Source organism: Lutjanus erythropterus, chromosome 9 (genome assembly GCF_056507025.1).
Source record: "Lutjanus erythropterus isolate fLutEry1 chromosome 9, fLutEry1.hap2, whole genome shotgun sequence".
Classification (NCBI taxonomy): domain Eukaryota; kingdom Metazoa; phylum Chordata; class Actinopteri; order Lutjaniformes; family Lutjanidae; genus Lutjanus; species Lutjanus erythropterus.
The window spans coordinates 15,205,127-15,323,760 of NC_139325.1; the positions used below are offsets into that span (position 1 = coordinate 15,205,127).

The 118,634-nt window shown below is 39.2% G+C and overlaps 2 protein-coding genes across 4 annotated transcripts; both read right to left on the minus strand.

Moving 5' to 3' along the window:
- Positions 1-1,358: 1,358 nt before the first annotated feature.
- Positions 1,359-20,317, minus strand: ddc (dopa decarboxylase). Its single transcript, XM_084726258.1, has 14 exons — positions 20,207-20,317; positions 18,098-18,305; positions 17,415-17,528; positions 17,183-17,302; positions 11,985-12,119; positions 11,065-11,208; positions 10,566-10,632; positions 9,842-9,936; positions 7,564-7,631; positions 6,303-6,379; positions 4,801-4,820; positions 4,587-4,685; positions 2,068-2,169; positions 1,359-1,573 (listed from the first exon to the last, which is right to left on the minus strand). The coding sequence occupies exons 2-14, from the start codon at positions 18,296-18,298 to the stop codon at positions 1,373-1,375; spliced, it is 1,443 nt and encodes a 480-aa protein (XP_084582384.1). The 5' UTR covers positions 18,299-18,305; positions 20,207-20,317; the 3' UTR covers positions 1,359-1,372.
- Positions 20,318-27,997: 7,680 nt separating this feature from the next.
- grb10b (growth factor receptor-bound protein 10b) lies at positions 27,998-118,311 on the minus strand. Of its 3 annotated transcripts, none has more exons than XM_084726260.1 (17): positions 117,584-118,311; positions 94,841-94,966; positions 84,967-85,060; positions 73,158-73,452; positions 69,485-69,629; positions 42,951-43,107; positions 35,791-35,906; positions 35,312-35,386; positions 32,368-32,505; positions 31,984-32,094; positions 31,334-31,432; positions 31,044-31,121; positions 30,172-30,288; positions 29,696-29,762; positions 29,470-29,557; positions 29,243-29,336; positions 27,998-28,647 (listed from the first exon to the last, which is right to left on the minus strand). In XM_084726260.1, exons 2-17 carry the CDS (start codon positions 94,889-94,891, stop codon positions 28,501-28,503), a joined length of 1,872 nt encoding a protein of 623 aa, XP_084582386.1. In that variant the 5' UTR covers positions 94,892-94,966; positions 117,584-118,311; the 3' UTR covers positions 27,998-28,500. The 3 variants fall into 3 exon arrangements, with proteins under 3 accessions (XP_084582386.1, XP_084582387.1, XP_084582385.1); XM_084726261.1 differs by having other exon boundaries at positions 29,696-29,759; positions 84,967-85,063; XM_084726259.1 differs by having other exon boundaries at positions 84,967-85,063.
- Positions 118,312-118,634: the final 323 nt, after the last annotated feature.

Below are 118,634 nucleotides of genomic sequence, written 5' to 3' on the forward strand. Positions count from 1 at the left end.
AGCTAAAGAGAAAACAACTTGATCAGTAACAGCAGCCAACTTTGACACAATCATATGAATTAACAACAAAGTTTTGTGATGTCACGCCACAGATTTACATATCTTCTGGCAGACAAATGTGAGGGATCAGTGATCTGCAAACCATAACAACAAGATATGTTGTGGATGTGGACAACAGGCAGAAGACTAGTGGTGTTTAATTACATTTGTTCATCATTTCTGTCTCAAATCCTGAACATGTACAAATATGATGAGAGACTAATGTGGATCCTAGATTCGTGGTACGCAGAGGATGCTAAACTGAAAATGACCTTATAGGCACCAAATCAGTCAGAAAATATTGACTGTATTGTTCATTTACACAACTTAAAGTTTAATCCTATATTTTTAACTCTACTCATTTGATCATTTATTTCTGTCTGAGTACAGAAACATACTATACAGTATAGGGTTGAATCTGTATTAATTCCTTGTACGATTCTAATGATTAGGAATAAGAAACAAATAGTCACATAATTTCATTTTCATCCAACTGACTTATGGTGGAGGAATGATTGTCTTTTACTACAGTTCTGGAAAATACCGTCCATCTGTGCATAAGTCACAATTTTAATTAATAAGAATTGTGTAAAAGAAAAAAAAAACAATAAACAAGACAATAATGATAGGACCTTGCCTGCCATTGCATTGGACACAACTAGTTCTGCTAATGAGGTCAAAAATAAATTAATGCACTTATAAAAGGGGTTTAACCTGATTACTAGGAGAAATATAATTCTTTAATCCTCACAAGCCACCCACACAATATATAGTCAAACTAGCATTGTGATAAATTAATCTTTCTCACACTGAACATACACATAAAAGTCAAAAATTAATTCACACACACAATGTGCAATACATTCATTGCGGAATTCAAAAAATCCAGCCCAAACCAACCAAACCAAACCTCAATTTGAGCCCATACCAGATTTTACACATAAAAGACACAGAAGCAGCATAGACAGCAAAGACAAGTCTGCATGGGGATAACTGCATTATGATGAGGACAACGGTATACTCATTTAACAGGAAGAGATAAAAGCTAAGTCAATTTATGGAGAAGTTGCAGATAGAAAATGCAATATTTGGAACCTGCATCTTTTTATGCACATCTGTGGACGTGTACAAAGTTATTTTCACATACACTAATTTGAAAAATCAAAACATCAGCAAAATAATGACCACTATTTACTAGACTGGATAGCTTAGCTAGACAGAAACGCCACTGATTACTAAGTGAGCTGTGAAATCATTCTTCATTCTCTTTATGACATTTTACATCTGCAACATGGAATTCTTGTCCTAACTTTGGTCCTTCCTGGCCTTTTGGTCAATGACTGGGCTCCTGCAGAAGCTCAAAGGTCAGCTGCGTGATGTGGCGCCACGCTTGTTGGATATGACGTGACTCGGTTGTGCGTGCACAGATGGCTAAGCGCAGGACAAAAAGGCCAGAGAGCTGGCAAGGCACCAGGTGGATCTCTCTGCTCTTGGTGATCCTTTTCAGCAAGTTCTGGTTCAGCTCATTGGAGCCCTGGAAGGAGGGGACAAAGAAGAAATAAAGCTCCAGCCCAACAGTCAGAGTAACCTCCTAAAATAAGCTTCTACAGTTGAATAATCCTTTCTTATCTCTGGTTAGGAAATCCTAAATACTGAATCCAACATTGCTTATCAATTTTTATGTCCATAACTTGCAACCGACACAAACAACACTTTTCTCATGTTCCCAAGCTAAACAACTTTGTGACCATTGTTTTTTCTCATTGAAATGTACTGAAACATGCACTGAGACATACACAAATGGAGCAAAACCAGTCGGCACTTCAACACTTTCGACAGATGAGTTTGAGGTGTTTTGAGAAATTACAGAAATGCTAACTTGAAAGATAAAAGAAAGACAGTGGGCTATTATAGCAGACACAGTCCACACTTTATCTGACAATAAACAGTTAGCTACCATTAGCTACTGTTAGCTAACACTACATTTATATTAAGTTATGGTAGTTTAATAATGTTGGATGTTGTTACCTTGAGCCTAAAGCAGACTAATCCCAAGACGACCTCAGCACAGATCTCAAACCTCTTGTCTGCTCGTACCAGACTCTCAAACTCCTTGGCCAGGTCCACTTGCTGTAAGACATAGATTATAATGTGCTGTTGCATTTAAACGTACCCAATGACATACTGTGTCTGTGCAAGTTAGGATGCTGCGTAAAATGTAAATAAAAACAGAATGCAAGAGACTCTGGACTGCAACTGAAGTCATATATCAAGCAAGAATGGGAAGGAACTCTTAAAACTACGGCAATTAGTATCCTCGTTTCCCAACTGCTTACTGAGTGTTTTTAAATTAAAAGTTGATGTATCACAGGGTTATACATGCCCCTATCCCAGCCTTTTTGGAATGTGCTACATGCATTAAATTCAGCATGAGTATATATGTACAAAAACATAACATTGTATTACTTTGGACATTAAATATCTTGTGTTTACACTGTATTCAATTAGAAGTATGTTGAAAAGGATTTGCAAATCATTGTATTCTGTGTTTATTTGCATTTTACACAGCATTCAACTTTTTTGGAATCAGAGTTGTAGATGAAAGTACACTTGCACTGTTTTTAAGGCTTTTAATTAGTCTGCAGAGATCTTCAGTGGTGTCTAGTGTTCACTCATGGGGTTAAAGAAACAGCATTTAACAAGTTTAGGCAGGTATATATAGCAGGTTATATTCAGTTTAACAGAGCATGTGCAGGAAAATATGTCAATTGTAAATCGTTGCTTTGCCCTTACATATAGCCTCTGCAAGAAAACAAATCTCATGCAAGTAGCCATACTAAAGATTGTAATTTTCAAGATTTCCACTAGATGGGAGTGCTGTATCATTACACAGCAAGATGCTCTCAGCCATACAGATCAGAGGATTTTTTCCTGCCTTACCATGGACCAAATGTAACCATCTGTAACTATTGATAAGACAAACAAGTCTGATTAAATTAGTATGTAAAAGGACAGTACACACCCTGGTGTAAAGCAATAGATAGGAGGCTCTTTTCAGACAAGTTCAAAGCACATCTCCATAACCATGAGATACACGGTATCAAAAATCTGCTCTCGGGAAATGTCATTGTGGTCTGAATAATTTTCAAATGGCAGTGTATCAAACATGCTCCTATAACATAATTTATCCACTTAGAATCAAAGAGCCTGAATGCATCACTCCATCTAATCACATGTCCCCCCTTTTTCTGCCTCTCTAATTAAACTGCACAACAGCCTAAATAAATAACTGTTTGACCACCAACTTGGTTCCTCATTCCCAGCCAGTAATTCATCATTGCTCAGAGGTCTTTACAAGCTAATATACTGTTGTGATGTCATTGTCTGATTTGTTAATTACTATATTCTGCATTGTAGGACTCACATTCAATGAGCTTTTGTCTTTAAAATGCTTAATTTTACAACTTCTTTTGCTCACAGGGGGATAATTCATTAGTGCTTATAAGGGAAAATTAACATATTGTCTGACTCTACAAGAAACCAAAAATAGGGCTCAAACTGTTCTATCTAATCTAGAGGACAGATGTACAGTAGAGTAGTGTCATGAGTTATGGCTGCAGGGATCAGTGCTGCTTCTGCTTCATTTAAAATGGAGAGTAAACACAAAACAGGCTCATTTGATTGACAGAAAAGACTGGAGGGAGGAAGAGGAAGATAGACAGAGAGATAGGCTTCTTGGGGGTGAAACACTGAGAAGAAACAGCAAGGAGAAAAGGACAGGCAAGGGAGGGAAAAAGGAGCAGAAATGTAAGGAAATGTTGGGGATGCAGAACAGACATTATATGACTGACAGGATGTGCTGATGGTGGCAGAGATGAGGGCACTGAAGGGACTGCAGTGGTAAGGAGGATTAGTTGGGCTGAGATGGGGGAGGGAGGGAGGAAAGGAATGACATTTACCATAAAGACCAGGCATATGTGATTCTCAGAAGTCAGATTATTTTCAGGAGTGATTGAGACACAGAGAGGAAGAAGAGGGAAAGCCAGAACACTCACCACTGTACTAATATTTTAGTCATTTATAACAATGCACAAGGGAGTCAGGGTTTGGATTAAGTTAATAACACACACACACACACACACACACACACACACACACACACACACACACACACACACACACACACACACGCACACACACACACACACACATATATAGTGCATTTACATGTGTGTGTAAATCAGTCTTGTAATGCTTCATTAAACCTGCTGAATGGATGCAAACGCCACTCTGTGCAATAAAGCCCTGGTTAGAGAAATAAATAAATACTACTGTAAAAGTCATGAATCAACCCTACCTATAAACTTTATTTTAAATTTATGTCCTACAAACTGTATTTATAGTACTCTGTCTCTGTTAGCTTACGTGCACCAGTCTTTGGATCGGGCTGTGAACTGAGTTTTGTATGTTTTAAAATGAAGGTGATTTCTTTGTTTGGTTATGTGTGTAAGGATTTACAAAAATGATTGGGATCATTTGGTTCCTACCTTGCGTATGTGAGCCTGCAGGCCTTTGAGCCCATACATACGGAAGACAAACCACATCTTTAGTGAGCGAAATCTTCGTCCCAGTGGAATCTGCCAGTGCTGCAGGCCAGAGGAGGAAGAGAGTAGAACAGTGGTTAATGCTGTAATCACTGAGAGTTTGATGTTCACTGAGGTTATTTTCTTGCAAGAAACAGAAAAAAATTATTAATCTTACCCTATAATCTGTGACCAGCCCTGTTGAAAGAAAAACAGTTAGCCATGAAAATGTAAAAAACGTCAGGGGTTCCAGTTCTTGATTATGATTGGCTGAAATGCATTCAAAGCCTTTGTCAAATACTCTATAAACACACAGCTGTGGCGGCACTGCATGAGTATTACATTGCCAGACTGTGGCCACTAAAGGCTCTCCATCAGTTTTATGCCAAAAACGAAACCTTGTATGAACATCTACTCCTTCTAAAAGATTACCAATGATTTTCTACGACTCATAAACAGACACTAACTCATTCGGTGAACATTTGGCATGAATTTGAATTCTAATAAATGTGAAACAGGCCAACAGAAACAGACATTCCAAAACAGAATAGGTAAGGCTTTATCATTGCGGTCAGAGAAGCCAGTTTGAATTTAGCTCGTTTCCTTAATTTCTGATGACATCATGCCCATTTATGATTTAGTACAGTAACAATATTACATATTTCTTCTTTAATAAGCAATTGCAAAGTGCCTTGTGATTGGGTGATAAAATATCATACAAATACAACAGTTGTTTTCTGATTGTTAAATAGTAGACTTAAAGAGATAGCAACATGCAGCAATGGAGGTACATCAGTAAATGTCAAACATTAAATTCAGAAAAGGATCTGTTGTGAGGCTGCTATATTTTGGAGTGTGTTCCACTGTCCAGGTGCTGCTGTCATTATGTCCACCCCCTTTATCTCACTGATCACAGCACTGTCAGTGCACACAGACCGCCTGCCACAGATAGCTCATCACTACAGAATGGAGGACCGTGTTAGCTGGTGCTAATAACCACTAATTAGATTGAAGAGTCCGGACTGTATGAGCGAGGGCTTTTGTAAGGTGCCTCAGTGCGGTGGGAGGTAGCCGTTTGTCTGTCTCTCTGTCCGCTTGTCTGTCAGACAAATTATAGTGCCGGTCTGAGCCCATCTGCAGGCTAGGAGCATGAACACCAGCAGCACACACAGCGGTAGCAGACACATAAACACACAGACAGTGAATCATATTTTTTAAAGTTAAGTCTGATTCGTTCAGACAAATCAGACTTAACTTCATCTGAGACAATGCATGATGCTAATCGGGTGTATTAATCAAGTTACATCACAAATACGGTAAATCAGCTTAACTTCAGGTAGGTGATATTTTTAAGGTGGCTCACAGAAGCCAGCATTTACACACACACATACACACGCACATATTTTTAAAACTCAAAAATCTTATGCATTCAAATCCAAACATTTAAATTTTGGTTGAAGAATATATGTTTTAGCATCAACATGCTAATTTCGCAAGCCCTTCTAAAAAACTTTTAAAAGACTCTTTTCATGTGACCTGACATGGATCTCTGCATGATGATGTTGCTACATATAAGCCCCTTGGGCTCAGGAGTCTCATTGTCACTGCGTTATACTAATGGCTGAATGGGAGTTTCCATTTGAAAAATCCAGAGTCTCTGTTTAAGTAAAAGGACTATACCTGATTCCTGGTTTTCGTGTTTCAGGTAGAGTGGCTCCATCTTGAAGGCTCCAATAATGTCCGTTCTCTTCTTCACCCTGTTGATAGATGTCAGCAAGCTAAATATTTACAACACATATCACTGGAACATTTAATCCTACAAAAAAAATCACACTGCAAAATGTACAAGTTAAGAACTCTTTTTATGAAAATGGTGTTTTTGCCTCGGCAAACATGATTGTGATCCTTAAATATAGACTTACCACAATATTTTATAGTATGTAAAAAGTTTAGTGCCCCCCATCTGTACACTGAAAGAGACAGTTCACCTGACCTGAAACTGCTCACAACAAGGTCTGTGGATTATTTTGAGCAACACACTGGTTTAGATTTTGTCGTTGTTGTTGTTGTGGTTTTGGTTTTGTTTTTTGAATGCTTGGAGCAACACATGACTTATATCATTTAGTCCCATTATATTTGGGAGAAGGCAGAAATCTGTACGATCGAAATTTCCAAAACAAGGCCACTCACTCCACTTAGATGGATATAGACCAAAGGAAAAATACAAACTGTCCATTTCAGATGTATGTTTAATATCCTGTACAGTAATACACCGTTCTGTTAGTATGTTGTACTAGACTAGACAATAGTGTATTCTGTATGTCTGTCAGCTACCACACAAATTTCGGTCTGCCTGGTATATTTGCTTCACTCAGCAGTCAGAAAAGATAATGATAATCCATCGAGTGGTTGGCAAAATTTGAGCATTCAATAGCCAGTTGGCCAATGGACAAAAACCTTAATTTTGCACCCTGAGCTCAGTGCTCCATAATTTACAGTTTTACATGTGCCTGACAACTACAACACAAAGGTCTAAACACAAAGGTTTCATGTCAGTAGTGACAGACTGACCCAGCAGAGATGGAAAAAGGGTTTAAACACCTCCGTTTCCATCTTGTGCAAAGCATGTCTCGTTTTGTTTGCTGCTGACAGAAGGGGCAGATGGAAGGCACGGTTCTATTTTTGCTGTGCAAATGAGTTGGGTGGAGATGGCTATCAGTTTTCTGATGACAATAACTACTCATTGTTACTTTATGCGGACCATGAGTCACTCTGGTAAATATTGACTAATTAAAAAATACAGACGGTGGTAAAAAAAGCATTGATAACTCATTGTATCATACATGATCTCAATATAATCTGTATCCACACGAATAATATACCTTATATAGAATTTACTGTATTTTGTGCACAAATATTGCACAACAGTGCAGTGACTTACCACATTGCAGAGCAGTCAAAGTTGATTAGAAGCCATTTGTGTGGGTTGAAGTTGAAAGAGTCTGCAAACTTTAAAAGAAACAAGAAAAAAATGTAATGAAGCCGCCTTGTTAGATGTCACTCCAATAACAGGGATGAAATAACAAAAACTAAACAGAATGTTCAAAATTTAATTTAATATTAGTGACTGTCTGTAGTTTGCTGCACCTTTTTGTTAACTTACATTAGAGGTTCTTTGTGAGTCACCATGAGTAGGCTGGCTATCTTTTTAGCTAGCTAGCAAACAATGTAATATTTTGCACAGTGTTCAGCGCTGGGGACAGGTCTGGCTCCACACATGCACATTCTGCCTTATTTGCATTTGTTTAAACCTATCGCACATGTCTTGGGCTGAGCTAAGCCCAGGATGCAGCAACAGTGCTGCTGCAGTATACCATCGAGAGGGAACTTGTTTTGGTGGAACATTTGCACGTCGGGAGGTGAGTTCTGGCATTAAATCAGCAACTAGCTTGTTCATGTTTGTACCATTAGCATCCCAGCACTAATTTGTCATTTTCAGCATGTAGGTTGCTGGCCTGGAGGTTGTTGTTGTTTCTCAGGGACCTCAAAAACATGGATAGGATGTCACAGCACCAATTAAAACCAAGCAACCAATTGCAGGCTTATACCTGCATTTGCAACATTTTGTTATCTTTTTAGCTAACTAGCAAACAATGTAGCTAGCAAATAATATAACCCTTACTAGGTCCAGACAGCATTATAATATTCTTTTATTTTTATATATATTAATTTATTTAGATTTAGGTTAGCAATCATCTCCACATTGCATAAACTCTAATTTTTTTCAAGGTCTGTATTTTGCTGCACTTTTGGGGGGAAGACCTAAGAAATGTAATGATTGCTGATAAAATTTTTCATGTGACAAATGTGTTTTTGCAAAAACACACACCATAATACATATTTGTTTATCGTTACTGTCACAGGGTAAGACAACCTTTTCACCAACAGCATTATCTGGACTAAAGCAGGCACAATTTATTTGAAATGCAAAAGAGGAACATCCAGCCAGCAGCTTGCAGGGAGTGAGGGAAATAACCCTTTCCTATCAGGGTTTATTCAAAGACAGACAAACCTTTCCTAATCAATTCTCATCTTTTTGTCGGCTATCTTTTGTAATATCCTTTTCTCTCTACCTCCGTAAATGCAATAACACAGCATGGAGAGACAATATGAGACAAGACTCCTGGCTGACAGTTGCCATGCTGACTGATTCAAAGGGGGCTGGTTGCCTGCTTGCCCATCACTCATATCCTAGCAACCAACCCTCCAGCAGGGCTGCACTCTTATCCTAAATGACCAAGTGCCTTCTTCATGTCCTCGTCCAATAATTTTCATTGATCTTGAAATGTTTCACAAGTTATACTGTCATTTATAACTACAATATATTGTATATACTGTAATCTACTAAATATCATTGCATGTGATTTAATTAATTTTGTTTATCCACTTCCTTAAAGAAAAACTCCCTAAACTCTCCATTTCTCATTGCATTTAAAATGCTAGAAAATGTAAAATAGCAAGGATTTGTGAAGAATGTATTTTACTACTAATGATAAGAAGAAGAAAAAATTAAACAACACTTGGTCTTTTTACGGTGTGTTTTCTCTGTCTCCCCACCAACACTGTTTGAACTTGTGTGTCTAATAAACAGTGATATATAAAGGTCTAACGCTGCCTCAGGAAATTACTCTGTCCTTATCTCTGCGTCTCTGCACAGCTTGGGGAGCAGCAGCTGCTTCGGCAGCCTCAAAAGGCAGATTGATGCTCCTGCGCTAATGCCGATTGTTCGGCCTATTACTCACTCTTGCGTGCTTCCTCCTTGACATTAACGTTATGCCTTTTTTTTTCAAACAGAAATAAAGCAGCTGGATATAATCAGTATGAGGTTAGAGTTACCTTTCATAGATGTTAGGAGAGATATTTCACAAGCAATTTAACAGAAATAGGTTGTGCTGTCATTCAGGAGCAACATGTATCCATGCAGGTGGATGCACATTTCAAGTTTTTCACCACACTTTGACCATACTAAATATGTCCTTCACATGCTGGGATGATCAAGGTTAAAATCCCGCCATGTCATTTTCTCATGAGAATTCTTGGAGCTCCCAAGTCAAATTATGCCAAGAAGCTGAAACATTGGTAACAAAATAGGCGACCGTTACTTATTGTGTTGTGATGTTCATGCACCGTATGAACAGTGTTTGCATATTTTTACACACCTCAACACCATTCAACAAAGGCCTAAATTCAGGACAGATAAATGCACTCCCAGCATAGGCTGCATCAATGTGCATCCACATATTTTCCTCATTACCTGGAACAGACAAGAAACAGAGAGGTTATTAATACACAATATGTAAGATTTAATAACCTGACAGTGTACAACTATGTACTTACCACCTGGTTAAATCATAGAAATCATAGAAATTAAGTTGCATCAAACTGTCTTAAAAGTAAGAAAGACTAAATTTAAACTAAATTTAATTCTGTAGCTCCATATATATATTGGTTCTGGCAGCACTCTAATTCACACATTCATTTATTTATTTATTTTTGATTTGGATAAACTACTTAATTTTAGTTTAAATAAATTAACTTGGATTTACTAAACTGAAATTAGTATTTTAATTGTGAGCTCTGCTTAATTTTAAATCTGTATCCTGATCAGAACTAATCTTAGATCAAATTTATCTTTGTTGGTGCAGCCCAATATTAATCTATTAATTGAGGTGATTTTTTTTGTTTCTTTGTTTTTGTCTGTTTCTCATTCACACACACTCAAGTACCAGGGAATAAGCGTTTCTTACTTTTACCCTGACTCCCACCTTCCCTTCCAAACATCCTGGTCCTTCTTAAATCAAAATGTGTTGTAAAGCCAACAAAGCTTTTTTTCTGTTGCGAAACAAAAAGACTGAATGTGTGCTGTTGTGACAGTTGACTTACATAGGGGCCCCAGCTCGGTAGTGTGATCAAAAGCACATGACGGCGTGGTGCCGAGAGTCGCACAGAACTGAAAGATACAAACATACAAGTCGTTGCAGTGTCTTTAGCGTCGCTATTATACAAACGCAGATACAACAAAGATAGATCTGGATATCAGTTTCCATAAACACAGATGAGTCAGAGCTGTAGGACCGTTGTAGCCTCCTGAGTATTGTTCACTGATAGCGATCTGCGGGTCCAGATGAGACAGTGATTATTGTCCTTAACCAGATGAACATACATTAGGTTCACCAGAAACAACGTTATCCTCAGAAGCCTCGGGGTGTGCACAGCAGCATCACACACAAATTGCATCATTGAGGTTGTCAACTCGGTGAGCAGTTGTGTAGGTTGTAATGTTTACATGTGTAGCAAAAGAAATCCAATAATAGATGTATGTTACTGTTGCTGTATGTGTGTGTGAGCTGTGTTATAGTTGTGGATTTTTGTCTTTTCTTACATAGAAAGGGATGAGTCCAGCTTTTTTGTCCTCCTCCACCATCTTCTTAAGCATTTCCCCTCTGACAGCATACCTGTTGTCTGTGGGAACCTTCCTCATCATCACTCCTCCGATCAGAGCAGCACGCTCCACTGAGGAATGAGCCTTCAAAAGGAAAGAGATCAAATATTTGCAAGAAATGCAGTGCAAATGACTTGTTAAATCACAGAGCTGATACCCCGCCCACTTTTGGTAAGAAGGCGAACCTGTCTCAACAACTGATCTCATGATGAATGATTTGAAATGATGAAATTGTTGGAATTGGATATAAAAAGGTTGATGATACACCCTTAATGGTTAAGAACTCAAAGACAAAAAAAAAAAAACCTTCAAGTTATGATAACAACATCCTGTTAACCTAGCATCCAGTACATCCAGACCATATAATGGTGTTTTTCTTCAGTAGAAAAACAGCAAACTGCTCTCCCTCTAAAGGTCTGTGTGGCCCTCAGGCGACTCCCAAACTCAATCACAAAGTCAGCCTGATATTAAACTTGATCAGTGCCAGCTACTGCCTGACTGACCCTCTGTCTCACCCAATCACTGAAAAACCATTTCAGTGAGCTAACCTTTAATGATCTGAGTTCACATGGACTGCTGTTGAGTGAGCCCATTAAAAAGTCAACATGTTTGCAGAAACTTAGCAGTGCATCTGTAGTCAGTTTTGGGGTATTTTTTTAGAATAGCTCAAAGTTCACATGTGAACCCTAAAAAAACATTGATGAAAGGCTTTTTCAAACATCATTTACTACTATCTGAAAATACCAGATAATAAAATTGTAAATGTAAAGGACTCAATTATCTTGTCTCTCACTTATCTGCATTAAACACTACATGTGTAAGATTGAAAGTGTCTTTGTTTGTTTTTTTTTTTTGCTCACTTGTTCAGAGGTGTACGCCACCAGTTTGGAGAGGATTTCACCCTCTGACAGTTCGGTGTTGGAGGCCTGGATCCGTCGGATTGCTTTACAGCGTGCAGCGAGCAAGGACATCAGAGTTGCCTCGCTGGCTGTGCCCTGTTGGAGAAATAGATGGGACATGTAGCACAATGCAGCTCCGCTGTTGTTCCAAACTTGTATTTTAACTGTGTAAACAAAATCAAAAATCAACTACATGGAGTATTTCAGGAAGCCCAGATGTTTTGTACTGGGCTTTTGGTCTGTGTTGTGTACTGCCAGAAGCAGCACAACCTTTTAACTAATAAAGCTCAGGCAGCTGAAGTTCAAGATGTTCTCAGGAAACCAGTGACGGTGAATAAAGATGGACAACAGGTCTCCACTTCCTCCAGCTGTATGAAAATGAAGCCAAAACACCAATATTTTGATCCTGTCCATTTCTAATATATTTTGTCGGAACAAACTAATAAAAAACAACCAATAACTTCATGGCCTATTCTCGCCTAAAATATAATAGAAAACTGAAGTTGATTGAGTTGGTTGGTGAAAAGTATATTAAATACATATTAAAATAGTATAGTCACTATTAACTGCTGTTGTTAGAATAGCAAACAGATGATTTATAATCACCAGGATTCTGTGTTGAATAAACCACCTGAAGATTAAAACTTTGTCCCTTAAGCAAAATAAATACCTAAGCCAAGGGGTTTATTTAGGAGCATTGAATAAGATCTGCAAGTGCACTTCAGTTGCCCTGCTTTACTCACATAATTATGTACTATTATTCAACAGCATTGTCAATTGTTAACCAGCCAAGGGACATTCAAAAGGACAACAAAGAGAAAACAAAAAGAAAAAGGAAAGCAAACTGCACAGGAGACGAGAATGTTGTTCTCTTCAAAGAATATGGAAAATACAAGCACATAATCCAAAGTAAATACAAGCCAGTAGCCAGAACAAACACACACAAGCAGAGCTAACTGACAACATCTACAAATCTGCTGTATACCATAGCAAATTTGAAAATAGTACTGTGACACCAATGAAGGAGACTGCCAAACATCACCGTAAGTCGCAAAAAAATGGTGAGTTTCAATAAAATGTGATAGCAAACATTAATATATGAGACAGCATCATGTTAACATTTGGATAACTAGCTACAAACTTGCTAGTGCTAAATCTTTACTTGCTAAGAATTTTCTCATCATGTCCAGTGGGTGTTCTTTTAAAAATGTGTTGTCAGTCGTCACTTAAGTAGCCTAAGTGGTTTCACGCAACCGGACTTTCATGCACTGGACTTCGAGCTATGATAAACAGAATATATGGTGATAAATTGCACCTGCTCACAAAATGTTAAGGTATGAAAACAAATGGTATGTCAATGAGCATGTAAACACTCAATGTTGATTCCTAATGTGTGTGTTGTCCTCTGATGTGTGTGTTCCTATTGATTGATACAAATACAGCCAAACTCACATAAAAACAAAAAAAGATAAACAATTAGTCAGCATTATGTGCTGTCGGATATTCCCTTTGATTTGTACACTGTGACACCTCCACATCCTCATTAGGGAAGAAAATATTTAAAATTGTGTTGTGAGTCATCATCCAGCCAGCCTGACATGAATTGTTTGAGGCTACATGATGAAGTGAAGCGTGGCTTCTGAGGTATCCGGGGGCATTACTACAAGAAAGTCAATGATATGTTCAAATCCTTCAATCAATGACCACAAGTCACTCAACAAGGCTGATATAGGCTTTGTCATTTGTGTCTGAACAAATGCAGAAGCAGAGTAATATTAAGCCTGTCCTACAGAATGGATCAATCAATCGATATATCCATCAAATCACTTACTAAGGCTCAAATAAAAATAAATAAATACAAGAACAGTTTTGATACTGACAAGTAAAACAAACTTTAAGCTTCCAAGCCAAGTGTACTTCCTGTCTTGCAGTCATCTCTGAAGCTGGTAACCTTTATAAGGTACACTGCTCTCTTCCATCCTGCTACCCACCAGAGTGAAGCATAATCTGTTCTGTTTCAGATGTACCTGAGCAGCCACTTTACGAGATACATCCTTAGAAAAAAGGGTTCCGAAAGGGTTCTTCAGGACTGAGGTTCTACCCAAAATCATTTGCTTCTCACAAATCGTTTTTTTTTTTTTTTTTTTTTTTTTTGATGAAAGGGCTTCATACTGACACAGTATTTAGTACACTAAAGCAGTATGTGAGATATTTTAGTATGCTCAAATGAACCCAGTAGTACACAAGGTGCATACTACTTCCAGGGAAATATTACAGTATGTAAACAGTGGACACAACACGGGCATAAATATCCCACAATGCAATGTAGTAATGATGACAAACAAGTAAACACCTACAACTTAACAGACAAAGGTGGACAGCAACCAAGGCAGCTCTGTGCACAGTCAATGAGACCTAAGTTTAAATAAAAGTAAGATTTCACTTTGCTAGGTGTAATATGTTTTTTACTTAGTCAGTTTGCTGTTAGCACAGTTTACCCATCTCCAGCTGGAAAGGAAGCTTTCAGGAAGTGATATAATACGCACTGAATAATGCGTCTGACAAGATCCATACTGATGTTTATTTAAACAAAAGTGTGTTGAACTCATCTAAATGACCCCTTTTGGAAGAAAAATTCTACAAGGATTGTCAAAATCCTTGAAGAACTCTTTTATCAAGAATTTGGGGAACCACTACACCATAAAAAGCTTCTCTCTAGATTCAAACTGATGGTTCTATGTGAAAACCTTTATTTGGGTTATCGTATAACTCTCTGAACGCTTCAAAAAATGGTTCTAGTTAGCACCTTTATTTCTCTGAGTGTAATAAGCCTTGAAATAACCTGTCACAGATGTCCCCTGTACCAGCCGAAAACAGAAACTGCACAATTGTTCTTCGTGATAGGAGGTGACGTTCTACTACTAAAGATGATGCATGCATTAAAAGACGATTTTGCAAGTTTGCATCTATAATAACTTTACATAGAAGGGATCACAGAATGACCCCACTGTTTATCAGCTGCTTTAGTCAAAAGGACTCTGCCTTTGTTATCATAATCAAGCTGTCTGCCACCAAAGTCTAATGACTCATCCAGGGATAAAAAGGGAAAGCTAAGGTCACCAGAAGATCTTTCTGAAATCATCCCTTTCCCCCTTTGTGTCAGCATAAGGTTTATAATAATAGACTGGCAATGTGCTGTCACAACAATCATTAGCCCTGCTGCAGTGAGAAGAGCCCTGTTGGTTGCCATAGTGAGCTGGTAAGCAGCACTTAAAAAGCAGAATGGCAAGACAGAAACAAAAACATGAACACACATAAACACACCCTCACACTCAGGTGGTCACAATAGAAGAGGCATGAAATGATCTGTCATCAGAGTGCACTCTCATGCTCCACTACTCACCATCCCATGAGCACACACAGACACACACTCACACACACATAGATAGCATCCTCTGCTGCTGCTGCTGCGTTTCTGTCAATGGAACACTAAACTAATGCTTAGCCTTTTGCCACACGAAACAATCCCAGCACCATCACCGTCACTCTGTCTGCTGGTGGATGACATATTAAAAGGCAATTTCCTGCCAATTTTCAGCTGGTGTGAATCAGGGAGAGAAAGAGACAACAAATCAATAGTACACAAATTGCTGATGAATATGGGCTCAGGTGCGCTCAGCTGTGAGTGTGTATAAACACCTTTGTTTTCATGAAAGTCAAACTGGCAAGCAAACTGGAGAAGTTATAGAAATACAAAAACTACAAAAAAAGAGATATATTTCCTATAAACTATTGGTTCTCAACCTGGGGTGTGCGCCTCTTTAAGGAGTCTGGCAAAAATCACAGGGAGTCCCCAAGGCTTTGTCTGCTCTGAGGTTGTCAAAATTAGATTTGCACATGTTAACTAATTTATATTAACAACGTATTACATTTTTGTGAAAGTATGTACACAAAACTACCAAAGAAGATACAAATTTTGTCCTCACTCGAAAGTACTGTAGTAGTCTATTTAGGAAGCCACACCTCTGTGACCATAAAACAACTCTGCTGGCTTGTAAAAAGACAAAATGTAAAGCTTTAACTAGAAAAAGACATTTACCAAAGGCAAAGGTTCCAAGAATAAAAACAATTATAATTAATGTTATTTTTTTTACAATAAAGCTTTGCAATGGATCATTTGTTCTTTGTGTGTGTGCTTGTCGGCTGGGGGGGGGGGGGGGGGGGGGGGGGGGGGGGCTGGGAAAGAGTCTCAGCAATCAACTCTCTTTCTGGTACAATCACACACCACTCAGACAAATCCCACTGATTCTACATTTAAAGATAGAGTCAAACATCAAATATCTACATTTTTGGGTTGGTAAATCATCCTGAGCACAACAAAATTATGACAAAATATGGAAATACAGGCAGAGGGCAGGGTCTCTGCAGATGCAGATCCCATCACACACTTCTAGCAGGTCATAAGTGATTGAAAGGTATTTTGTTTAAATGAGTCCAAACATTGTTCTTTAAAGAAACTGTCTCATATTATTCATTTAATTGAAGTTAAGATTAGACTTACAATAAACAATATTGGATAATAATAATAATAATAATTATTATTATTATTATTATTATTATTATTATTATTATTATTATTAGTAGTAGTAGTAGTAGTAGTAGTAGTAGTATTATACCACAAAACTAACTAAAATAAAATAAAGAATATTGGTTTTAGTTTTTATCAGTTTGGTCAAATTCGCCAATGCAGCTGGCCTGTGGAAGCATTGTTGTTTAGATTTAGTTCAGATAAACTTAGATGTTTACATGACTGTGAGTCAATTGCATAGTATGGAAAAACTTGTTTGGCACTTCTTTATCTTGCCCCTGACTAATATTCCCCATATTGTAATTAAAAAATAAAAATAAAAAAATGATGAAACCAATAAAAACTAAAGTTAAAAATTTTATACAATAAAAACAAAACTGAAAAGGAGCAAAGCCAGTCTGGAAACTGACTGAAAAAAAGTGAATTGGAAAAAAAAAAAAAAAAAAAAAAAAAAAAAAAATACTGTAACTAATGAAAAATACACAACTGTAATCTGGTTTGAGACCATGGAAGAGTATAAAGTTAAGGTGCAAGGAGTGCACAAACATAAATACAGACAAAAGACACCTACCTGGATGACCCCTCCTCCATGACCATGTGTCCCAGCCATAAAACATTCTGGCAGTTGCAGCATCTTCCCCAGCCAGTCTAACATCACTGTCTCCAGCTCTGTACAGGCCGGGCTGGCCGCCTAAAAACATGCACCCAAGACACAAACAATATATATTCTATGTTTGCACATGGACAAAAAAGAAATATACAGTCTTGAGTCAGACACAGAGACACAGTTAAGTGTTTGTTACCCAAGAGAATCCAATGCAGCCAATGGCTCCACACAGCATGTCGGCCAACATGGCAGGGTAAGAGGAAGCAGCTGGAAAGTAGGCAAAGAAGTATGGGCTGTGCCAGTGGGTGACCTGAGAAAAGATAAAATATGCAAATAATTAATGCAAAAACAAGACCATCCTCAGGTTTTCATTGGGAACATATGGGTGTCAGAATTAGCCATTGACCCTCAGCTGACAGAGAGACAGAGACATTTTTTGTATGATTTAAAAAGCGCCGCTGTTGATCATTGACAACCTATTTTACTACTGTATTGTTAATGAGCTACTCATGCAACACTGAGTAGAAGTCCATGAAGGCATATACAGACAGACATTCACTTAGCCATGTTGTAGCAAGATAAATAAAGTTATTGCTATAATGTGATAGGTTTGTATGGAGTAATAGCATAAAAATATCATGTTGTAACATGAAAAAAAGAGTAAATTTTTCATGTTAAAAAGTGATACTTTCCTTTTTCCTGGTGTGGTACCAAAGTGCTTCTGTACGGTCTGGAGTCCATAATATTGCTATGATTTTTTTGTATTACTTTCCAAAATGATCTAATTAATAATCCAAATTACACTGACAGAGAAGCACAAGAGAATCTGTGCACAGTGTCATTGTAAGTATCAACAAATGAGTAAAAGCGTGAGCTCACCCCTGGCATTATGACCCTCTCTACATCTTTCAAAATATCTTCATAATTCTCAGGCTCCAGAGGGGCTTCAGTGGGGATCAGAGAACGAAGATATCCTGGTTCCAAATCTGGGTAGACTGGTTGCTGTTCTATGTTCTCCAGGTAGTCGGCCACATAGTCCACCATCTCTTTCCCTCTGCGCCGAAACTCTGCAGCATCCATGGTACCACTGGAATACAGCACAGGAAACGATTCAGTTTCTCAAGAAGTCCCGTGATGTTGTAACTGGTTGAATGTGATGTCTTGATGATTTGTTTCAGATTAAAACAGAGGGCCGCTGCAACAGTGTCAAACAGCTGACAAATTATTAAGCGCGTATATTCATACACATCATTCCAGTTTTACCTTTGATCTCAGTGATTGGTGTGAGTTGATCATTGCAGACAGTCAACCTGATGACCTTATACTTTCTTGCATTAAAAAAAGTGTATCTTGACAATCAATCATTAATTTGCAGCTAGTTCTAAAACACGTAGGGACACTGGAACAGTTTCTGAGACACTCATGCAACCTATTTTATATCTATATGACATTTACAAATATTTGTATGCACAATCAATACACATTTATACATATCAGATCTGGTCGCAGTCATGCAGAAATTAAATTAAAGTTATTCATTCATGCATTAATTAATTAATTAATTCATTCATTCATTCATTCATTCAAACATTTGTTTGAGCCTTGAAAACCATTAAGGTGTCCCTCAATTAAAAAATTAAAGAGGACAATACTCAGTCAAAACAATTTTTGACAAGTTTGGTGAGGTCCTGTGGTCCAGTCCACCATAGATGTTATATAGGGTTGTGAATTTCCAATAAGGGATTTATGGATGAAAAGATACAAGATGTGAGCCAGTTGGGAAGCTGAGCCATCCCTTTTGTCTAAACCAGCTTTATTTTAATTAATTTTACTGACTGACTAGAATAGGGTCTGTTTGAGAAAGACACCACTGATTAAGATTACACTGGTAATGTGAGTTTAGCACTCTATTGCCAAGTTTGTCTAATGGTAAAAGCTATTACAAGTGTTTGGTTATGAAATCGTCTCAGTTTTGTTACTGATACCTCTATGGGAGCGACATAAGTTAACGAGACTCACAGTGGGTAGTATTTTAGCCAGTTAAAAGGAGGCAAGAGGAGATTTTTCTTTAAATAATTTAATTTTGTGGTTGTTTTGATTGAAACACTGCAGCTTTTGTTTACAGGGGCATCCTGAATCAACAAAATATGAAAATTCCTTGTGATGCCCATTTAACAATGGTTGGTTGTTAATAATGTCATTATCAATATATCTTGATTTATAGTCATCCCTGTTAACACGGGTTGTATGTGCACATTTTAGAAGTTAAAGGGTAATTTAATTTCATTCTTAGTGACAGAACAGTAGCAACACACACACATACACACACACAGCCTAAGCCATGCTCCTTGACACAGTTAGTATAAGCCTGTGCAATTTAAATGTATATATGAGCCCTTGACCCTCTTACAGACACATTAAGCCTGTTTAATCATAGCTTAGTTTACTTTCACTTTGTGGACCGAGGGGAACAGAAAAGCTTGGTAGTAAAAAGCATTTACATGTCTAAAAGAAATCTATTTCTACAGACCACTGTTATAAACTCATTGTCTCGTAACGCAATGTGCCAAAGGGCAGTTTCATAAGCTTGTTTAAAACAGAGCCTGATCAAGATTTCCTTGATCTCACTGACATACAACTGAGGGAACGGGACATTTATGAGCTGATTAATCAATGGCAAATCAGCAACATGCCACACTCACTAATGAATGAACCTGTCGCAGTCTACAACAATAAATGAACAGATATATTATAATATTGTATTATTCCTATATTACACAAATGACTGCCGTGCTGCCTATTCAAAGGGCACAACAGCATATGAACATTGCCCTCTGCTCTACAGTGCTGTATCATTCAACAAGTGTTTCAGCCTGTATGCCTCTTTCCAGCAGAGCCCTTATCCTTATCCTTATCTCAAATAGGATTATACATGTTTGTGTGCGTGTCTGTGTGTGAGTGTATGTGTGTGTGTATGTGCATACTTACATTTTCAGGTGAGAGCTTCTGCAATGGTGCTTGGATGGTGGATCCTGTCCTCCTCTTTGGCTTCCACAGACAGGCAGGCACGTGGTGAGTGTGTTTGTGTGTGTGTGTAAGCAGGACAAGAGACATTTGCTCCTTTTATCTTGCCACTAACCACCCCCACCCCACCAGCCCCCACAAGGCCAGCCAATAGAAACGGGGCTCACGGCCAATACAGGACTGACTGATTCACAAGTTCCTGAAGCTGTGATGACACACACGCATACATGTGTAAATATGATTTCTAACACTAAGACACAGTTTATATGCACACCTACAATAAAAAAAAAAATACATACATACAAAACAATCAAAGAGAACTATATTATTAGCAAAAAGAAGATAGACAATATATAATATAATATAATATAATATAATATAATATAATATAATATTATATTATATTATATTATATTATATTATATATAAATACCTTGCAAACATGTTGCAGAGGTGTGTGTTATTATGAAAGGAATTTAGGGAGGACAGATACATGAAATACACAGACACGGAAAGGTCATCTGTCCAACTGTAATGCCATTTAAACAACCATCAGTTCATGAAAATCTATCTGATATGAGGCAGAAATCATGTTCATGCATGAGGTAATATTAAAGTTTTATTCATGTTACATTTAATCATGTTCAGCAACTTCCTTCCTCACTATCTATTTCTGATGTATCAGTTTTCCCCAGAAATTATAGCAACAAGTGGCTAGCTAACAACGGCCTGCCATAACTGCACCTTTGCCTTGAACGAATTACACATTTCTTTGCTATTAATTTAATACACACTATTATTATTACATTTTTAATTTATTTAATCAGTGAATCAAACTAGGATCACTATAAATTACAATCAGCCAATACAGCCAACCCTATTTCTTCCCTGGCTGTTTCAGCTTACAGTACATGATAGCATATTCTGTTCCTTCTTTTGCTGGGATCCCCATTGGTCCCTACTCCCGTTTGAAGACCACTGATCTACCCAACATGAGACTGTATAGGAATGAATTTTCTTGTTAAGCAGTGGCACACTTTCCAGATGTTGGCTCTCACCATTAGCTCAGCTGGTCAACTTCCCGATAGCTTGTTACAGAGTCGTTTTTTCTGCTGACTGACTCATGTGTTCACCTTAATGGTTGTTGTCAGTTTCCTGCCTCAAAGGATGTTTAATAAAAACCACATCGCTCTTCCTCCCTATACCAACACTGTCAGACACACAAACCTATAAAACAAATTGGAGCAAAACTTAACAAGAAGAGCATTGCATTGTTGTATTTTTCCAGCCAACCTTGTTTCATGATTTGTGTCAAAGGTTGAAAAAGTTACCGTGACAGTGAACTGCACAGTTAAGACATGTTAATCTTTAATCTTTCTTTCTTTTTTACTCTTCTACCCACAACAAAACTATAAGCCATGGACCCTCACTGCTTTTGCATGACTGATAATCCAGAAGGTGTGACACACCAGACCAGAGATGGTGTCAAAGGGTCATTTCCCAGTAGGACCAAAGCGGTGGTCTCACCACATTAAAATGGTTTCCCTTCGCCTCAGTATTTATAGCTCACATGATGAATGTTTTGCCTCGTTAACTGGTTCTACGTGTACCATTACCATATTACTTCCCATAATAAGTTGTAATGACTCAAATATAGACCAACTTCATTTACCAGCACCAGAACTTGTGGTATTGCACCATCTAGTGGAAAAGCTAAGGGTTACTCCTTTATTAGTTTTTCTGTAGAATTAAATATATCTTACAGGTATCGCATCATAATTAGACTGCCCTTACCACTGATTTATGGTTAGGCCATTTATTAGGTTGTAAACACTCAACACATGAGATAAAAGGCCAACCATGACTTGTTAGTAAGCCCACATTTATCTGTACTGTTAAGACACAGATCTCATTTCTTAGTTTGTCTTAGTCATCAGCAGCATTTATACCTGGCAGCTTCATTAGATATTTGTTAGCAAGTTACTAGCATTTAATCACCAGCAACATAGATTAATAGTCAAAAAGTTCCATGTGGCATCAAATTAACATATCAAATTTGATTAGTGTCTTCTTCAGGACAGAATTCCAGATGTGGTACAGCTGATAATCCTTCCTTTACTTTGGTGTACTGATCACCCAGTTTGAGTCATCAATAAATTTTGATGCGTTTAACATTTCACAGTAAGACTCCACTTTACCAATTATAAATATTAGTAACTCAGTGTTGTAAGTAGATCATGAGCGATGGATGAAAACTGTGTTATAACATCTTTAGAATTGTTCCTATAACAATATAATATACAGTATAATATACAGTGATACCATTTAAAATTATATTATATTTTGCCCAGGACACAGTATGAAGTAGGGCAGCACAGTGGCGCAGTGGTTAGCACTGCTGCCAGCAAGAAGGTCCTGAGTCCTGAGTTCAAATCTCCCAGCTGGCTAGGGGGTTGGGAAGTTTGCAGCTGTGTGCAGGGCCCTTCTGTGTGGAGTTTGAACGTTCTCCTCGTTTTCGCGTGGGTTCTCTGCCGGTACCCACAGTCCAAAGACATGCATTAAATAGATTAAATGGTCAATCTAAATTGTCCATAGGTGTGAATGTGAGTGTGAGTGGTTGTCTGTCTCTATGTGTTAGCCCTGTGATGAACTGGCGACTTGTCCAGGGTGAACCCCGCCTCTTGCCCAATGTCAGCTGGGATAGACTCCAGCCCCCCACAACCCTTCAAGGATAAACGGTTATGGACAATGAATGAATGAATGAATGAACAGTATGAAGTAGAATTAGGACCATTTATTTATTACCAATGCACATACTATATGATTTGTATAACAAGTCCAGTGGTTCCCAAAATGGAAGCGGGCATGAATATGATTTATTTAGGGAAAATAAACTTCACAAGCACTCAAACTGTGTCTTTTTTTAATTACTGTTCATTGTTTACATGGATCCCCATTAGCTATAGTTATAGTAGTTGTTTCCCAATTTATTGTTCATGATTGATAATAATTGTGTGGTGGGGGGCGTGAACATTTTGTGGTTTCTGAAGGGGGGCATGCCAGAAAAAGTTTGGGAACCACTGAACAAGTCTATTACATATATCTGATACAGCAGTCTTACATTCTTTTATTAGGAAATGTTTCCCTTAATGACGACAAACACAGGTTTTTATATCAATGTATTAATGTTTTATTCTAATTACAATAAACAGAATATATCAGTCCCTTATTTGTACAAAAATACCTGAAAAGGTTACAATTAAGATTTATAAGCCATTCAACTATTTACAGATTGAAGCAAAGCACATTTTGAATACAGGAGCTCTCTCTTACAAAAAAGAGATAAGTTACTGTTTTCTTTTTTGCATTCCCTGAAATACATAATAGTTTATATTTTTATATATAGATATAGTTTTTACTTTACTCATTTGTACAGCCACGGTATCTTGCATTGTGACAGTGTTATGAAAATGCGCAAGAGTCAAGATGATGATCGATCAATCTATCTTTGCAGGATTTGGGCCGATTCACTTTCAACTCCAAAAGTAAACTGAAACTTCAACTGAAAACATGAGCATCACCTCTCGGCAGGATCATTTGGAGTACTGTTATCCAGTACCTAAAATTTCAAGATTTTTGAGTGTGTACGGTCCCCTCTGAACAATAGCTCTGTCTGTCATTTGGTCCACATGTTAGGCCTGGTTTTTGTAGAGAAACAGGGGTCATCAGAGGCACCATCTGTTGTGAACAGCTACACAAACTGACACTGTGCTTTACTGTCAGTTTTTTTATTTACATGTTTGTGTCTATTTGATTATCTTAACAGGACATGGTGAAATTAATCAGATTAGATCATAATTTCTTTGAATTTACTAGAAGTGATGGTATGAAAATTGAGGATACTTTATGAATTGGTCACCTGTTGTTAATTGTTGGGGTTTTAACTCAGCTCAGGTAGCCAGGCAAGGATTTTAGGCTTTTTATAAACAATAGTATTAACAACACTGTTGACTAAATAGTGCTGGATCTACTAAATTTTTTCTGCAAGGATACTTTTCAAGTACTTACAACTAGCAGATTGGTGGTGTACATATTGGAGAAAACTCTGTCGTAACAACTCCCAGCTTAATGAAACTAAAATAGTTATCAATCCATCATCATCTTGTACACAAAAGATCTGATGGACCAGTAGTTTTTAACATGCTCCGAATCAACCCTGAGCAACCCAGTTACATTCATTTCTGTTAAGAATAAAAACGTGGCAATCCAACTCCTCTGATTTCTTTTTCAATAGCTGAATTTATCTTCTGCCTTTTGCAGTTATAGTGAGACCCTGTGATTATAGTAGTTTTTTATGTGAATATTTACTCCACCTTAAAGGCTACTGCCCCCCCCACATGTGCTACCATTCACCTCAGACAGAAAAAATGTCATATTGGGAGTTTGAGAAAGACTGAATCAAATTTTAGGGGACTCAACATTTCAGAGACATCTCAATAGGTCAAAATGACTTTCAGCAACAACAAAAGAATTTACGTATCGTCATGATCCAGATTCTTCCAACTATCAGTGACAGAATTCCTACACATTAAACCCAAACCCCTTTCATGCAAATGATAAAACCTACCTACCAACGCAGGGTCAGTGCTGTGACCCATCTAACAATGACGCTCTGGTACAGTTTGAATTGGGGTTAATTTGAATATAGATTTCTACAATTCTTTCGAGGCAAGGTGTTTAAAGGGCAACTCCATCTGCATTTTTTTCTGGGTATTTTCAAGTGAAAACTCCACTCAGCCATCAACAAAAAGCAGTGACATATATGGCAATGTCGTCAAGCAGAAACTTATGTCAGATGAAAATATGTTCTTAAAAGGGCTAGGAAAATAGTATTTTGATATTAAAACATATGTACTTTGACCAAAATTTGATTATTTAGATTTGAAGCTAAATCCTGAAAAACCTCAAAAAACAAAAAATACTAGACCCGCCCTTTAAACAGTGACTATAAGAATGTTGACCCAGTTTCCCAAAACATTTGGCTTCATTAGTTCAATCAGTATCTTTTTTTTTTCTAATTTAGGTCACCACAAAACAGTGATGAAGAGAAAACTTTTTGACATAAGAGATGGAATTTGTAAATATATTTTTTAGATCTTGAGTAATGAAAACAATCATTTAAAGAGAAAAAATAAACTAAATGCTTTGGGAACTGAAAAAACAACTTTTTTTTTTTTTGCTTGTTTTCAATTTCCCAACATTCCACCTGTCATCTACTGGAATGACAATGGTAACTCTATGGATGCCAGTGTGCTTTCAAACATCACTTCATAACAAATGTTGATGATGACAAATAGTTTTTGAATGAAACTGAAAAAAGAAAACAAAATACATCAATAGATGCTATGCCAGAACAATAATAATAATAATAATAATAATAATAATAATAATTAGAATAATAAATCACACCGGTCAATCATTTTATGGTAATGACAAAAGAAAAAACAGTACAGAACAGCGCCAAGAAAAAGAAATCTAAAATTTTCAAGTAATCAGTCACATCCAGATAAATAAATACATTTTGCTGCAACAATACTTTAAAAAATGATTGAGTCATTGCATCTTCGATAAATAATGGTGACCATGCACAGAGAGAGTCAATGTGGTGCAGCTATTCTGCATCTCAGATGTTCAATATACTTTAAGACAACCTGCAGGGAAATGAATCATGGCTGTTGATGTTGCATTACAGGTAAGTACAAATAGATAAATCTAATTGCCTGCTGGCTGGTGACCTAACCCGAGCTACCACCGAAGCTTGGACAAAAGAAAACTGTAAAGTGTGAGTTTTTAGACATTTCAGGCAAAGTCGTGGAAAAACAAAAAAAAATGAGAAAACAGCTGTTTGAGGCGAGACATTTCAGAAAGGGTGAGTATGAGCCAAATATACTGGGAATGACAGACGCAGAGGAGTGATATCATCAGAAATACTTCTGATTGACCTTCTCTTTGTCCTCGTAGAATCTGAGATGGCGGGGCTTTGGCCTTCATGTGTGATCTGTTTAGTTTCATTCTGTCAGACGTGATCAATAGGTGCTGAAAAAGTATCCCTATCTGCTCAAAAATAAATTTGATCCAGATTATCTGGAGAAACTGTGCTGAAATCTTTCTCTCACCATAATTAATTACAGTAGACCTGGCCAAAACACAAAGGGAAATCCATTTAAATGTGGACTTTTTTGACTGACCTTGGCTGGAATTAGGAAAGCAATTGATTTTTGCTGAAATTGCACAGTCTGGGACAAAGGATGGGTGTATTCAGTGAGCTTTATGTCCTCTGTTTCTGTCTGATCCTCATTAATCAAAAACACACCATGCACCAGAGGCAACGCAGTACATTAAAATGAGAGGACATGGGTTAAAATAATTAAAATGGGCCCTGGGGTACTTTTTTAGTCATAATTCTCCTAAATGTCAGTTTTATGTTGCTGTCACACTGCTGAGAGTGTGAGGAGGAAGAGAGAGATTTTTTTATCCAAACTTTAGCTAACTAACAGCTAACTTTTTTTTTAGAAAGTCTGAGTTCATACAGAAGTGGCATGCAGTAGGCAGTAGGTGTGTATGTGATACTATTGGTTCACAAGTACTTCCAGGTAGAAAAAGGCATTATATGGAATGTAATGCACAGAGTCTACTATCGGTGTGGAGTCCGAGCACATTAAACAACTAAACGAAACCAATGTTCCTATAGCCACATTAATGTTTGACAGCATCTCAATGACTTCCAACAGGTAGGAGGCAATTTGTGGAGCAATATGTGGAACATATTTGAGAAGAGGGTCTAGAACCACAGGATCTACTGTATCGCTGGGCTGGCCTTTGTTTTTTACGCTGATTAATAATTGTTTTTGTTTCATGTGATTTGCTGCCACTTGAAAAACACCTGAAGGAAAATCCTAGTGGTTATCCCTCCTTGTGTTGTGGTGAATCGAACAAAAGATTGATGCTCTATACTGTCCAACTTTATCGCTTGCAACAGGTTTTGCAACATCTTTCCATGTCCTGCAGTGAACTCCTACACACGGCTTCACTTGCTAATTTACCCCCAGAAGTTACCTGATTTCGCTTTTCAACATCACCAAAACTGTCTACCTGATTACAAAATTCTTCTAGCTTTATGACTTGTTATTTCACCCTGAATGACACCTTGGTTTGATTAATGCTTATTGATTTTTGTGGAGGTTGCATGAGAAATACTTAAACTGGAGCTTGCAAAAGAATGACAAGAACAGAATGATCTCATTGTAGCTTATGTGAGTAATGAAGAGTTGCAACTATTCAGGATTCAGAAGGTGGCTGAAAGACAATATTGAGAACAATACATAACTGTAATGATCATTAAGAAAAGAAACCCTGTGTCGTCAGAGATGAACAGATACATTTCTGTGAGGGTGGACAATGCAGATTTTGTATTGTCCTCTATTAAAAAAATACTTTGTTTCAACAGTTCCAGAATTTTCCTTAGTGATCTTCTCCACCGATGTTTCCAAACCTCAAAAGAATTCAAAAACAACACTCCTCTGGCACCTCCAAATCTCATCCATATTGAATTCTGACATGTCCTTGCATGCCTACGACACTAGAGGGCGGTGGCACCATCTCACAGTTAAGTAATGCAACAGCGGAGAAGTCATGCACCGTCAAAGGCCATTCCCAGTTTGATGAGTGCAAAACTAAGAGACAATCAACTCTCCGTCTACAGTATATTGTTTGAGGACGTGTGATGAATGAGACAATTGTTTTGTTCTCCGAGAGCAGAGTGGTCCACACAGATTGAATTATCCTGCTGATTGTCCAGTTGAAGGGAAATACAGTCTACACTTGAGCTGTGTAATTAAACCTTGAGGGTCCAAGCTTATTGATGATTGTGGAAGATTTTGCAACAGCATTGATACAAACGGCAGTGTTCGTTTCCTTTATCCTTTCTCCTCTCGACTGTGGAACCTTGTGAGCATGTTGTGCATCCGACTCCTCGAAACTTCCAAGCAAACCCAAAGGAATCCGACAAGTCAGCAGTCTCCGGCGGACTCACAACAATATAAAACGACAAAGACGTAACATCAGTCAATTCACCAGCTTCTTTATAAAGATAAAAACAAACAGAACCAGCCGACAGGGAGGTTCTCATTGTTTCATTTGTTTTAGGCAGAGTCAGGTCAAGTGATAGGGGGTCACGGGGGTCAGATGATCTGAAGGTGTCATAAGGCCACGACGGTGCATGGGTGTTTGAGTTTACAAGGCAGCACTCCTCTGTTGAGCTGGTAGAACTCCACCAACTGGATCAGGTCGGTGAATTTGGTGGCGCCGTCATCAAGGCTGAAGAAGACTTGGCCATCCTCTTCACACTGCCAGCATCAAAGAGTGAGCAGGGACACACCACATGGCAAAAGACACGAAAAGAGAAGATCAGATTCTTTGCTTAAAGGAGCATGACAATGCTTTTACAAATTATGTGTTTAAACGTTTGGGCTTGTTAGCAACAAACTACATATATTTTCCATTATTATTAAGAGTAATAATAATACAGTTTATTTATAGAGAGCATTTAAGAATACTCAGACACACACAAAGATCAAAAATAAGATAAACAATTCAGACACACAAAGAAAATAAAATTCTAATTCACATTTTGCTCCCTTGTATCATGTTTCTATGTTAATGTGTTAACAACAAATTGTCCCTAATGGAATTAATACAGTTGTATTGCTTTGTATTGTACAACCTCTTTCTATACGTTATTTTGGTCAACGTAACAGTCAAGTTTTTTTTTTTTATTGTCACCCAATGTAAAAAGAGATTCATAAATAAATGAAAGCAAAACAAAACAAAATAAAGCAAAAACAAGCAAACATAAAATTAACGTTTTATTAATAACAACCTCTAATTTTAGAAGTTGCTGGATTCAACCTTCTAAAACATTAAACACCAAGAAATGCATACCGGTAGAATCTGGAAATGTTTGATTTTCTGGTGATGGCACAATGTGAGCACAAACGCCTTGGGGTTACTCTGACTGACTCTCAGCAGAAACAACCTGTGCAACAAAAGAGGAGGACACTGTGAGGAAAACTGCATGAAAAAAAATAGCAGGAAGTATTTTGCTATTTTGTTTGTGCTCAATGAATGAAGGAGAACTGAGTGTATAAAATCAGCTCCAGCTCGCTCACCCATCTACTTGTCCCTGCTGGTGGATGATGCGATGGGATTCTTCTCTGGTTATCCTGCCGTGGAACCACAGCTGAGCTATGTGGATGACTGCAGAGAAAATTTTTAAAAAGTACATTATTAAATACAAAAATTGATCAGATTATTTGAACTGAATAAAAAAAATGTGTAAGGAAGTTAACCATCAAATATTGTTATTATTATTGATCCTAAATGCTTTTCATTTACCTGAGCTCAGTGAGGAGTGGTGTAGTGGACTGTGGGAGCCTAATATGTTCATTCGTTGACTCCTCTTCTGAGAGAGACGCCACATACAAACAAAACAACAGGGATTAGTTCATGACCTGGTATATTTGAAAGTTCAGAATGAGTTTTGGCACTGTATTAACACAGATTTCCAAACAGTTAAATGTGCAAGTGCATTGTAAAATTATTTTCTAACCTTAAATGACAGTGAAGTTGAAACTGAATGACACTGACTTAATTATTGTAGACAAAGTTTAAGAATCTGATATTTGTCATATTTTGGCAGTGTCCCACAGCTATATCAGCTTTATGAACCACCTTTTTAGCTCAAAACAACTGGCATATCAACAGTTACAACCAGGGGATCATTTGCTCTGCATTAATACTGGAGCAAAATAAACAGTGCCATCTGTAGAGATCTCCTGAGTGAGAACAGAAAAAATGAGCTTGTGTCTCACCCTCCACGCGTGTCCCTCCTCCATGGCAGCGCTCTGAGCTTCCACAGGGTTGTCGATCACCCTGCCTATCCTCCCTGAGAAATCCATTGCCACAAGGGAGTTTTCTGATACACTCCGCTAGGGGGAGACAGAGATACATGAGAGTCGAGATGTCAACTCAAAAGCAGCAACACAAGTGACCAGGCTGTAGATACATACAGTACAATGGTGAACAGAGGCAGTGAAATAAGAAGCAGGGAGACACGGGTGAGCATCTGGGTGAATGTCATTCTGCTAAACTATTTTGTTGGATGCTCCTGGTGCACACATTACAATACTATTTCTGCACAATCAATGTTTTGCTCATGTCAAAGATTTGGGAGTTATTCAAATAAATGTTGTTACAATGAAATAATCACTGGCGTAGGTTTTAAAGTGCTTTAACTAAATTTTAAATGCACAATATGTAAGTTCTGCCACTGTGGGTCTCTCCCACATTAAAACAATACCAAAAGATGATGTTGTGAGGTCGCGTGAGATCATGGGAGTTATCTTCACTGTTATAGAACAACCACAGCTGTTGAAACTTTATCTGACACGAAACAGACAGAACTCGTGGATGATGTAATATTTAGGTTTTATTCATGTTACATTTAGTCACATTTGACAGCTTCCTTTGCCATTCTCTGTCATATTCCCTGCATAAGTTATAGTAACTAGTGGCTAGCAAAGAAACACAATCTTACTATGAATAAATCAGAGATTTCTCTGTGTTTCATTTGGGATATGGCAAGAACACTACTCAAGAAAATATATAACATATGTCTCGTGTTATAGGACTTTTGATATAAAAAAGTTAGATATTATAGCTTTAAATAAAGATGCAAACTTACCACAGGTGCTGAGAAGTGTGAAAGTAAGGTTTTTCTTTGTTGAGGAATCTTGTAATTCTGGTACAATACAATCCCATACTGGAAAGAAAAAGGAACACACTGGTCAACAAACACTTTCAAAATTCTTAATGAGTTTATTGTAAATAATTTGCAAAAGTTTTACGGTAGTCTACCAGTCAGGTTTAATCAAGAAATCATGAGTTTGGTAGCTGTGCTATGGTGTATAGGCTTTGGTGTGATCGGAAGACAAAGACACCAAAACATTTTTTTTGAGACTGTCACAGTTTTACCTTAAAGAGGCGGAAGGCAGTCATCCAACAGGTCCTGCCCTGTTCGTCCTCAGCACACAGCATCCTCAACTCCTTCAACTCCCCTCGACCTTTGTTGGGCTGCAAATGAACATTTTTCAGAATCAGAACAGAGGTAGTAATCAATATCATCATCAGTGCTTGAAGTTAATGATGTCCTGTTGTCCCAGGGACGATTAAGAACGACACCTGGGACACAAAGATACAGTGTCTGGGACAGTAGATAATAGTAAATGTATTATTACAAATTCAATTGCATTATGGAAAAAGCAGAAGCAAAAGCAGAATTTGAGACACTGAGGAAAAAAGTTCATTTCAAGCCCTGATCATCATCATCATCATCACTACCACCACCATCACTATCACCATCATCACTAATGGAATTAATTGAGCTGATAAAGATAATAATTACTTAATAACAAGAACTTAATAATAAAATAAAATATAAGGTAAATAAAGACAACAACACTTGAGAAATGGAGCAACAAACCGGCACCTCAGCACTCTCCTATACAAACTACGCCAACACCCCGCTCATGAGACAGGGAGCTGCGGAGGATGTCAATCATTGCTCAGCTCATAATGTTTCATTAGAAATAAGCTCCATCTCACGCCTGTCATCCGAGACCCACCTTGATGCAGAACTCGTAGTCTGTGGGTGCACCGTGCTGCTTTTTGCCTGTGATGACAGTGAAGATGTTGCTGTCTTCCATGTCTGCTAGTAACTGTAGATGTCTGGGCTCCTGGAGACAGGAATAATGAATAAGTCAGAACATCACAGGGAGACACAGCCCGGAGGTGTACTGACAGACGGAGACGCACGCAGAGAGACCGCCATCAATAAAAGGCTGATTCTTTGAAGGTAATTATGGAATATTTACTGTGTCATTACTATAAAATGTTAATGTAGTAGGCATATGAATTCTTTAATGATAAATAATGTCTGCAATTACAAAGTAAAATTACAATGAAATATATTCTGTCCCTTGAAGATGAAAAGACCGAGCTGCTGTTACCTTTGAAGTTCCTTTCGTAGAGCAGTAGAGTCCTGAGCGCCGCAGGAACATGTAAACTTTCTTCCATGACTTCCTCCCCACCTCCTTCATGTACAGATAACCCTGGATCTCTGGACAACTACTGGTCGCTAGAAAGTTCTGAAAGAGGGAAAGGGAGAGGGGAGGACATGGAGGATCAGCACACAAACACTTAGATTTATTGGCTCTATAATGTCCTCCCATCAAGGAGCCTCGGGAGGGAAAACGATGGATCCCATCTGAAGCCTGTAAGCTCTCTGTCACCGTCACAAAGCTGGAGCTGACACCATCTGTAGAGGCGTCACAGATGGGAGGCAATTGCTTTTTGTCAGAGAAGACAGTGTCATCTGGGCGTCCTGCTTCGGTGACTGACATCGAAACTGACAGCTGACAGCTGAAATGGGTGGCAGCTTGAATTCTTGCACGCCACAGCAGCCACAATGATAAGGCCAGACATAGTGCTTTTGTCTGTAAAGTCAAAGACTATAGAGCACTGAAGAGGGCTCACAGGACTCTGACTTTGTCATGTGTATATACTCTGGTTTTATCCTGGGAAACAGGAATTTCATTCGTTCAAACAATTTAGAATCGGAAAATATCACTTCCATGATGCTGTTCAGAAAGACAGTGGCAGATCACAGCCAATGAACTTGGCATTTCATCAAAGTTCAAGCTGCATACACAATTTATATCATGTTCATGCTAATGCTGATGAACATAAATGACATTCTTTTGTCTTTAATATTAGAAATACCCCCAAATAATATACAAATAGGTCATGTTGAGAACCTTTATTTCTCCTTGGTGCATTTAGTGTTCTTTTTGACTGTAGCTGAAGCTATATCTTAAAACAAATAAGTAAGTGCACTTCCTGGGTTTTCTTGGGATGGTGTGCTCCTGTTCCCAAGATAGATTCTCTCATTTTTGGGGAAAATGTTCATCTCTAGTATATATATACACACACACACACACACACATATACACATATAAGCATGTACAGTACATACATACTTTACTTTTGTTTTATTATTATTATTACATATTATTATATATATATATATATTGTTTTTATTTTCTTTTTTAAAGGACCAGTGTGTAGAATTTAGTGGCATCTAGCAGTGAGGTTGCAGATTGCAACCAACCAATACTGCTTGCCTCTCCCTCGCCCTCCAACCATGTAAGAGAACCTGTAGTGGCTGAGGAATTTTTTCACAGCTCATTCCAATTCTTATTTTCAGGTGAGACACACACATGGAACCTCAACCAATTTCCTCCTTTCCTTTTACTGGATATGCTATGTGCTAGGCTCATCTAGGTTGATAAAAAAAACACAAAAAAAACATAACAACAAATTTCTGAAGGTTAAAAGATGTTGCTGGGGGACCTGTAAAAGTGACATATATAGTGTCACATCTTAATTTAGCTAACAAAACACTAGTTAATCAACGTCAATTGTTAGCTAGTGACAGCTGACGGCTTAGCAAAATGCCAATTATCTAACTAGCTAATCTACATCAATTGTTCACTAACTAGCTAGCTACTAGCAACATCTTTTAACTGTTTTCAAAACATATACGAGCCTAGCACATAGCATGTCTAAGTACAAGCCTAACCTAACTAAGCTTGCTCAACAGTTGAAACACAGAGCAAAAGGGGCGGGACTTAGGAAAGGTCAGTTGATGTGCCTAAATCTTACACACTGGACTTTTAAAAACAAAAGGGAAAAAAAGTGAATGAAAAAATGTAAAAAAAATATATAGAGTATGAAGTTATGCAATGTGCCTGCCAGGACATATACAGCACAGAACATACTCTGAATCAACATACAGTACATTCCTTTAGGGAACCCTTAAATCCTAAATTGTCTCAAGGGTGTCTGAAGTATTTGGAGTTTGCGGTTTCCCATGTTTCACAAAAATATCACACCGTGAAGTGGCAGGTTAAGTTATTAGAGCTGATTTGGAATCTGTGGCTTGTGGCTGGATGGTAAACTGTTCCAGAGGACTCTTCAATATTTAAAGCACATGTTGTCCCAGTGTTTTGGAAACATCCTACAATGGGCCTCATGCATGAGCATTTTCAGAGTACTCGTTCACACGCGACGTTCATTCAAAAAGCTTTCTTTTTCAGGCTCTACACCTTGGCATTATGCTTCTTGCATAATGGCAAGTACTGCAAACACCTGGTCAAGCTTAGGTAAGAAACTGTCTTGATTTGTACAGCACTACTCTGAAGATCTTCTCTTTAGAATAAGTCAGATGCTGGGGATTCCTGACACAACTCAGGCTTATCACATCCCCTTTCATTTATTGACTCCTCTATGTAGAGCAGAACATCTATATGATCAGCAGGGGAGTTAAAAGCTTTCTGTGAGTGGCGCAGATGAAGGGATGGGTTCCACTAGCATTACTTGATACAGCAGAGAGTCAGACTGCATGCAAACCCTCCATCCATTAAGACTGAAGCTCTTCAAAATCCCAAGAATCTTTTTGTCTGCTCTCCTCCCAGACCTTTTCTTCTTTTCATATCATGTGTGGCTTCTGAGCGCTCTCCGAGGCAGCCAAGTAGCATGACACAGGTGTGTGAATTCGTACTGTGCAAACATACAGTAGGCAGGTGAGGAACTGTATGTTCTATTTCTGACTGACTGCCTAATTCCATCCATCACAAGTGTCGGGCCTGCGGTGCGTGTGCCGAGACAGTCGTGTGTCAACAGGGGATCAACAGTAGTTATTACTGCAGGCTCTGACGAGACACACTGTCTCAGGGTCAGAGGTGAGGTATGTCAGCCTGATTGTACCCTATGTAGTGGCTGCTGACTCTGAGGTAAAGTAAGCTGTGTGCGTGTCAGGAAGAGAACGAGAGACAGACAGAGAGAGAAACGTGTGTGTGTGTGTGTGTGTGTGTGTGTGTGTGTTGTATGTACCTGAAGGAGCTGAGATGGTGGAATCGTACGACTGGTTTCCTGGCACCATGCAACCATGTGCTCCGGGAAAAATGTCTGGTGGTAGAAGAGGAGGAGGAAGACAGAAAGACAGAGATCAGCCACTGTGAATAATTATGTGGTAGGAACTTGTGACAGAAAAAGAAATGTCATGCAAATCTCATTAGTACAGCCGGCTGTCATAATATTTCACAAAACAAAGAGAGACACTTTGTAAAAGAACTGACTGAACAGTATAAACACTTGAAACCATGTGATGCAATACTGACATATCTGGTTTATTTCAAATTATCCAAAAATAAATGGTGTTTAAAGTCACAAAAATGCAAGCACAAAACTCTGCGCAGAGCTGTCGCCACAGGTGTGTTTTTAACAGCCATGACATAGGCGTAACATATATCAACAAAGAGACGTCAGGAGTGACATGGCCTGTTAAGAAATGTCAAAGAAAAAGCAATTACCAGGGGGTTTCTGAAGAATTCATATTTGGCATAGTTCTTCCTGAAGAGAAATCTACTGTCGCTGTTCATAGAGGCCTGGACCTGAACCACCAGCTCGTGGTCTTCTAGAAAGCGCTCTGAGGAGAGACAGGTAGAGAAAGGGACAGGGACAATGATTCAAATTATTACAAAATAATTACAAAATGTACAATCAAACATGTTCTGTCAAAGAAGTCAAGGTGAATATGTTAAGATTAGAATCACAACATTTGTCTTAGTATGTCACACAAGTACCATGGAAATCTCTAATGACCTGTGACACAGGAAAAGATCTGTTATCAGTGTTTCTTGTAAGTCAGAGACAAGAAAGTCTACTAAAAGACTGACGGTAAAATTGAGAGAAAAAATATTCTCACTTCATCTCAACAAGTAATTTAGTCTATTTTTAGGCACCAATAATCCCATCAAACTTAAATCCAGTGCCTTGTTCTGTGCTGTAAAACCTGATCATCTCACATGTCAGATCAGATGTTTGTTCCAAATGTAGCTCAGCCAATCTTTTTTTTACCTTTTCTTATCCAGCGTAAGTCCTTTAAGTATGCACTAATTCTCTTTTGTCAATAACATCTTGCTCACTCTCACACAGTTACACACATTCATGCTGACCTCATCTACAGCTCAACAGAGATTTAAAGGATATATTTAGTAGGGAAGTAACAATACTAAACACTCAGGGTGTGATAATATCATGATAAAAAGTCTAAGATACTATTTTTATCACAATATTCAAAAATGAGAGAAAAAATTATCTTTATTAAATAACGTGTGATCTGATGTGCCCAGCATTTCTGGTTTGTATAAAATTAGATTTTCCAAATCAGTAGAATTTGTCTGAGCCGTTTGTAAATGCACCAGAAAGATTAAGTTTTAAACTTATTCCTGTGTCTTATTCCCAGGATGTCAAATAACGTCAGAACATTCACAGCACAGGAAAATAATGACGATTACAGGCAGGGGGCAGGGTCTCTGCAGATACAGCCACCACCTCACACCTCCATATTATGTCTTTAAAGCACTTCTGCTTTCCTTCTTGATAAAATACAATAAAAGTAACCAGCTATGACCTCAGTATATCCAAAAAATACTACTGTGAACTGTCTTTGGCAATGAGTGTTTGTATTGTCTTTGTACAACTGCAGCAGCCACTAGCAGTCCTTCTATAACATAAACTAAAAGTAATGAAATATTTAAACTTTTTTTAATCATGATATTTTCATATTATATATATTGTCACATATCTAATATGGTGATTGATACTAAATGCTTGAAAAAGATCCTGGGTTATAGTTTCAAATCATGTTTGGTCAATTTTATTTATAAACTGTCAAATCATAACAGTAGTTATTACACTTTCCAAATGGAGCAGGCTTAGACCCTACTATTCATTAAAATATTTACAGACACCCAACATTTGACCTGTTCAGTGGTCTAAAAGGATGTTTAGACATTTGTTCTTATGAACTGAGCTGAGACTGATATCAGAACGAGGTCTTTCTCTTTCATTTTGAGTAAAGGAGGCTGTGATTCAACTAAAAGTGGTCAGAGGTCCTGGTGATTTATATCCTGTGACTGTGATGCTGAGCGGGTCATGACTCAGTCAATTCCAACAGTGTTACAAGCTCTCACTGTCATGTCTTTAATAAAAGACATTCCTGGTTTCCCCTGTAGATTTAATTAAAACTATCCAACTTAACTTTTGCAGTATTTGGTCTGATATCAGGTTTTTGATGTGAAATGGAGAACTTCAAAGGGAAATTTTCAGACTGCACAGCTCGATCTCACATCATTATCTCATTTTGCATGTCCCTCTCGTTCTCCCGCTCCATCCCCTCTGTCACAATCTCTCCAACACTGTCACGACTCTTCTTTTCCTTTCCGTTTCCTCTTGTCGCCTGTCTGATGAGTCACTCATGTTCGTGACAGTGACTCACCCAGGCAACACTACCTCACTGTCCCAGAGTTGTTAACCTTTCCGGGGTGACACGCAGAGGTCAGTGTTACTTATCTCAAAGGGCCATTTCATCCCATTCAGCAGCGTAGTAAGAGTGGGCGGCAGTAGACGGGAATAGGCTTCTCTCTTCAAACACGCTATTGTTCCGATTTCTCTGAAAGTCCTATTCCTGTCTACCACCCAACCACATGTGCACACATGAAGCGTCACAGCACATACATGTGCAGTGCAGACATACAGACTGTGCACACAGACATACCTCATCTCATACTGCAAAAAAAACTTTATACTAAAAATGTTCAAAATACTCTTACATGATTGGCTACAGCTGTATTTCTACATGTAAACAACACTAATTTAAACATGTATTTTGGCACATTTAACCAATTATAGTTTTATACTGTGGACAAGACACAAAATATCTACTAACGTGACCAAATGTATTTTGATCAATCAAACTATGAGTCAAATGACTGACTCAGTGTATTACAGACACATTTCTGGTTTACAGTTAACATACAGCATACCCACCAGTATGTACAAAACATCAGGACTTAATATAGAAGTAATTTAAGCACAATTACAATCACAGTTTATAACTGAAAAGCAACTAGCTACATTTGCCAACTATATAGTCAGTCAATCAGACAACTTAAAGACCTCCAAACAAGCCAAATGCCATGTTTCCAGCAAAAGTACCTGAAACCTTTAGTCCTAGGAACCACTTTTCAACAAACTAAAAGGTTCCTTAAGCCCGTTTCCACTGCAGCCTACAGACTTGTGAAGATTAGTAAAATTAGCCTACTGACATATGAAAAAGTAGCATTTTATTTACACATGATGGCTGAAAGACAATGCTGCAAGTACTTGGAAGTACAGAAAACGTTCACCCCCAAAGTTTCTGTACTTTTGGAAAATACTGACCTCAGAACAGGTCCTGGATTCCAAATTACATACCTTTTCTTTTTACTTTTAGTGTGTACTGTAGCTGCCCTTACAAAGTCTGTTCTGTTGCAGTATGCATACAATTAGGACATACTACTTCCTCTTAACATTGTGCCTTGAACTTTGACCCTTTTGCTCATATGCCTATCACAAAGGATTGTGGGTCAGAATAGTCATAAAAACATGCTGGCTTGCACACTGCCAAATGCGACCAGATGCAACAGGGCATCTTTACACTCTTTTTACCCCATTTAGACCCTGTTCCCTGCAGTGGAAACACACTGAGATCCTCCAAAGGTTCCTAGTCCCTGGGGAAAGTTTCTGCAGTGGAAAAGCAGCTTATGTCAGACATAAACAGACAAACTTTTTTACAGCAGCTGAGTGAACTTACTTTCTGGCAGTTTTTTTTTTTGTTGTTTAGATTATTTTGTTATAGACACATATCTGCATATGCACACATCTACACACACACACATACACACACTCTCAGTCTTATGGTTGTTGACTCTGCAGCGGCCAATGCATAACCCCTCAATCTGAACAATCAACACACTGCTGCTTCATTACATCTCATTTACTGAAAGTCCTAAACATAAAATACGATAAGCAGTTATTCCAGACCTGAAAAGAACACGGTTGCAGTACAGGTGCGGCAGAACAGAAGAAGGGCTATAATAGGATAGAGTTACTCTGAGCCAAAAATGATGTCATTTACAACAAGCCAACCTAACTGTGTTTGGCAGCATCATGTTGGCAGCACTGATGAAAAATGTAATCAGATCATGATGGATGGTGAAATATTAGGTTAGAACTTCAGGATCTGTAATTTGAATAATGCAATATATTTTCTAAAAGTCTCCTCACATGACAGCATAACAGCCTGTATCCTGATGTAAGATTAAATGTTGGCACAAATATATTTACACAAGTTGTCTCGTTAAAACAACAGAGATGAAGTGTTTTTGCATATGTTTTTCACAATGTCTCGCTACAGTGTGTTTCACTGGCAGGCAGGCACGTTGCTCTATATAAAACTACACCCCCTCCTCTCCCACATCTGTTAAACTGTACAGACATGAGCACAGAGCACAGGCTCAACTTGTCTTCCATAAGTGCTTTATAATCGCCCTCTCCTCGAGGGGAGGTTGGGTTTTCTAACGTTCAGCCGGCCGTAGCTTTCCAAACTTACTGTTATACTGCCAAGTTGAACACAAAATCACCCTGACAGTAACAGAAATATTTCTTCATGATTAAAACCTGGAATAGAGCATCTTTTGACCATTGTTTTCTACTGTTCAGACTTTTCTGTGTATCATTTTAGTGCCACTTTTGGTGCTCAAAAATATTAAACATTCTGGTCCTTCCCAAAACCCAGATTTACTCAGATGTATAATCATCACAATCATTATTGTTTATATTGGTCCTATTCAGCAAATTTACCTGCTGTGGGACTAATAAAGGATTATCTTATTTTATCTTAAACGCTCACTGTACCTTCTCAAATACTTCAAGTAAAGCAGCAGCAATAATGAATCAATTAATCAATTAGTTCACTCAAAAAAAATCAGTTGTCAGTTATTTTGAAAATCAATTAATCATTTCAGTAATTTTCCAAGCAAAAATGTCAAACATTTGTTGGTTCCAACTTCAATATAAATATAAAGATTTGCTGTTTTCCTCTGTCATTTATGATAATCGGCGGTTTTGGGCTGTTGGTCGGACAAAAGAAGCTATCTGAACATGTCACTTTGGGCTCTGGGAAATTTTTCACAATTATTTGACATCTTATAGACTAAACAATTAATCAATTAATCATGAAGATAATATGTGGATTAATCAATAATGAAAATAATCATTAGTTGCAGCCTTAAGCTCAATGTTTACTCCTAAATCTATGAAGAATCAACTATATAACATCCTATGTCTCTGTAAGTGCTAATGACCAGCCAACTAAAATGCAACACTTAAATATGTTACATCAATCTTAATGTTCGACATACAACACTATTCCTCATCATCATTTTGACCTTTTCACGCCACATTAGTCTCGATGTCTCAGTCTGATGCAGTCAGGGTTTCTATTTTCAGTGTCAATGGTATCGTCACTCCTGGTCTAAAGAACCTTTAAAATGAAAGATAGCCTTTTAAACTCTTCATCAATCATCTCCATCACCTCTGTGCTGCGTCATTTATAGTGCTGGATCGATAACATTACACCATCTCTGACACTGAGAGGTGCAAAGGTTTTGTTACAGCATTCATCAGTTACATTGCTACATCCTCCTAATCCATAACCTTCAATTATCACCTCCTTTTCTTTAGCTTCTTATCCGCTGGCTTCCACTCTGAGCCCTTCATGTAATCCCTCTTCAGTGACAATTTAAGAAAAAAAAAAAAGAGAATATAATCTTCTGTATTATTCTTGAAAAGTGGCTCAGGACCCAGAATAAACTGGGGTGGAACTGTGGATGTTTGTCCAGAACAAAAAGGAATGTTTTATTTTCATAGGAAGCTATATGGTTTTATTATTGATGGGAAAATTAGGGTCATGTTTTAGAAGTAATTTACTGAATTTACTGAATGTGTTCTTACTTTTCCTATATTGTCACAGTGACCCCCTTGACGGCTGTCTTCAACCAGTAGGTTCATGATGAGATTGTAAGCCCTCCCTGGGCTGTAGACCCAGGGTTCTCCAGTTCAAGTGCAATACCAACAATTCCTTTGTCTCTTGAGCAATAACCCTGCTAACTTCACCTCCACATGTAATTCAGCATTTTACTGACTGTTCTGTGTTTAATGCATTCTGCATATTATATGTACAGGAAACATTTCTGTTCTTTTTGTCTGTACTTGGTCTTTTTGTACATGTGCGGTTTTATCTTGTGCCCCGACTTGAAGTCAAGTTTCCCACTTGGCCACTCTTGGCACCAAAGAGAGTCTCGGCTGGTTCCCCAAGGGCTCCTTAAGTATTGGTAAAGTTCAGTAAGGGCCACAGAGAAAGAGGTTTTGCTGTAGAACTAAACAAAATATTATCGAAATTGCAATAAGGCTTAGGAAAGTTTTTGATAAAGGAAAAATGTGTGACAAAACAGCACTACTGTAATGCTATACAGATGCCCTGACCTACAAATCTTGTTCTCTACATATGACAAAACACATTTGTTTGGTACAGACCCCAACAAATGTCACATCATCATGATTTTATCATATTTTTTCTGTGAAAATGATAATTGTAATGTAAAAATGAGAATTTCCACTAATCATGAACCATATCACAATTCCACTACCTATCAAAATAATCACAATTCGATTTTTTTTTTTTACCATATCATGCAGCCCTAGTCTTAGAGCTACTTATCTGTTTATTTGCATGGAATACTTTAGAAAACCCTAAGCTAAAACATACACTGCTTTTTATTATCCTTCAAGTGCACCACACACTGAAGCTGGAATTTAAGAGTCCATTTAACAGTCTCTTTTTCACTGCAATGACAGTTCGCAGGACAATAACTGAACCTATCTCAACATGCCTGTAATTAGTATCAGATTTTATGATCACAAGGTTTAGGATTATTTATCAGCTTACAGTCTTAAATCTGTCTTCTCTCTCATGCAAATACTGGACGTACCAGTCAGCCATCTTGCAGGTGCTTCTCTTCTCTTAACTTGCAATTGTCTCCTCACTATCGACTGAGAAAATCATTCACGTGTCAGTCCCAAAGCAACTCTGACCTTGTGTGCAATGCATTCTCTCTTTCCATCGCTTTCTCTTTGCACACAAGCTGATCAATGTGTTTAATCTACATATTTTCTGTGACAAGCAGCTCAATGTCTGTCTCAGTTCTTCACGAGACTATAACCTCACCCTGCCTCGTCTGCATAATCCTGCACTGCTCCAGCAACCTTTTACACAGCCTCTGTGTTGTACTTGATTAGATCTCTGGACATTATGGCTCTGTGAGTGCATATGCTGTATAGTATGTGCATTCACTCATGCTTGAATACATGCCTGCGTGAGAATATGTGCCTGTCTGCCCAAGAATGCGGGCATGCACGCATGCATATATGTGGATGCACCTGTGTATGTCAGTGATTGTTTTGCATGTCTCAGGCCACCCAAAAGCTCACAAGTTTCTGTGGGGGCAAGTATCTGATCATGTGTGTTCACGTGTGCTTTTGTGCATATGTGAACAGTGTTTCAGGCCTGCAGGGTTCTGCAACTCACCTAGTCCTAGCAGCGGGTGGTGTTCAACAAGTGCCCAACTGTTGTCGTCAACACAATGGCTTTTATAAACCAAAAGCTGGCACAGGTCTCTGGCTGTCATGTCAGCTGGAATCTCCACCACTTTACCCATGCCGTCTTCACTGAAGATCTTCACAATCTATAAGGAGAAAATATTTTAGAGTTTGGTCATAAAATAGTTTGGTAACTAGAGATTTGCATGTTTCAATAAAAAAATGACGATTTTAAAAAGGCTGTAAGCTTTTAGACCAGTTTAAAAGTGTGTGTGTGATATGTTAAATTCAGCAAAAGAATGACAGATGTTTCTAGTAGCAAACGATATAATTAGAATAAGATTTAAATAGAAGTTTTTATGGTAACCCCACAGTGAACGCTAAATTGTGCTAAAGTTATTTAATGCAAACCATTTTGAAAAAGTCAGCCTCATAGGTGGGTGAAGCCAGCAATTTACTTCAAACACTAGCATAGTATTTATCATATAGCACCTCATATACTATAGCATAGACAGGCTTGTAATTATGGCACACAATAGAAAAGAACAGACATTGAAGACTGTGTAGTAATTGTGGTGTCAGAAATCACAGGCAAGCTTTTCTTATAGCAACTTGTTGGTGTTATACAGAAACAAATATACCGAAGTGTATAACAAGAATCTGCTATTGTGAATACAGGACTGCCTACATCGAGTTGGAAGCCTATATGAATTAGGAATTTTCATTATTGTGTCATGTACAAGTAATGTGACCAGCCCAAACAGGCTTACAAGACACCAGTATTTAGAAAAAAGACCAGAAACCAGAGTAGCAACATAAATTACAATTACAAATAACCCATCTTGACGCTTTTTCCGAGCTTTAGAAACAAAATTAGCCTACTTATAAACCATTCCATTCTGTCATCATCAGACCACCAGATGACCTATACTGTGCTATAGCTTAAGGTGAAGTAAGCATGGTGTTTCCAATTATAGCTTATCATGAAAATGTATGCAGAGATAAGACACAGCCATTGGATACGCTTCAAGCTCAACTCCACAAATGAAGTTTTCCATAACTTAATATGTTGAATTTGGGCCAGTAATGAGACTATGGACATATTGCATTTCAGCATGAATGTGTTCTTTTGCTGAATAATTTATGATGATTTGGCAAAACTGTGCGCAACACCTGTTTTCATTTTGTTTCAGTTAATACTACTGACTCAAACAAATCCTCACACACACATCGAGCCACTACTGATCAGTCCAATATAATGAATATTTTGTACTGGCTCTTAGATCTTGTCCTTAGTCAAATTCAAGCACTTTTAAAGAATTTTCAAGGTGCCATTTCAAGGTTTTTCTGCACCTTACAGCTGTGGCAAATTACATATTTATATACTTACATATACTTAAAAATTACTGTCACAGTTTCATGACATTTAATCAGATTCTGCTTTATTGTGCTGTAAACAACCAAAATTATGTTTCTTGATAGCATTCCACAGGAGGGTGACATATTAAAGGAAAACACAACAAAGTATTTCAAAATATGTCAACTATCTGTAGTAGACTTGGCATCCTGTACCAGTGCTGTTCAAACTAGGGTCTGGGGACCAGCAGGGGTCCTTGAGTGGTTTGTAGGGGGTCCCCAGTAAAAGTATTTTATATGTTATCTAAGTTTTCTGAAGTTTCAGTAAGAAGTGAGAAGAAGTGAGGGTTTGCTGTGATGTTTGACTGTATTTTATAGTGATCCTGCTTTGATCATTGATTGGCTATGAAGGCTTTATTACCTTCAAACCTAAAATTACAATTAAAATATTCAGAGATGATTCCTCAAGACAAAATCCTATGTCTGGGGGTCCAAATATGATTCTATTGTGGTGTAGTCCTTGACATGAAAACATTTGAAAACCCTTACTACACAACCTGGCTGAGCTAATATCCAAAAGGCAACAATTCAGTCAGGTAGCAATTTATTTTGAAATTAATGGAAAAGCAATTTGAAGCAGCTTCAAGCACTGTAATGAAAATCTAAGCACTTTCCAAACCCTGCAAACACTACAAAATCCAAGTGTTTTCAAAGATTTCTAGCACCTGCACAAACCTTGTGTAAAGCAAAAGGGCATCAGGCTCTAAGTAGGTTAAACTACAGTCTAAGACCTCATTCTACAAAACATATATCCAGATATCAACAAAATCCAGAAATTATAACTGACATCCTTATTATGGTCAACACTTTACTTCCACCATGTGTCCACAAGTTGGCTTTTCAAACAGAACCCATGCTGTCACATTCACAGGATCCACATCTAATGGCCCACAGGGAGAACTAGAGCAGCCTACTTAACCTGCAGAGGAATCCAGCCTTGTTAGCCTACACAGGAATCCAGCCTACTGTACTGTACTAAGCCTACACATGTCATGTACTGTACTGTATGCACACTTCCCACATAATATGTCATGACAAAGAAAATTCTGTTCTCTTCTGGAGCAAAGACGCAGCTTATAGCATCACAGTTTTGCACAAACCAGGCCCGAGGCGCTCTATCCATCCGAAAAAGCGAGGGAGCCTCAATCACTGACTCCTTTTTAAAAAATTGCTCTGCTCACATGTTAAAAAAGACAAATTGTCTGCAGCCTTTAAGGTATTTACACACTACGTGTGTTGTCTGTGGTTGAGTGAAGCCGTTATTTCAAAGAGAAATGGTCTTAAAATGTAAAAAGAGAAGCAGAGACAGACAGGGAAAGATAAGAAGAGAGCGGTCTTACCTCCACGGCCCGCAATAGGCAGCAGTCCGGGGAACACGAAGGCATTTTTTGGAGTGAGCCCGGCTCCCCACACACACACTCACTCACTCACTGAGACAGAAAAGCTCGCTGCTGTGTCGTCCTCCAGAAGAGACAGAGACAAATTTGAATGCCGACAGTTGACAGTTGCAGTTGTGCTACCTGTCACACAGCCTTGAGACAAGTCCTTCAGTCTATCTAGGCCGCCAGCTATATCTTTAAAAAAAAAGAGAAAAACTGTCTGTGTGACCTGAAGCCGGTGTCTGTCCAGCTCTCAGGACGGAAACGCAAAGACAGTCAGTGATCGGATGGCAGTAGCAGGTACAGTACAGTGCTTCCAGTTGCCGGCTGAGTCTGACAACTCTCTCCCCCTCACAAAGGGTTACAGCCTCAGCCACGGGCTCCGAGGCACACTGAATCAAACCACACGCTCACCAACCAATCATAAGGCTGCAGCAGGCTGATGTAATCATTCCCACACAGACCCAGGCTCACACACACATATACGGAGGCACACACACATACACTCTCTGAGAGGCAGTCCAGTAGACACACAGAGACGCACAGTCATGCACAGACACGGCCAACTTTTTCAGACCTCTTGCAAGCTTCAGTTTCTTTTCAGGGCTTTCAGGGAGAGGGTTCACTTCAGAGGGGTATGGAGCAGTGAGGAGGAGGTAGAGGAAGACAGGCTAAAGTGGTGAAAAAGTTTGTCTTTGTCACTTTTCTTTGCCTCCAAAATGTTCAGAAGTTTTCAAGTGAGGGCTTGTTGGCTTCTTCTCTTCCACCCTTCCTTCACTGCTTTCCTCCCTCCTCCCTGTGGCTTAACTTTGAACTCCCCAGTCAGATCTCTCTCTGCCTCTCAAAGCCGTAACAGGACTCATTACAGAGCAAATGAAATGAAACAAACCTGGAGCAGCACTTGGGCACTCCGACCTTCTCCTCCTCCTCCCCTGGTGGCTTGCTTCGTGCCAACATTCTTTCTCTCTAACGAACAAAAAACCTGGAGACTTTTGCACACACATGCACGCACGCACGCACACATGCCCCCCCCCCACCCCCACCCCTTTTAACTCCGATATTTAATACGGCATCAGACAGACAAAAGCCTTGACACACCCCGTCTGGGAGAGGCGAGAACAGCTTTATGTTGTCCTTCAAGCGACTTCTTCTTTTTTTTTCTTATGTTTTTCAGTGGAAGGGTGTGTGTGTGTGTCTGTGGGTGAGGTGCAATCCAGGAATAAGCGCAGTTCCACAGAAGGAAGGAGGAAATAGTGGTAAAAGTGGTAGCAGTCAAAGAGATACAACTTAATTTACTATAGCGGGAAACTTTGGGGAGGGCTGCGGCTGGGGGAGGGGAGAAAAAGAGAGGGAGAGAGAAAAGTGTGTGTGAATGACTGCACATGCACACAGGCACGTATGTGGGTGTGTGTGTGTGGGATAGGGAGAAACAGGAGACAGACAGACGTGAGAAGTGAAGGGAAAAGGAGTGGGAAGCAGAGGGAAGTGAGACAGTCTGCTGACACACTGCAGCAGAATGTGTAGTATGAATGCTTCCTACTGTTAACTACATATCTAGCCTGCACAGCTGTCTCTACCACCCACCCTCCTCCCTGCCACTACACTCAAACACACACAGACAGACCAGGACACACACCCTTGAGTACGTCACAGTTAGTCAGCCAGAGGGGAAAGCCCCAAGAAGGCTGCACATGCTGCAATACAGGTTTTTACCCACCAGGCTGTAATTACTGGAGTTGGTTCATCAGCTCAAATCGTTTGACATAGAATTAGCTGAAACTGGTTGAAAAGTCTTGCAGATTTGATCTACCTTCTGCCACAGTTTGGATGTTTAGAATCCAACAGTGTGGTTTCTGTCAAAGTCATTTCGGACGAGAAAAAGGAAGCAAGAAAACCTCATGTTTGCAAGCGGGGCAAACAAGTCAACACACCTTGTGTGTCCTGGCCTGTCCTGGAAATGAGAGGTTCAATGTGGGTTTTATTGAACATAATAACTACGGGATTAGTATAATCCAAGTGTTTGCTTTGCCACAAAAGAGTCAAGTCTTGTCAGTCAAGTCCAAAGGTTTGTTCAACTCATTAACAAGGTGTATTACTAAACTATATTTAATGCCATTTCATAAGGTAGGTACCAAACATTCATAGTTAATAGTATGCCAGTATGACAACTTTGCTTTTGCACAGGTGGCATATGGGTAAAAGCACTAGATTCTCTTATATTTTATTGTTACATTTATCTTTATTTTAGTCATCTACTTATATCTGTTCAAGAGCAAGGCACCTAAGAATTTCACTATTCATTGTACTCTGTATGATTAATGTGGAAAAAGAAACTTGATTTTTGATTTGATTTGGTTCAGTGTGGCAGTGTTTGGAGGTGGGAAGTCAGTGAGGGATCATGATCTTGTGACTGTAATACCATCTCTTAAGTCGAAATTATACTTTTTGCATCTGTGACGTAAATTCCGTCATCAGAGGGTGTTCGCACAGGGTCTGTGTGGAAATCTGCATACCTCCAATTTGCTGCAACTGCATGGACTAGACCGTGATTTGTCCACATGGCCACGTTGCTACAACAGGTTATGGAAGAACGTCTGTGCTAGAGGTGTAAGAAAATATCAATACACTTGAATTTTGTGATATTATATTTTTATCACTTCTCAAGATACTGTGTGTTGCATTGTATTGTGCACACATGCAAAGTTCCTTGGCAGTGGTTCATTTTCTGTTGCCCTGAGCACTAGACAGCAGAGTTGTTATGCATCTTCACAGCTCTGATTCCATTAAAAAACTTTTTGAACTCAGATTCAACCTCTATGATGATGTGTTTTTTTATACTATGACAGTTTTCCTTTCCTTCCTCCATCAACTTGCTTACAATATCACAAAATATCTCCAACATATTGAATTGTAACCCCTGTATTGTGATACATATCGCATTGCCAGATTCTTGCCAATACAAGAACAAGTGGTATAACTAGAACTACTATGCATCCATGGTATCCATGCTGTCTGTGTATGTGATGGTTTGGGAGTATATTCAGGCCTTTACTGGTTAAACAGAGAGAGTCTGCAAACAAGAGTGGGATCTGATGGATAAACTTTCAGTCCCATTGTGCCCTTCTAATGAATGCTACTAGACAGGGACAGAGATGGCAAAAAGCAGGGAGAGTTGCCCAGATTTGAAGAAACTGGGAATTTATAGAGAATATGTACCAATTATTAAAGTATAAAAATAAATATGGAAAGAATTATCTCCACTGTCTGCCATGTCCAATCTGCAGCACAAAATACAACACTGCAAACACTACAATCCTATTTGACACACAGCATTAAGCTAAGTCCTTTTTAATTATAAGGTTGAGTATGGAGTTATAGTTTTCGGCCTGGTCTTATGTGAACAGGGATAATCAGATCTTTGCACACAGAGGTCAAAGGCAAGTTGATTACATATTCATTATCCCATGTCAGACATTAGGAATTGTGTACAAAGGGGCAGCAGAGACACTTTTAGGATCATTTATTGACAAAATGATGACAACAGCTCAGAACGTTCTTCCAAAACACAGTTTGTGAGTTTCTGTGGGGATCTATTTAATTCCAAAGCATTACTCAAAATCAAATGCCACTGTGATATGGAATATACTGCAAAGCCCAAAACAAGAGATGCCACTGCAAGTATGGTAATAAGAAAAACGAGGAGGCTGGTGGAGGGAGATATCAGGACAAGCTGTCAGTAGCTGGTAGGAAAATAATAACCAGCATCTGTAGGAGTTGAATGACTCATCAAAAAAGTATCTCCTCATCATGTTATAAAGACCACCTCTTTGACTGTGACTGGTGATTTTAACAGTCAGATGATACCGATCAGCTGAGAGTATGCATGACTTCAAAGCTTGACCTGAACTAACTCCATTTTTGTGGTTCATCTTAGGCTGCCTTAACAGTCAAACAAATCAAAACACCAAATGTCATATAAAGTCACATTTAAACTGGACAAGAGTGCAAGAAGCATTCACTCAAAGGTCAGGTATTTATCGACGGCAGTAATGTAAACAACACAACTGGATGGACATACAAAATTTTGCCACTTTTCAGTGGAGACCATGAAGGCTTGTTGCCTCTGTCAGTAACTTGTGAGCCTCTTTTGCTCATTTTTCATACACATGTGCTGCTTGTCTTAACTCAGTATGTCAGCCCAGCACAGGGGGGTTTGTACCTGCTTGAAAGTGTGTTTAACTGATACATGTTTGTCTTTAGTCATGCATCTGAACGGTGGGTAAACATCTTATTTCCTTGAAATTCTTGACAGTAAAAGTCCTGTTACTTTGTTATCTTAAAACTTTCATTATGAAGCAGCAAAATCAGGAAATGTTGGGTTTTCATAAGCAGTAACACAACTCCTCTCAGCTGAGAGTGAAATTGAAACAGTAAAATACACCTAAAAGAGAAACTAAACTACAGACATGAGAGATCCAGCTAGAAGACACAAAAGTACTGAGAGCTGAACACACAGAGACTTTTAAAAATGTCTTTCTCTCTACTGTCCTGTGCAGATGCGAGTTGAGTCTTGGTTTTGCAGTGCACAACATAAAAAAACAGAAAGGTAAAGTAAAATCTACTGGCAATGGGAAAAGAGTCAACCTCCTATTTTTAGTGAGTTTAGCCATGTTTTTTGGTCTAAAACTGAACAACTTCTATGGGAGCTGTGGAAATCTTATCTATCAGTGTGGCAATACCATTAGAGTACCTCATGGGTGGAAGGAATGAGAAAGAAGACAGAGATGACAACGGAGCGACACGTTTCAACTGACCTACTCTACTTCTCAGTCTTCTTCTTAAAGGCAAAGAATAGACGTGGGTAAAAAAGGAGGTAGGCAGAGGTGAAAGAGAAAGAAAGTAAGAAAGAAAGAGATAACTCTATCTTGTAATGCGTGTGTCCTCATTTAGACAGAGGAGCACAGCAGAGCCTCTCAACCTCTCTGATGACTCAGGTCTGATAACTGCCCTGTGATGTAATCCCCCAGGGAGAGACTGTGAGCTTCAGGCAACACACACACACACACACACACACACACACACACACACACACACACACACACACACACACACGCTGACACACACACGCTGACACACACACACCAGACACACAGGCACCCAGATGTGCTCATTTACACATACACGTCCTGACACACATACAAAGAAGCAAGTTGCTAAGCACATACATGTTGTACATGTGTATATTTGAGTTTCTGCATGCACAGGAACGTGCATACACACAAGTACACACAGACAGAAACTTCTCACAGACACACACAAAGACACAGCAGGACAGAAACTAGACAGGCGCAAATAGACAAAGAGAAAGTAAACTGCACTGTATGTATGAGTGCTTTGTGCAAACTGAAGTATGTACACAAGCATGTGTGTGCACGCCCAGCAGCTCACACGCATCCATCTCTCTGAGAATTGGCTCAAGGTCTATAAATAGTTCCACTGGTATTACGTACACATTACAAGCCATTACATCAGATAGGAGTTACTGTGGCAGATTACAATTCAAAAAGACTATTAGCCATTAGGCGTACAGGCCTGCATACACATTAAGATCCATTACATGTCAGCAGTGCTGTGAAGCAGGAGTGGACCTGGATAACAGCTGTGCAAGTGAAAGGAAAGTCCCAGCCAAGACAAATCATCATCAATTATTGGCAAAAATCTACATTTTTTTAGTGTCTAGGCACAACAAATATTTATATGCAAATTCAACCCTGACGTCAGTGCTCATGTCAACTCTTCCTGGAACTGATCAAAGCGGGAGGGGAATTTTGTTACCAATTCATACGTACAGGGACTTTGTTTCCCTGAGCTGAGCCTTCAGGCTGTGTATAATTATGGCATACCCTAAACTTAACCACAGCCCTTAAACTGACCTAAAACCATTTACAACCTCAATATCCAATCAATTAGTTCAGCTTGTTGGTATGGGTATTGAATATTTGTAGCAAGACTGATTTGCTTACTGTTCACATACTGTATTCTCATAGCTCATACAAGGGACTTGCTGATTTTGGAGGTCTCCGTACAAAAGTGGTAGTGCTTCTACCACCATAGCCAAAAAATATATCAAAAATAAAGTTGTCTAAAGAGACATGTCCTCCTGCTTCTTTTTAACTCACTTACGTAACTTCACCTAAGGTTATCATTGAACTTCGGTCTAATGAAACCAAAAATAAACTTTCTACCCCAGCTATTATGGCAGGTTTTAGATTTATTTATGACAATATTACATGTAAATGAATGGTCCCTCAAGAGGAACTGGATTGTATGAGCAATACAAAGTCAATTATATAAATTTTAGGACATAAAAAGCGAGATAATTATGAAACGTTACACTGGCGATAATTCCAACAGAAGCAAGTCAGAAAAAAAAACTATAACCTATAATTTGTTTCTCTGGGAACATTTCTAGTTGTGTCTTGAGGGGAAAATCTTCTTTTTGCTGATAAATAAAATGTAGCATAGTCTTCTGGATACAAACTTAGAAGGTGCTGGCCTTTAGCAGGTCAGTCTTGCCAAGACAAACCCCTCCACTGTCAACACGTAGCTATATTTGCTCTGTCACCATCTTACAAAGCCCCTATACAAGTTGCCAAAAAAGAACTGTAGCCATTGATAAGATTTGGCTCACACGACCCACCCCCGCTTCATATTCCCATTAACAAGTATCCTCTATAAAGCCCCTCTGACTGTAATGTGGTGCTGTGTGTGGTCTGGACCGCCCCTGGAAGCTGATGTCCGGAAGATGAGATGGAGACACAAAAACCTGAATGGGCCTCGGACAATTGGCCGTACCCCGCTCAGCGCCTGTAGTCAGCAGTGGTGGGAGGCACTAGCCAAGAAAACTCTGCTGACTCATGAGGAAGGGACGGTGAACTGTCCCTTGTCATCCAATTACTGCGTCAAATTAAGACCCAAGACATAGAGGTCTATCTGGGCTCAGTGAAGCAAAATATGGCAGAAAGGGATTTAGTGGGCAGGGAAGGGAAGAGAGAAAAGGAAGGAAGGAAGGGGGGGGGGCATATAGAGGGAGAGATGTATAGAGAGAAACGTAGGAGGAGGAGACTCCCAGTACACACTAACAATACAGAGTCATGTACAGTGGAAAGCTGCCATCTCTGCCACTGTGCAGCCATGCATCAGACTATACACTGTATACTGGGTAGTTAGTTAGCCCACAGAGGCTGCTCTGTCTCTGAATAATGGAGTCTCAACACCCACTCAGGCTCACCAAGTGGAAGGTTGGTGGATTCTGGAGCTGAGTCAGGTTGGATTTAATTAGCAATGCAGGTCAGGTAGCACAAATTTAGGTCACACTTTTGGACAACACACATACAATATTTTATACTATAGTGTATGTAGTGTATATACAGTATACCACAAAAAGGCAAATAATAGGAATCTGATGGCAGAGATCAGGTTTCGATTTGGTTCTTGGAAAAATTATTTAGGGCAAATTAAAAAAAAAAGAGGTGGGATCATACATGCCAACTTTGAGACCTCTAAAGGATTTCGAAACCTAAGCAAGGCACATGATGTGGGGAGTTCCCACCCAGGAACATTTAAATTTCAGAGACTTTGTTTCATGCATTTTGGTGATGAAGTCTTCATAAAGCAATAATAAATATTTTCTGAGTTTGTCACACCACAGAAGGAGGAACCACAGTTATTAACCACCCAGCCAAATCCCTCTAATGGCTCTATTGGACATGTACAAATAAATATTTGAGCCACCAGAGCCAGAGAATTGTGGCCTATCAACTTGTTAAATAATCACCTCTTTCCTCTCAGTCTGCAACATGGATGGTATTTTTTTTTTCTTCAGTGTTGAGTTGTTGGAACGGAACAGTAACTGAGCAGCAACTGATTTGAGCTGAAAGAGTCGCTGAAGGTACGTACGTAACTGACTGCAACAGCATCATAAGTTGGATGCTTTTCATTTTTCTTTTAATTCTGATGAAACAATACAAAATAATTTCACCCTCTGGAGTGAACTTGTGAGAGTCTCTGGCATAAACTAATATTCATCACTATTCACTAATTTTATGACCCTGTTGCTTGGAGAAAATGGACGCAGCAGATTTGACAAAATGCATGTCTGTTTCCCTTAAAACTCTTACTCCTTAGAGTTGTATGGCTTATGCATGCTGTATAGTGCTAGAAACAAATAGCAATAAGGAGAGGGTTGGCAAGTTTGGCTGGGAAGTGTAAAACTTATGTCAAATAAGTACAAAAACAGACTGCTGGTGATGAACTGACACATTTGGGCAGGTGAAAAACTCATCCCTGGGCAAATAGAACATTTGTGCATTTTACTTGTCAATGCTAATATGTATAGAAACGCTATTACAAAAGAAAGCTAGTTAAAAAGAAAAAGTGATCTTATTCATTTCGAAGTTAGTTCAGAACATAATCAATCATGTTTCAAAAAATTTATCCCAAAACATTCCTTCACACCATGTTTCATTTGAATTTGAATTCCTTTTATTACCAGTTTGTTGACAGGTAAAACATATCCTTACTAACTTCAATTAGATTTGCACATGCATAGTGTGTGGCCACACACCTCCTAAAAGGCTGGACAGGGTGATGATGATGCAAGAACAGTCTCTTCCCTATTTGGGACTACCTGCTGAGAAACACCCCGCATGGAGCCAAATATTTTACCAACAGGAGTAAAAGTGGGGGCGGATGCTTAATTGTGCACCAGGGCTGATTGCCAACAAACCCCAGGCAGCAAATGTCCTTTCAGACCAATGCTGATTCGGAGCCATTGTCCAAATACAGCAGGAGGGCAGCAGGATGGGGCAGGGGAATTGTGATTTGAAAAACAAAGGATGACACCATTGGCATGATTTTGGCAATATACTGGAAATGGTCCACTAGTTGTATGGCAAGCGATGGCATTGTTGCATGATGGCTTCGGGATAAGATTAGACTACCAATCTACTTAAGAGACTGGGTTCCTCATATTTATATATTAAACAATTGTTAAAACATTCACATTGGGTTTGCTATAAATGGCAGAAAATCACACAAGTGAATTGTTGTAATGATTCCGTGAACAACTGCTCACAAAAATATAATAAAGATACTTAATAATAGCAGTCATAAAAGTACAAAAAGTAAAAAGAATGTCTTCCGTCTCAATATGAAGAGGAAACATCCACAGGTCATTGTGTCCCATGAGTAAAAAGAGGCCTACCAGCATCACAGGCAACTACAAACAATCACTTCCCATTCAAAGGAATCACAGTATGTGCCACAGTTCTGTACAAGCTGTCCCCAATAACCGGGAGATTTCTCTGGAGATGCCAAGATCACAGTGTCTTCTGTCTGTCACTCTCCCTCTCTCTCATTCTCTCTCCGCTGACACAAATCCCACTGGCAGCTCTTTGTCTCCAAATTCCTCTGAAGGGCCTTTAAGCAATCAGACTTGTTCTTTGATAACAAACTTTGAAGACTGAAGGCCAGAACTACATTTGTACCATAATGTTATTTCTTTCATTCTACTCTCTGTTCAGTGACTGTTTTTTTTACTTAAATAAAAGTGGCCTGTCCATCATGCTTAAGGATTATATTAGGTTTTCAACTTTCATTTAACTTTCAATCTACTTTTTTCCAATGTCAACACAGTTAATAGGAATCTGCTTTAGTGGAGCTCTTAAAAACAGACAAAAACACATACATAAGTAAATAAAAACAACTAAAGAATAAGAACAGCAAAAACAGTAATCACACTGATCAGTTACTATATTATCAAAAATATTCAATAAGTCCAAAAATACATTTGTGCTGCTACATTTCTTTTAACATGCTTGTACCTATTTAGGTTTTGTGACAAATGACCCCTCTTAAGTCCTGACCTTTTTGCGCTGTGCTCCTACAACAGTTGAGCAATCTTGGAACCTGGCAAAACCTTGGTCAACTTTCTCCTTTCCTGTACACACAAAATGTTTTTTTTTTCAGGAAGGTAAAGGCAAGGCCTGTCCTACCCTGCCTCTGATTGGCTTACCCTGATATTTTTACCCTAACCCAACTGAATCACAGTCCTCATGCCTATATCTACTCATAACCCACCCAGCCCAAACAACCAAACCAACAGAGTCAGAGTAGTGAGGGTCATGACTTTGCCATCTGCGAAAAAAGATTTGTTTAGATAAACTAAAAAGATTTGTTTAGATAAACTATGTGTTAGACTTCTCTATGTTGAAAAGAAAAACAAACTTTGAAGATGGTTAAAAGATGTTACTATATAGCTAACTAGCTAGCTAATCAACTACAATTAGCTAGCAAGCTAAAATCATTAACTAGTTCATTATATCTGATTTTAGCAAAACATTAGCTAGCTAATCTACATCAATCATTAGTTTGATGGTAACAACTGGTAACAACCTTATTCAACCTCAAGAAAAGATTAAATTGAAGGCAACTGGGCTGGAGAGACGTTTCACCTCTCATCCAAGAAGCTTCATCAGTTCATGCGTGTCAGACTAGTCTGAGCTAATCTATAGACAACCTGCTGATCTATACACTAGTTCATACTAGTTGTCTTCAATTAAATCTTTTCTTGAGATTACAATGACCTGGACGAATGAGAACATTCACGGAAAACCTTACTCAACTGTTATCAGAGCACAGCGCAAAAATTGGCGGGACTTAGGAACAGTCAGTTCAAGTTAGGAAGAGAGTAAGAAGTGATACCATCATCTTCTGACTCAGCTTTTATCTTGAGCTGTCTTTGTCTTGAGCTGGTTTGATGTCTAGTAATAGCTGATCTATGTAGTAATCTGATAAATTTGTTACATAAATAACACAGAAGTTAGAAGCAATTTACATTTTAACAGTTAAGCTAGATAATTAAGTTTTTCCTGTGGTAAACCAGATGAGCAATAGAGTAGAAAAATAATGTATTGAAAAGACGCCATATAATAAACTGCCATTTTCAAAACTTTTGTAACACAAACAAATTAAATGGTCACAGTTTTTAACAGCCTTTCGGCTTCTCATTTTCTATTCTCCTTCTGCTTATTCGTATTTCGTCCCTCCTTTACTGCCTTTTCACAGCAGCAGCAGCTCAGAAATCTGAGCTGTCCTACTTTCCCTGAGGGAGGGAGAGAGAGAGAGAGAGGGAGAGAAAGAGAGAGCAAGAGAGAGAGCGAGAGAGAGAGAGAGAGAGAGAGAGAGGACAGAAAGAGACAGAGGACAGAGGGAGAGCGATGAGATGCAGTCTCCATGACCTACATGAGTCCAACAGCTCTGTTCAGCTTTGGCCAGATGAAATGCCTACAGGCAGTACCACATTGCTCTCTTAGTGAAACACATGGACACACACAAACTTATACATATACATACACACCTGTATACAGGCACATATGGATGTGCATGAGCAAGAAAGCACACAAAAACACGCATACACACACTCAAACCAGCTGAAAATAGGCCACATGTATTACAAAACGTCTGAGTAAAGTTCGTCGGACTAAATCTTAAATTTCATCTAATGAATAAAGGAGTTTTAGTTCAATATTGCTGTGCACAGTCAGTCGTTTTCCCTGGGCAAATAAATGTGATACTCTGACACTCTAAAACATAGAGACAGAGGAAAGAGCAAACACTATCAGGGATTCCCATTAGCTGCGGGAGTAATGGGATCTTGCCCTATTAGCTGGGTGAAAGTTGTGGCTTCTAATCTTACACTGCTGCCCTCTGGGACATGGAGTGAGGGATGGACTATTAAAGGTGCATCATCCGCAGTGCCTGGGTGGTCCTGTCAAGCTCCAACGCAAAGATATTTATTTAGTTAAATTCAATACAGAAATGTAGTAGAGAATGAATTATTAACTATTTGTTAATATTTAAAGGTTGTGGTTTCTTACCATTACCTCACTGTACAATTTAAAATGCTCTGAATAGGACTCCCTTGTTAATTTATCACTAAAACATTAACTGTGATGACATAATTTGATGCGGGGGTAAAAGACCTAATGTGCGTTTCTATTTACTGTATGTGTCTGACAGTCTGCCTGTATTGCCTTATCTATTGGCTGGCTTATTTAGGCTACTTTGCAGAGACTGGACCAAGTCATTGTTTTGAAAGACACAAGTAATAAATCACAATGCATTCTTAACCAAATGCCATCTTAACAACAGAGCCTCGACTTACTGTTCTTTGTACAACTTCAAAAGTTGGAAAGTTGCATCTCTGTCTGTAATTTTCAACCCCCACATTTTGCATACTGCAATCCGCTTTTTTGTTGACCACCTGGTAGTTTTTGTACACTAAATTATGTTTGGTATTATTTTTTCCAACTGGAGCTCAGTAACTGAATCTTCTGCAGCTTGAAAGGGTGCTGTCCGATTGGTTCAAACAAAATGGATTTGGGGAATTAAGTGTTGACTTGCTGGGAATGAATAGAGCTAACAATAGTCGATTCAGGAATTGAAGGGAAATACACTAACTTGTGAATTCACATGTCTTAAAGAACATAATAAATTCATTTTAATCTTTGGACTTGGGAGAAGGTATCAAGTACTTTCAAGTCAAAAGGCTTAAGTCCAAGTGAGGTCTTGAGTCACTGGTGTTAAAAGTCCAAGTCAAGTGGCAAGTTCTTTTTGATTTTGTCAAGTCTAAAGTCATCAGATTTTGTGAGTCTGACTCAAGTCCAAGTCATGTGACTCGTGTCCACGTCTCTGTGACTTTGGGACTGTACCTGCTCTTGTTTGGTTTTCTCTACTGACCTTCAAGATGATGATATTTTAAAACAGTTGAAAGTTGAAATAGCTGTTTCCACGCAGGCAAAATGGGCAGTTTGAGATCAGATATTGTACTTACTTCAGTCACAATGTGAACTGTGCACAAACTCAGTGGCTGGTCTGGTCAAAGTTTTACTACATTCAAATACACTCTCTTGAAACTAGTTGACCACGCCATGATTTTGTTCTGTTGTATATATATCTATATAGACATGATTTTTTTTCTTGCAGCACAATGCTTGGAAGCAGATACATTTTTAAATGTATTTTAAGATTAGATTTTGTTTTCCAGTCTCCACACTTCCTTAGTATTTATATTATGTACTGTAGCAGTGTATACCTAAAGTCACCTTCTGTTCCTTGTTAAAAGTCAACTGTTGAGGACTTTAGCAGCGGCAGTTTATGTTTTAATACAAAATCTCTATAGCTGGAATTTATTTATCCGCTGCTGCTTTTTCATTAGCTCAGGGCTACAATGTGGTGTTCATCACGTGCAGTTTTCTGCCACAGTGTAGGCAGTGGATGTTAGCTGCAGATGGTTAAATGGTTCCAGTGACACTGACCTATTTTTACTGGAAGCGTGTAATTTAATTTAGCATGCAACAGGATCATTTTAAACCAATATTTTGTGTCTAACAATCTGCCTAAGTGGGATACTTCACAGAAAGTTGGCCACAAAATAAGTTGCTCAAGTAAAGTCTTGATTTCGGTCGGATATACTCATGCACAACCAAACTTTCACATAACCACAAAGATCTTAATACACGGTCTACAAGATGTTGATCTATTCCCAAGGGGCTTTGTCCAGCGCCAATTTTAAAGTCTTATTTATTTAAAGTGAGCCATTACTCAGACCAATCACTCCAGCCTACCTTATTATTAACAACAGGCCGTGTGTATGTGTGCGCCTGTGTGTGCATGTGTGGCAGTAGCAGGTCGAGGCATGTTTCCATTTAGCAGCGGGGGATAAATATGGCCCTGACACATGACATGTTCCAGATTCAACCACAACCTGTCTGTCTCGTCTCCACGTTGCATTTATCCAACAGCGGCCAAACAATTTGTATTTCACGGCACCGAATGCTGCAAATCCACTCAGTTACTCAATGCAATTTGTGAACATGTTTGTGTGTGTGTCTGTTTGAGAAAGAGAGCAGAAATATGTGTGGTGACAAAGGGTTACTGTACTGCCTGCATGCTCTCTTTACCTCTGCCACAGAGAGCATCAGATAACACGCAAAAGTGTATGTCTGTGTGAGTATTGGTCATGTTTTGGGGACATTAACCTGTTCATAAATTCACAGTGTGGGGACTCACTGGTCTTACGGGGACAAAATGCAAGTCCTGATAATGTAAATCAAATTACAGGGTGGAGACTTGGGTTTCAGTTACGGTAAATTTAATGTTATTTTAAGGTTAGGTTAAGGGTTAGGGTTAGGCAAGTTGTGTTATGGGTAAAGTTAGGAAAGTCTCCAGAAAATGAATTTAAGTCAATGTGATGTCCTCTGAAGTGATGGAAACGTGTCTGTGTGTTTGTGTGTATGTATGTGTGTGTTTCTGTGTGCGCCTTGGGCTCAGAGACGAGATGTAATGTTAAGAATAATGAGGCCAACAGGCAGGCATGCATCAAATATACACACATGGATGCACGCATGCACAAACTCAATAAAACATCCAGTCTGAGCACATTATTTATATTCACATCAGTTACAAATAATCACACAGATATAAACAATCCATGTGGCATAAACAGCACAAAGCTCACATATGCACACACACACACACACACACACACACACACACACACACGGCAAACATATGAACGTGACTAGCAGCTGATTACACAATACAACAAGTGTCTGCGTGTGTGTGTGTGTGTTTAATATTTCACTTTAAGATCCATTTAAAAGCAAGCTGGCTGCTGGAAGAGTGAGGCAGCAGATTTCTGGCGCTGTGTCACCTTTGATCTCCGCACAGTGCAGCCTGCAGAACACATCAGGGCTACAATGAGAAGCAGAACACACACACATATAAACATATTGGCTAACGCTCTCACAGATGCACACACGTAAGTATCCCTCGCTTGTAAAGGGTAACATACATACATTAGATGCACACACACAAAAGTGAACCTCCCTGACTTTTAAATACACACACTCACGCACTCGTGCATGCACCCACAGACGTTCCCACACACTGAGGCCAACAGTTTGGGCATCGACAGCATTCCACTCTGCTTTTCCGTTTACAGTGGAAAAATCTACCCTTTGACCCGGAGTATTTCCAACTTTGAGGAAGGAGGCAGCCAAGGAATGCCATGCTTCAGCGCTAACAGAGTGAGAGGAGGAGTGGATCGATGCCCATCATTTATGGACCGGGTGTTTCTAGTTTAAATCCATCTGCCTTCTTTTCAGAAACTAGAATGGATTCTTCAAATATTCATTGTGTAAAACTCCTTTCTTAAATAGAAAATGCACTGGTACTTAGAGGCTAAAGATTATAATTTTTAGACATCACTTGGCAATAAAGCTTGGCACTCTCACCACTCTCATCAGTGTGTTTTTTTGGCTGCAGCAGGCAGCTGTTTTCAGCTAAAAACCAACTTTGTGCTACCTGCACAGCACCAAACGTCAGGCAGAAAAAGTATCTTGCTAATGAAGACAGTGGAACATTTAGCAGCCAAACTGAATATTTTTCTCACAAACTGGTAGAGACCAAAACAGAGCTAAAAGGAGACGGAATATCAGATTTATGTCAATCAGGTGGACACAAACACAACTCCAGAAGAATGCTAATGTGCTCTATAGTGTTGTCATGTGATGTGCATATAAGCTACTGTTTGCTAACACAATCACTGTACCAGCTTTATAAGGGGATAATATGTCTGTGATATTTACAGCTTGTTTTGATAAGAACACTGTAGCAAGTACTTTAAAGTTGAGTTTTAAAGTTTTCACCGACTGATTGACTGGAGATTTCTAAATGCAAGGTAGTAGTGAGTAGCAGTGAGTAGTGAGCAGTTAATGTCACTGAACCCAATATGAAGGGGCCCTAAAGACTTTGGATTGGTTCAGCAATCTAATTGTTTCCACCCAGTCTTAGCAATGAAAGCTGGAAGAAGCATTTAGAGGTTTTAGAGTCTAAGCGATAGCATACTAGCTACACAGTTCCTCACATTTTCATGCACAAGCACACATAGACAAGGAAAATGTTGAAAAATTTTGCCTCATTAAATTTTTGGCCACTTATTACTTTACAGATTTCTTTCAGCTGCTGGGGAGGACTAGCACCAAACTGAGTGTATGCAATGCTTATATTCTACAGTGTTTGATAAGTAATCATGATATTTTATAGTCTTTTGCCGCAGCTTATACCGAGATGCAAAGTGAGACAGTATGCTGTCTGTCTCTTTACTGCAAACTACCTTCCTTGTTAGTTCTTTCTGTGAATAATTGAATAGAAGTGGATATAGTGCTGCTTATTATACTGGATTTGCGACATTTTCAGTGTTACACAAGAGTAATTATCTTAAATTGAGACTAATCTAAAATGGGTTGCATGATCTCTACAAGTAGATATGGAGACTTCTAACATCATGAGCTCATCATTTAAATTATACCTCCGTACACTTCACCTGATACTGACAACATTCACAAAATGCTTTTTTGATAAGTAGGTGTCACCGCTTTGAAGTCCGGCTGACTCAACTAGAGTCAAAGTCATGCAGAGATCGAGGTGAGGAAAAGTGAGATGAGGTGGAAAAGTGATCAGCATCACCAACATTAGAGCAAATGTTAATGATCCCTTCAGGGATACGGTGGCAGCAATGGCAGATTCCAAGCATGAGAAGGAAAAGGATACTAAGGAAACCATGTAATCTTACCTGCATGTAAAAAATGTGTTACAGCTGTTTCCATTTTAGGAAAATTTTAGTGATTTTCTTACAAAATCTAAAAATGTGTATAGATATGTACACATTTATTGCACACAATATGAGATTTAATGTGCAACGCCTTTCCCGTAGTGGATTAAGACTAAGTTTGCTTTCAATTCCCCACAATAAAAGTCCCCCACTATTTTGTTGTTTAAACGCTTGTATTATGAAGCAGAAAAAACAAGAAATGTTGGGTTTTCACCAACAATAACTTCTACACAGTGAAACAGTAGAATATAGCAGATATCTGAAAGTAAAAACAAGGATGCAAGAGAGAAACTAAATTTCAAGCCACAGAGGTTCAGTTATAAGCTACAAAGGCACTGAGAGCTGAATACACAGGCTTTTTCCACAAACACTGAACCAGTCCCTTTCCAATTCAAGCACCTAATGTTGAACCATTCTGAGCATTTCCACCCAAAAAAAATACTCAGAGCCTGAAAAAGTTGGTTCCCAGCTTAAAAAAAATTGATTTCAGGTTTTTCTTGGAAACCAAAGTGAACATGTCATATTCTACAGGTTGTTGAGCATTGTGCAATGCCCTCTGTTGATGACATCCTTGATAACAATGGCTCTGCTCAAACTTGGTGGAAATGTGGGCAGGTTCGCTAAATAGCAGCAAGGTTCAAGAACTAAAGCTTATTTGGTGGAAAAGGCCCCCAGAGACTTTTAAAAATGTCTTTCTCTCTGATATCCTGCACAGCAATGAGTTGAGTCTTGTAACATGTTTGTTTAAGGGGAAGAAGGGGCGTCATCACTGGTTGCCCACAGTCGATGAAGATGTCACTGCAGCCCACTTAAAGTCCGGTCCAGCGTTCTTTCGCCCCATCTCCGGAGAAGGCTCATTTCAAGTGCAATGCAGCACATCTCAGTGCCTTACAAGGGTGATGTAAATGCAAATCAATGACTCAGCATGGCCAGGAGAGATAATAGAAAAGCCTCAATAGATTAGCTTTTTACCATTAAATGATGGGAGCAACACATAAACAGCAGCAAATATGCAGTACAAGTATTACCCATGTTCAAAAGATTAGTACAAAAGCTTTTATGCATATATCAGTACATTCTGCATCCTGATTATGTGTCACACATGTTGCTTCCACTGTCAAAATCTAATACTATAAATAGGTAGAACATTTTCATAACCCTTAACATTTTACTTACCAAGTGTGCTCTCTTTCAAATGCTGTTGCCACTATCAGAAGACACATAATATAAACAGGTGCAAAATGTATTTAAGCCTTTTTTACATACTGTATTTAGCTGTCTTGATAATGCATGAAGAAGTGAAGACATGTTGGACAGGCCTGCATGATGTAGAAAGCAATAGCATCATTTGTCAGACTTGTGCAACTGAGCACCAACAGCCCATTAGCTAACATTATGAGTGCCAACTGCTAGTCTGGCACCATGCACTATTTTAGGCATCTTACTTCATCATGTGTGAATAAGTTTTCATCTAGTGAGCTAAACTGTTACAGGACACACTGAACAGCACTACTGCCAGCCTGAGATCAAGAGGAAGTTTGACTCAACTAAAAGTTTGGAGTAAAAGACTTGGAGGACAGAGGAGTACTTGTGACAGACAGAAAGACAAACACTGACATACAGTCTGAGACACACAGAGATAGACGGACCAATAGAAAGATAATGAAACACAGACAGGGCGTGGGGATCCTGCCATACCATCAGAGCACAGTGAGCTACAGGACATCCAGTCCAAGTACAGTAAATCCAGCAAAATCTGGCAACCCAGTGATCAAATCAGTGTTCCCACACTAGAGCGACCGGGGCAGTTATGAGAACACAGTGTCCAAGTGAGCACATAACAGCGCTCTCTATTGCACTACTGAGGACAGACTGTCATGAACCTAGACTGAGAAAATTAATGGATATACCAGCTAACTGCCTTGCATTCAAGGCTTCTTATAGGTTTTTCCATTGCACGACATGGATTACACCGGCCGAGGCCCTAGTATTTTCTTAAGTATAGCATGAATGTAATACCTGCTTTTTGGCAGGTTGGCTGTGTGTGGAAAGATATATGGAGTTTTGGAATTCAAAATTATGTTTGTAGTAATCCTACGCAGGCACAGCAAGTCACTTTTTTAAGTGTCCATCTGTGCACACTTTCACACAAACCACACTTGACTGGTGGCTCATAGATGGCAGTTTCCTAGTTCGATGTTCTTAATCATTCTGTTAGCTCCCACGCTAACCAAATGTATTCATTCTGATTTGGCCTTGTGTGTTTCATTGATGCTACACTTAAGAACAACAGCTCAAACTGTAGGTTTGGCACACACACACCTGCTGTTAACACATTTGAGTACAAACCCTAATTCCAAAAGTTGAGATGTTGTGTAAAACTTAAATAAGAACAGAATGAAATGATTTGCAAATACTTTTTGATTTGTATACAATTGAATACAGAACAAAGAAAATATATTTAATATTCAAACTGATCAACTTTATTTTTTTTTGTAAATATACGGTGATTTAAGATTTGATGCCTGCAACACAGACTCAAAAAAGTTGGAACAGGGTCAACAAAAAACTGAGAAAGTTCATCTGAGATGGACTGACAGTAACGTGTGCTGTGGTCTGACAAGTTCACACCTCAATCTCTTTTTTGGAAATCATGGATGTCATGTCCGACGAACTGAAGAGGAAAAGAACCATCCAGACTGTTACCAGCTCAAAGTTCAAAAGCCAGCACTTGTGGTGATATCAGGGTGCACTAGCAGTCATTTTGGAGCAACATATGCTGCCATCCAGACAACGACTTTTTTAGTTGTGTATTTACACAAAACAATTACATTAATCAGTTTGAACATTAATGTCTTTATTTGCTCTGTATTCAACTGAATGGGTTCAAAAGTATTTGCAAATCATTTCAATATGTTTTTATGTATATTTTTAAACACAGCGACCCAAATTTTTTGGAATCGGGTATGTACTTTGTACGAACCATTATTTCTAATAACATAACTGAATATATTCAATCCCTATTTCAGATTTTCTCCTTTAAGAAAGCTCAGCTATGAAGACACACTGGAGAGAGGAGGGATAGGAATGGAGAAATGGAGAAGGACAGAAGGGAGAGGAGAGAGCAGAGGAAAGTGAGGTAATTAGGAATCATATGGCCATGTCAAACAGCTTGCCCAGTGATTCCTGACAGCCTTGCACTGCGTCCTCATGCATCCTGCACAGAGGCCAAGGAGTGAGGTAAGGAGGAACAGAGGGACAGAAGTATGAGAGTCTGTCAGAAAGCGCCCGGAGGTTGGAAAATTCAGTAAACTAAACAGAGAAACTTCTCACCAGCAGGCTGGCTCGCTGGACTGGATGCTTGGAGGGCAGGGAGAGGGGTAGATAGAGACAGACTGACGAAGAGAGATAAAGACAAGATGGCACGAAACAGAGCACATATGGTTTAAATGATTATGGTTAGAGGCCTTGGCGAGTAGGCAGGGAGCAATAATTTACCTGCTCGCCATCCCACTTGTCAAACCCTAAACAGATCACTCACTCCTCCACCGATCTGATCCACTCAAGGGAGGTGTATGTACAAAAAAACTGCCCCACACGGTTCTGGAGTCGGACCCCAAAAGCACATGTGTATGATGAGATGGCTCCAGGGGAGGTTTTTTTTTTTTTTTTTTTTTTTGCAGTTGAAAGGTGCTGAATTGAATTTCCACTGAAGAACAACCACAATGAGACATACTTTCCATTGCCATCAACAATGGATAGACACTGCCAATGCTGTAAATAGTTTACAGAACTCACAAAGACAAACAGGCAGGCGTGAGCACAAACACACAAACACACATGCATCTAAAAAACAAATACGCCCGTACGCATGGATGGATGCACAGCACACTCACACAAGTTAACAAAAGAGTGTGCACAGTGCACACACAGTAAACACACAAAAGGAATCCAATTTTCCACAACTGTTCTACAACTCCACAGCTGTGCTTCTTCATTAGATAAGTCTGGCGATCCATGCAAAAGAAAACCAATTATAACTCTGCTTTTCTTTATCTAATGATGGTTTAACTTTAGTCATGTTCAGATTTTACAGCATTCTGAGCAGAACTTTTTTTTTACACTCCACTGAAATTCATATTTTGTAATATGACTTTTAAAAACCAGCAGGGCGCACAACTCCAAATCTTGATTAATATAAAGTGCATGATCACAGTAATGATTAAAAACATAGCATAACAAAATACTGGCACTTACTGATAGTTTTCTAGTTTATTATGGACAAAAAAGCGCATTTCAGCTCTACGCCATCATTGGTGTTACGGCTAATATGACGAATAAAATTCTTAAGTTGTTGTTAATTAAAAATTAGAGATGTTCCTAACAGCTAATTTTCCTGTTGATTATACAGAGAAGAAAAATTAGATGAGCCATAAAGGTAAGAAAACAATGTCATATTGTTTATTAGAGTGTGGCTAATGTTAGCAGCACTAGCACCAGCAGTCTGGTCTTCTTGCAGGTTAACATCCACATGCCTGTGCTCAACAGGGTTATGCACTGGAGCGTGGTGGGTGGCAGCATGACATCTTACAGTCAACAGTTAAACAAGGTTGTATATTAATAAAATATTAAAAACTTGTTCAAACAACCTGTGACTCTGGTGCCGACTAACAACATTTAATCAACTAGACCAAGAGGTTTGAAAGTGTGAGTGTGAGCCTCCCCCCTGACAAAGGTTGGTAAAAAAAAAAAGTGGCTCAAAAAGCAGAGCTGGTCAGACCTGTGTCTGTTTTTTCTGATCTCAAAGTTGCACGTTTACATATATTTCATCATCTGATTACTGTATGACCACAGGAATAATTTACCTCTGCTGCTAATCACCAACTCCCCTGCACCTCCTTCAACCCCCCACTCCACTTCCCGGTCTATAGTGCACTCTTAACAGGCCATCTGGGAATCCAAAAAACCAACAACATTCCCGTCAAGTGAAGGTCTCCCACTCTAATAAATAGGTTTCTGAATATTTACCAGACACGCCTGTTTTACTTATACAGAGCCAAAGTTATGTCACAGCTAGTAATTCAATGCAAAACTCATAACCACTTAGTAAGACATTAATCTTTGACCTATTTACCGTATGAACTAAGATTTATAAGGCAGTGTTGAATTTATGCCGCAGCCAGTAATTCAATCCTACGACATTCCCACAGAGAAAGAAACAACTTTCCCACTCGTGAAGACCAGAATGAAACCGAACCTTTCATGGTTCAGCCCAATGTTAAATATTTAGAGCTGTATTTATGTCACAGATGGCAATTCAAAGCCACAACTTCCCAACTCTTAAAGCATTTACTGGTTGCCACGGGTTTATCAATTCATGAAGTGATTAATGAGCTGACGTTTGAGAAAACAGAGCAGGTCATATTAAGCTCGTGTTGGCGGGAAACAACTTCACTGGGACTGTGGCGTATGATCTTGTATGGCCAGAACAGGCCAGGATCACAGCCAGGGAGCGAACTTATGAGAAATAGTCCACCCTCACATTACTGTAAGCTGGTATGTTACTGTAACCAGCACAGAGTGGCCCCATGTGAAGATCATTAAAAGTGATGATGGAGGGACTCTGACTTCCAGGAATAGACACACCAGTCTCTAAATCTTTGTCAACAGATGAACACACAAATGCAAACAGGCTCATAGAAATGCAGCCATGTGTGCAGGTACACACACATGAACACACACACATACACACTGTAAAACAACATACAGGAATTTAGAGGACTAAACTAATCTATTTCTCATTAAAAGTAGAATCAGTGGGATTTGTCTGAGCTGTTCATGAATGCACCAAGTACTGAAGTTTTGGGTTCGTAAAGTGTCCCGAGCACAGCAAAATAATGAGGAAAGTAAGGACATGCAGGCCGGGGGCAGGGTCTCTGCAGATACAGCCATACCACCACACCCTTCTAGTCGGTCATAAGTGATATATGAGCCTATACATATGTTTACAAAACACGTTGCATATTATACCTTTGACTTAAAATAAATAACCAAGTTTTATTTATTAAAGTTAATTAAACTTAAAATTTGATGAGTTGAATGAATGCACTTTACAGAGTTCAATCAACTCATTAAACTAAGTTTTTAAAGAAATATAATCAGCATATTTGCAGATTTACCAGCATGCATTGTTTGAGAGTTAAAATTCTTTTTATAGACCCTTTTTATAGTATGAAGGAAACATATATGATGAAAACTTGTGAAAAAGTTGGTTAAACTTAATTTCTTAAGCTTATTAAATACAGTGTCTTAAGTAGAACTAAATTAATCAAGTCTATTTGACTGGAAAAGTTTGCTTTGAATCATTACAAAATTACCTCAACATATCTTTTCAAATAACTTAAAATTTTAAGGCAGCCCTGACAGATTCTTTTTTAAGTTAAAACAAAAGGTTTACTTTTACAGTGCAGTCTCTGTGCCAGCAGTCATCACCTCGTTCTTTTTTTTTCCTCAAACAAAGCCACAAACCCTCTCTTGAGCACATGCAGGCACTGTACAGAAACAGCGCTCGCTATCACATGCAAGCAATCAACACGCCTCAGATGAGCAAAACATGGGGCAGATGTACAGCAGGGAAAATTCCTAAATGCTTATGTCCAACACACAGTTGACCACTACACACAGCTGATTTACGATACTCAAATCTTGCATCCTTCAAAACAAGTGACACACGCGTTTCAGTTATCAACATAAAAGTAAATCAAAATCAGCTGATGTCTCATATCCTGTTTTTCAAAGGGAAACGCATATGAAATGGCCTCCCATATACCGTATGTGGACCATGTTTTGTATCCAGTGCAACCACAGCAAATTATAATGCAGAGTAAAATATTAAACCCACAAGAGCCCTGCTGGGAAAAATAAACTCTCTGAATTCCTGAAAAGTTTCTGGAAGGTTTCTACAGTGTGTTTATGTGGGGTTTGACTTACATAGTTGCCAGTGGAGGGTTCTCCAGGAGGTAGGGAGCCAGGACTGAGGACATGGGAGCTGGCTGGACTGCAGAGCTCAGGGAAGGGGTTTGGGATGGCTGGGAGAGACGATGTCCTCAGCTGCTGCTCCTCCTCCTGCAACCTCCTGGACGAAAAGGAAACAGAAGAAAGGAACAGTCATGCTGTGGTCAAACATGACTTTATAGCATCAGTCCATGTTCCTGGTAAAACCTTGTTTGAAGGGGTGTGCACAACACTGCCATGAGTCTTTCTGAATGTTTATGACTGTTGTCGTTAAGCGTCATTTGACATTGTTTCAGATGTTGTTAATAAAAACTTGACATTAATCAAGCAAATAATGTCCTTGTTATGACAACTTGACAGTATGAAACTGTTTAGACTTTATGTCCTTACATTAGGTTAAATTGTAATATGTGGCTGGTTTTGACAGTGGCTGTCATAAGACCATTAAAACTGTGTCCTAAATAATTTCCTTGACTTCAACTAAAGTGGTACCATTTGAACTGGTCACAAAGATGTCATTAAATGTTATAATGTTTGAATATAGAGTACAGCATTAAGATGATTTAACTTAAAGAGTTACCTGATGGATAGATAGTTTAGTTAGTTAGGTAGTTTACTTGATCCTGAAGTAGGCTAAGAGCTGTCTGCTGTTATCTGTAGCTGGCATAAGCTAGTTAACCATGGAGCTAGCCACATAACTGGTTGACTTCCCAGGTTGTAAGAAGCCAAACCCAACAAGAAAACCCTGTTGTTCCCTGTTGTCAAACTGACCACTGTTGGTAATGTCAAATTGTCATAACAACTTATTACTCTCCGAACTCATCTAGGACCCCATCATTCTTAAAAAGATGATTGAGAACTTTTTTTAGAGTCTTTAAACCTTTAAAGGCAGAGCCAGAGCTGTTTGTAATCATACCAAAAAGATAGCTGATTGTTGAGTCTCATTTATAAAGTGTTGTCACGTTCACTAATAAAATGGGCAAAATTATGACCCGAAGTCTTGGGTCGTGACCTGGAACAGCCTTGTGAAAAGTGAAACAGGAGAAGGTTGAAATGAGAGCTGCTGACATGTGAAATATGCACAAGAGAGAGTTAATAAAGCATTGCTGTACAGTATCCAGCCTCATGTCTGTTTCCATTTGATCTCCCCATAATAAAGTGGAAATCACAGGCCCCCGCAGCCTTTTCTGCAATACCTCCCATTAGCTAGTTAGCTCAGTTAGCTGTGGAGCTAGCTGCCTAATTAACTGGCTCAGCCCCGGAGTGCCAGGTGCCAAACCCAGCAAGAAAACCACCTCAGTACTGTAGCCAATCTTGTCAAACTGGCCCCTGCTGGTAATGTTAAGTTATCATAACAAAGACATTTGTGTCTTGATTTATGTCAAGATGTCTTAATAAAGACATTTTTGGCTTGATCAGTGACAAGTTGTCATAACAAAGACATCTCAAACAATGCCAACTTTGCATTACAAATGACATAACTGACTCAATGACACTTAATGATGTCATAAAGGTGTCACGACAGAGTTATGACAGTGTAATGACAGTCTTATACACGCCCCTTTCAAATAAAGTGTTACTCTGTATGTTCACTCATAAAATGGGCTAAAATATGACCCGAAGTCTTGGGTCGTGACCTGGAACAGCCTCGTGAAAAGTGAAATAGGAGAACTTTGAAATGAGAGCCGCTGACACATGTGAAATATGCGTAGGAGAGAGTTAATAAAGCATTGCTGTACAGTATCCAGCCTCATGCCTGTTTCCATCTGATCTCCCCATAATGAAGTGGAAATCACAGACCCCTGCAGCCTGCCAGATAATTTTCTGAAATATTTATCACGCATCAATATTGAATCAAGACATCACTTTAAAGCCGTTTTTAAATTAGGCACATACTGTATAGTGTAAGCTTGTGGCCTGCCTGGAAGAGGAATGATTATTTGACAGCTGATCATAAACTTTTCAGGATCTTTCTGGATTTTTTAAAAAAAACAGGCAGACTGGTTTGTGAAATTCTAGCTCAGAGAATCACTGTAGAAGACTCTTTCTCTCTGTCTCTATCAAACTCTCTGTAGAATGCAGTGAGTTCAAAAGGGAACGGGCCTTTTGATGTTGTCCCATCTGAGCTTGAGAACAGGGTTATCCAGAGGTCAGGCCTGAATAATAAGAACTTCAGGGCCTGAGTCTGTGTGTGTGTGTGTGTGAGAGAGCATGTGTGAGTTTGAGAGGGAGAGCTCATAAGACAGAATACTCCATTACCTGACCATCCCTCCTTTTCTGTCATGTACTCTGAAGGTGAATAATAAGAGCTGACACTGGCTGTGTGAGCACTTCTGAATGCATACAATAACAGTGTTGGGGAGAATATGGGTTACTGCTCTTTAAATTGAGAGAGACGTCTGTACTTGATGCTAAAATAAATTAGAATTTTTACCTTTCTGCTCCTGCTCGTGTAGTTTGAGACAAAGAGGGAGTGACAAGGAGGAACGGGTCATTCAAGGGCTAAAGCGAGGGAGTGGGGAGGAAACATTGTGCGCAATTATCGAGAGGGTGTGGAGGGATGACAGTGTACAGTGAGAGGCTTCTTTTCCAATGTGGAGAGAAAAACGGGTTGGAGCTCTGCACGTGTGTGTGCCTATGCATGTGCAAATGTACGAGGATGGAGGGACTTAGCTTAAGTCTTTGTGCCTTACCTCTGTTTGCCCGAGCGCACCTGATGAATGCACACATTTTACTGAGCAGCAGCATTTGAATTTTCCTTCAACCATGAGCTATATTAAGTTCAATATGTGCTACAACAAACTTTTTCAACTATTTCATCAATTGTAGGTCTGGGAAATGTCAGAATAATGGTGGAAGATTTCCTCAAGACCAAGGTGATGTTTCATAATAAATGTTTTTTCAACCAACACTCCAAAACCTAAAGGAATTGAGTTTATTTTCATATAAGACAGAGAGATGCATCTTCTGTTGACTGACTACATGATTATACTCGATTAACTGCCCACCTTACAGACAAGAGAGAAGTTAGCACTTTGGGCTGATTTTCTAACAGGTGCTTGAAGGAACAGTTCAGGTTCTTGATTGTTGTGAATGAATGTTATATGAGGCACTTCAATAGTCAGTGTATTAGCTACAGGAGATGCCGGTCAAGAGAAGGAGAGTACCAGCAATAAAAGGTATTTTAGCCACTAGAAAAAGATCCACCTAAAAGAAGATCGATATCAGTTAAGTGTATGCTCTATTGAGAATATTTTTATTTCTTTAACTCCATGAGCAAAATCAGGAGACACATGAGTTGCTGGTCTACTGCTGCTTCAATCAGTCAGTTTGTTTGTGTTACTGTTTGACTTTGGTGTTTAAAAAAGATAGTTCAGATTCACTGAAGTCACACAACAACACAAACTAACAGATAGAGGTAGTGGTAGACCAGTAACTACCGTGTTCTGTGAAGTATGATTACTTGCCAAATACTGTATATGCTTATATGACCTGTCTTTCATGCTAGACTCAACAGCTCCCTCAAGAGGTCAGTTCCCTTTCTTGGCTGGCGCCTGCCACACAGCCTATCCAAACATGAGCTGCTGAAGTGGACAAAGAAATATATAAAAATCAATTAAGAAGCACCGTACACTGTGGGAAAACCTACCTGACAGCGAGGATGTGCATGGGTTGTGACCGTCGGAGGCCGGTTTGTGGCGACTCCGCGGAAGAGGAGGAGGAGGAGGGCGGCTCCGGGGAGACGTGGCTTAGCGCATGTGAGTGGTGACCCTGCCGAGGCTGGATGTGTTGCGTGTGATGATGATGATGTTGGTGTGAAGAAGAGGTCTGTCCATTGTGCAGCAGTGGCGTGGACTCTGTCTGCTGACCACTGCAAGTGGAGTAAAGGCTCTCCAGCGAAGAGTTCATGTCATTCACCAGGGCCTCCAAATCAACATCATCCTCTGGAGGAGACAGATGAAAAACAACGCATCACTGACTGAAATTTAAGAGAAACTGGTAATAAAAGTCCCTCAAATGAAGAGTGTAAGACAGACTTCTGTTAAGTAGATCAGAAACAGAGTTCCTACACCTTTTCCAGAGTCACATTGAAGCACTTTTCAGTCTTTTTCAGGACCTTACTGCTGTGGGAAATTACATATATTATCACACCGAAAAAGCTTGAAAAGTGCTTGAATTTGACTTGAGAGAAAGTGCATGAACCCTGTATATAACAAGTACAGGTGCAGGTGCAGAGTGCCAGTGAGGCTCAAGTGGAGCCGTCTTTATTTTGTTAGGCAATTAAGCTCTCTCTGACTTATTTTATTTCTTTATCTAAAAAGCTTTAACCTAACTAAAACTTTATCCAAAATCCAAGCATTTTTTCAATCGTGAAAACACTACATTAAAATTAAAGTCTTTTCAAGGATTTCCAGTAAGAACCCTGCAGAGAAGTAGGGTTTTTGAGGACAAAATATAATGTGGAGCAGAAAATGCATCACTAAAGCTGGAAAGAAACCCAAACCCTGAATGCAATAAAACACAATGAAAAGAGAAATGAAAGTTCTCCTACTTTGGTTTCAAATAGTTGAGGCACACACAAAAAAAGAGGTAAAGTCCCAGGATTTTGTTGGGACTTTCCCTTTTCTATTTCAGTTTCTCTATCATTTCATTGTGGCCAGGATTTGAACCCTTGACCTCATTTTGCACCACCTTAATTCTAAGTAATACTCAAAAAAGGAAAAAAAAAAACACTGGCATGCACAAAACACACAAATACACACACACACACACACACACACACACACACACACACACACACACACACACACTGGTAACCAGTTTTGCCAGAGTGCTCAATCAGCAAGACTATCTTGACGACGTACATTGTGCTGCCCTGTGAGCCAAATCTCCAGGGATAACAGGTACAAGCACGAACCTGCCCGCAACACTTTTCAACTCTCACCGCGGGGGTTCACAGCAGAGGCATCGCACTGTAAGCATCTGCTCTAAATTCTCCACATGTATCAAACATTCTGCTTTTAAAAGGTCTTTAAAAGCAGGACGAGGAATTCTTTTCAGAGGGGGAATCTATCCTCAAAGCCCCTGTGAAAACCTCTCAGCACATTTAAATTCATGGAGTGAATTTTTCAACTGTCTCCAGCAGCATGTTGAATCAAAGTTTGAAGAGAGCTCAATTGAAGGGAAGCTCTCTCCCTAATTGCTTCATGCTGCGAAAGTTTTATCGTCCGGGTAAACTGGGTGCCAAACTTTGCTCTTTCTATATCACAATCTGTAGCGATGACCCATCCTGTGATTAATAATTCTTCATTATGAAAAAGAAATCTCTCATGAATTCATCATCTAATCTCTGTAACCAGATCCCTCAACTGTACTGCAGGATGCATGAAAACCACTAGGGGGAGACAAGCTACAATTGTGCAGGGCAGGGGCCCTCAGATGTATGAGGTTAATGTGAGGGAACCCTATAAAGATAGCAAGACACAAGCCCACAGTTTCAATAGCATTAATTACAATGGAAGCCAGGAAGAGATTACATATGGTTTAGGATTAAAACATATTGATATTTAGACTAAAGCAGGCCTGTCACATTGACAACATTTTAATGACTTCACTCAAGCCATTTTATCATATATAAATATGAAAAAACTATATCATTGTGATTTTATTAAACAACCTGCTAACATTCTAAGTTTCTTATGAGTGTTTACACTGTTTATTAGAATATCATCATTTTTTAGTAGGCTAATTAGCTCATTCATTAGTTATGTCTGTTGGTACAGACACTTAGATGTACAGAGACACATTTTAATACGTTCTAACATTAAAATGCCTGTTTCAGCTGAAGGATTTAACAAAAATTTTACAACCTACTTCTAATCTAAGATTATACAGGTTCATTTTTCCCCTGTACTATAGTACATAAGGTTTCTTTTCCAATTGTGAAAATTAAAAATGGAGGAAAAAATTTACAACTTTACAGGTCAGGCATAGGAAATGTAAACATTCAGCCCCTTGGCATGTCAAATCTGCCCCTTCTAAAAAAGTAATTGAATAAGCCTGATCGAAATGATAGAGAACCATCTGAATAGAATCTGTATACTATACTACTATACTACTAGAACTGCAATAGAACAATTATTTTAGGCCTGTGCAACAGTAACATTATGATTCAGTCCCATTTTATTTTTATTTTCACTGTATTATGATACCAGAGATGCCCTATTTTAGTTATTTTATTGCATTTATAATAACATGCAAAATGAGACTGAATGAAAAACAATCTAGAGCTGCAACTATTAGTTGACTGATCGCTTAGTTGTCAACTATTAAAATAATTGCCAACTTTTTGATGATCGATTGTTTTGAGAAAATTTTTAATGAAAAAATGCCAAAATTTTCTGAATTCAGTTTCTCAAATGTGAATGGTTCCTGGTTTCTTCAGTCCTCTCTTACAGTAAACTGAATATATTTGGGTTGTGGACAAAACAAAATATTTGAGGACGTCATCTTGGACTTTGGTAGATGGTGATAAACATTTCTCAACATTTTATGGACCAAAATACTAATTGAGAAAATGATCAACAGATTAATTGACAATGACAATTTAGTTGCTGCCCTAAAACAATCTGAAAAAAACAAGAGCTATAGATTAGATAGCTCTGCTTTCTGCAGCATATACCAAAACTACAGCCACAGCCAGTGGATAAAATACAAATCTAGTGCGCTAATGAATGATTGAATGAATGAATGAATGAAAGCATATTAAGCACCATAGTTTAACGTTGCAGTCCTGCTGTCAGAACTCGGGAGGCTTAATAAGCGTCATGACTCATGTAACTTCCGCAGCTCAGGGTGCAGGACAGCTGACAGCTGGATCATGCGAGGTGGTGCGAGGGTCATGCCACTCTAAAGCAGCTAAAAGTCTCAGCAGAAAGCTGACACTGGAAAACAGCTATTTGATTGATGTAAAGTTTTAAAAGCACTGGCTTCAAAGTGAGCCCCTCAGCCTGGCAAGGAATCAGTTTCCTGTGGAAGAAAAAAAATTTTTTTTTCCCCAACAAAAAAAAAGTTCCAAAGGGAACATCCACATCAGCCACAGGTTAGCAGGCCAGTAAACATCACCATCCCTGCATGCAGCAGCGAGGCTTTGTCTCCAGCAGCACTGAGGCTGAAAGCTGAAACCTCTATGACTAAAGTGCTGCCTTTGAGGAGCTTTTCCTGAAAACGTGTCAGGTAGTTGTATCACAGGTGCCTGTGAATCGCAGGTGGTTAATCTGTAGGTATTAATAGCGACAGGTAAGCTGGAGCAGCTACTTATAGATAGCCTGGAGAGCTAAAGAGCTATATACCACAGGACGCAGGGTGCATACAAGGCTATACACAAGGCTAAGGACACCTGTAACACAAGGCAGAGCAACATTACCTGCAGTCAGCTGCAGTGAAGGTAAAAATGACTTATAAATCTAAAAAATCTTTAGGACAGCATAATCAAACAAATGCTTGAGGGTACCCCAGAAATGACATCAAAAGTAGCAAAATTCCAAAAACTACTTTTACCCTGAACACATCATCTGCTCATCATCCATCATTCTCACTGGGTGAGACATGTACCCTCAAGCTAGTGAGACAAAAATACATTTCCTCATATATCTGACCTAGTTTGGCCTCAGGAGGGGTTGGGCGGTGCTGTTTGCATACAAAGAAACACAACCCATAAAATCACGCATGGATGTAGGATATTTGCGTCACTGGGTGCAATCATCTATGCATGTCACAATCAGGTAAACAAAGACATGCGTCATGCAGCTGGGTGTTAGACAGACAGATTGATGACACAGACAGCATGCAGGCACGCACGCACAGGATTTAAACCCATGAACATTTGGGCCAGGGAGCAAACTGTGAGTAGTACAGAAGATAGAAGTTATGCCAGATACTTGGCATTAGCAGTTACGCGAGACATAAACACCTTTAGTTATGCCGACCAGACACATAGCAGTGATGGCATGCCTGGCCTTACAATATTACAGCCATTAATTAGATCTTCTCAAAATATCAGAGCAGCTCAGGCAGCATGGAGCACACAAAGCTGCAGATGTAGACAGAGCTGTTTGACAATCTGCAGCTGTGATTCGAGTTTAACAATTCCAATTAATGGGAAACAGCAGAAATAAAAAATGGATACATAGGGGTCATTTGCTAAAATTGCATTTATCATGTCATAGACATAAAAACAAACCTTTCACCATGTCATGAGCAGACATACATGTAAATCCTTCTAACAGAAATAAAAAGTGGACTCACTTAACAGCATTTTCAACAACAACAACAACAACAACAACAACAACAACAATCAAGGAAATGTCTGAGCAGAACTGAAGTAGATTAATTAAAATGGTTCGCAAAAACTGGCAGAGTGTGTTAACAAGTTATAAACTGTGTACTTTGCTTTTGGCTACCATCTGCTGGTTAGCTAAAATACCATAAAATATAAAACATATTCACTCCAGTAATTAAATCTTACCTGAAACCATGTAGTCCCTTGACTCAGATCACAAGGTGTGTTAGTGTGAGAGAAATGGGAGAATGCACTGTGCATGCGCAGGGTTGTAATTTTATTGAATTCCTTTTTGATGGGGGGCTGAAAAATTATCTGTACACGTAATGGAAAAGTGTGCTGCTGAATGCAGTGCATGGTTGCAATGAAATGGGCCTTTAGCTTTTAAAGATGCAATTTTTATATTGAAATTGGGCAAAATTACCAAAATTCCTGAGCTTAATTCTGATGCGTTTGCATAAATGTATCAAACATTTGGCACAAAGCATTATAGATGGTACCACCACACTGTAAATACCAACATGATGTAAGGATAAATGAAGCATTTAGATCTTAGGGGTGGGTGATATGTCCTGAAAATAATATCAGCTGTTGAGGTCTGACTCAACTGGGTGCATCTGTTCAAGGTGGTGAAAGTAGTCCCTTGTATTGCCTCTTACTTCTTGCACTTCTTAAATATTACAGTGGTTTATTGTACATTTAATCACACCAGGGAGACACATCTTGAACGATATGATATGCACACCCCTTATAGATCTGAACTTCCACTCCAGCCCCACATGCCAAGAAAAGTGGTTTACACTGAACAAAACAGAGACATACCAGCAACAGCTCGGATCATCTGGTAGCAGACATGTATTTTAAGCTGTATTCACTTAAATGAGGGATCTCTGCTTATCAGGTCCTTCCTTATTTTAAGATACGTGATTATCCTGAATCCTATCATTAAGATTGTGGATCCATGTTGACATTGCGCTCTAGGAACTACAGCTATTTTAACTGGTGATCAATCTAATAATTATTTTCTTGATCATCTGGTAGATCCTTTAGTCTGGAATTCTTTATATTGATTTTTTTTTGTCTGAAAAATGGTCCAAAACCACCATGAATGCAGTTTACTGTCAGATAAGACAAAGAAAAGAAGTGAGATCCTGGCCTGTTTGGCATTTTTCCTTATAAATGACTTAAACAACAGATGTCATAATAAAATATAAAATGCTGATGAGTCAAAGGATAACACTGACATTATTGTTCTCATTTTCTTGTGGTTTCATGCCTCCCATGAGTTGTGCTCAATGTTATTTACCCCCTTCCCTCCTCTTCTGAGAACTTACAACAGACTAAATTAGGGGTAAAAATAGCCAAAGCTCCTGCCATTGTTTGAGTCACACTAATACAGTATTAACCAACTGTAAAACTAGTCAAGTCTGGTAAGAATCTGCATAAAAGCTGTTTTGCATGTTTCTGATCATTAGTGAACAGGACATGGCCAAAACAAAAGCATTGTGTTGATGGCAGATCCATATGGCTCCTTGTTTCTCCGTCACCCAGGAATGTAGTCTATGCATTTTTTATTCATTCCTGTTAGTTAAAAACAAAGAGGAGGGGGCAACCCTCCTGCAGAAGCAGGGAATTTAAGTGGTATACAGTACATCAACTGAACACACACACACACACACACTCACACACAGAGAGGAGATAAACAGCCTCTGAATACAAGGCCAGCAGAGGGATTTCCATTCAAAGGGATCAGTGGGAGTATAGACAGAGCAAGTCTAAACTGTAAAGCGTGGCTCTGCACTGGGGAGCACAATAGTCCTGGTGACAGCACACACACCCACTGAGGGCCAAGGCTGCTGGTGTGGAGGAGGGGGAGTGTGGGAGGGTCAGAGGGAAACAGGAGAAGTGAAAGAGGGAGGGAAGGAGGGAAAACAGGAGGAAAGACAGACCAGTTTAGGGGGAACTCTGGAATGGGGAAAGGGAGAGTGGATCATGCCAGTGAGGAGAGCCATGTGACAGGGCTATTTTACATCATACAAAGCAAAGTATAAGTTGTAAAACAGTTGTAAAAAAAACAATTCTAAACTTAAAATTTCAAAACAGGATATGATTTTAGCCAAGGTAACACTATGTCTGTAGTGAACCTATATTGAATGGCCTGAAATGTTCTACAGACCTTTCTATTTCACTCATCTCCTGATTTTTCCTCTAGCGCCATCAATGGATTTAAAATTTCAACTTGTCCAATACTTTGATTTTACTTGTATGACCAAACACCTGCAACATGAATGGTAAACATTATACCTCTGAAGCAGTATGTTAACATGGTCATTGTGAGCATGTTAGCATGCTGATGTTAGCATTCAGCTCAAAGCACCACTGTGTCAGCTTTACAGAGCACAACTGCATTATCTTAAGTCTTTTCATTTTAAATCACAGGAAAAATTCACCACGTTTAAGGTGGATGCCTATGGAGCCATGCCGGCACCCACAATCATCATTACCTATTTGAGAGAAAATCAAGATATAAAGTAGCCACTACTGTATAATGTATTTATGAAGACATTACGAGTTGTGACACAGAGATCAGAAGGGAAAAAAATAAGGATAAGTAAAACAGATAAATGCAAATAGTGAAGTGGGATGATATGGCACCAAGCAGAAGACCTGGGGGTGGCAGGGATTTCTCCATAGCTGCCCACTCAATCACTCTTCTCCTTTTTTAATTTAAAGGTACAATATGCCACATTTCAGCATTAAAATGTCAAAAACAATTACTAGACATATATGTCTATGTCTATGTCAATATATTTTATTGAGCTGTGTACTTACATAATCCCAAATGTTTGCAACAATGTTCAAAATTAGAAATCAGTATTGTCATCAAACTATGTTTTTTTTCTTATTGTTTTAATTGAGAGACTCCCAGCAGCAAGAGCAAATACTGTGCATTTTATGTCCCCTGATAACTAATGCACTCATACCTTGTTCTTTTCTTTTAGTGTTTTATCATCTATTATCTATCAATCTATCTTAAGTGTATGAATGGAAAAAAAAGTAAAGTCCAAACGGAATAATGAGGTGACAAACACTTTCACCGTTGCAAATCAGCACATTTCTTTCACATCACCTTGTAATCTGCACACACCCCACCCTTCCTTAACCCCCTGTTAAAGAGCCCCATTCTTTTCAGGAATGCGGCCCCTCGCTGTTTGTGAGCGAAAGTGTGTGTCTGTACGCGTGCATGTGTGCCTGCACGTGTATGCCCATGCGTGTGTGCCCATGGCATGTCACTCTGCCTCTACAAAGGCATAACTGGAATAACTGGAGGTGGGAGCTTCATTTCTAGGCCTGAGATCATGGCTGGTCAGGCCCCCCAGAGCCACGCCGTCAGATTACTGCAGCGCATTGGTGCCATTGATGGGATTTGTTGCCTAGCAGCTGCATGTCCATCTGAGACACCCCCTTATCACACCACATATAAACACACACAAATAAATAGACATATGACTGTGACTTTGTTAGTGGGTCTGCTGTAGCATGGGTGTAACTGCCTCACCTTGGATATCCTAATGACATTCAGGAATTGCTATATAACCTTCACACAGTGTTCTCAGCATCTCAGATGCAGAGTTATAAAACCTACTCCCTTTTTCCCCATTACGTTATTCCAGGGAACAAGATGAGGTTCCACAACTCAGAGCTTAATGATCAGAGGTTCTTTCTTTATTTTGAATGGATAAATTCAATAAACTTCTTCCTTGTGACAGCATGATTTGTACTTTTGAAAGTCAACTGAGGTCAGATTCACACCTGGAGGTCAGGCCTCTGAATTGAACCAACTCAAGGATGCAAGGATGATTGTTTCATGGGTTCAGTTTCCCAGCTTATCCCGTTTGCGATCACAGAGGCAAAACTCACATAGTCCATAAATTGTAAACATAATTCTTATGGTAGAATAACATGTATCATCCCAACTCATCACATAATGAAGACTTGTCATCACTCCTCGACATTTGATACTGATGAACGAGGTACCTTTCACTAAATGTATATTTTACAGCATAATTAATGCTGTGAAACCGTGCTCAACTCTGTAAAACCATCACAGTTAAAGCACAAAAAACTACTTGGTTAGGTTTAAGATAAGACCATGTTTGGGGATACAATAACCATGTTACGTACGTCATGTGACATAACTGAAGCAAATCGTAAAAACAAAAGTCATGTCACTGAGGTGACTCACAGCACAAAAGTCAATGACAAAGGTCACGTGATGCAACATTATGTACCTTTCACTTGGGACAAAAACTCTGGTCTCCTGGGTCAAAGTGCAGTGTTTGTTTAAGTCATCCCTCCACTCCACCTCCTTCACATATGGACTTTCTCACTCTTAATACTATGTCAGCAGCCTGGAGCATCTTATACAGCCTTTACATTTGAGCGCCATCAGGTTCTGTTTATGTTGGTGCTGATGTTGCGTGCATATCAACAGACATTAGACAACACATATTAATGCAGGGATTTCTTGCACCATCATGAGTCCAGCTTTGTCCTCTGCCAGTCCACATTTTGGAAGCAAAAGCACTATTAGGTCACCAGTCACCAAAACGGGAAGAGAAAATGTTTTTAACCAATGAAATGACACATGCAAAACTGCTACTGTACTGTACTTTGAAAGGTTCAAATGGTATTCACACCAGAAATGACCCACTCTAGAGTTCACCTGACGGTGGTGAGACCACGCTTTTGAGATTGTTTGGTCTGAGTTCAAAACCAACCGCAACAAGGAGGTAAACCCTCCAAGACTGGTTCAACTGGACTAAACGAGGTTTGTGTGAACCCACCTTTAGATTAACTATGCTTTACTGACAGGTGAGTAGGTTGTTTTTAACAAAAATCTTAACACAAGGTCCACATAATGGCTTTTTTGGGAAGTTTCCGACACTATTTGAAATGAAATAGTTACTTTTATCATGCAAGATAAATACAACTGTACTGTATCTTATATATATTGTCAACTGTCACTCAATGGATCCGCTGAATTTGCTGAATTTTACTCTGAAGGTATAGTGAGGATATGAAAGAATAATGAAAAGCAAAGAAATGCAAGGGAAAGGAACTGTATTTTAGAACATACCATATTTTCGCACTTGACCCTTCAGGGGCCAAAACACTGAATGCTGGTACTGGTTGCTAGAACAACAATATTCAAGGAGGGAACTTTTTTTTTAACCAAAACACAGCACTGTAAAGATAAGGTATTTGAGCATGAATAATAAAATTTTCTCCAAACACCCATCAAAAGTTGAAACTGAAGGTCTACTACAACTTAGGCCCTTGTTATACATACTCTAAATGTAACCTCTTTCTGTTGGAACTTCTAATTTTACCATGCGCCTACATCTTATTTTAAGTGATGGGAAATCAAAGATGGAGGTACCTACCTCCTTTTTGAGTTATTCCAAATTTCATGTGGCTGTGCAGATAACAAGTTATATAACGGTGTCTACGGACAATGAACTCAGCTATGCAACTGAAGTCACGCTGGCGTGTGGCGGGGAGAAACAACAAAGAGGGGACAGCATTTGCATAGTGCAAGGCTGTGACATCGCATCTGTGAGAGACTGGAGAGGACTCGCACGTGTGTCATGTCACAGCTCTGGACAACGTGGCCTCATCATTTTTCTAGTTATTTAAAGAGCGACAAACCAAATTTAACTTTGTAAAACACTTAACTTAATGGTAAAATATTATATGCATGGTACAATTAATGGCTCACATGTTGGGAGTATCATGTGGAGCAACTTCTATTTCTAGACATCAAATATTGGATTACAAATGCCTCAATAAACCACTAAGTAGCATCTCAATCCAAACATCACGGCAGGTCATGTTCCAACAAAGCTGTACTGTTCCCTCCAATATTAATAGGTTTATGACTCCAGCTTCATAGCAAACACAGCGAGTAGCTGGTGGCTCTATTATAGTATTATGAGAATGAATGAGTGGATTTACTGGAAAACAAGCTAAATAACGTCAGCAAGGATTAACAACACTAGAGGTACTGGGGTTAAATTCAAAATCTCTGCTCAGATCAAACTGATTTTGAGCAGCATACGTAATAGAGCTTGTAACACATGCTAAAGAGGTAAAAGTACTTAAAACTGGCTGTGTGCTGGTCAAAATTTGGCAAAAATCTAAAAGTCTACATACTGTACTGTACTGTGCTCATAAGTCTGGCTCTCAACACATGTCTAGCATAATCTACTGTAAAAAAAAAAACCTGGGTGTCCATCCAAAATATCATTATTCAGTGTAAACAAAAGTGTTCCTTAGTTACAGCCATCTCGATTCGTCTGCCTCGCCGGTCCTTCTGAGTTCCCTCCATCCCGGCCGATCCTGAAAAATGACAATGTAATTTCTGCTCCATTTATTTCCCATGCCAAGGCCAAGCGTTCTAATTCACTCGTTGAGTCCTCACAGACTCCCCGCCCTTACCTCCCATGCTGGGCCAATATTGTGCTTAAATCTCATGCTCCGATTGTCATGGATGAACCTTGTATGTCACAATTAGATAGACGGCGTAATTATAATGGCACCCTGTGTCTATGCAGATCACCCTTTGAACTGCTGAAATGTTTACAGCGGAAGAGACCCAAATATATATTATCCCCCTCGACCCACCCTGCACCCAGTGGAGGATAATGAGCAGCAAGCCGCTCTCCACACTGTACCGAGACAAGGGACACACACACACATAGACACACACAGACACGCACAAACTCACAGCAGTAGTACCAGATTCCCAGGTCATTTCTATGACCTCTGTGTATTCTCTAATGTATGAAAATAAAAGGAGAATACACAGGAAGCTTATGTTACACCCAGTCAATGTACAGTAACCCTCAATAGCATGAAATATCAGATGGCAGGTCCCACGACATCTAAAATCATATGTAATTTGATGCCAGAGTATAACCCGGTATGCTCCTCTGTGTCACGAAACTCCAATGTAACTCAAGAATATAGGTGGTTTAACATGAAAGCATTAGCACAGACATGCACACATATAAACACACACACAAATACATATATCAGTGTTTTTAAGACCAACCTTGATGGTTAGGAGAATTCCGATTGGCTGACTGCTGGAAGGCTGGACCAATGAGGTCAGCTTGTCTGTGGTTGGAGGACCGGTCTATATTGTCCTGCTGAGGGGGAGAGAAGCAAGAAAAGAGAGAGAGAAAATTTTGTCAAATCACTAAGAACTTTGTTACAGGAGCTTAACACTTCAAAATCAGTATCCTGAAAGTCAGTTTTTCAGCAGCCAAATCTAAAAAAAACAAATATTCAGTTCAACTGATTGGTTTTTAAACTGGTTAAAAGTGCAAATAATAAGTGCTATAGCGTTTTATGACCCACATGGCAGAGTACATCATTTTAAAGGTATTATGTGTATTTGTTATCAGTGGCACCAGTGGCTGTTTGTGAACTGCAGTCAGCATCCTGTTGCTCACGCTCCATAGGCACAACATCTTGGGCATCGGCCAAAACAGACACATGACACACAACTGATGATAGCAGACTCCATTTCTAATGTTGCATTCACATTCTCCTCATATAGTCCCATTCCCAGAGTGGGGAGGTTGCTCTTCTAACTTCGATGTGTTCGTGAGCTTTAAAGTCATAATGTCGAAATAAAAAGGGTAAGGTGGCTGGTGTACTTGTTGAGCAGTTTAAATTACAAATGATTTTGTCCCAGACTCACCCCGCACCACAACTACTAAAATATTGCTTTTCCAATTATTCCAATTATTCTGACACCACATGAACGCAGTTAATGTTAGCTGGTGTTGCATGCTGTTGAAGCCGTAGGGGAGCTGAAGAGAGGCAAGGCCGTCGGGGGCATAAACACCATGTCCTTTGGAGTCCTTTGTATAGAAATAAATCCACAGGTTGTTATAGGCAACATAATGAGACACATATAAATGTTTCACATAGAACCTTGAAAGTTTTAATGTAGAATTCAAATGAATTAAGATGACATAAAAGAAATTATGTGGGTGTCGTATCCACTAAACAGCATTATAGTGTGGGTTTACTTCTAGTAGATACATCAGTTTTTTGAAGATCATTTCAGGATCATTTCAAATACAGGTCAGAAAATAACAAAAGTACAGTATAGGTGCTGGCAGCATGAAGTTCATTACATTACATTAATATTTTTAATTTATTTGATTCTTTTTACACTTTCCCATTTGGAGCTAAAGTTAGAACTACATCTCAAAGGTTTATTAAAATAAAAATGGATGGGGGGGGGGGCAAAGCCTGAAATAGCCATAATAATGGCCAGCAGTTCAGAAAAGTTAAAAGAAATATGATAAAATTCCACATAAAAGTACAACAACTAGAAAAAATTGAACTAAGATAGCTTCTACTCTGTTCACTGATACATCCCACAAAGCGTGTGGGAACATGGCCAGGTGTGTATCAGAGCACATAAGGTCAGCAGTTTAAGATACCATTTAACCACAATGTCCTGGTTTAAACTTTTTCTCTGTTACACTGCCAGTCAGTGCAGTGTACGTTTATAAATACATTTTATTTTGATTTGTTTCTAGCACTCACAACAACTACAGCGTACAACTGTGGGTTGTGTAAGAGTGTGTGCGTGTGTGTAAGAGTGTGTGTGTGTGTGTGTGTGTGTGTGTGTGTGTGTGTGTGTGTGTGTGTGTGTGTGAGTGTGTTTGTGGTGTCCCGTGCCGGAGCAGGAGTACAGCAGGAGCAGGAACAGAACGTACTGGGGTGTACTACTGACTGTGTGTCAGCAGACCTCCTCTGACGCTGTAATAAAAGCCGTTGCGGTTGCTTGTTCTGCCTCATTTAGAGCAGTGACAGACAAATGCAGGCAGAGCTGGATTCTTTTACAGAAGCTTTTCCTTTAACAGAGGTTATTCTGCCTAAATTTATGTGAGGAATGCTTTTTTTTTTTTGCCTCACGTCAGTTTAAGTTGCCTTTGTTGCCTCCAGAGCCAATGAGTGACAATGATTAAATGATGATGGTCCTGGTAGCCATTGTGTCATTCTTTAGACCCACAGTCAGATAGATTTTCCGAACAGTGTCTTATTTAATGAAGCAGGTTGCACGAGGCTGTAAATGTTCGTACACTACAAGTAGGGTTGTTCAGATACCAACACAAGTATCGGGAAATGCATCAGATACTTTCTAAAATGCAGGTGTTGGTATCAGCGAGTACTCAAGGCTATCCCCCGATCCGTAAGCAGCGTAATTTATTAAGCCCAAAACAGGACCCAGCTTCTTCCCAGCAGCATGCTGTAAAAATACTGTACATTAATAAACACTTGGATGTCTGTACATTTTCTAGAACTACACTATAGTGTATGATAAACCATACATAAATGCAAATGTGGGGGTTGGAGTAAAGCGTTACCAAAAAGAATTATTTCAAAAGCATGACAAAAAAAAAAAAATTAAATAAAAATTAAAAAAAAGCTTCTGATTGGCTGGCAGATGTGCTTTAAAGTAGTACATCTGGTGCTGGAGGACTTCATTTCAGGGCTCAGCAGTAAGGATTGCTGGCTTGCCCGAGGCAGCTGAAATGTCAAGTTGAATCACTGGGATGGACATTTTCACTATTTTCTGACATTTTTTTTTATTTTGCAGCCCTAGAATAAACATGACAATTAAATTTAGTCTTTGTTGTTATTTGTTGACTGCTAATAAGTAAGCCACTTCACTGACTTTGCCTGAAAAGGCAAGTGAACAAAACATTAAAACTGAACCCTGCACATGCTCTGTTAGAATGTACAAAGGTTTCCATTTTACAGGAAACACGTAATTAGGGTTGTTCCGATACATGTAACAGTTTCAGAAATGCCTCTGACAGCCTAAAATGTTGGAGCAGGTATCAAGTGTGCGAGTCAATGCACTAATCTGATATTATGTAATTTGTTAGCTCTGAAACGGGACCCTGCTTCTTCCCAGCAGCATCCTGTATGCCAAATGTTTTTAACCTGAGCCAGGCTGTACTACAACAACAGCAATTATATCACATCCATCTATATGTAGTTAGTAGTATACGACTGTTATTTATATATTTTGTAACACACTTCTACCAGATCAGTACTGGACCAATACATAAAGTTCAAGTAACAGAGGCAGTATTGGAAAGGAAAAAAGGTAATGGAACATATCATCAACAGTATTTGTTAATTCTTAAAATTGATTGGTGTTCTACTGCCGCATAAAGTTTATCACCGTTTAAACTAGTTTTTGTTGATGCTTTGCCTCATTTCCCCTGACCCAGTATTACACACGCAGAAATGTAATGTGATATGTACGTATGCCATTTTTATCCCAAATAATACAACCAGAAGCATTGTAAATATAATATATATAAATAATTTATAAATATAATACAAATACTTTCTGATTCATATTTTTGGATGCATTTTACATTTTAATTTTGCAGCAGACTGCTTAATGGCATTCCTCAACAAGCCATTTTAATGCACAGTTCAAATTTGTGTACAGAAATACATAATATTTTTAGATGTCAAATAACACACTTTTTAAAGGTTTTTTAGCATCTGTTATTTTTAAGGTAAGTTTAGAGCTGAGACTTAATAGTTTGAGGACAATAGACTCACTGTGAGAGTAAAGCTTGAAGTAGAACTCCACTCTGAAGACTCCATTCTTCAAAATAAAGGCTCAGCTGAATATTTTGGAAATATCTTATCCATGATTTGCCTGCACAGCCTTTAGCTTTTATGCTTAAGGAAAGACAGAAGTGTTCCTCTCTGGCGTCATACTGGTGCGAACGTTCAGACTGAACTACATATAACTGGAGGTTCCACGTCAGTGTATGGTTCCATCGCCCACCACCACCCCCTCCCAACCCCTCTTCTATACCAACTAACCCAACCGCATCCAATCATTACATTGCATTGTTCCGTCTTTGTATTGTCTCTTGAGTTCCAGCCGTCTTGGCTGGATCGGAAAAGAGATTTCAGAGCTTAATGGGACCAACCTTCTTTTGAAATTTAAAAAAAATAGTCAAATAAGCGTCGCATCACCCCATTTGTTCCCATGACATAGCAAACGCCATCATCAACACAACACACACCGTCTGGAGGTCCAGCTACCAGACTGTGACTGATCCCTACCCAGTCACCCAAACAGCACTGGGACGCCAGTTTGGTTGGTGGGATGGTACAGCGCTACAACGTTTGTGTGTGTGTGTGTGGTGTGTATGTGTGTGTATGTGTGTGTATTCAGGACAGGATGGTCATGGTTCAGCTCCACTGAGCAAAAATGCGAGGACTCTTTGACACCATATACTGGTCTTGAATGCTGTTTTGCATGGCTGTCTGGGAGTAAATGGGGAGTAAATGAGTTAACATGCACACGCACACACACACACACACACACACACACACACACACACACACACACACACTGAAGGACATTTAAAGCACACCTTGATCTCTTTTGTGTATCTTACCAACAAAAATCCAAAACCCCAGACATCCTTTGATGCCTCTATACACAGAATGTTCATTTGCATATTTAATCCTACAGATACTGGCCTTTTGCATAATTTTCAGCCACTCCATTGCCTAACTCTCTATTTGGATATAAGTTTACTGAAGCCTATAAAGTTAAGACTACTAGAAAAGAGAGTATATGAAATAAAAGCAGACATTTCTTCTTTTTTGTCTGCTGAGGAAAAAACACAGATGTTTTCTTTATTTTATCCTTTTTCTTGTATTTCCTCATCCTACTTCTCAGTCTCTCACACACCAATTCTTTTACACACACAAAAGCACGCACGCACACACAGACACAGACACACATACACATACGTATTACTTAAATTCTTAAAGAGGGGTCAAAACGGGACAGAAGGTAGGCCAAGTTTTGACAAGGAGCATATAAAGGCCCTTTTACATTGATGAAGTTGAAAGGAACTCCAAATAAGAGCCAAGGGGTTGAGGGTTCAGCTCTTTAAAAGGGGTCAGAAGAGGGCCAGAGACAAGGTTAAGACACTGAAAGCAAGACAGACACAAAGGTCTAGAGATTGGACCTCCGACAAAAGGGAAAAGACTGAGACGCATGTCAAAGCTACGCCTTTAGAAGAGGTCAGACTGAGGTTAAATGCTATGACCAACAATTGAATATAATCAATACTTGACTTGTTGAGAGGTTTTTGGCTAAGCACAGCTGAGAATGAATTTCATCCATAAGAAAATCTAAACTTTAATGGCATAAAATTGCATCTTCTGTTATGGCCAGATTTACCTAGAACTAAATATTCCCAGAAGGCTTTAAAGATGTGGAAATCTCACTCAAGGGTCCAAGGCTTGTTTCTGACAGAGCGTTCTCGCTGACAGCAATAGCATTAACTGAGACAACCCTGTTACAGCATACATGCACACTAGACAGCAAGTGGAAATCCCGTCTTACATAATTAAGCAGAATGAGATCAGGGGGTCACAGGTCTGCTCTAGTGCTTCATTTATCTGTTTGTTTATAAAGTAGAAACTCACCTGTAGCTCACAGCACAGCTGAGCCATTCACAGGCTGGCCTATGATGTATGTTTACATAATATTGCTGATATAGGTTTTTTTTTTTATTCAACTTAATGTATTAAAGCATTACCCCACTATGTTGGCTACTGTTGCCTTTATTTGGGTATTTATCCAGATGGATCTATGGCAAAAGATAAAACCAGGATAGCTATAACAACTGGTTGGAATATAATTCCTAACCTGTTTATCTTGCCTGCCTTGCAGCAAAACATTCAGACATATTTCTGCCAATAAAAGCATGGAGAGACACAAAATGCATGTTATAAGCTCCAGGCCATGACCCTGAACTGGAAAAAACAACTGCATACATTCAGTGAAGGAACACTTAACTGTTGTACATTTGATTAAACTCCAATGTACTGAAAGTGATGAGTTGAAGCTGCAGAGTTAACTCAGTCACCACAGCCTCAGTTCCCACACTGACATGTGATTTCTGTGAAATGTTGCTCATACAGCTGCAATAAAACACACACATTGCAAAAGCTCAAGTAAAACAAATGCAATCTTTTGATATCTAGAAATACTGGTAGGTTATGGGAAACACCACAAAATCTTGTTAATGTTTAGCCCCAGATAAAACAATCCGGCTATCTCAGGCTCTCTCTCACAGCAGAAATTATGCTCCGCTGCTGGACTCTGCTTGTTTATCCAGCAATCCAACACAGATTTGAGGAGGCCTAATATACTGGAAGGTGTACAGGCCTTTTATACATGACAATATTATTTTTTTGGCATGCAGAGATTCCTTAAGATCTGTGCTTACACAGCATTTTAGTGTCTAGTCTACTCCAGCTTTACTATATATGTGGGCTGAGGTTAGTTTTCCATTTATAGAACCTTATAAAATGTATTATAGGCACTATAGTTTCTGGATTACAGGGTTTTTAATCAGCCATCACCCTGTCACTAACAATCCTTCTTTAAACCACGGATTTGCCTCGCTTTGCACATACCATCATTTATTCACCAGTCACAATCATACAACAGAAACAAGATTAAAGTGGCGATATAATCCCTCAAGTTCAGTATGAATGTTATCTTCACTTCAATCTGTTTTGAGTTGCTGCTGCAGTTTTTATCAGGGAAAATCTTCCATAACCCTGGAATTTCACACTGAATGGGTTTTCTCATTCAGCAAGTCAAGGTACATCTGTTATAGCTGAATGCTTTGCAAACAGCAGAGTGAGTGTGTGTCTGTGCATGTGTGCTGCTGTGTGTGTACATGAAGGTCTGAATACTGTAGCTCCAGCAGCGCCAATACAAACCAGTGGTAAAGATGCAAGTAAAGCTGCAATAATTAACTGATTAGCTGCCCATTATTAAATTAATCAACAACTAAAACAAGTCAAAATTTGCTGATTCCAGCGTCTTTAATGCTAATATGTTTTTTTTCTGAATATCTTTGGGTTGCGAACAAAACAAAACATTGGAGGATATCATCTTGGGCTTTCGGACACAGTGATCAACACTTTTCAGCACTTTTTTTCATTTTACAGAACAAACTACTAATCGATTAAGTGAGAAAATAATCAATAGATTAACCAACAATGAAAATAATCATTATATACAGCCTTGATGGAAGTACAGATGGATACCAAACTTTAGTACTATTGAGTACCAAAAAATGCCTTGTCATTCGATACTTGAATTAAATCTCCAAGTTGTGGTTTATTTTTATGTTGTAAAACTGCACTGAGTAGAAAAATGCTGAGGTGCTGAAACAGAAAACTAAAAAGCTGAAACTGACAACTTCAGTTTAAACACATTGTGGTAAGTAGATTTATATTTTTTGTTGTGAGGCTGCTTTGGGTGTGTAAAAAGTAGCTGATTTGTACCATAATGTGTAACGTAATTGGCATTTTGTTAAAACCGATTTAATAAAACTGAAAAAAGTATCATTCAGGAACTGGTGTTGAGGTCAAGGTATCACTACAGGCACCAGTATCAAAAATGTGTGAAACACACCCAGCTCTGCATGAAAGAAGTAACTGATTACTCATACAATCCCAAGTTAATTTCCACTGAAATCACAAGACAAAATGTTGAAGGCTCAGTGTGTTTGTGGATAGAGAAGATTAGCCTACACGTTTACATTGCTCTATTTTTAGACAAATACATATGATGATTCACCGTGCCAACAGGGGTGTCACGTTTAGCTCCACTCAAAGCCTCTTCCCTGTAGTTTTATTTTTGTTGGGTTACTTCCTTAAAATGTTCTGTTATTAAATGTATGCCTCATTAAAAAATAATACTTGTTTAACAGCATATGTGGATTCGTCTTTGCAGCTGAAGCAATGAGGCAGAAACACATAGAAAATATACACACTAGTGACCCCGACTTCACTCTAACATAAATACACACACGCATATACACACAGTGCCTCATGTGGATCTTTGGTTTCTGTCTCTCTAAGCTGTGGAGATCTGGGAGACTCAAGCAGGCTGAACTCTCTGTCCTCTAGCAGCTCTGAGGTCAAAGGTCAAAGATAAAGCTACAGCCCAGATGACGGGCAGACAACAGACCAGCTTCTGATCAGGCTAATAGTGCTACTGCCCTAATACAAATGTATGGAAGCCCTTTGCTTTTAAGAGGCTGGTGTGAACAAATCTTTATCTGGATGTTCAAGAGTCGGGTCCAAACAAACATGCAAGCTGATGTCTAGAGGCCTTTGTTTGTACTCAGAACTCAAAGTTAATGGTTAATGTATGCATGCAAAAAAGTCTAAACTAACTAACACTAAACTAAAATACATGACTCCAGGACACACACTGCAGCACAACTCCTTGTTCACAAGCCTTGATAACAGCTCCACGGTTAACCATGGGATGTTTCTACGAATATTGCAAAACTAAACAAAAACAGGATTAGGAGGAGGGTCTGACCTTTCAAGGAACAGTTCAATTACAAAAACAAAAACAATTTCTTGCAGTAGACGTGCTTTGCTTGGTTTTGTTTGGCTGTGCAGTGATTTACTCAATACTGTTTAGAGCTGCAACAATCCATTCTTTCCCTGGGGGTCGGAACCCCCAAGGGGGTCACGCCATAATTTCTGGGGGTCAGCAAATGGTTGTGAAAAATAAAATAAATAATAATGAATTATTTTCGCAAGCAGCATGTACAGAGAGTTTGGTGAACACCAGCCTGATTTTGCGACTCAAAAGGTTGAGAAACATTGAATTAGTCAAACAAACGAAAATTAGGTGTCAATTGACACAAGATTTGCTGAACACTAAATTATACGATATATGTATAATATAAATAAATAAATAAACTTCCATATATACATATATATGTATATATGTATAGGTAAGCTACTACAGTCAATAGCTCCACACCCAGGACTGAAATCCGTCTGGTAATGTGAATGTAAAAGACATTTTTTTGTTTTTAGGAACACACTTCTTTTATATTTATGTGGTAATTTTTTTTCCCATTAGACAAATTTTTCATCCAGATTGGACAGGGCCACTGCTGATGATTTGGATTCACAGGAACATGAAATATGATTTCCAGTGACTGCACAGAGGAACACACTAAATGCACTCAATATAAAGAGGTCCTCGTCACAGTGTTTGTGTGTGAGTGAATGAGCTGACTGAGAATCAGACTGAAAAGAGCAGCAATTTCCTGGGGTGTGTCAGCCAAAAGATGATGCTTTTGTAGCTCTGTTGGACCAACACTCTTTAACAGTCTTTCCCCCTGCAGCTCTTTGAGACCATATCACTGCCTTTCACTGGATCTGACTCCCAAATAGGGCAACTATAACCTTAAACCATTCTTGTGTTTCCCTCTCCAGTGCATATTAACTAACAGGCTAATAAAGTATATTGTTCAGAGCATGTAAAGACTGATCAAGAAAGGGTTAGGAAAGGCAGGACTGTTGGCAAAGACTTGAATCCATTATTTCTTAGAATTCTTAGAAGCAAATCTGGAGTGTTTATTAGTTTCCCATGTTTTATGCATAAATAATCAGGTGCCTAGTTTGTACAGGGACAGAGTTCAAATTTCACAATCTGATCCTGCAAATAAATTCCCATAAGTTTCTGAATGTTCATGCTCTGTGGATAAACAAGCCCGTTGTTGGAAGCTGTAATTTTATGGGAACACTGGCACATTTCTACTTCAGAAATGTCAGTATTTCCTTTACATAAAATTACTTTGGGTTTAAAATCTTAAACAGCCAGAGAGAGAACCTCATACTGACATCACAGTCTGGTCAAGCCTTCAGTCTTGGCTGTTTCATTTCTAGTCTTAAATAACATCATTTTATCTCTACAAACATTACTTGAGTTGTTAAAGCTGCACATAAATTCAGCTTGAAAATAGATTTGGACTTTATTGACGTAAAACCTAGAAATGGAAATTGCCATTTACCTGATAATTTGGATGATGCAGGAAATAATCCGGACATCCGGCCACAGCCATGTTTGGAGTTTCTTGGCTCTTTCGCACAATGCGCTCGGTTGGATCAGTTTCGATACGAGTCGGGCAGAGCGGAACCTGCGGAGGAAGAAGGGCAGACAAATGGAGGTTAGTGGAAAACTACAACAGAATGAGGGGGAGGGGGAGAAGTTAGGATGAAGGAAGGAGAGGAGGACGACAGAAGGAAAGGAAGATGAGGTCTAGGTTCTGAGGAGACAGATATAGCACAGAGCACTTCTTAACCCACATAGAACCACAGTAAACAACATCAACAAGCAACAAGGGAGCAACAGCAGTTGGTTATAAATTGTGAAGGATACGCTCTAAACTGCTTTGTAACTTGAGTAAAAAAGTTTAAAGGGACAGTTTGGATCATTTGAAGTGGGATCGTCCAAAGTACTAATCAATAGTTGTTGTACTCCCTCGGCACGCCCCCAGTTTGGAGAAGCAGGGAGGAGTATCAGCATGGAAGCTAAGCAATGTACTGCTGTGGACAGGGTCAGCAACAAAAGGTATTTTAGCCATTTAAAAAAGGTCCACTTAAAAAAAAAATCAATATCAATGTAAGTGTAGAATATTTTCACCACTTAACTTGGTGATCAGACAGCCTTTCACGATGTGAAATGGACATCCAGACCAACCAAACTCCATAGGCGAAATTCAGGAATTTTACCTTGCAGAACGCTGGAGTTGCTGGTCTTCCACTGCCTTGATTGGTTAGTTTATGTGTATGTGTATGTTGTGTAACTGTGTGACTTCGGTGTTTTAAAAGGATAGTTTGGCATCACCAAAGGCACACGATAACACAAACAAACTGAGAGACAGCAGTAGCCATGTGTTCTTTAAGGAAAAATTATTGTTTTGGTTGGTTTGGAGAGAGCAATTTTTGGCTTATATAACTGTAGTTTTCCATTTTGGCAAGGTAAAGTGGTGAAAATGTTCTAAATAGTTTCTGAATACACTTAAAATTATGTCTTTTTTTTTTTTTTAGATGGACCTTTTTTAGGGAGCTTAAATACGTTTTTTGTTGCTGACTCTGTCCTTTGCTTAGCTTCCGTGCTTGTGCCCCCATCTGTTTCTCCACACTAGGGGCATGCCAATTGGCAACTACTGCAGTTAATACACTGACTATTGATGAGATCCTCAGACAACTTCACTTGAAATAATCTGAGCTATCTCTTTAACTTCTTGGTCACTTGTCTCTTTAACTTCTCGGTCACCAGTCAAATCCAGCTTTCCAGTGAAGTGAACGGTTCAACAGAAATGATTCAAATTAAGTTCCACATTTGAATTTACAGTATCAGGTAAAGACAGTTTACAAGGACTTTAAACAACATTTGAGCAGAGCACTGCTGTGATGTAATGTTTATTATTTAGTGCAGAACTTGAAGCAAAGATAAAACACATTAGCTTTCACTAGGATGAAAATGACCTGATTTAACTTTGCGATAACACTAAAGGACATTTAGATTTACATTACAGTAAATAAAGGTGTGCTAAAATTGTGCAGCATATGCAAGTCTTTATCATAGGGCCCTAAGACTCTAAAAGTGAGAGGCTTTCCACATTGTGAGTGTTGTCATTGGATTTTCTAAATCATTTTACCATTTTGTGCCCAACCAAACCAACAGTCTCTCCATACTTTGATTTCACTTGAATAAATTATTGAACAATCTGCTGAGGTGTGGTCTTTGTAAATGAACATAACTGCAATACAAGTTACACCTCAAGGGACTTTAAAGGTGTTCTTCTGCTCTATGAAGCCTCCCTCCTGGCCATCCTTCGGTCAAAATAACCACAAATTCAACAACATGGACTTTAGTCTATTTGAACTTCTTAAAGTGGGTATCCTATTAACCTCTTGGCACTGCTGCCACTGAACAAACACCTGTAAACACTGACCCAAAAATACCCTGCAGGCACTTCTCCAGGCCTTAAGTTAGACCCCAGAGTATATTTGGAGCCAAACAGCTCAGGCTCGCAACTATGACGGTCTTTTATGCAGCAGTTCATGACCCCCTGTTGGTATTTTAAAAATATGAGCTGCCATTTTATAGTCAGCTAATATTATCTCATGTTTGCATTAGCGGTTGTGAGCGGGCTGCCCTTGCGGCCATACAGTGTGTACATGTGTGCGTGCATCTCTGCCTGTACATGTGTTTCTGTATTGGTACGTGTACTGTATGTTTACATATGCTGAGCATGTGTGGCTGTGCGTGGGTGTGTAAAGACTCTATTTTTAGGAGTTTTCAGGGTCTTTGAGAAGGTCTGCTTGTGTTTATAGGGTTGTGTGTCTTGCTGCCTCTGATTGACTATGTCATTGCACAGTGACTACATTTACATGCACAAAATTCCTGTTTTTGCTCCATTCCAAAGGCAATATTCCTACTTAGCCATTTGCTTTTCTAATGAAAATGAATATTCTACTAATAGCCCCATTTACATGCAGACATGCATACTCCGATTATGGAATGGCCAGAGCTGCATGAGCCATTTTCCTTCTTTGCATCAAAATAGTATTATTTCAAAGTTTTCCACCGGTGACAGACTTGTTTGTCTGCAAGAAGGCAGCCTGCCTCTTTCATTTGTTCAACCACCTTCTTTAAAAGGGTTAGGGTAGGAAGGGTTGGGATATTTATGCATATCCAAATACTTGTTGGTATCCAAGTCTTTGATAATGTTAAAAAATAGGTGTGTTACTCCATCTGGAATATGGAAAGAGAAGAAATATGGGCTTTTCTTTTGTGCATGCATATGTACGCCAGCCTACAAAATGTTGGCTTGTTGGTTTTTTTACAGCAGACTGTAAACTGGCAAGAGGACGCATGTTGCCAACTGCAGTAAAAGCCCCAAGTGTCCCTTCCTAAGTCCTGTTTCCTGTAGTCTACTTATGCTACTGTGTGTTCTTGACTTACCTATGTTAAAAAGAGAACGCAGATTTGAAGATGGTTAAAAGATATTGCTGGGAGAACTATAAAAGCAATACAGTATAGTCACATCTTAAGTTAGCTAATTTGCAAAACACTAACTAACCATCTACCTAATCTATATTAATCATTAGCTAGCTAGTTATAGCTTGTTAATTTTAGCAAAACACTAGCTAACGAGCTAGCTAATCAATCACTAGCAAGTTAGCTGTTGTTTTGCTAACATTAGCTAATGCTATGTGTGGACATATGTAGGACGCAACTAACAATTATTTTCTTTAAATAATCTTATTTTAATCTGTCAGTCCTTTTCTCAGTTAATCAGTTAGTTATTTGGTCCATAATATGTCAGAAAAAAACTTTCCCAAAGCCCAAGGTGAAGCCCTCAAATGCCTTTTTTTCTTCACAACACAAAAATATTCATTTTACTCTCACAGAGGACTAAAGAAACCAGAAAATATTCACATTTGAAAAGCTAAAATCAGAGAATTCCTAAAAATGACTCAAACGTTTAATCAATTATCAGAATAGCTGGCAATTAATTTAATAGTCAATTAATCGATTATTGGTTGTAGCTCTAACTATATGTAGGTTTAGCTGTATGTACCTCCGAGCAACATCTTTTAACAATCTGCAGAATTAGTTTTGCTTACCAAGCATGCTCAACTGTTATTGGAGCACAGAACAAAAGGTGGTGGGACTTCTGAAGGGTCAGGTGTGATGCTGAATGCACTGTGTACATGTCCGGAGAATGCTCCTCAAATCTGCATATCTTACGCCTTAATTGGAAAGCGCTGCATTGAGAGTAAGGCCTAACTCAGAAGATACCATTTACATGACCTGTATCAAATTCAGAATGTACAGTGAGTAACAGTGGAAAATGAGTGTGCATGTAAAAGAAGTCAATGCTCTCAGTAGAGTCAACTATCACACTGCACACTGGACATTAAATGAAATTACTTAACGTTCTGGCAAAGGTGATTTAAACAAAGTCATAAACAGCCACACTCGAAGGAAAGGGGAAGAGCCACCCATCATACTGAGGGGTCATCACTGAAAAATGGGACAATGGTGCACATTTTCAGACAGTCTTTCTGGAGAGGCATTCATGGTGTTGCACTTGGCTGTTCACATGAAAATAATTGCTCTTCTGATGACCCCTTCTTCTGACCCCTTATGACTGTAAAATAGAAAATTAGTAAGCAGAAACATCTACCAAAGTCTGACAAGTTTGAAATGCTTGAGGCCTGATTGTTGTAGCAGCTGATAAGATAAATAAAACTGTCACTCAGCACATTTTTGTAAAAGAACTAAAATTGAAACAAGTGATTTTTTATGTACCTCAAAAACCGGTCTCACAAATAATGACCAAACCATGAATACATTCTAAACAAAGAGCTTGGCACCTTGATCACTGGGACCGCTGAAGGGGCCTGCTTGTAATGAGTGTGTGTGTATGTGTGTGCGTTACTGTGTCAGACCGTGTGTGTGGCCCGGCCGGTTGGCATGCAAGGCCACCTCGTCATTTACACATTATTTACAGACACACAGTTTACAACAAAAACAAAACAAATTAACATCAGCCTAAACTCTCCGAGCAGCTCCTCATTAGGCGCCGCACACTCGCTGACTAGCTGCAGCTGAACTGTATGTTTATTATATTTCAGGAGTTAGGAGGTTGCACAAGAGGGACAGAGGAAGACCTCAACTAACAACACAAGACGCTGCAACTCCACTTCCAAGTTGGGATTTTGTGTAAAACATAAATAAAAACAGAAAGCATTGATTTTCAACTTGTATTCAATTAAATACAGTACAAAGACAAGATGTTAAAACTGATTAAATTTAATTTTTTTTGTAAATATACACTGAATCTGAAATTGATGCCTTCAACTTGTGACAGGGGCATGTTCAGCACTGTGATACATCATCTTTTCTTTAAACAACACTCAGTAAGCATTTGGGAACAGAGGAAACTTGTTGAAGCTTTGAAAGTGAAATTCTTTCCTATTCTTGCTTATATACAAATTCAGGTACACAACAGTCTGGATTCTTTGTTGGTGTATTTTGCACCACACATTTTCAGTGGGAGACAATGTTGGTTTTTGGTCTTTCCCCTAATGTGCAAAAATTTCTCTTCTCAGATTCAGATTCTCTGAAACTTTTAATGATATTACGGATGGTGAAAACTGTAAATGCCTAGCAGTTTTGTGTTACAAAAAAACTGTCCTGTTGGACTATTTGCTTACGCAGGTTTCCACAATGTGGTGAACCTCACCCCATCCATTCTTGTGAACCACTGGGCCATTAGGGGATGCCCTTTTAAAACCAAATTATGATACTGTCATCTGTTACCAATTAACCTGTTTACCTGCTGAATGTCCTAAACAAGTGTTTTTGAGCATTCCACAACTTTCCCAGTCTTTTGTTGCCCCTGTCCCAACTTTATGGAATTGTGTTGTCTTTGCACTGTTTTCAATGAATAGAAGCCAAAAATGATTTGCAAATCACTGCATTCTGGTTTTATATCTGTTTCATACAACGTTCTACCTTTTTTGGAATTGGTGTTGAAAACAAAATGCTCACTAAAGATTATATTCTTATCAAAACTGCTACTTTTATTTCATGAGGATTAAATGAATTAAATGTAGGGCATTTCAACATCACCCATGTAAATTCTGCTTCCTCTGTGCGTGATTAAACATGGGAAAAAAGCTCAGGCGTGCCATGTAGTATTAAAATACCTTGCAACCTAAGTTTCAAAGCGCTCATATGTCCCACAGTGACTCTCAGCGACTGATATATTGACCAAACACACACGCACCTATGCTTAATTGCTCCCTGACACAATCAAAGCCATTCCAGCACAGGGATTAGACCCTCTCAGAGCCCTTTGATTTGATTCCTTCCACTTCAACAGTGTACTGAAAGTTAACCATCTCTGACCTTGACAGTGCAATTATCCAGACGGTGTCGCCGCACTAGAAAGGCGGACTTCGGGAGTACAGCGGCTGTACCCAGCGGTGAGGTGACAGCATCTGGATTAATTAAAGAGATTTTTGCTCAGACTTGCATGAGGGAGAACGTTAGCTGGTGGACTTCAAACGCCAGACCCTTAATAATACCTATCATGAATCATAAATCCTCTGCAGCACCAGCACCATCCTGGGTGAGACTTCACAGCAAATACACAACACCCTACTGAAGGTGTTCAGGTTTTACTGACACTCATCTGATTTTGTGGGAAATAATTGGTGTGCCACTGCTATTAATTTAAAGAGACAGTTCACCCCAAAATCAAAGATACATATTTTTCTAGCCTGTAGTGCAATTTATCCATCTAGATTGTTTGGATGTGAGTTGCTGAGTTTTGGAGGTATTGGATGTATCGGTGTTCTCTTGAGTATGATGAAACTAGATGGCACTCGAATTGTGATACTCAAACTGCAAAAAAAAAAAAAATTCAAAAGCTCAACAGCAACTCGCTCTATTGACTCCATGGCTGCATTTCAAGCTAAAACAAAATATCTGATGACCTGTTAACTACCGTTGTACAACAGCTAACGTTAGTATTAACGACCACCAAGCTAATTAACTAAAACAATCAAGAAAGAGAGAGGTCAGAGAAAAAATATGCACAAAAGAAAGCTTTTCTAAGTAGTCACTAACTGCTTTAGCACATTATATAATGTACAGTTTACCAAACACAAAACAGAGCCTTAACATTTACCACGATGGATTTCCAGTTTATAGATCACCCCTGGGAGAAAAAATTCTGCTTTAGAAGCTGAAATGTGGCATATATGTGATTTGTTAATGAGCTAGAACATGCAATGTTATACGACATTACACTTGAGCCAATAAGCTATAAACACTAAGACAATTATCGAGTTAGAGCTTTCCTTTACTCAAAAGTCAGTTTCATTTAGCTGTAATAGCATGAGTGTATTTATACACAACAGGTACCACTTTACTACAAGACTACCCTTATAAATGATTTAGAAATGTTTATAATCAGGTTATTATAGGTTATAAACTCTTTATGAATCGTTAATAACCCTAACCCTAACTGGCAAGATCCTGGTACTGCCTACTACTAATTAATCTTACAAATGAGTCATAATATTTTTAACTGCCAAATGGTAGCATTATTGGAAAGTGTGAAGCACATCACCATTTACTGATGACTAAAACTAGGTGATCGGTACACCAAGTACAGGAATACTGCCAACTGTGCCAGACCTGGAAATCTGTTCAGTTGTGGAACAGTTAGCAGTCTTGCTTGAAGATATCAACACTGATGTGTGACTGGATGTGTTAATTTGATACTCAAAAGGAAACTTTTTGACTATTAAAATGTGCTGATGGTGCTTAATTGCTAGTAAATTATTTTAAAAATATCTGATGAAGCTGACACATATAAATGCTGCTGATGGAGAAGACGAAACAAGCTAAATAAGCAATGAGATCTTAGGCTTAACATTACATAATAAATGTAAATAAATGTGGGCTTACCATTTGGCAAGTAAAAGGTTAATGTTGCCCTTTTTATCTAATGTGTTGTAGCAGCTTATTAATGATTTATGAAGTATTTACAACCTATTTAATATAGCCTGATAAGCTATTTCTAAATAATTTATAAGCGTAGTCTGATCATAAAGTGGTACCAAGACACATTATAGGAAAGTCCCATTGTGATGAAGCTGTACTACTGTTATTGGGGAAAATGACACACTTTGACCTCTCAGTGTAAAGTACTGTGCTGGATGTTACAACATACAAAATACAAAGCTCTGTAACTACGATCAACACATTCAGCAGGATGTTGTAAAGTGTAGCTGCTCTTGAACATGTAACGGTGAACCTGCATGCTTAGTCAGTCTAGGGGTTAATGTGCCGATATGTGCTTACATCTCAAGGGTCCAGCTTTAACATCCCAGGGTGATAAGCCCTGCAGAGAAGTCAAAGGCGAGGCCTGGGATCACCAGAAACCTGGGCTATTTAAAGTAAAGCCTAATTGAAACAGTAGAAACACTTCCCTGAACAGTTCTCTCTTTTACTTGGTGGCTGGATCAGTGGCTGACCAGCTCACCAGACCAAAGATGGATGTTAAGAGGACTTTAGACGCTGCAGGACTGAGCCTCTGTTTGCAACCAATACCATGAGGGGAACTATGGCATACCATGCAAATGCGCCAAAAGCGGATAAGGGATTGTCAAAGCAAACACTAACTTTCAGACAAACTTTTGCAAGGATATGATAAATATACATTTAGAGTCATGCATATTAACTCTCATTATGGCTTTAAATAGAGTCATTACTTATTTAGGCCACAACTTCCTCCCATATTAAATAACAGGTTATTAAGTTTTTCCCTTCCTTAAGCCTTTCCAAGGAGTCCAATAAAAATACCTAGAGTGGAAAATGGAAATATTAAACTTTTAACCTCACACACTGTATGTAGGCCAAACCTGAAATAAATAAGTGTCTTGTGAGCTGCACTGCCAAACATGCCTTGTAAACTAAGGAGTCAGTTTGATTTTTTTTTAAACCCATCAGCCTGCCTGCTGGTCTGGTTTGTCTGTGTTAACTGTCAACCTGTCTGTATTTCTGCCTTACTGTCTGCCTTTCTGCTCAGCTTTTTGTCAGTCTGTCTGTTTGTTTGCCTGTCTGTCTCTCTCTCTCGTTACCTGTCTGCTGTCTCTACTTGTCTGTCTGTGTATCTACCTGCCTGGCAGCCTGTGAGGCGTTCATTGCTCTGTATATATTGTCGTCCTTTCCTAATTGGGAAAACATACGGTGGCATAAACTTGTGAAGTGTACGAATCAGCCTACTTTTACGTCAGATGTTAGAAGAGCTCTGTTACAGCTCACGAAAGAACATCCATTTAAGTGGCTGGAAAGAAGATCTCTGAATCTAAAACTTTAGTCAACATGAAGTGGTACTGAACAAAAACAAATACAATGTATGTGACTTATTGAAGATTATGTGCAAGTTCATGATTAGTAGCTTTTTTCTTTGGGATAGAAACAATGAATTACAGTTTGTTTTCTCTACTTGAACAATGTAGATGTATATCCATTTCAAGGGCAGCACATTTATTTACTTCCTGTTAACGCTATAGCAATGTTCACCTACAAACTTAGTGATATGTCATCCTTAAGTTGGTGCGTATTCTTAATAGTATTTACTGTTTACTATAATTTTATCTATAGTGTGCAGCAAGCATTTTAATAAATGTTTTAGATAACTGTTAGCAACCTTAGCTAGGTCGGTGAGTTTTATTTTGTTTCTGTTGCATTTGAATGAAGATGATTGATCTAAATTTGCTAACAATATCTAAGGCACTAAATGTTCAAAAACACTTTACTTTTCAGACATTTTACGAAGGTAACGTTACTATAGCACTGACAGGAAATAAACAGAATTGAAGTTTGTAAAATGGACATACATCAAACTACACTGTACAAGTACATACAAGTCGAGAATTGTGTAACTTGTTGGAACATGAGCGTTCAAATTCAAACAAAGAGGGCTTCAGTTTTGCAGTATCCTATGTACCAGTACATGCAGTGTGAGGTTAGCGGAAACCTGCTTCTAATGTGGAGTTACTGATATGGATAATGGTGTCACATATCTCCAGTTTGGGCCTTCTGGCAAAAATAGCACAAGTCAGAGTGATGAGCCACTCACTGTCAAATCATACAACTCAGGCCGTAGATGTTTATCAAACATAACACATCTATGACCAAATAAACCTGCAAATAGCTTTTCTGATTACATTTGGATAAAACATCTTTCACACACTGAAGCAAAAACCAAAAGCCCACAGTGCTTGATGGTGGCATCTGTGCAGCTCAGCTGTGCAGCTGTGTCAACTACTTTGCCCGTGTATGTAATTGTAAAATGTGTTCATATCGCTCAACTGGACTTCAGCTGATTGGACTGGACACAGCTTAACATGGGGTTGTTCAGCTCCGCTCAGTCATCTTTGGAATGCAGAGAGTACATTCTTCCCATACAGGGTACTCCATGAAACAACATGTGCAATATAGCAAACCCCAACCTCGTGAAACAGAACGCATTGATTTGTGGGCCAGCCAGGGATATTAGGGTGTATGGTGAGGAGAGTAAGTGAGGAACATATGGCAGAATATGTTAGAGTGTGTGTGTGTGCATATATAACACAAAGGCACACACACTTACAGATTGTAAGCTTCCTACTCAGGTATCATAAGGTCAAAAGGGGACTTTTTTATGCCTCTAGGGGTCAGGTAGTGTCAGTGAGCACACTGGGGTAGAGGTCTGCACAGGACTGTTCTTTTGTCTCACACTCAACCACTCCTGTAGGGTTTCTAACCATTACCAGCCAGCCACTCCTGCAGATGAACGATCCTGTAGAGAGTTTCTGATCCCTCTGATCACTTATGTTGTATTAAAAACATGTCTGCCCCGCCACACAGGGAAGATTTGTGTAACCCTATGGGAAGTGCTAACACAGCTGTTTAATAAGCCATGTTCATAAGTCGCGATTTATAGCAGCAATTCCAAAATAGATGGGACACGTAAAAACAGGATGCAATGATTTGCAAAAAACGTCTGACCTTTATTCAACTGACTACAGTACAAAGAAAAGATATTTAATGTTTAACCTGATTGACTTAACTGTTTTTTGTAAATATACACTCATGCTGAATTTGATGCTTGCAACACATTTCCAAAGCGCTGGGACAGGGGCATGTTTAACACTTTGTTACATCACTTTGCATTTGGCAGGTTTCATTGAAAGTGAAATTATCTTGGAATGCCCCTGTAGCTCAGTTGGTAGAGCGTGCACCCCAAGTACTGAGGATATGAGTCCTCTGCAGTGGCTGCCGGCTAGACTCCCGCCTGCAGCCCTTTGCTGCATATCATCCCCACTCTCTCTCTACCCCCTTTCCTGTCATATCTTCAGCAGTCCCCATCAAATAAGGCAAAAAAAACCCAAAAAACTCTTAAAAAAGAAAGATAAATTCTTTCCCATTCTTGCTTGATATACAACTTCAAGTGCTCAACAGTCTACAGTGTCATATTTTGCACTTCGTATTGCACCACACATTTTCAACAGGAGACAGGTCTGGACTGCAAGCAGGCCAGTGTAGTACCCGAATTATTTTACTATGAAGCCACACTGTTTTAACACATGCAAAATGTGTCTTGGCACTGTGTTGCTGAAATAAGTCGGGACATTTGTCTGATGTCTGGCAGCAAATGTTGCTTCAAAACCTATATGTACCTTTCAGCATTAATGGGGCCTTCACGGATGTGACAGTTAACCATGCCATGGGCACTGATACACCTCCATACATCACAGATGCTAGCTTTCTAAGTTAGCACTGGTAACAATCTCGAGTCAATTTCCAAAAACTGGACTCGTCAGAACACAGCACACTTTTCCACTTTGCATCAGTCTATTTCAGACAAGATTGGCTGCAGAGAAGTCTGCAACATTTCTGGAGGTTGTTGATATCTGGCTTTCCCTTTGCATAGTGGAGTCTTTACTTGCATTTGTAGATGTAGTGACAATCTGTGTTTACTGACAACGGCTTTCCAAAGTGTACCCGAGCTCACTCAGTATCCTTAAACAATTATGTGCAGTAAGTAATATGCAGTTTTTAATGCAGTGCTGTCTGAGGGGCTAAAGATCACATTTTCTGAATCTTTAAATGATGCTATGGATTGTAGATGGTAAATTCCTTGCAGTTTTGAGTTGAGAAACATTATTCTTAAACTGTTGGACAATTTGCCCACAAAGTGGTGAACCTAACCCATTCCATTTGTGAACAACTGAGCCTTGAGGATGCCCCTTTAATACCCAATCATGATACAATCATCTGTTAACAATTTAGCAGTTAACCTGTGGAATGTTTGAAACGTGTTTTTGAGCGTTCCACAGTGTTTCCAGTCTTTTCTTAATGCTATCCTAACTTTTTATTTACGAAAAGCATTGAAGTTTATTAGTTTAAACATTAAATATCTTGCCTCTGTACTGTATTCAACTAAATACAAGTTGAAAAGTATTTGCAAATCATTGCATTAAGTTTTTATTTACGTATTAGATAGTGCCCCAACTATTTGGAAATTGGGGTTGTATAAATTATCATTGGAAGTTAAGAGAAACAGCCTTTGCTTCAGGCACAGGGAAGGAGAGTGGAACATTATGGATCATATTTCGTTTCCATGGTAGTTAATGTAATTTCCCATTGAGACAGATATAAAGAAGATGCTGGAAAATCAGAGGTTGAAACCTCACTGATATTATTACTGTTTTGATTAGGGATGTCAGCTGTTACATAAAGGAACATGTAAACACAATTAATGCCACTTGACTTTAATTACTGTAATACCGCACTCGATGGATGTGATTTCCTGGAAGGTCGCATGTGGTTTATTGGAAGACGGTGCATTTACACACAAGGTTAAGTCCAATAATAAACAGCATCTCATATTTTGATATGTGAAATTTAATCTTGTGATTATGATGCTGACTACACAAGAATAAATACGTCCCACGCCCGCTGCATTTGTGTGGGGTCACACAGGGTCTGTGGAATCCCACTGCAGCCCGAAGCATCACTGAGACAGACAGTACAGCTGGAACAAGCCTGACATCACCATCTCCAAATGGAAATGGCGAAGGCCTCAAGGGAATCACTGCTGCACCCAGGGGGAGCAGTGAGTATATACAATGCATGTGTGTTCCTGTATGTGAGTGTACACAAGTGCACATGTACGCAGTCAAGAATAAAGACTTTTATTTCATGCTAATTGCTCAGTTTCACTTCACATTTGAAGGGTTGAGGTAAACATATCTGAACTACACAGATGGCTTTTTGGCTGGCAGCTGGTGCTTATGACCCTGTGCAACTTTCAGTCACACAGACATGGCCTGTTGAGAGCACCCTGTCCTATAATCTCAACAGACCAATCTCAGATGAAATTAGTTGTGAACAATGATGCCTGCTAGCTGGGTGACAGAACATAGCAGTACATGTCAAGGTTGGCCCTCTGATACTCGCTGTCTTGCTGTCGATGCTAACACATAATGGGAATTCTAATTGGCAGAATGGAAATTAGCATTATGACTGTGGTAATATCATCTTAATAAACAGATCCATTTTACTTCAAATGCTTTACATAAAACAACATGCATGCTCATACTTAAAGGCATATATTTTCTCTCCTCTGTTGAAACAAAATAATAGCTGCTGATTTCATTGTTAACTCTATTATTTTGTGTGCCAGGAGAGCATGCAGCACATGTATTCATATTCTATTTAGTCTTTACTACTTGATGAGCAGGAAAAACTAGATGTAGCACTTCACTTCAAAAAGTATACATTTTTAATTCATTCCATTGTAGATGTTATTTACTGTTTTATATAACATAATGCTTCTGCTTCTGCTAATGTATAACAATAACGCTTCTGAAATAAAACTCAGAGACTGACTGGCATGTGATGTGCATTGAATCATGACTTTTCCCCGTGGTCTAGTATTGAAAAAGCACACAAAAATTGCAATACTTCTATGATCCCAATAATTAAGAATCGCAATACATATCAAATCAGCACCCAAGTATTGTGAGAGTATCGAATCAGGAGATAAGTGTATCTAGTGCTGGGCAATATATTAATATTACATCGTGTCGCGATATAAGACTAGATATCTTGATAGATTTTGGATATTGTTATATTGTGATATGGCATAAGTGTTGTCTTTTCCTGGTTTTAAAGGCTGCATTACAGTAAAGTGATGTATTTTCCGAATTTACCAGACTGTTCTAGCTGTTCTGCTATTTGTTATTCCCCACTTAGCTATTACATCCACATTACTTGCGATTGTTTATCCAAAAAATCTAGTTGGGTTAATATTTTGTGAAATCACCAATTGTCATTCCTACAGTATTTTCACAATATCAATATTGAGGTATTTGGTAAAAAAAAAAAATGTGAATTTTTATTTTGTTTATATCGCCCAGCAATAATACAACAAACTCATTTCATTCTTATTTACAACCTACATGGTAAATAATCATCAATATCAACCAATATTAAATTTCACTGTTGTGATAAGGTTTTCAGCTGTATCGCTCAGATCTAAGTGCACAGTCCCAGCTGTAATATTCACCAGGTGGCCAGAAAAATGATTCCAAATCATTGTTTATGATGCTCAAAGTGTGCTGGATGTGTAAATAAGTAATTGTTTGCGAAGAAGTTCACCATATTAATTTTAAACAGTAACAATACATCACTGTTGCTGATTTGCACTGCTCCCAAGTTGCCAAAAACCAGCTGTTGCAGGTTTAAAACTAAAATTTCTTCCAAGGGTAACCCACCTATCGTTCCCCTTTGTGCCATGACTCAAACACCAAACTAGACTGCGTAAAAACTGCCATGGTGTATTGTGTCTCATTATTGACGCAGAATACATAATACATCCTATTAACTTCAGAATTTAAGTGAAGATTGATGCAACAAAGAAATGCTACAGGTCCCTGACACTGGTCACACCCCTCTTTCAAGTACCCCACCCACCAAACTCACCCGAGCCTCCAAACCCCTTGTTAACCCACTGTAACGCACCAGCAACCTCCGTCTCCTCCAAACCCTCGCCCAATCCCAACCCCCACCATCCCACCCCTGCCCTCATCCTGCACCGCTCCAGTCCAGAACATAAACAGTGTCTTAATTCAAGAAATGGCACAGATCCAACTTGGTGTCTGGGGACTTGTGGAGAGCCCATTGAAGTGAATGTACTGACCGTAACCCAACCCCTAGAGGAGAGGTCAATTATTCTACTGTATATGTTTAAACTAGCCAGACGCCTTAAGTGAGAATATTTAGCCCGACGCTGTGAGTTATCAAAACTTCCTATGGCGAGGTGACCTATAGAAATGTGCTGTATGTGAGACAAGGAGTGGTATGGGTGGAGAGATAAGTTGCCGGCTCAACTGTATTGTGTTACTGTGGGCTGGAGATCCCTCCTCTGATTCCCACGAGCCTATAGCTCTGTGGGCTATAGGCCCAATGTGTTTATTTAATGCCTGCACCTGACAAATCATCTTGAACATGAAAATAGTCTATCCAGATAATTAGATTACCAAGGAAAAACTGGACAGAATTTGGTCCACACACAACTGTAGATCACTAAATAAAGACTTCGAATTTGATCAAAGCATTAGAAATTTTATGGTATTATATTAACAACACTGACTACAGACCAAAACTTTTCGTATTCCGAGCAATTCCAAAATGACAATTGCAAATAATCATCAACTTTTAAACTCTTGGTTGTGTGTGGGCTGGCCGTTGTTTTTGGAGCAATGCAACACTGAAAGTTGGGGAGAGAGAGTTGAACAGAGCATCTCTGTCTTCTGTTCTAATCAGCAGATTAGATGGTAGTCACTCCTCACTGGATGTGCTTGTTGCACATGTTGATTAGTCATTAATTGGCAGCTTTCATTATTTGAGAGCAGCAGCGTAAAGTGGGGCTATAAGAGAGGGCCTGATGTCATGCCGGGGGAGGCTGAATAGCACCAGTCTATGAGAGAAAGGCCTTTTGGAAATGTGGACAGTGCCTAATTGGATGAGGATTTCATTGGGCTGCTTGGGAGAACTGGTCTTATGCAATGGCATAGATGAATGGACGAAGCTTGGGAGCAATTGTGCTTGTGCACAAGTTGGCTGTAATGGTGGCCCCAGAGGGCTACGTTCGAAGGCTTTGCCTTCTCATGACACCATCTTTTAGGGTTGGGTATCGTTTGGATTTTAATGATTGTGATTCTGTATACCGATTTTGGTTCTTTGCAATTCATGATTCCTATACTTTGAGTGTCCTGCATCATTCCCACAGAGTTGTGTGAAATGCTAATTACCACAGTTAAATGCTACCAGTGAAAACAATGAGCTAAGCTAAAGTTAGCGAGATAACCATAATGATGGTGGTGTCTTTTCTGGTTTCTAGAATATTTGGTGTGTTTTATTGTAACAATAAGACAATATCCCGTCCTTGTAAAGCATTTTCAAGCATAGCATTTGCTATGGCTTCATGTTCACATGACCAACTTTTGGGGGTGTTCATTCTTCTGATCACGTTTGTTATAATTAATTATTTGATGATGTGAAAAACAGGCTTTCATGCCATAAATGACAGCTGAGCTCTACTCATGATCAAGTCAGCTGGCTGTGTGGATGGGAACTTGAATGTGCAGCTTCAAAACTGACCACTACTGTGTTTGTATGCAGGATATTTTGGCTTTTGCACCATGGGAGGAAGTAGAGATGTGTCGTCCATCTTTTATTTATGTCACTGCAGGGACAGATAGGAATGTCGATATACAGTAGGTGTTTGCAGTGCATCGTTAATCTGAAATGAGCACAAGTGAAATTTATGACGGAATGAAGGAGAAGCAGAAAATTTTAATTAAATTTTCAATTTCTTAATGATTTCTTTGGATTTGTAATTTTGGCATCAATTATATTTTTTATTTGTTCGTGATGCTACACTACTATCTTTCCCATATCGGTTGGTAACTTCTTTTACTGACTAATACTGTAAAATATGCAGAACTGTCACATTAGATCTCATAAAGCTGGTAAAACCATAATCAAGTCAGTGCAAGTGGCATGGTGTTATTATCATCCACAACAAAAACCCAAATAAAACTGACCTTGTGAGTAAAACATTTAACTTGTATAAGAAATGGGCTGGAGTTCTATGTGACCACTTAAGAGGAAAGGGGAACAGGATTTATTTTACTTACTTACTCTTAGGAATGCTAACAAACTTGGCTGGATGAAAAAAAATCATATTAAGTAGGACTTAACATAAGTCCTATTCCTAAGTACCAAAGTGCACCACTCTAAGCCCTGATCGCTTCTAAGTCAGTGTATAATACTGGAAAACCAAAGGGCAGAAAATGCAATTATGTACGACAAAATACATGCATGCATGGTCAAAAGTGCTATAGTCAGAGCGTGAGAGGGAATCAGAATGAGGTTTGGGACAGTGCTATAATTCAAGAACAGAAAAATGCCTGTATTGTTCTGAGGTTTCACACTGGAAAATATTTCTTGGGGGGGAAAAAAAGCTCTTTTTGTTTTTAATCGTACGGTACATCTACCAAAGCCAACTAACCATGGTTTGTTTTGATTCTGTATTGCAGATTCCAGCTGGTACAGTGAGACACAGATAAACGGAGGGAGACAGACAGAAGTAAAGACAGTGAAACTAAGAGAGAGAGGCTAGCTGAAGAAAGAGGCAGTTGAGGGGGGAAGACAATGGGGCAGACAGATGGACAAAGAGACAAGGATGAACTGAGAGACGGCAGACACGTACAAATAAAAGCGAGAGAACACGAGACTGAGGGGGAAAAACTGTGCATTTGAGAGATCATTAAGTCTGACACATCACCGTGCATCCACAGCACATTACCTGCACCCACCCGAGCATGTGGTCCCTCAGGTGTTCAGTTACCTACAGAATAAAGGCAACATTCTTGCCTCTCACGCAGGCTTGGGTTTCAGCCATATTTGGACCAACACCAGACAGTGAGAAACTCAATCCACTGTACACTTTGGTGGTTAGACAAGCAAGCATTGCATCACCTTCGGTCACAAGTGGAAAGCGGTGAGAATCGGGTTTGTACAGGTCCATATTTACAGTGTGGAGGGGGAGGTAGAAGAATAATACCACAAAGTTTTTCCTCTGGCAACAGTTGAAGTTCTTAGAAATGACTCTGTACAAAGCAGAACATGATTACTCAGCGGTTCTAGCTGAGATACCAAGAACATAAAACATTAATTGGGCTGTACTGTCAACAGTAAGTGGTTACTTTAGTCTTAAGAACTGTTAACATGTGGTTTAATGCCAGTTTAAACAACCCAAATGCAAAACTTTGTAGCTTGCTTTAAAATGATGGTTCAGATTATTTGTTGTTGGGTTGTATGAGGTACTTATCGAAAGTCAGTGTATTACACACAGAGGCCACCCCCAGTTTGGAGAAGCAGAGAGGAGTCCCACTGTGGAAAGGGTCAGCAACAAAAGGTATTTTAGCGACTCACTATAAAACCCACTTTATTTTTCCAACAAACAGCCTTTGCCAATGGGACATTGGCATTATATGAGGCAAATATTGCTCTCTCCAAACCGACCAAGCTCCACAGGAAAGACCAGTCATTTTACATCACAGAACATGGGGGTTGCTGATCAACTGCTAGCTCAATCTCTTAGTTTGTTTGTGTTATTGTGTTACTTCAGTGTTTTAAAAGGATAGTTTGGATTCAATTAAGTCACACATTAACACAAACAAACTAACAGCCAGACAGGAAAGCCCAGCAACTGCTGGGTTCTTTAAGCTAAAATTATTAATTTTGCCTATGGAGTTTGGTTGGTTTGGAAAGAGCGATGTTTGTCTTGAAGGCTGTCTGACAGCAAAGTAAAGCAGTGAAAATAATATAAATACAGCATAGACGTAAACTGATATTGATTTTTTTTTTTTAGGTTTAAGTATGTTTTGTTGCTGACCTGTAAACAGCAGAGCATTGTTCTGCTTCTGTGCAGGTAACCCCACTCTGATTCTCCTAACTAGGGGCATGTCAACCACCATATACTGCAGGTAATGCCATAAAGAACAACACAAGAGATAATAAGATATTGACTATCAATAAGTACCTCATATAACCCCACTTCAAACACTCTGAACTACTCCATTAAGTCCAAGTAGGTGGAAACTGAACCCAATGTAGAACATTTTAAAAGAAGAGTCTAGACATTATGTCTAACTATGATGTAACTGAGTACAAACTAAACCTTGAACCAAAAAACAGTCTCTAACATCGCTGGAGTACTTTTCGACCACTGACAGCCCAGCTGAGCATTCTGGTACATAGGATGTAGTCGCTCTGCTTTTAGATCCAGGCAGAGTCAGTCAACTGACATGAACTGTGCTGTGGTCCCCCAGCAGGCTTGGGTTAATGGTGTCATGACATCAGGGAGGGGGTATTAACAGTGCATAAGCCTAGACTAACCAGTGCTGAATGACTGCTGGCTGACGCAAGACCCAATGGAATGCTGCCTAGAGCACGACCACGAGCTCTTATACCACCAATACCAGCTAATAGGATATCTTTTCCCCTCGGATGGCAGCTGAAACTATATGTATACAACCCTAGGTGCATTTATACATCAATAAAAGTGATAAAGTTTAAAATGAGGCTCGGCTTTTGGTTATGCAACAAATCTCTGGGGTGACTTCTACCAAGCATCCAGAATTTCAATCAAAAATCAATGGAGTATGAGCAGAGGAACCAACGAATTTAAGATTCAAAGATCAAAAAACAAGACACACAAGGCTGAATCCTCAAGCGAGTTGAGTATAGCTTATTGTAAGTATAATTATGTGCAATATGTGCAGTCAGCAGCCTTTTGGCAGCCTGTAGTCTTGCAGAGTTCATGCCCCGTCATGCCTGTGCTTACTGAGCATGGACTTGAAATAGCAGGACTGGTGCTGAGGGGGTGAAAGAAACCGCAGCTAGAGCGGTTGCCATGTGCACAGAGATGTGACCACAACATAATTAAATGAAAGAAAGCAGGAAATAATGGGCAGGGGCAAGGAAGAGAGAAATCCTCTTTGGTTATGAATGGGAGCGTGTCAAAAAAATCACATGCTTGAAAAGACACAACTATAGCATGTTTCAGACTGTATGTAGCAGCAGCGGCCACGTGACCAAACTGCTTCACATTCAACCACAACTTAGAGGTTGACATGCAGAGGGCCATGCATGTGTGCAATGTCTAAATGCTTCAGCATAGGCTGCCAAGTTGAGTGGAATATCAGCGGTTGGCAAGATCGACAAAGTCTGAATGCTAAACCATCAGGCACAAAACCCAAGACGGGCTTACAGCTTGGTTTTATTCAGTAATACCTTGTTATAATAAGTTTTCAACAAGTGTTTCTCTTGAAAATGTGCACTGACAGTACCTAGAAAACCTAGTGCCCCCTTCCAGTCTAACTCCACTTTCCCAGTGAGAGCCCTGATCTGCATTCAAAACACACAGGCCAACGTCGATAGTTCCCAGAATCATAAATTCGGGTGGTTATGCAACTTTCTGCAGTGTCCACATGCAGCCAATAAAGAAATTGATTTGGAAGAATGCCCAAATGACAGGGCAGATTAGGCTATCTATGAAGAGTTGCTTTGTCAAGACGTTTCCACATTAAGTAAGATTAGATAATGATCAGCCTCTCTCTTACTCACCCTTACTATTAGTGCTGCCGTCATTATAGTTTCTCAAAGTATTGTATAACTGAGGCAAAATAAGTACTACTGACTTGAGCTGCAGCAGGCTTTTAACACAAATGACACAGTGAAACAATAGTGGAGGATACAATAGAGATTAGAGTACACAATAGAGGAGTGGTGCATCTACAGTTACACTATGCAGTAGGGATGAAATGATTACTGGTTTCACGACAAACCAAGTAAAATTCCCAATGATAAGTTTTGATTATCATTAAAACCACGTTTGATTACTGCACTTTGAACTACTAGAAAATACTGTTCACCATCAAACAAATTTAGCAACAGTCTCTCAGACACAAGCGCAGCAGCGTCAGTGTTTAATGTTTCGCATCAGTGAAAACACTGCATCCGCAAAGGACATGACGATTTCAGTGTGTGTATCGGCACTTCTGAACACAATACCATGATGACATCGATAACCGTTATAATTTTGGTGCCATAAGCTAACCATGATATGAAGTTTTCGCACCGTTTCATCTCTATGCAGTGACAGTATTTGGGCAATAGCTGGCTTTACTGGAGGTTTGAAGATGAATGAGTAGGCGAGGGATTCCTTGAGATTTTCACATCAAGCAGCCCACATCCTGGAGCTCAGTTTGATAAGACTTCCCAACACACTCCCTCTGGGACTGCTTACATTGATTCAGTACTTCAAACCTGCTTAACAAGTGTACTGATAACACTTTATACAGTCAGCTCTGTGATTAAAAACTTCTTCCTCTTTGTGGGTTCAGACATGGTGGCTCTAAAACGGATTCAACTCAACAAGGGCAGCAACTAATAATTATTTTCATTGTCTTTTTGCAATCTGTTGATTATTGCCTCAATTAATTGATTAGTTGTTTGATCTATAAAATATCAGAAAACGGCAAAAAATGTTCAGCATCTCAGCAAAGCCTAAGATAACTTAATATGTCTTGTTATCTTCACAACTCTAAGATATTCAGTTTACTTTCATAAGCTGTGTTTACATGGACCCTAAATAATTAGAATAATAACCTAACCAGAATGAAAGTGCTTAAGGTAAACACCTCAATCAGAATGAATTTTCAGTCTGACTGGGTTGTATAAACCTATAAAAAGAAAATAACCATTGGAACGCTTACTCCTATCGTTTCTCTGTCGTTGGAATAAATATATTCTTTCTGCGCATGCCTGCCCCACACTGGGGTAGGTGATGTGTCACAAATGCAGGACAGAAACATGGTGGTTGCAAAACACAACTGGTCAGTGGCAGATACAACAATTCTGTTACGAGACCTTAAAAGATTTAAAGATGCAGATATTGTTCCCGGCATATGACGTGAATCCATCTTGAATACTACGTGGCAGAAACACTTCTTCTTCCTCTTCGTTTCTTGGCGGCTGGTAAACCAGAATCACTTCTTCTTCTGTTATATTTCCAGCAGATCAGACAATTCACAGCTGGTGGAACCGGTTTGCACATGTCAAAAAGTTCAATGTGAACACACATTTTATTGAATCACTTTAATTAGCATCTATGTAAACAGTTAAGTTGGAATTTTTAATCAATTGCACTGAAGAAATATTGTCTGTGTAAAACATAGCTATTGACTTTTTTCTTTTAAAAATTACTCAAACTGATTAATAAATTATCAAAATAGTTGATTAATTTAATTAAGTGATTTACTGTTGCAGCTCTAAACTCAACTGTCCCTCACTTTACTGAGGACCCCCTGGGACCCACACAAGGATCCCCTGGGGGTCCCCGGAGCTCACTTTGGGAACCACTGCAGTAGGGCTACGTGAGTCTCCCTGGGAAAACGCCTCTTTCTCTCCCTCCCCACCCCCAAAGCAAATGCTGCCAAAAGGATAAGGAGATAAGGCGAGACTGGCGAAACTCTCACAGAATTGAGTTGCGGGTGGAGGGGGGCAACACAACGCGGGGAATTAGAGTCCTACTGGATAGAAAGTAGGCTATGGGCCACCGTAGACTGCTGTTACGCAATTGTAAACAAGGCAGGCTGTTGGGATCAAAATACGGTTCCCCAAAAGACAGTAAAAGCACTACAAGAGTTGGGTAAAGGTGCAGAAAAGGTGCCGGCAGCTCGTCGGAACGCGTCCGAACCGCGGAACAGTAGAAACACGAATAGAAACGCACATTAAAGTCAGAATAGAGTTGAAAGAAACAGCACGAGCCGATGAATAAACTTGTTTGAGAGTTCACTGACTGGCCGCTGCGGTGTCAGAGAGGAAAGCGTGGACTCGGGTCCCGCTAGGCGGTTACGCGCAGTGCGCACATGTGTTCCGACCCGCAAAACATCACACGCGTGACACCAGCACCGCACATTAAACTTTTATTACACGCGCTCCCTGCCCACTCCCTCTCTCTCTCTGCGTGGACTCAGCCTACAGGGAGCGAGAGAAACAGCGGCGTCTTCATCAGGCAGCATGCACTCACCTCAGAGCCAGTTGAGGAAGACTACGGCCGTGAGACACGGAGAAGAGTGGCAGCAGTGTGGAGGTGACGGGGCAGTCGGCAGCGGCGGATCAGGACACGGTGGTCAACATTCCCGGACTGGACAGACAGACAAGAGGCAAGAAGAGGAGGAGGAGGAGGAGAAGGAGGAGGAGGAGGCGAAAACAGTGGCCGCAAAGACTGCAGGCAGCTCATCTCATGCGGCCGGGGAGGACACACACACACACACACACACACATACATAACACGCACACAAACAGACACACACGCACGCACGCAAACAACTCCTCCCCCTTTAGGCGAGACCACACCCACCGGAGAGGGGTGATTAATGCGGCGTTCACGTCTGATGGGAATAAGGGCGTGTTCGGAGGATTCCGCTGTTTTTGGAGAGCTGTCTCTTCAGTGTGTGCTCCAATAAAACAAACAGAGAATCTGTTCCTGTTGAGTGAAACAGTGTGTAAATATACAATAGTTTTAACAGGTTGTTTGCTCAGGTTGAGTTGTTTGTACTTCTTTAATGTCATCTTTAAGAAAGATGAAGACAGTTGCTCTGTGGCAGATTATTTCTCTCTGACTTCTCTTTTAAACAAAGTTACATCACCTGATCTGTGTGGAAAAACAACCATCCTCCATCAGTCTTACAGATATCAAATAATCACGTTTATACAGTTGGTGACACTGATAATATTTATTTCCCTCTTATTCTTTCAGCTCTTCAGTTTCTTCTCAGCCAAGGGCCCCTTACAAGATAAAAAAATATGCTAAGGACCCCTTCATGTATGTCCCTTGGAATAATGTTTTAGACTTCTACTCAGTTGTGTGAAAGAACAACACAAGAGAAAAGTCTTAGACATGTCAGGGTTCAACATTAATGGGCTTTTTTTCACTTGCACATTTGGGCAAATGGGTCAGAAATCTTACTTGCCGGGAGTCAATTTATACTTGTGTTGTAAATAATAAATAAAATCATCTTGTATCTCCAGGGGCTACAGCATTCTCTGTATTTTTGCATAAAAAAATACTTCATCAA

What these genes read in the sequence shown, in the direction of transcription:
- ddc (XM_084726258.1), bottom strand. Translation starts at nt 18,298, where the DNA reads ATGGATGCTGCAGAGTTTCGGCGCAGAGGGAAAGAGATGGTGGACTAT. An exon ending in TGGCGTACACCTCTGAACAA is followed by an intron (nt 11,209 to 11,984) that starts GTGAGCAAAAAA and finishes TTCCTTTTGAAG; the next exon opens with GCTCATTCCTCAGTGGAGCG. An exon ending in TAGTCTGCTTTAGGCTCAAG is followed by an intron (nt 1,574 to 2,067) that starts GTAACAACATCC and finishes CCCTCCTTCCAG; the next exon opens with GGCTCCAATGAGCTGAACCA.
- grb10b (XM_084726259.1), bottom strand. Translation starts at nt 94,891, where the DNA reads ATGGCTGTGGCCGGATGTCCGGATTATTTCCTGCATCATCCAAATTAT. An exon ending in GAATTCTCCTAACCATCAAG is followed by an intron (nt 73,453 to 84,966) that starts GTTGGTCTTAAA and finishes TGTCTCCTCCAG; the next exon opens with AGGATGATGTTGATTTGGAG. An exon ending in CAGCAGGGACAAGTAGATGG is followed by an intron (nt 29,337 to 29,469) that starts GTGAGCGAGCTG and finishes TTTGTTGCACAG; the next exon opens with GTTGTTTCTGCTGAGAGTCA.